Source organism: Anticarsia gemmatalis, chromosome 24 (assembly GCF_050436995.1).
Source record: "Anticarsia gemmatalis isolate Benzon Research Colony breed Stoneville strain chromosome 24, ilAntGemm2 primary, whole genome shotgun sequence".
Taxonomy (NCBI): Eukaryota; Metazoa; Arthropoda; class Insecta; order Lepidoptera; family Erebidae; genus Anticarsia; species Anticarsia gemmatalis.
The window spans coordinates 5,421,392-5,565,570 of NC_134768.1; the positions used below are offsets into that span (position 1 = coordinate 5,421,392).

The window sequence follows — 144,179 nt, forward strand, 5'->3', positions numbered from 1 at the left end:
TTCACTGTAACTCGATTACATTATTCTAGCGTGTTTTCGTGTGCCTACAGGTATCTAGTTACAGAAAGTTATAAGGTATCGCCTTTCTACGCGTGTTTCAGATAAATAAATAAGAGTGGACATGTTGTAGGATAGCTACTAGAAAATATCTAGTTATGAAGCACCAGTATAGTCCCTTGGCGTAATAATATAAATAATTTAGTATTTTTCCTAAATGTTTTTAGTGGGACATAACAATAATATTTATTGATTACCGAGGTCATCCAGTTTATAAACAAAATATTCCTGACTCTTAAAAGAGTACGTGTATTTATATATATTTATATGTCAAAAAAGCAAAAGGATACCTTTATAAAACACAATAAAATAAAATATCAGTCAATTGAAATTGAATAAAGGTTTCATACATAGCAACGTTGAAATACATCCACTAAAATTTCCAAAGTGGGTCTCAAACATGTACTTAGGTATCACTTTAACTTTATATCAACAGCAAACATAATTTGAAACTCATATTCAGCATCAAAATGTTCTCAAAAAAGTTTTCTCAAAATTCTATACTCGTAAACGCCTACATACGTTTTGTAATCAAATAAAAACACGTTCGGCGATGATACTTCTATGTACAAAATGTTGGGAGCTTTTAACAAACATACCGTGTTACCAAGTGACAAATAACTACAATCTACTCGGCTGTCGTACACTAGATCATTTTCTACGTGTGTTATTACATTTTTGTTTGTTTTTTTAAGAAGAATCATTGACACCAATTCTTGAAATAACTTTGAAGGTTACTCAGATATGCAAGCAATTGTTGTTAGAAAGTGTGGCAAGTGGAGTCAAAATGAGAATTAATGTGCAAAAACTTAAAAATTATAGCCGCAAGAAAAAAATCAATGAAATTTCTAGTCTGGCCAAAAATGGACCAAATATTTGTAGAACAGTGATACACGTGGCACCGTGGAACGATTGTATGTACCGCAAACGCCGATAAATCTTTGTCATAGCACTAGCTTCTCCTCATGACGTCGTTAAAAAGTTTCATGTGTTAATTCGGATTATAAACTATCAAATTTCAACAAAATCCGTTTGATAGTTTTGGCGAATTGTATAAAAAACATCTGTATAAATATCCAAAATTTAGCATTTATGATATAAATGTTTACATAGTAATTAATATACATTTTAGTTCCTTAAAATCAAAACCTTAAATTTCAATACAAGCACTACCGTTGCACCGATATCCTTGGTTCGTATGCATCGCTCGAATTCGCTTAAATAGCACTTCGCTAGTACGATGCCGCAACTGAAACCTTCCTTTGTGAATCAGAGATGCTCGCTATTAGATAAAGGATAGCAGAGTTACAGGTGAATACACTGGCCCGTAGGAACATCGGTTATGAATGGTAAATTATTTTATAGCCTTATAGTTTAAGATTTAAAATTGAATCTAGTTTTTTTGCTACAAGTGTAATGAAAATTACGACTAAAATAATAAATGCTAGAATAACTACGTCCAACTATTATGCTTTATAAAACCAATTTAGATATTTTATGAGTACATTACAAATAATATCACGGCAAGGATGTTTACTATATTCAGTTAAAAAACGCGAGTGAATTGCCCGGTAAACCTCATTAAATTCTCTTGACATTTTTTAAGCATAAGACCACATCATTCAAATAATATAAATATTAATTTCATTCCTTCTAACATCAAACTGAAAATCGTCCTTATATTACAATAAGCTAAGTAATTCTCAAAACATATCAATTAAATGTTTGAATAATCTACAGTACTGACCGTAGAAAATCGCGCTTCTATATATATTGTATAACCTATGAATAAAAATAATAAAACGTCAGCGCATCGCACATTTATCGTTGAAATTGGAGCAAAGGCGTCAGATGTGTCAAACCATCACAACGTTACTTTTTGCAGACGCTCGGCCCGACCTGCATAATATTAAAATTGTAACACATACGAGAAAAAAACTTACTATCATATCCAATAATAGTTTTGTGAGCAAGTTAAATTATGTTGATCGGTATTAATAATATGTACTAATAGATAATTGATAGTTTGACATTTAAAAATTGGTACCTACTGCACCCACTAGGAGCGCTGATTAGGTTTTATACAAAGTCGGCAACCAGTTGACAATCGATATTGATAGAAAATTGGGCTACTCATATTTTGAAGGCAGTATAATATATTGTTGTAGTGTTTTTAATGAAGAATATGGTATTTTATGATAATGTAAATAAGGCGAAATTAGTTATAAAGTACTTGAAATAAAAGTGTTCATTTAATTGGGAGAAGTAACCTTAAATTCAAGGCGACAAATACAAACAATATTAAAACAGTATACTTACCCAAAACAAACACATACTTTAATCTTAAAATTATAATCAATTTCATTAATGAACCGTCACCAAAACAGCTCCATTACGGTCCTTAACCACGCAATAATAGTTAACCCGTAAATGCAATGGGAAAACTAACCTTACAGTGCATTAAAGTTTGCCGATTGGCGAGCGCCGACGTTCGCCCAAGTCTCCGTCAGTAGACAGAAGGGCGCCGAACTGAGCGCCCACCGGTTGAGCCGCGGTCTAAGTTCAAGTTCGAATAAACATTTAATCAAATCAACGGCTAAATAAAGATTTAATCAATTTATTCATCAAATAAATTATTCGTTATATAAATTTCTCGTTATTTTTTTGTGTGAGTGAACTTGTGTGCGGAACAATCGTGTGGAGCAAACTTTGTTAGAGTTAGCGAAGTTTCGAAAGCTCGGAACGAATTTGGCAACTCGCAGGTAAATCTAATTTGTTAGTAAATTGAATAAATTATAAGTATTTTTGTTCGAGTGTGCTATTGTTTGGTATGAGTTTTTAATGATGTTATTATTGAAGCGTGAGTATATAATTAAGGTACTATTTACGTCAGATTTTTCCTCGTTTCAAATTTGTTCTTGGACTTTATTTATTTATAACATACTAAACTTACCGCAAATAATAATAAAAATATAATCGAATGTCCTTATATTCATAGGTTTACCTGGCCTACATACATTATAATACCAAAATTAACTCGAAAAAACTGTGTATAGTTTTAAGACTAAAAAGCCTTAATTCTACTTTTAGCCTGTCGTATTATAATATAAATTATTCATTCTAATCACTTGTGTAATGAATTAATCATTTATAATAACTTAAGTTCGTAGCGGTCGTAGCGCTCGTAGCACGCTACGTTCCGTAGCTTGGTCTACGCAAAAAATGTAGAACGATGATCGTAGCTCAAAATACGAAATAATCAGTTTAAGTTGCGGTACATTATAATGCGTATTAACTCAATTATCACATACATTTTAATTATCATACATTTATTCCGACCGCGTTTTCATTCAACATGATTTCGGCGTAAAAGTGAATGCAATTTATTACTTGCTAAAGTAGTTGACTACTGCGATTCTGGGAATTATATCCGACAGTATTGTACCTCTTTAAACAAAATGCACATTGATTTCATAAATTCCCGCAAAAATGGATAATATTGCTCAAGCATAAAGTTGCGGTTTAAATAAAAATTTTATGTATTTTGAGCTCGTTTTTATATTTACTGGGGATTTTCTTAAATTGTTTAGTTTTTTTTATGTTCGCTCTGACGAATACGGACGTTCGCTCCAATAAGATCATTTTTCGCATCTGCATCATCCAAAATTAAGGCTCTATACAAAAAAGCATCAACCTACTTTAACTGAAAGCAAGATATAAAAATATAAATTATTTTGGTGAAAACCAATAAGTGTCGTCACATAAAATTTCGCCATTAACATATTCCCTCGTCAATATTCATTTACGTACCGCTTCAAGTAATTTCGTTTGCTCTCAACGCGAGCTTAAAGAAAGCCTATAGAATAATAAAAATACACATTTTATGTATTAATCATTTTTTCATTACGAGCAAGATAATTCACTAAATTTTATTTACATAGTAAGCCATCAAACATTACACTACATAATTATATTGCGATACAAAAGCTATCTCAGAATCTTTTCATTGTGGATCTTCCAGTCACAATAGTATTCTGAAAGTAGGTTAAAGGTATAGTCTAATCCATAATAAGTCGAAGAGGCACTTGATACTCTACCTAAGGACAATTTGTTTGTGTGGATATCGAGATAATTTGAGTACATGAGAGAGATTGAGATTAGGAGGTATCGCATATTGAGAGATATTATATCTTTTTCTGTCGATTTATGCAAACGTAATCGTACGTATCATGGTATCAATAATGTGTCCGCTACGAAAATAAGACTTCTACAGTGCAAAAACATTGGCTTAAACACAGTCGGGCCTATTAAAGACATACGTCGGGATCCTCTTTCCAATTTCCGAGCAATTTTCTTTGATGAACATAACTACTGGGATTCAGTTACGAATTCCATACTTCTCTTACATAAATACGTAATCAGTTTAAATATTCAAATTAACAAACCGAGTACAAGATATATAAAATTAGCGAAATATCAAAAATAAGAAAACTTTCCATGAGAAGGTTTCTTAACGAATTTTTTATATAACAAAACCATGTTTAACTTATTTGTCGAACGATATCTACAGTTTTATGATATTTATTTATAACATCACGGTTGGTTTACGCAGAGGTAAATAGAGGTAAAGCAGAAGTGTCAGATACACAACCTCGTTTCGCAATTCACAAAGCCCAACCCCAAATGCATGGGACTACCCAGATATTTGGGGGTGGACCTATGAGCATATATCAATTATCAAACTCGAGAATTATATATTATGTGATATTCATTGAATTGACAAATAAAACCATTTACTTTCCATATGATAGGGGGTTGCCTATCGCTAATACAGGTACGTTGTCAAACAATTTACATTGAGTGATACTCATCGAATTGTAAAACCAATGATATTAAATATTTTATAATAAAATTCTCTTTTGTCCAAGCTCGTGTAAAATACGGATTATTTGATATTGTGTCGAAATGTAGCCGTAATCGCTTGTACAGTATTTATTATTTGTGTTCACCGCAAATGGTCGCTTCATTTACAAAATGTTAATGATCTGATCCACGTATTTAATTAGCGTTCACACGGGAGCCACTCGTAAACTTGTTCAGTCAACTGGCAAATTAATTACTAACTGATTTAAAACTTGATTTTGTCCAATGTTTAATGAAACTAACAAATTTTGGTTTAATTTAACAGAGTTTCAATGCATGACGTAATCTAGGGCAGATTTTTGATCAAATAATCGGTATTTAAGAATGATAACACAGTTAAAGCACCTACTCCACACCTTGTATTCTTACTTATAAATATAACCAGAAACCTTAAATGCAATACAAAACTTTTCCATTTTTATGACAATTGTGTACTAACAAAATTCTAATTGTTCCTCTTGTATTGACTGCTATACTAAAAATTACAAATTCTTCCACTAATACAAAACATACTCGTTTGTAAGCAGAAACGTCAAGACTCATAAGTTTAAAACTTGATATTGAATTAATATTGCATAAAAATTAGCGCGATCATACATTCTAGAGTAAGGCGCCTAAACCAAAGCAACCTGATCCGTAACAGAAAAAGATATAGACGAAAATATGTATAATCCTACATATATTATGTATACAAAACAGCCAATTAATTTATTTGCTCGTCGAACTTAATACAGCAATATAACTAATAGGTTATTAACACACGGACGGTGGGTGTCACACTAACCTATTTCCTTTCATACAGCTCGCGAGTTGCGTTGTGATAACACCTAATTCATTCAACTGCTTTCAATGATTAATAAGTTTGTTTATTCAACGTTTTTATGTATCTACTAGCTGACCCGGCAAACGTTGTTTTGCCATAAAAATTAAATAAAAAAACATTGTCCAGCGGACAAAATTGTGAATCTAAACCATTCTCAGATCCCCTTGAACACACACAAAAAATTTCATCAAAATCGGTCCAGTCGTTTAAGAGAAGTTCAGTGACATACACACTTACAGAAGAATTATATATATAAAGATAGGAATTGATCTGCCAATTCATTTTTCCACATAAAGTATCGCATGTGGTCTTTGGAGAGTATGAGGCTTGAAATCCCACTATTTTACTTGTCATATTTTGCACAAATCTCTGAGTCAATACATGAGTACTACTTTTATATACTCAAGAGTTATTGCATCCGACAGGATTCTCATAAGAAACAATATGAGTCACAAATGACTTAGCGGTCATATTAAAAATCTGAATAATAAAGATACTAAAAATATCAGTCAAAAATACTTTACTAAAACCACTACTTAATAAATTAGAGGTAATCCCCTCGGTGCAAAATTTGTGGCGTAGTGACCACCTTAGCTATTTCGAATCCCACAGAGACTAATCCTTTAAATCACAGACAGACCATACCGTCTTGGCGACCTATAATTAAAGTATCTAGTATGTATTGGCCTACTTGTGCCCAAAATATTGTGTTAAATTCAGTTCAATGTTTACGAAAAAGCCTTAGCCAGGATACCATTTCAAAACTTCACTGATATAAGCAATTTCTCAAATTACCGTAATTGATAATATTTCTTATTCTTTTAATCATCGAAAGTAAATAATTTATGAGTAATGCATAAATTAAATTAGTCTATAAATATTCTCAAGCATTTTTAAATATCTTTTCTGGATATTCCAGGAAATCTTTAAATGTAAGTTGCAGGAAAAAGATAGGAAAAATAAATTGAAACTCCTTAAAAGATTAGGAGTGCGGTTGGCCTTTTCGTACATTTTGAGGTACTTGGGCTAATACGGTCAAGTATCTTAAATGGGTCAATTATACTAAGTTGATCATTCTCGGGGTGTAAATAAAATTACCGCTAAGATTTTATTATTATATTATAATCCTAATTTTGAAATGTTGATGAGAAATTATTAAAGTAAGGTAAAAGGGCAGTAAGCAGATGTTTGATGACATTTTTTTCATCTTAGCCATTTTATCTATACTAATATAATAAAGCTGAAGAGTTTGTTTGTTTGTTTGTTTGTTTGTTTGTTTGAACGCGCTAATCTCAGGAACTACTGGTCCGATTTAAAAAAATATTTCAGTGTTAGATAGCCCATTTATCGAGGAAGGCTATAGGCTATATAACATCACGCTACGGTCATAAGGAGCGGAGTAGCAACGAAAAATGTTACAAAAACGGGGAAAATTTTGACCCATTCTCTTAGGTGACGCAAGCGAAGTTGCGCGGGTCAGCTAGTTAAGAATATTATGGGAAGTCGAGATCTTGAGGTAACATAGGCAGTCAAGTCAGTGTATGTATGTACATAATAATATGGGTGCATTTATTATTTTCGGCTGTAGCTTAATTTTATAGAATTTCGAGTAAACACCTCGACAATTTGTAATGACTTTTTTGTATTTATCTCATTCGCTAAAAGGCTATAAATGAACTTAGTAATGTTTTTTTTTTTAAATAAAAAACAATTTCTTTTTAGAATCGCGTATTAAAAATGTTATAATTATAATTGATAAAATGTTACTTCCTTGATACCTTCTACTATTATTTATTTTGTGGTGATTCTACGAATAGTTTAGTGACACCTTTGATTTCTGTTTCTAGGAAAATAAACTCGATTGATAGAACAGTTCAGTTTCTGTTTGTAGTACCCAAAATAGAGGTGTGAATCGTGAAATGTGGCGTAGGATGTAAATATACACTAGTCTCTATTAACACAAACGATAGATGATCTATTACATTACTAATATAGCATTTTGGTTTAATTTGGTTGAAATATTATTCATTTTGATAACTTTTATAGAATAACTTAACAGAGAGCTAGGTTTGTGTATAACAAATCTAAAATAAGTTAATTGATAAATTATTGTATTGTTTCCAAAAGATTTTTGTTTTCAATATTACGAATTGTGTTAAGATAGATTGGTCATGAATTAAAAGAGAATAAGTAAGTGTAGTTTGGCAAAATTTATATTTTTATTTGCTGAATAAACTGCACTGTCGAGAAAAGTACCTATTTTAGCGGTGGTGACTATCAAACAGGTGCGTAGTCCCGGTAATACACATAACCGGTGATAATGAAGAGGTATAACAAGAAAAAGAAATATGAATAAAATAATAAAAGCTTGTAGGGAGGGAATAGCATTCTTTGGTCTTTATCTATTATTACAAGAACAAAGCCTCATTATTAATTTTCTTAACTATATTTTCGTAATTGAGATTTTTTATAGAGAAAACATACATATTCATATTTGAATTTCAGAAACTAGGCTAATTAGTTCACATTCTACATTATTCCTCTGTCTACGTTATAATAAGATTTTTAATATTTTTGATTTTAACATAATATTATTCTAACATTTAAGAAATTAACTTTTGTTTTCATTCAATTTTGAACTTGTATTAAAATTCAATTGAATTTCGGATAGATTTAATTTGAACAGGCGATTATTACATTCTCTGGTGTGATATTTCAATATGGTTGGAGATAAATGAGACACATTCAGCGTTCAACTATTATCATGTTCAAATACTAGGCATTATTGAAATAATATGTCAGAGATTTGAATGTACAGTGAACGTCATAAGTATATTATGTTTATAGTGTCATATTTTCAAAAGCAATACTTTTAACGAAATTTGAGAAATGACTGGTATATATTAACTTAAATAATTTTATACGTATTTCGTGTTATTTGTTGACTAATAAGAATAACTACACTGATGATTTCGTAGAAGAAAACTTCGATCGAAAATGTATTCTTCTCGCTGTTGGCAAAAAATTCTATAGACAAATTATTATTATTCGGAATGACGTCATTTCAATTTTTGTAGTCTGTGAAACATTTTTGCTTGGTAATTGACATTGGTTAAGATTCGCAAGTTCAATCTGGAAACTATTTTCGTTGTTGTATAACTATTTTCCTCCCACGCAGATTTAGGGTTCAAAACACACGCCTCTCACTTTCGTAAGTTGACTTTCAGCAATAATTATCTATTATTATAATAAGGATGGAAAACAACACGAGAAAAATATTTTAGGGTTTTTAGTTATCCACTGTAATTAGTTATCAATCTTTGGTAGAGACGGTCCATATATTGGTGAGCTATAAACAATTGTTACTACTATATTAGTCCATTGTAAACAATCGTTACTTAGTTATTGGGTATTAGTTGAATAAAATTAACACGATAAGAGTGTTAGAAAAATCTATCTTTCTTCGAAAGTTTCAATAAATATTACACACATGCTTATCTAAACGCTTTTTCTTTCTCTCGTTGGTTTGAAACTCTAATTAAATACATAGTATATGTAAGAGTAAATTGTTTTAATTAGTACACAAAATAGAACAATAAAGTAATTTAAATTTAACATAATTAACATTTTGAACCAACATTGTAAGACGTTGACATTTCACGTTACATTAACCAAAACGTTCTAAATTCTAGACATTCGTACGCAAAATCATTATCTCAACCAATTATTTAGAGACTTGACAAAACAAATGAAACAAAGCCTAAATGTTCACGTTCAGTTAATACGGGCGAAATGATAAACCTTATTGAAACCATTCCTCTTTAATATCGAGTCTTTGAGCATTTTAATTAACTCGGAGTTCAACGGAGATATAAATTAATTCTAAGGATTGCCTTGTACTGGCCCCTAATCAGAGCTGAGGTCTTAATACTGTTACTATGATAGTCTTGTAGCGGTTTTATTTTGTGTTTAGTTGGTTAAATGAGGATAAAAAAAGCTAAGAAAAATAAAATTTGGGATTCAGGAATTGGATTAGAGAGAAACTTGTTATCAGGTAATTAGAGAAATGTGAAATAACATTACATTAGAAATCAAGGCATTTAATACATTCATACATATGGATATTGATTGTTAATTTTGGTTTGCCACTTTATTTTAATTGCTTGAAACGCTTGGTACGGCACTCTACCTAAGTGACATTAGGGTTTTCAATTTATTAATATCTGCTATTTTGTCAAACAAAACCGAAAATCATTTAGAAAAAACTAAAGTAATTTAAGGTCAGAAAAATCTTTTAAAATAATAATGTTACGTCCCCTCAAGCCAGAGGCTAGCATTTATTTCTATTTACCGATATATTTCCAAATCCTAGGCAGCCTTCGATAATTTCCTGACAGACAAACTCAATAATACTTTGTCTATTCCGGATACCGAACGCCGGAACCTCAAGTTTATTGGATTCTTCAAACTGACAACATGGAAACATTTTTGTTACTAACGATTGTAGCTCGTAAAGATAATTTATGTATAACTAGACAATCTAGACATTGGATATAATTCTGGTTATGTAGAAATATATTTTGTGGTGTTTTTTAATACAGCGACGAAATTTGTTCAGGAAAAAACAAACAATTACACACTTACATTGTCATGAAGTAAAAATAAGTACCTCCTATACGTGAGACCCACAACGTTTTCGAAATTAGTAGCCTATGAGTTTTTCTTTAGTATCTAACTGCTGTGCTTTATATTTTTCAGTAGTAGTTAGGATTGTAATACTGTAGATCTATATGTAGACCTTTTTTATAGTTCAGTGCCTGTAATAAACGTTTAACGAGCTCTCCGCAGCATGGAGACACTCAGTACAAATAGCAAGTGTAAGAAAATATTTACGAAATAGCATGTTTAAAACTTGCCATCATAATAAATGTCAAATTAAATAAAAACATAGAATTGAGTCAGTAGCTTTAAAGATTACTCTTTCCAAATAACGTTGACATTTTATACATTGTTATTATGAATAGAATAAACCACAATTGTACCCTTTTCATACATCTCAAAATAGACTCTAATTCATCGACAAACCAAAACTCGTAACAAGTTTAGTATTCCAAGCCGAAAGGATTAGAATTGTCTGTCCCTTTCTATTGCCCTATGAAAAAAAGGGCCGCAGACACTTTTTAATCAAAGTTATTTATGTCCAGCTTTTCTTTTTTTACCATTCCATTTCCGCGGATAAAGGCACAGTGGTTGCTTTGGATTCCAATGTGAGAGCAATGTAGATTAATATTGAAATACCTTTCTTTTTCATTCCACAACATTGAGGAATTATTTCATTACTTCTGATTTGTGAAGATATTAAAAATAATTGAAGTTCGATGGATTGTTGTAAAGTAATTTCGGCTGAATTAATATCAGGCTCTTTTTGAGTTGGTGTGTATTATATTTTTATAACTAAAAGTTTTATAGGTTCTCAAATACACGCATTTGTTTAACTTTTGTATTCGTAAAAATTGCTGGGTATGTAATTGATAACAAAAATCACAAGCAAAGGAACTGCCTTATAGCTAAAAAGGATGACGAAACCATGACCAATTAAAATTGAATAAAAACGAAGTTAAATTTAAGTAATATACTTTGAAGAATGGTCGTCTCCGTGCTATGCTAGTACGATACAAGTCATTCCCCGATGTTGCCAATTAAGACAACAGTTGCTAAGCCAAGTCTAACATCTCCGGGCGAAGACTTTGACACTAGATTGACCTCTACAAAAGAAAAAAAATATTACAACAACCTCCTATTAAGATACAAATCAATATCCTTATCCAAACCTAATATTATCGTTCCGCAAATTCCGCCAGTCATACATTTTAACCGAACAACGCATTACCAAACCTTTTTAGTTGGATTTCCTTGTAATATAGATCTATTGTTAGTTTCACAATGAAATGACCGTGAACCTCGGTTCTCAGTTGAATGCTAATGACATAGCTTAAAAGGTTATTGGTAAGGTTTTTTATAGGGGTTATTGTGGCTTAATTTGGTATGAATTGATACTTTGAAGTTGATATTTTTATTATTGTGTTTGTGTTTTTATTGGATTAAATTGTTTTGCTTATCTAGTAAATTGAGTTGATTTTAAATGCAGTTTATTTTCAGGATCAATTTTCATAAAAGATCTAAAGTAGTTATATCAGGCCTTTATTGGTTTCTATCGCATAGTTATTAAATGACTGCATTTACTTTGATTTGCCGCTTAGTAGGAAAAAACATTTGGTTAGTATTCTGTATATCATAATTATGTATGTATAAGGATGAATGGCAATGAACTTCGTCAGATATTATAATAAGTGTTCAATGATACTCAGACATAAAAAATGGGTAGTTTAAATATAATATTCGTAGTTTTTATTATCAAAATAGTACCTAAAGTCATCATCTTCCGTAAACAACAAACAGAACTTATCCTGGAACTTAGTTTAATCTTAAGTCATCTCTAAGCCGTCCTAAGCCGCTTCTATAATCTTCATAGAATATTCCCAGAGTGCCCTTAGAACATTCTGTAATATTTAGACTTTAACATTATATTCAAGTTTAATCAGCACTGGTGCGAATTGATTTTCACATACACAATGTAACTAGTTTCTGTCCGTGACTTCATTCGCGTGAAAAGATTTCCCGAAGTATAGCTTTCTTATAAGTTATTCCAGGAAATAAACAATCCGTCTACAACATTTTATCAAAAACTTTCCATAATTTTGGCATGATTGAGATCCATTTAAATATTGTAACTTTCGCATATATAATTTATTTGGTTTTTCTTTCATGTTATCTAGGCGAATAGTTCTATGGTATGCGATCTTTACAATCAGGCACTAACGTGTATCGAAAATTTGGCATTTAAAACGTTCTGTACAATTAGTTTCTATGGCACGTGCTAGGGTGGTGATCAGGTTTTCATACAAAATTTAGCGAAAACTATTGCCGATAGTTGATAGGAGTAGGGAACCGCCACACTGACTGCTAGGAGAAAATGTCTATTAAGGACTTAAATAGTTAAGTCTTTTCGTAAAATACCTTTATCTTTTTATATGCTTTAGATCAAAGATAACTACCTAGACATCGCGGTCTTTTAGAATTACGACCCGCATCGCGTAAACAATGAATTAAGCTTTATCTTGAATACTATATACCTAAGTGCTTATCAACAATAACTTATTGCCTACAAGCCTTAAACAAAATATTGCTTATCAACAATACCTTAATATTTACGAGCCTAAAACAATAGACTTGATATCTAATTATATAGTACCTGAATATTGCAACTTTTAAACCGGTGTTAATTTATATGATAAAGGAAAACCAATGCGTGTTTTTAATTACGTATATTTTTAGCATTACGCCTAATATACCCAAAGGTGTAGGCTGTAGCTAGCATGCACATAAAATACACCCACGTTTCGTCATTAACTTTTACTTTACACTAATGTAACGGGCACATTATCAAACTCTGGGCTACTATTGAGAAGTATCCTAATACAGATTTTTTGATAAACAATAATAATTTGCTCTTTCCGAGAACCGAACCCAAGATCTGCGTGGCCGTTGCATATACTACCGACCGCGCCACTGACACAGTCCACTTGCATTTACAATGACATGTTTTCTAACTATACAAAATATACGTCTAAGTTGTTCCTTTTTCAAGAAGTCACTCGCTATACACAATTGTATACCAGTTCTTGAACTAACAACATGCTTTCATCGTTATCTCAAATAGGAAGCATTATTATATTATTCTACTACAATTCCGTATTTCTAGGAATTGTATTACTAGGGAAATGTGTATCGGAGGGACTTTGATTGATGCAATTCTCGAAATCAGAATATACGCAAGGCTTCGTGTTGACTTTGCTTTGAATACAACTATAGATGCATGGGGCGCGGTTTTGAACAATAAACTGATCTAACTATAGGAGCTAGCTGGTAACAAGCCGCTTTCTGTATCATATAGTTATGATTACAGTCGGTTTGTATAGCTTATATTTTTTATTCTATCGTTAATTATTTATCAAACTATTGCCTAAGTTGTTCAAGCTATGACTTAAAGCCCGTTATCCTAATTGACAACAACCAAAACCGACTTTGTACGTGTCTTCCGAAACGCGGAGACGTTGACTACAAATACCACTAAGCGACTACCCATCTATGGAATGACCAAGCTAGAGGTTGCTTAGCCTTGCCACAAGACGTTTATCGACAAGTGAGTTATACGCGGGCTAAGCGCTTTAAACGGACCGAAATAAGCAAAGTATTTTCAACAATTATGTTTCCGTAGACGAAGACGTGGTATGAAATTAGTACTCAATAAAACGAGAGATTATTTGTTCAACTAAAAACGTAGCAAAGATTTTTTAATCAACTTCGATTGTAACGTAATTAAAAAGTAATCCACTTTTCTGTTATAATTGGCGCTGGATATTCCAAGTTATTATACTTGAAGAAAATCGTCGATAATTTTATTAAAGTTATTATAAAAGAGGAAAGTGGAAGAGAATAGTAGAAGCCACTTTTCGCATAGAGTTCTTCTACGAGTTTTCAGTACTTTACTACAGTCGGATACAGATCATTGAAAAGTAATTATAGAGTCACTTGAAAGTAACACGTTTAGCAAACTTAGCACAGGAATTTCAAAAGAATAGCATATATCCCGACAAAAACGTCTTCGTGGCGCAGTGGTTAAGGTCACCATGCCGCTACCATTGCGTACGTATATTGTGGGTACAATAAACGGAACAATTATTTGTCCAATCCATAAATAATTGTAAAGGGTCTGGTTGTGCTTTCTGTCCGTTGTTAGTATGTTTGTAAAATACCTCGAGAGACAAGAGCAAATCTTAGTGCAAGAGTAGTCTTTAAAAAAAAGCCATTTATTATTTTATAAAAAAAAAACGCGTTGTAAATAGTACCTAGTTCCGTAAACTTCCAAGCCAAAATAATAACTTTTATTTATACGAAATGTAATAACAGAGAAGTTCTTTCTAATATTTTTACATCCCCAGTTTTATGCCAACAAACTCAACAATGTATGAACACGTGTAACCTGTAACTTAATGGCAGGTAAAAAAGTACTCATATTTACCTTTTCCTACTTTTCATCGTCCTATATCGCCAAAAACAAAGGCTCTTTCGTAACAATAAGAAAAAATATGTAGCAGAGTTTATGAAGACATCGTTTGGGCGAACATTGATTTTTAATTTAGTACCGTGTACCCGTTTCTACAATTTCTGGATACGGAGAAATGTGTGACGTATTGTTTCGCATCGAACGAAGACAATGTTTCGGGGCTTTTATCATTATAATATGACACATTATGGTGTCATATATCACATGATGTATTAGAAAAACTCTTTTTGGTAGAAATAACATAGTATAAATTAACAAAAATATGCTGAAGAAGTGCAAGTACGCAAGCGTGATTCTTTTCTTGGTTTTTAATTTGAGGCAAATTTATACTACGGAGTCTACTCAGAAGATAATCTTTTCGTTGCTCATAGATTTTGACTATAATAAAAATATTTAACATGAGTATAGTTATGTAGATATACATAATATATAATGAATTATAACCAAAACACGACATTGTAAAGGCCATTATTCTAACATGTATTTTTATGTTTATTATATTTATCAATCTTTACGATAAACAGATTGATAAAATAGCTATCCTATATATTTTTCAGGCCAATGAAAAAAACTAAGTTTGATAATAATCTTAATAAATCTCCTATTTTCATTTACTTATTTGTCTCTCGTTAGTAAAGCTAGGCTTTAACTTAAGAATTAGTAAGCCGACTTAAAGTTTTATTTGATTGGAGGCTTTAGGATCTTTAATTTGAATTTTATTTTAACAAATTGACTGGTTTTGTAGTTTTTTTGTTGATAATACATTCAGATACAGATAATTTCGAAACGTCTTTAAATATAGAATTAGTACCATTTTATTTGACTACTACTACTATTTTTTTGAGTAGATTTACTGATTTCTGGTTAATAACAGAGTCAAACCATTTTTGAGGTTTGATAAAGTTTAGTACAATGGTTGATTAAAGCAATTTAAACTTTGTTGCGTTGTGAAGTCGATGGAAAAGAGTCAATTACTAATCAAATAATATTTTTCATTTGTTGAGTCAATACAATAATTAGTTCTAACTTAAAAAATGCTATAATACGGTCCAAAACCACAAACAAATTCAAAAAAATACAACCTTTTCATACCTACATTAGGTATGAAAAGGTTGTACATTTAATTTTATTGTCTTTGTTTATATTATAAGCAGAGATTTACACACAAACAGGTGTTCAACATAATACACTATACAAGTACAAGAAAATAAAATTGTAAACATACCGCTTGGAATTTCCCCAAGGAAAACCCAAAGGGTTAAAGTACATTCACTCGCATTTGCATTCTAATTAAGCGTAGTTCCTCAAGTGAAATAGATTAAAAATGCTAACCCTCCAGTTACAGTACTTTTTGTACGTCCACTTGAGAGTGCTGTTAAATATTTTAAAGCTAGAGTAAGTGTAGAAGCCGTGTACTAGAATACATTTTGTTAGTTTTATTTTTTTAATGTAGGTCTTTCTTTCATTATGTTCGGTGGTTAACTTTGTGTCACTATTATTATTATTTGACTACTATTACTATTATCACTATTTGAACCACTTGAAGGCCTTTGGCGTGCCTTGGTGGCAGTGATCTTGAATAAAAACTACCGGAATCATCTTTTAACTCTGACTAGATCTTGATCTGAGGGGCAATTTCCTACTTCTAACGACTATGGTCAAATGTTTTATGAAAACTTGATCAGCGCCCCTAATGGGTGTCGTAGGAATTAATTTTTAAGTAAATTTAACATTTCAAACTCCCGATAGTCGATAGCATCAACTGTAGAAAATTGCGCTGATTTATTGGTAAAAAGCTGCTACCTACATTTCCATCCCCGTAATTGCTTTTAATTAGAATTATTATTATTCTTATTCCCTCATTATCTAGGCTAACCACCAAAAAGGTAATCTTGAGGTGTTACTCTGTGTTTAGTAAACCTAATACAAATAAGATATTCGTCTTTAATTAGGTATCATAATTACCGAACTACCCACGATTCTCTTTGACACTCAGGAACCTATTAACTTGGTATATTTATTTATTAGACGATATAATTACTTTCCTTTGACATATAAAACTGTAGTAACAACTACGTTAACTGTGTCTGTATCAACAAGACCTACTTATAAACTTTATTTATATCGGCTAAAATGGTTTATACAGTATTTTTATGTTCTTTTTCCTTGCAAAGCAACGTTGAAAAAGTGGTCTATGCGTACTCAACTACTCCCGCATCTTATAAATATCATCTCATCGCTAAAATCCATTAAACTCAGTTCCACAGTTTTACCGTAATATCTAAACAAACATACAACAACTATAAAGTAGTGATTTAATTTTGGATATCGTACCTAATTGCTTTAACTCATTGGAGTTTTTTTACTAACCTATATATAGTTGACCCTACATCCTATATAAAAACATGGAAATAATGAAATAATTACTTTTTTCACACATCACACGTACATATATGACGCAAGTACGAAGTAATGCTAAGCAGTGATAATTAGTATTAATGGAAGAAGACTTATTAGATGAAGAAAAGCTGGGGATCATAATGATTGCCCGTTCATTTTCCCTTAAGAATCATGATTTTGAATCCTCTAGCCAGAAACAAAGAATATTATTGTTAGTCCATGAATGGGTTGCGTGCAAGTTTTAATTTTCAAGTTAGATCAGTAATCAAGATATTGCGTGCGGTCATTATTTAACTGAGACGTTAACTTAATGCACAAACTGTTACTGCGATTCTTAACTGGAAATTAATTTTAGAATGTAGCATTAATTACGGAATTTATTACATTATGGACTAGTTTAACAGCTGAGAAATAAGTGCTTATCCTCTCAAGCGCCCGGCCACCGTGTCACGGTTGAATGTTCTACCCCCGTCAAGCGCCCCGCCACCGTGGTACGGCAAAACGATCTTACATTTAAAAAACGTAAAAACGAAATGCTAAACCTATGTTTATCCGTTTCAAACATATTTGACATTAAAGCTGATAAAATGAGACGACGATCTAATGCACACACTTGAATAAGTGGTTGATATAGGCCAGAGAGCACCTTAAACAACATCTGACCCAACGACATGTTCCTTTATGACCAATATTGTAAATCCTTTTTTTAACTAATTTTAAAGATTTGAGTATATTTTACAGTTGGATTTTAATGTCATTATTCATTAACTACACGATAAGACCTTTCGTCATATTATTTTTTTTGCCTAAAAATATTTATTAGACTTTCTTCAAACACATGGCTAAAGCACACAATATTCAGATTAAACCGACTATTGTACTACCACTATCAAATATTATTTGTGGTTTATTTTTTTAATCTATAGCAAATTTTATGTAGATTTCAAATATATAAGGTATGACTAGGGTGTTAGTATTAAAATATGACGGAATCGGCGCTTAAACGCCAACCGCCAATTCAATTTCGCGCGCCATTTTAGGCCTGGACGCTTAACGGTATATTTGAATTTTGACGTTGGGGCGCTCGAGAGGTTATTAAAATGACAGCAAATGTATTAAAACCACTGTCAAAATTTCGTCTCATAAGCTGTCTTATAGCAACAACTAATTGTGGATCATGAAATAATTATTTCCGTTGGAAAATCATAAACCCACGACCATAGCAGTCCTAAGAACCATATAAATTGACAATATAATAATATATATAAGTATAGAAGTATACCTAAAATCACGCTTTTCCCCTATAATGGTATGCAGAGACCAAAGAACGCCACCTACTACGATCCCTACAAACTATCACCACTATCGTACTGCTTTAAATCATTTGACAGTATATTTTTGTTCCACCATCACTCCGAAGTACCAGAGTTTTCATTGTCAGCAAACAATTAGTCCACTACCTCAATTCCAACAAAAAGGGTAAAAACAAAGGAAACAGAAGCCCAACATTCCGTTACAATATTAATCATAAGTGCTAGTACATTTGTTTGGTTGTAAGATTAATTTGCGCGAAATGATACGGCGTGACCCGGTCACCTTGTTTGTACAGTCATTAGGTAGTTATAACCCGTGGCAGAATAAAACAACGTACTTACTTTGTAGGAATAACTCGGTATTGTGAGGAATTGAATAGGTATTCACTAATCTAGTAGCGCGATTCTCTACTACTATCGGCTGTCGACAACCTATAGATAAATTTTGTATATAAATGTGATTAGCGCCTGTAGCGGGAGTGATAGAATCTATTTTTGTAGTATCTATATGTTAAAATGTAAAACTCTCGATATCCGATAGTACCGATTGTGGAGAATCGCACCACCAGTCACCTAGTTTATACAGCCATTAGGTAATTCTAACCCATAGCAAAATAAAACAAGTATTTACTTTGTAGAATTATGTAGTATTGTGAGAAATTGAGTAAATGTTTCGTTATAAGTTCAAAACTTTCGCGTAGCATGTTTATTAAACAAATAGTGTACGGGAATTTAAGTAAGCAAGCATTTATTTTCATAGCATAGTGCAAGAGGCATTCAAAATGTCACATTACTGGAACGAAGGTGACATTATAGCTTCAGCTGTGCGATATACACTAGTTTAAGCTTCTATTGTAATAAATAAACAAAATACATCCAAACAAAAGAAACAGAATCCCAAAATTAATATTATTCAGGCAACAGGTGTTATTTGTACTGAAAGGACTTGTCATAAGCCGTCTGGCCTTTACGTCTCGCCGATTCAAATTGGAAACCTCAGATATTTGCTATTATTACGAATATTCAACTAAAATACAATATTGGGGATAAATTCTAACATTGTTCAACAAAATGTAAATTGTAATTTTGATAAATAAACTTGCTGTCGGTGACACCGAAGTTTTGAATTGTTATTTCATTCACTCAGTTTCGTCTATTATAAACTTAAAATTATTACGGCCCGATCCAACTTTGTCTGTTTTAAGCATTTATTGTTTTGATAATCTCAAAAATGTCACATTCTCTTTTATAAGCTGACAATAAAAAGATGTAATAATTTATGTACATGACGAAGAAGTTAACTTATATTCTTATTAATATGTTAATTTCAAAAATATTTAATTTATCCAGTCCATAATTCGAAATTACATGACAAACGATAGTAAAGAACCAATTCACTTACCTATAATGATGGGAAAGTTTCCCCTTATTTGAAATACAAAATGTTAGAACATAAGCTACTTTCATAATCATTACTAAAAGGCAACGCAAAACCTAACTGCGTACGAAATACTCCCCGAAACCAGCCTTTTAGCTTATTGATAGATTATAAGCCCACAGGGAACATACACATGTATAGACAAACGGTATCATAAGCCCCTTGCGTTGTCCAGTTAAGCTCCATTGGGAAAGTTTTCCGTGCAACATTTGGTATACTATAGAGCAGTGGTTCCCAACCAGTGGTCCGCGGACTACCAGTGGTCCATGGAAGTCAAAATATGGTCCGAGAACGATATTAAAATTTTAAATTTTCAGGATTATTATTACACTTTATTTTTAAAATACTTACATAGTGGTCTCTGCTTAAAAGAAAAATATAAAAGTGGTCCCGAACTAAGAGAAGTTTGGGAACCCCTGCTATAGAGCTAGGTATAGTGTTATGGGAGACAAATGTCTGCGGTCCAGCTGCGGTAACACATGCTGCCGACAGCGGTTTTAGGGGTGTACGAGTTTAAAATATTATATTATTAGTATTTTCGGGCGGTAGAACAATTTAGGTAATCTCAAAAATAATTCTTTAGATTTCTGGAAGCACTGTTTTGCAGAGATGTTTTTACTAGTTTTTATATATTGTGTTATTTTAAGGTCTTAATTTAGTAGGAGGTTTATAAAAAAAATGTAATAATATTTTGCCTGACACAGTTAAATTTCATTGTTATAGGACTGCTTTGTAAATTAACTAAACTATGAGTACCGAACGAAGGACGTTCGGAAGGAGACCCTTGCCAATCAGGGAGACTGTAACGTGTCAAAAAAAATACTACTTTATTTCTGCAGCTTCATCATTGTTTTTGGTTCTTACAACGAATACCAAACAAAACACTTAAGTTTTATTTAAAAAGAAGCAAGAACATGAAGCTATTTTAAATAGACAAAGTTCTTTTGTAATCCGAGTCATTGACCTCCAATATCCAGCCTGCTTTTGTTGATCATACCAGTTATTGTAAACATTTTGCAAAATCATGATAAATAACAATGCCTTTATTAAAAAGGTACGTGTCTCATATTACAGGGGTGAACTTTCTGAACCCACTGATGGTTCCCTAACCGGCGAGCTCAATAATACTTTGGCCAACCCGGAAATTAAAATTGGCCATCAAATTGCGTTTGCGACCCCTGGGCTCACTACATTTGATTTAAAAATGAAAACAAATGAATACGTTGGTACGATGGTGCTAATTACAGCTGCGTTTGATGGTGATGTTCTGAAAACGTTAGTAGCCTATTTGTTAAGGTGGTAACCAGGGTGCTATCAATTTGAGGGGAATTGTGTATTCAATTACCATAGCTCCTAAAATAGATGTTTCGAGCTTTGTGATACTTTGGGACCATTGTCTGTTTGTTTTTAAAAGTGTCCGTGACAAGACCTTAAGTGTCCTGAGTGTTGTCCCATTTTTTTTAGATTTATAGTTGTTAATCAAATTGAACATACTTTGCGACTGTTAGCTATACTAAATAGGTTAAAAGTTCTTCTCCATAAAATATGTAATAAGTGTTTTTATTTATTTGTTATACATGTAGATATATTATGTTGTTAGTATAAAACTGGAAAACAAGAAAATAAAAGTAATGTTATCAATTCATGTAGTCTTTGAATCAATATATGATTTACTGTTGCCAAGAGTAACTGTACCAAAATGGGTGACCTAATTTGATGGTAATTTATTTTCTCAAAATAAAATGTGTTGCCTTCTTGAATAGTCAGTCACCTTTTACGACACCCACGGGAAAAAGCGAGCCTGTTCTATTCACGGATTCAAAGTTTTAATTAACTAATTATAATTACTAAAGTGAAAATTAAAGATTAATAACTTTATTTTCAGTGGTAGTTGTAAAATTTTGGCTGTAACGGATTTATTTTCTTGCTTTACTAGGGTTTGGCAAGTTTATGCAATTTTAAAACAAACGGATTATCATTTTAAGAAACGGAAGATAATGGTGCTATCTCATGAAATGCCTTATGAGTGTATCGGCCCGTATTGATAGTACGTAAAATATTAAACAATGAAGCTCCTTTACAGATATTGTTATGTTAGTGACTATGTCTTATATTTCTTCTAAAACCTAGAAGTTGAACCCACGTTCCTCGCACACTCATGCAGCGTCGTGGCGTAAAAATTGAAGGTTTTTCAAACCCATGACTGTCCCACGGCTAGACAAGAGTCTCTTCCCAACCAAGGGAGTAGGATTAGGAGCTCATCACTCTGGCCAAATGCTGATTTGGGACTTTGCATATCCTCAAGCAAAGCAAAATTGGTTTTGATTTTAAACTTCTTCATAAAGATTTTTACCGTAATAATATCAACAATCTTATGTTAAAATTCACATGTATATCTTCATCTTATAAACCACACGTTTTAACAGAATACCTAAATAATCCTCCCCTATATTTATCTAGATTGTAGAACATTTTAATATGAACATGTCTGAGCTTTGTCTATATTAGTTTTGAAGGCTTAAAAGCCTTGAACGTGCTTTAATACCCGACATCTCGTATTAGCAGACTTTAGTGCTACTCCGTGTGTTATGTATGTATTAACATTATTTTCAATATTTTGAACGTAATATTTTGAGGAGGAAATTTTATACGTAGATGCAGGTTTATTTTTTATTGTATGGATTGTAATTGAAAAATCTATTTACCCTATATGAATACTGCGTGATTTTAGGAAAAAAAACTAAGCATCATTTTTCTTAAATTTTGGAACGGTTTCTAGACTACAAACCAATTTGTATGGTCAAATAGTGTACAGCTATGCGTTCGTTTGTTTTCCGAGAATTACTTACCTATATTTAAAGATTTTGTCATAGCTGAATATATTATTATTGACAAGCTAGACAAAACAATTTACACTTATATTAAAACTGGATCGTTCCTTATTTATTTTTAAAGCCTTTTGATTATGTGATGACCTATGACAGTCAGTTTTTCATTGAAACGGTAAATATCTATAATATTATAGAAACTCAGTTAGGACTGCCAACGCTTGCTTAGAGCAATATTCTATGGTCGTGATGTAAAAGGAAACATTTCAATATATTTAATTTCAATAAACATTTCATTTTCATTCAACACTAATAGATTAAATCTATTGAACTCAACTCCATATTAACGCTTCTGTTTCAATACTGAATTGTTACGTAAATTCCAGTTTATATGCGAAATCGCTTTGAATTATATAATACTATTTGCAAAACAATTCCGTCTTTCATTTAGTAATATAAACTATTGAGTGGTACTACAATATCGCTCCTTGTTTCATGAAGTGAGACTGAGTTTGTGCGTCATGTAGGCTGTACCGACAAATTTTCTTCTATGCTATAATATTATAAATGCTAGCTAAATATCGGGTAATAAAGAGGAAGAAATGTCGTATCATACATTCACTACAGCAAAAACGACACGATCCAATCGAACGGGGCTGCGGTAAAGTTTGCCTTAAAGTTCATAACACTAGCACCATTAACACAGACAGAATGTATATTATGTGTGGCTACAGAGTGGTACTTGAATGGAGTCTTCATTTACAAAACAATATTCGTAAGGTAGCCGATACTGAAAAAAAAGATTATGTTCGGTAAAACTTGGAATTTTAAGATTTCAGAGCAACAACAACATATTCATGTTTGATGATTGCTGTTAAAAAGTTTGAACAAATCTCACATTGAGTCAGCTACCAATATCAATTGAAACATTTGACAATCAACAATAATACAACGATAAAAATGCCCCATATCAATAGTATAAGTACATACGCGTATAATCCACAGAATTTGTTTCAATACCTTACATAGAGATGAATGAGGGTCATTCGTTCAGTCCCGGCCACTATTAATACAATACTCGTTGATATAGTTCATTGTAACTGTATCCTTTTGTTTGGCTCATATCGGTTTGGGTCCAAAGAATAAGTTACTAAAGTGTTTTCTTTTGGATAATATCGTAAGAAATGAATACAAATGGTATAAATGCGATATGTGTATTGATTTGTTATTATTTGTCGTCAAAACTTTAGATAAAATTTTGTAAGCTATTTACTACTAGACACAAAAAAAGACCAACAGTATGGTGGTTTTGGTGATTGCTACGCTTATAGTACTCCGCGGGAAAGAAAAAGATTTGATTCCCACGCGGTACATCCACCAGAACATTGGCTGTTTTGTCGTAGGGACATTTACAACCATACAAGCAACAGACACGAAGACCCTGTTTTGACTCACTGGATAAAAACATACTCACAAAATCGAGTTATAAATTAATTGATTATTCGGTGTTAAACTACCACTTCATTTTTTTTTCACTACTATGGATTTGATAAACCTTACTAATCGATTGTTCAACGCGGTCACTGTTCGTTCAAGAGCCTCTCATAGTACTCGTATCAGAGGTCAATCCCTTTTCAGAGATTAATGGGTGTCATTCCTTTTGTTATAGAGTCTATTAATACAGTTCCCGCTGATGTAGTTCCTTTCAACTTTTGTCCCTTTGTTTTCTGTGATACTTACTTGAAGGAGTTTTGTGTTCATCGATTTTGGTACGAATAACAATACTATTGGTAACTCAATTAACAAGTGCGTAAAGCCTTCAAAGCAATATTAATGAATTTGTTTGCTTTGCCATAGGCTACGGACAAGTCTTTAATTTTGAGAAGGAATCAATAAATCTCTAGGTTTAGTTTCCGTATTTTTATAAGATTACTTACTTTATAAGATTACGATTAAAAATACAAGGAATGAACCTGGAAGCACGATATAAAAAAGGTTAGTCCGTGCTTCTAAGATAATACCAATCTATTGATATAGGCCTTGGATTTCCGTACAGTAGAATACTCCTAAACACTGTCTTAGAGTAATCCTGATAAGAATGTCATGTCATTACTGTGCGTGATATCTTTTCGTCTGCCGTCTCATTTAGCTATGGGATTGATGAAATAAAGTACATGATATAGGTATATATTAAGCACAAAACAGCTCAGGTTGATCTTATTGAATACGACATATAGCTATAATATTAATCTTAGCACCTACTTGCCTAACTTTATCAAACAATATAACACGAAACAACAAGTAAACCGAACATGAAACTTGAGACACACGAACCTCTTACTTACATGTCTATAAATTACACCAAACTTGCTTAGTTTCAGCTACTAATGAACCGAACGCATAGTCGAGATTTTGTTAAATCTTAGATAACAAACGCTATTAAGACCGAATTTTCGGTTCATTAGAATAAATGATTAAAAATATGTGTAGGTATTGAATATAGGAAATGTTCTTAGATAATAATTTATTTTAATAAAGTGGGCTAACCAATTCTGGGAGCGGTTAGAAAATGACTTATGATAGCGGTAACAGATATAAAAAAAATCAGAGTATTCGAATGCATAGAATTTATCGAAACTTTAAAAACCGTGTTTGTTGGAACAAAGTGTGCTGGGTTTTGGTTAATTTGGTTAAGTAATTTATGTCTTAGTCTAAATTCAATAAATTGCATTTCAAAATCATTGAGCTATAATTGGTCTATAGAACAAAACTTACTTTTATTTAGTAAGTGATCAAAGTATACCAGAATATACAATTATTTCGAATTCGGTCCTTATAAGACAATCTACTTTAAAATCTATTAGAAACTATTCCACAGTATATCGTATCGTATCGTCTAAGTTAAGATAAGCCTTAGTATTGAATACAGTTCGATACTAACACATTACAAGCTTAGTATTTGATTTAGTACAACTATGTCTGTGAACTTGTATGAACTTATGACATTGTAACTGTTTGTGTTACGATGTTTTTAATTAGCTTGTAGACTTTTACTTAAGTTACAATAATTAAAACAATAACCTGAAAAACTAAACTTTTTACCATAATCTTGCTTAATTAGTTAATAAGTACATAAAGTTATGAATTAATAAACTGGCTTCTATGGCCTCACGACCTCTGCTTTTGCCTTCGGGCATAACAAGCGTCATGTTATTAGAAAATAACTTTTTAATTTAGATTTTCTCAATTTGTTACAATTTTTTAAGCTATTTTAACCTAGTGCAACCTTCTATGGTTTAATTCCTGATTATATTTTGAGCATACATCATTATTATTAAGTACCTCTACATTATACATTGATCATATTACTAACTATGAAAACTTTCTTTTATGTCACCACAAATATGGACTTCTTGCAGCAATACGTACGATAGTTATGGATAGGTTTAATAGTCGGCTCATATCTCTAAGGCATCGTAAACCATTCTCGAACTGACCGACGATCTATGAGCTATGCGGTTGATATCACTCACCTGAGTTTGTACTAAAATATTGATATAGTAACGTGAATAGCATTGTTTGTCAAAATATGATGTCATCGGATTAGTTTATTGAAAATAATTATTAAATTTGATCAGATATTTACTACACTGATTGATCCCATAAAATCCATTTCTTTATGTTTCTTATGTATAGGTGCCGCCAAACAACTTGAACAATTTATTTCGCTACATCTTAGTGAACGATTTTTAGTAGTAATACTTACAGCAAATTATGTTCAAGTTGTTTGGCGCCATCTATAAATGTAAAAGTGTTTTATTGCAAAACTACAAAAGTTAAAAAAGACGGGCTTTAAGAAAAAATAAGTTAATGTAATGAGTAAGATACATGAATCTTTAAAACACTTTAACCAGAAAGTAATCCCAGAAAATTATTTTAATGAGAATAAATGTAATAGAGCCTAAGTTCATCTAAATTAACTGCGCTCAAATCAAAGATCGCTCTCAAATAAGAACTAAGTTTCAATGCTAAAGTTTTACTCAAGTTTTTAAGATATGAAACTTTGAACAATCCAGACACACATCAAAGTAAAAGTTAATTTTAGTCTTCAGTTAACATTACACATACTGAACATTTATTAAGAAACTACATAAATTAGAATAAATATTTGATTAGACTTAGACTAAAAGTGAAACGACACACCTGTCGAATCGATGTCGCCAAATGTTCAGCGACGGAAAGTCCGGCGCTATGCTGAACGCCACGCAATTTTGGTCTGATGTGCCATTGGTGGCTGAAACAACTGCGGATCGGTCGGTTCGGCTCGTCGTCGAACGTTGCGCAAGTGTGTCGTTAGACTTAGTTCTACATGAGTATTTTGAAGGATTCTCGAAGTCGAGACGGGAATATTGAAATTCGATTAAACTAAGGCTCTAACGTAAAGGATTAAACGCCTGGAGGTGTTTATATCGATAATAATAACCAACTATCGGAGGAGATTATAATTACAAGCGAGTATGTGTATGTAATACCCAAGGACGATGTTATATCGAAGATTACATGTAAAATATAGAATATAACATTGTACCAAGCTAATTCTTGAAATTATTTTGGCATGATTTTGCAGTCTAGCAGTTAGATAATGGTGGCTTAGTTTAGAATATATTTTTTTGTTGTTGATACAATAATATAAACTGTAGCTTATCTTGTTGTAGATCCGTAAAACACAATGAAATCAACGAATTGAATATGTCGAAGTTATGGTCATATTCAAAAATATTTATCCATTCAGTTCTTCAAAAGTTACGCGCGTACATAGATTTCGGTGAAACTTTTTTTTATAGATTTTTTAAAAGCCCCAGCTATGTATTTTACGTTATTCATGTCAAAGAAAATACATAGAGTTACATATATATGTCATACAATACATTAAACATACACGAGCATTCGTAATTTCCACCTACAATACAGTGACGTCACATACTCATTTCATTGGTCACCTCCATCACTAATTTGAAACCACAGTGACTTTGTAACCAGTTTCAGTGCACCATTTACAGCCGGCTGTGATTATTACGTTTGTTACACGAGGTACGCTTTGTCATGTAAACGACGGGACGGTGAATGGCTTGTGGCGGTTTTATACTGCGTGTAGTGTGTATGTAATGACCTAAAACAGAATGCAAAAGGACTTTGGGAGATTAAGATATGTACATATCTAACATATCTATCTAGATTTCGATGATTAATTTTTATATAAAGAATTTTTAAAAGCTTAGCCCCAACTATATTATTATTTTACGGGATTAATGTCATAGAAAACACATCCTAGTATCACACAGTACATGAAACACACACGTGCACTCGTAACTTCCACCTACAATACGATGACGTCACATACTCATTTCATTGGTCACCTCCATCACTAATGTGAAACCACAGTGACTTTGTAACCAGTTTCAGTGCACCATTTACAGCCGGCTGTGATTATTACGTTTGTTACACGAGGTACGCTTTGTCATGTAAACGACGGGACGGTGAATGGCTTGTGGCGGTTTTATACTGCGTGTAGTGTGTATGTAATGACCTAAAACAGAATGCAAAAGGACTTTGGGAGATTAAGATATGTACATATCTAACATATCTATCTAGATTTCGATGATTAATTTTTATATAAAGAATTTTTAAAAGCTTAGCCCCAACTATATTATTATTTTACGGGATTAATGTCATAGAAAACACATCCTAGTATCACACAGTACATGAAACACACACGTGCACTCGTAACTTCCACCTACAATACGATGACGTCACATACTCATTTCATTGGTCACCTCCATCACTAATGTGAAACCACAGTGACTTTGTAACCAGTTTCAGTGCACCATTTACAGCCGGCTGTGATTATTACGTTTGTTACACGAGGTACGCTTTGTCATGTAAACGACGGGACGGTGAATGGCTTGTGGCGGTTTTATACTGCGTGTAGTGTGTATGTAATGACCTAAAACAGAATGCAAAAGGACTTTGTGAGATTTTGTGTATAGTAAAAGAAGAAAGGAAAACTTCTTTAAGTTTATAATTATAGTTTGCATGTTATGTTTTAATCTAAAAGTGTTAATACCACCATTTTACTGAAACTCTATCTAGTCGTACTATTTTTTTGTCAAATATCTATTACATATTAATAAGCTTATTCATATAGCAATATATGTATATCATAAATTAACATCTATTTCCAATGGGTAGGCGGAGGCCAAAGAACGCCATTTGGTACGGTCCTCACAAACTTCCCTTGCATCATTCACATCTATATATCTTGTCATACAAGAATGCAGGTTACGAGTACTACTAGCTTATTCATATCTTTATTATTTTTTGTAATATATTATTAATTTTATAATGTAACACTAACAATTAGCATATAGCCCTTAAAATCTATACAATCATCTATAATATCCATATCACAATAATATAAAATTGAAAATGATCAAATCACATTACCAAAATGAATTTCATATTGCGTGAAGTGCCGAACAAACATCCGTGAACCAAAACACAGTAAAAAACAAACATTGCGTACATTATTATAATTAATAGCAAGAACCGAATGATATAACAACATAATGAGGTTACTTGAATGTAATTGAATACAAACAAGGATCATTTTCATTGTTGTGTGTGATTCTATGGTGAAAACATGATATGTTGTTGTTAAGATTTATCAAAACATTTCAGTTGAATTTAGGCTTTCTAATTGATTAACCGAAATCAGGCTGTTGTATTTGGACGGTAGATTTGAGAGAAGCTATGACTATATAAATTTTATCATTGAGCAAAGTTCGTTTATGGTAAATACTAGGTACTCTCTAAATAAGTTTAAAAAGCAAGTACTTGGTATGAATGGACTCAGTAGTATCTTATCTTATCTTAGGGGTGGGGGTGCCAGTAAATGCTTGGCTGACACTTCGACCATTCCTGATCCTTTGAGTCATCCCTTCCTTCGCTACTCTAGACGTTGGGGGGCAGAGCAAAGCTTAACGGCTTTGCTATGCACCTCATCGGTAGTAGCCTGTAGTCTTCAGGTTTAGATTAACCGCATCCTAGAAGATGATTTTTTTTTACTCAGGTACATAGCAAAATTCTAAATGAACGTAAACGGGCAAGAACAAAATGCGTTTATTTATTAAGGTTTATATAGTTAAATATCTTAACAAAAGCCATTGACAAATTAGGAGCTTTACTAACGTTCGTGCTAATATTAGGATCAGACACATAGGATTTTGTTCCCACTTTACCATATTTTGCTCGAGTTGTTAAGTAAAGGGTAACTAAATCCATCGCCGCTTGCCGTGTAGAGTTTCTAAACTCTAGTCTGTTACTAGGGATTATACTATCTAATACAAACTTCGTTTCTAACGTTAAATAATAATAAAATATTTCTCAAAAATATTGTGTAATTAATTTTATAAAATCTAGACCAGTGTGGCAGCACCATCAGTTCTGTGTATGAATTATTCCCCGTTTTTGTAACATTTTTTATTGCTTCTCTGCACCTATTAATCGTAGCGTGATGATATCCTATAGCCTTCCTCGATAAATGGACTATCTAACACTGAAAGAATTTTTCAAATCGGACCAGTAGTTCCTGAGATTAGCGCGTTCAAACAAACAAACAAACAATCAAACAAACAAACTCTTCAGCTTTATAATATTAGTATAGAAGTATAGATTAGTACAATGGCTTTTTTTAACGACAGAGCACCATAATTATAATTTGCATCTTACTGTAACTGTTGTACCATAAAGCTTAATTTCCCAAAATTTACGATTACAATTCGTTTTAATTTCTTCCTTTGACCAACAGAGCGAAAAAATACAAATAATCCGGATTTTAGTTTGTTTTAAATTGCAGTACGTGCTTTTACTGTTTCTAAGCGATATTGCCAAATGTTTGGCCGGTTCGTGTAATACGATTAGCACTGAACGCAAACCGAGTGCTGGGAAAAATGTGTTCAGAGCACAGTATTAATGGGCGAGGTTTAAAGACGTTATTTGCTGGTTTTCGGTCGTTATTTTATGAAATTGTGGCTTGAAATTGGTTTTAGTAGTTTATGTGTGGGACGTATGCTGTATGCTTATTTTAGAACGAAGTTATAGTAAAGATGAAGTCGGGATATAATTGAATCGAATGGATAGTGGTCAAACTACTGCCAAAGGCTTTCAAGCCGCTCAAAAGGCCTTTGACATGGCGTACCATTATCTTAGTGGACAACAAACGAGACCGAATCTTTACTTGCCTTTTGAAGCACGGAGTTGGGAATACTTCTTGAATACATTTGTTGAACAACTTGTGTGTGAAAACATGCTTAGTTACTCACTACGTTACGAGTTACGAGTTGTTGAAATAAAAACCATACAATTCATATTGAATTTTCCCACGGATATTGATTTAACTTTTTTCAATTTATTTACTACTCATGCTATATTTAATCACAAATACATAATAATATTCTACGAAAACATTTGTCTTACGGTTTGCAGCAATTAAATATAGTGCTCCTAGATTTCAGTGTCTCAAAAATGTTCTAACATCACGAAATGCACTTTAGTTCAGGTTTAAAACGGATCAGACTTATCTTTTAAAGAGCTGAGAGTGCTATAAAATGTTCGAGATCACGACGATTGAGTTTTATTATAGGCACAATATTATTTTAGGAGTTAAAAGGTTTTTAAAGATTTCGAAGACCTTTCGAACGGCTTAAAATATATTAAAACTGGCCGACCAATACGGCCAAGTTCGCTTACAAACTTTCCTCCTCCTTTTTAGTAAAAGATTATCTGTCAAAAACAAATAATCCATCAATTCAAAATTAGATCATCTTTCCAAAAAATCACCCTTAAGATTTGTTCTTCTTGAGTGTTTTTATGGAAATATGATCTGTATCTTTAACTACATATCTCCATGTAATACATCAAAATTCAACAGACATACACTTGTAGCGTAGCTATTTTGTTACTTACATTTTAAACTTATAACTAACTCAAATTATAACTTAAATTGTATTGCATTAAATTAAACTTATATCTAGACTATGTACAGAAACCTAAAACTAATATACACAACTATTGTATAATCTATATAAGTACAGCACATTTTAATCATAACACTAGAGTTGTCCGCACGGAACCTGAATTTCACGGAGGCCGAATTAGCGGCCGAAGCCGAATTCAGTTTCCCTGCACGGCACTAATATCCACAAAACATATTTCGCGCTAGTTTTACTTTTCATTAATATTCATAAAAATAATGTTTTACAAACACAATGACATCTTCATTTGTTTTGCATATGTTTAATGACATTGTTGTTTTGAACGAATGTCCACGCGCCGGCCGCCTGCCGACCCTCGTGACGTCACGCGGCTACCTGCGCGGGCGCCTTGCACCGAGATGTACCTCGGGGCGCGAGCCGCCGCTAGTCGACCGTTAACACCATTCGATGCGACACGCATGCCGAACGTTGCTCACCGGTCCACGCGCTAATACTTCGCGATCTTAATTATTGCTGATGAAATTTCTTCTCCTTAATCCATCGCTCATATTACTCCTCTCCTTCTGTGCTGTGCTTCTTGATATCTCGCGTGTGCTGTATGCTTTTTACTTAGAACTTAATTGAAGCTAAGTTACCAATAAACGATTGTTTATCAAAAGCGCAGTTTATTTAGTGTATGATTCGGAACAATTCCTCCAACACTACACACTAACGCATTTACAATGTTAACATGAATTTAATTTTGATCTTAACATAAAACGTGAAATGAAACAACTTGGGCATTTCTTGCAACTTAATAAGGAAAATATTTAATATAGTGTAACACTATTATGCACTGGTATTTGTGTTAAAATGTAATATTGCGGTTTCATGGGCGCTTGCATGAGCTTACTACCGGTTTTATAACATACTAAAGATATCAACGACTTTGTACCAACGTTTATTTGCTGACGTTGCACACATTGTAGAGTACTATGCGTTTTATACTGCATTTAATTTTATAAAAATATAATTTGGGTACTATACTATGAAATAAATATCAGTGGTATTTTTATTCCCTTAAAAAGAAGAAATGTATTATTTGTAAACAACCTGTATGTATCGGGCTGTCTAGAGGTGTAGTGAAATAATATGGAGTTTGTTTTATCCTAATATGACTATTTATTAGTTACTGTAAAAAACAAAAGTAAATGAAAATTCATAGAAAAACTAAATTGGTTTTCAGAATCTAACCATATTTATCATTTTGAAGATATTTGTCAAAATGTATAGGTATAATAAAATTATTGTTTTATATAACTTTAGGTAAAAGGAAATCGAATTGCGTAGAACGAAATTCATTTTCCAAGTTTAATCATACTTACCAATTTTAAGATATTTTTTATGTAAAAACTTGTCTAGCTTAACAATACTCCTTGTATTATAAACAGTAGTAACAGTCCATTTGTTAAAACAGTGTCATTTAAACACACAACTAACGACACATTTACTGAAAGCACAATATGAAGTCGCGAACTAACAACATCCATTTCAGGTGAAACAACTAAAACAAAGCATTTCCATTTTCAACTCTGCACCTTTATAACTAAGTCTAAATTAGTTTGATTGTGTCACAAAAGAAAAAAAACAATACGGGCAGAGTGACGAAAGTTTTTTAATCCCTTTGCTTTGTCGGATGACAATTACTAACGTCGGGAATATTCTTTGAAACAAACTTTATTATTATCAGAATCACTGATTAAGTACTGCTTTTTATTCCTTTTGTTAGTTTAATGACTGTATTTTTGTGAAGTTGATAGTAGTTTCGAACTAGTTTGACGTTTAGAGTGTTAATATATGGACTTACTTTTTGTGTTGAGGATAAAATAGTATTAAGCCCAGGCGGCTCTGAATGTTGAGTGACTTGTAATCTCGGATTTACTTCACGTATAACTAAAGTCATATTGGAAAGTAAATATTGCTACTATGTAAAACGTTATCTGGTTTAATAATATGTAAAACTTTAGCTTTTTTAGACCTTACCTAGAAACGTAAATTAAAATATTTGTAATGAGGACATGTTGTTTAGTCTTTGACGTCTTTTTTAATCACTAAAAACATAACGCTTGACCCAAAAGCGATACAACAAAATCTAAAGTTTTATAATAGCTTCAGGTCGCGGATTTCTCTTCACTGTTTCTCAAAAATGACAATAAGTTGCTCCTTATTCCATAAAATTTATCAAAGCCGTAGTACACAATGTAAGTCGAAGTTTTCCAGCCATAGTTGTCAAACTATGACGGTGTCTTCAAAATCTGTGGTAAAGCCATTCACCCTGCGTTTATATCTGCATAGTTGCCTTTACAAAGTTGTCCCTTTCATTAAACTTTCGATTAGCGGTCTGCGTCCTACTTCCTACGTCTAGGTTATAACTTAGCGCAGATATTTGTCAGAGCTTTGAACTTGAACAATGAAAGTATGGAACTGAAGTTTATGAAATATGGCATAGAATTAGATGAAATATGTTTAGTTCTAGGTCTTGAATTTAGGTACCTGTATTCTGTTATAACGGTGAGAATGTAGATGGGAACCATTTACCTCTCAATTCGAATTTCACCTGATAGAAATACTTAATATTAGTTACACTGACATACACTTATAATCATTATTTTCACATGACGTCACAACTTTTTATAGCTTTAATTTCAAACTTTAATGCGTTTAAAATAATTTATCTTATATTTGTTAGGTAAAGCAAAAAAAATGTATTTAATTATTTATTATTCTTCCTGTGACGAATTAATTAGAATTTCATTTTTATTCTTAATGAGGTAACAATGCCGTAAACACCTTTGGACCAGTCTCAACAATCTGATACAAACAGTAATTACTCACTCTCTATCTCTCCGCTCCCGGCAATGTGTTAGAACTTAGACCTAAGCTATTCATAACTCAACACTCGCGACACCCACTTGACTTTACTTCACAATTGTGAAGGGTTATTGTACAAATATTTGGACAAGTTATTTGTTCATTTCAGTACTTAATTTTCTTGACTCTCGGGTCTACTTTCTACGAGCTCTAGTCTTCTGCTTGCAACTGAGTCCGTCATACAGATTTCTCAGAACAAGAAATCACCCAGCAATTATTTTTAATAAGACATACATATCTACTGCAAAAAAAAAATATAATGATAGTAGAATCATGAATATTATGAATTGTATTCAGTTCACTCTTCAAAAGACTTCTTAAACGGTTCCATCGTAACAAAACCCATCATATAGTTTACAAGGAAATAAATCGTATACATAGTGTAACAAATAACAACATTGTTTTAAACAAATAATCAGAAAGTAGAATAGTTTTATCCATTCATTACATCACTGCGTTTATATCAATACGGAAATAAAAAAGCGGCAAACAATGGAATAAATATAGTATTAAAATATAAAATAAACTTTACTGGTTTTACCTTAATTTCACTGCTTAGATATTTCTTTTAACTCAACTCTTAATATCTTTTCAAACAGCAAATCATTAAAAACACTACCAACCCGTTTCAGTGCAACATGAAAGTGTTAATTTCTCTTTACCAGAGGGTTAAACCTACCAAACTTAGGTAACAGACTTCACACACGATCGAAAGTTATAAACTGTACCGTGAGTTTTCCTTACAATGTTTTCAACTGTAATTTAATTTAAGTGAAACTAAACCACGTAACTGCTAACTCGAATTGCATTCCCAACTTTTCATTAAAGTTCTTTCGAAGCGGTTTTTCTACGTATTCGCACCTTCGTGAGTAACATTTTGATTAGTTGAGTGTCAATATATACTTGCTAATCGGAGTTTTTTTGTTTACTCTAATTCATATATACATCGTATGGTTAGTGGTCAATCTATTGCAAAGTTGTTCAAGCCGCCCGACATGGCTTATCGACTATTATTCTTGAGACAGAGACGCCCCTTTCCAATACCACTATGCGGCCACCCATCTTTAGAATGACCGTGCCAAGGTTTGCTTAACCTGCAGATCGTTTACCGACCTGAGAACGCAACTGGCTATGGGTATCTAATTGTAAATACAAAAGATCTTCAAGTCACCTTCTAACAAATATGTTTTAAATTTAAATAGTCGCGCTAAGGCTGACGCTTGAATCCTAAACTTTTTTCGGTACTTCATGTTTAAATTTTTGAGTTGCCGTATATAGTATATTATTTGAATAAAATACACATTATTATTATCCTTAAAATGATAGAATATATACTAGAAACAGTTGAAAAACATCTACATAAGTTACATGTAACTCTTTTTTTAATAAGCATGACTCCCAAAGGCACATAACATCGATTAATCAAATTGGTAATCTGTGTAAAACGTCACATAATATTATTAAGTGTTAGAGCACTCTTGGGAGGTTTGCACTGTATTAAGGTTTTAGTTTTTTAGCTTAACCTCGTAATAAATAAGTTAACTTCATAATCGTACTTGTTACATTATGAACAGAATACACGCACCAAACCCAAATACGATTGTTAATTTATTATACGTTTTATTAGAAATTGTAAATTATTTATTTTCTAAATACACGATTTCTACCTTATCAGGTGCAATAGCGTACTTAATTAAATTCATGTAACATGTATTTTTCACCTTGAAACATACTACAAATATGAACGTCGCGTAAGTTCTGATTAATTATATATTTGAAACTGTATTTGAGTAAAAAAATACTGTATCAAAACTTACTAAGACATTAGATGGTACGTTGTATCTATACTAATATTATAAAGCTGAAGAATTGGTTTGTTTGTTTTTGGAACGCGCTAATCTCAGGAACTATTCCGATTTGAAAAATTATTTCAGTTTTAGATAGCACAATTATTGAGGAAGGCTATAGGCTATATATCATTACGCTACGACTAATAGAAACAGAGTACCAGTTAAAAATGTTACAAAAACGGGGGAAATTTTGACCCATTCTCTCTTATGTGACGCAAGCGAAGTTGCGCGGGTCAGCTAGTCCTAGATATAAGGGGAAGGCTACTTGACTTATTTAAGTTTACGCAAGCAGTTTCAGTAAAAGCTAAATAAAGAAAGCGCTGAAAGGCCAATACTAAAAAGTACTAGAAACATAGAATTTCTCCTACTTCTGCAAAAGTTTGCACTAAAATGCTGCTTTCAGAAATTGAAAGCTACATTTGCAGTTGAAAAGAGAAAATAAAACTTATTAATACGCTAATGGAAACCAACTCCAAAATATTTTTAATTAAAAATTATTTCATTAGTGGACCATACGTTAGTCTATTACTGAACGAGAAACCCCTAGAGGCCCATATTAACGAAATACGAATATTCAGTTGGATTTCGTGTGACTCTTTTTACATTCGTTCCAAAATATATTTTGCATCATGGTATGTTCATCCGATATAAAAATAAATTAGGTCAAATCTTAATTAACAGAATACATTCGAAAGTAAAAATAAAATCGATTAAGCTCATAAATAACAAAATCATTCTGACTATATGTTTGACAAAAATATTCAAGAACAGCTATTCGACCCCATCGTGGATAAGGCGTAACCTGCGTAACCGTTTAATTTACCATCTTGTGTCAAAAGGTAGCCAAACTATCAGAAATAATTTTCTTTCTTTTTTTTTAAAAGACAACTCCCGCACTAAGAATTACTCCTGTGTCGCGGGGACTTTTACAAACATACAAACAACGGACACAAAGCACAACCAGACCCGAAACAATTATTTGTGGATCGCACAAATAATTGTCCCGTGTGGGAATCAAACCCACGACCTCCCGACGCAATGGTTGCGGTGTGGTGACTTAAACCATTGCGCCACGGAGATACTATTAGATATTTCAATAAACAAAACCATTCAACACGTTTCAAACCAATATTCTCTACGATTCCCACAATCCTCACCTATACAATTGTTCTTAGATTTACTCCGACGTCATACATTTGCAGAGAGATTTACGTTACACGTTGACATGTCTCACAAAAGGGTCTATTCGTTAGGCCTTTGTAAGGCCGGTGACTAATTGATGCCGCCTTGTTGTGATACGTGATTCGAATAGAAATGTACTGTTTTTACGTCTGGACATGTCTTTAAATGAGCTGATATACGTTGAGCTACTTTGGGTTTTTGTACTGATTATTTAGAAAAAAGGAAGGATTTACAATGACAAGATTTTGTCATGATTATTTCTGATGTAATTTTAAATTATTGAAAGATTCTTATTGGACAAATGGAATAATGAATATAAAAATGAGGTTTTTTCCCAAATTTTTGTCCTGATCATTTTTGGTCCAATAAAAAAATATTTGGCGGATCACTTTTGGTCAGGTAGAAGAATAAACATAAAAATGTTTGACCTAATATTTTTTTGATTACAATATAAACTGATGAGGTCCGTGGCATTGTGTTTAATGTCTGATTCTCAATATCCAAGTTTTACAAAAGTTCATGTACTTTTCGGAAAGCCCAGAACATTAGAAATGTCAAAGATAAGATAACTTTTTATTGCCCAGTCTACATAGGACTGAATCTCGAAAATATTGCCTCTGCACATATTTAGTCACTTTATATATCCAATTCTTACAAACACTAATCCGTAAGCACTTATAAACTACGACATAAAAGCCCAACAAAAAATTATCTCGACATCACCTCACTAGGTCAAATAGAAAACATGAAAAATCTTTTAACGAACCGCAACAACACACTAACCAATGTTCTAAAACTAAGGGTGAAAGTACCTATTCTTTACCAGTCAATAAAGGGACCGCAAAAGCCTGGATACACGAGTACATTTTACTTCTAACCAGACAGGGAATTGACAGGCTCCCGAAAGATTGACATAGCTAAGACGTAGAATGTTAATTAATTTTGTATAGCGAATTTTCGTAAGCCTGATTTTTAAGATATTTTTTTTTTGGTATCGTAGATTTTAATAGTAACAATAAAACTAAATAATAGGTCAAATATCGGAATCAAATTACAAATGTTATTATAACATCTATTTGTGTGAAGGAATGAAGACCATAAAAAGTTGTCCTAAGGGATTTATTATTTGAATCTATAGATTCTAAACGACAACATTATTGCGTTAACAACTTCTTAACTTTCATCAAATAAACTAAGCTTAAAAAAATATGTTTCATTGTATATTTATCAATAAAGAAAGTAGAAAGTAATACTCCATAATAACTTCTTCGCACATTTTAATTGATATCTTCATACAAAATACTACGGTTGAAAATGAAACAGCATATCTGACACTGTACTTACTCGTTACCTCACAAAACAATGTTCTATATCACCCTAACTAGTTGGACGCAATTTGAAACGTGTACAATAGCTTTTATCCGCTGAAAGCTTCTACCAGTCGATAAAACACAATGGTCCACTATTTAGATGTCACATTGATATATTTGAAACGCTTGACTCCCATTTTTGTTCTTAAAAGTATATTGGGTGGATTTGCGATACTACTGACTTTTTTGGTCTGAATTTCATATAGCTTTTAGCCTATGATTTGAGTGGCAACTGACAGGTATAAAAATGTAGCACAATGTTAAGACTGTCTTTCTTATTATAAGTGCCGTGTAGGCTCTGATTAGTAGATCGATTCTCTACCACTATTGACTACCGACAACCGGCTAGCTATCGAAAAATGTTGTATCAAAATCTAGCCAGCGGCAGCGGCAGCGGGCTACTAACGGGCGTTGTAGGAACTTTTCTGGCAGTACATTTTAAATGTCAAACTTTCGATACTCGACAGTATTGACTGTAGAGAATCGCGCTTAAGATAAACAGTGTTTTGTCACTTAAACTCTGTTTATCTTAAGCTTTTCACTCAGTTTAAGTGTTTCGAAACAATAGTGTAGATTACTGGCTAATAATGAGTTTAATGTTAATGTTCTTTTTTTTGCGTTAGCTTGTAGGTGGAGCTGAGGTTTTATAATTTTTTGATAAAGCCGATTTTTCTCACACACATCTTCGTTTTCCACCTAAGGAATTTTGTAGACGAATCTAGACTGACAAAAACTATCTACAGAGAGTTAATACACAGTCAGAATTGTGTAGGTTAATGTTTCTAAAAATAATAGAAACGAATCACTTGATTTATCCGTGAACTGTCTAAAAGTCAAATCGATCAATTAAAACATTTCGTAGCAATAAATTCGTAGCACATTTCGTAGCCCGTAGCACAGCTTGTAGCGATTACAATAGATGACGTATAGCCGTAGTTCACGTAATGAGTAATTCTTTCAACAAATCATAACAGAATCGAAGGGACCTTCTAAAAACTATTTTGATTGTGGGACAAGGATAGCAATGCACTACTTGTATAGTGCTATCCTTCTCTAATTGTGCCACTTGAGTAGCTTGTGCATTGGAAGCAAATGGACCACCTCAAACAAACTAACTAACGATTCTCTTGTTCGTATACTTTTTCCTGTTTTCAGCACGCCAACACCATACTTATCCTTCCCACGATCTATTCTACTTTAGTAGAGGTCCAAATATATAGAGAACGTGTTAGAATAATCACAATAATAAATTAAAATTGTATGGTATAATAATAGGCTTTAACTAATCCTTAACACTACCAAAAACGTACTTGCCAGTACCTCGATTCTCTACCACTATCGACTACCGACAACCGGCTAGCTATCGAAATTTGACATTTAGAATGTACTGCCAAAATGTTTCCTACGACACCCGTCAGAGGCGCTGATCAGATTTTCATACAAAATTTCTCGATGATAGTTCGGTTGTCGGTAGTCGATAGGAGTAGAGAATTGAGCTACAGGACGGGAACTTCGAAAAGAATGAGAAGGTGAAATGAAGACTCCTAATAGTTTTCTTTTCCTTTTTTCAAACACGCGAACACCACACTCACTTTTCCCACGAAGCCTCTCCGTTTACCTCACTCGAGGTTCAAATAGTGGCACAAATGTATGTACGGAACACAAACAAGAGGGTTATAGACACGTAACAGAGCCGCCAGATGCGCCCGACCTTTAACATTATTAACTAATAAACCTTTCCGGAATTAATAATCATAATATTAATAGTAAATCTTGTATTGTATTAGAAAAAATTCTCCAACTGCGCTTTGACAACCATGAAGACGTACTGGCCAGGACTCGAACTCATGACAAATTTACAAACAAAATGAGAAGACGACCATAATATCTAATACTGGTAACCATAATTTCACTTCTTACAACCTTTCTACAAAATGTCGATTTCTAATAGATTTCCTTTCCTGTTTTCAACACAAAAACACCATGTTTCGTTTTCCCACGAAACCTCTCACTCATTTATCTGGGGTTCCAGAGGTATATCCTCAAATTTACCTCACAACAGGTTAAAATAGTGGCCAAATAGCGCAGTATTAAGTACGGAACACAAACAAGAGGGTTATAGACACGTAACTGAGCCGCCAGATGCGCCCGACCTTTAACATTATTAACTAATGAAGACAAGCCTTCCCGGAATTTGAGAACTTGGCACATTTAACAGGTTCCTGTTTGAAAATTTAAGTTTTTTGGTATTGATTGTTGTGATATTGTAGTGAGTAGTTAAAGTAGGTAATTGTTTCGTTTAATAGTAAATTCATTTATATCTTTACAATTGACTTAAATTTTCTTTTACATGTCTATACTTTCTGATTGTTCGGCAAATGGCACTGCTATTCTTTTACTTTCAGCCCATTTTTTTTTCGAAAATATTTTTATAAAAATTAATTTGCGACGAACCTCAGAAGAAAGAAGACAACTTAAAGTCTCATGTCGAGTTCCTGCCTATGTTTACGCAGACAGCTTTTTGACTTGATCGAGTCGATAATTACTAGTAAACATCAGTTGTTTTTACAATTTACGCAGATATATTTTCACGAATAACTTAGTAAGCTGGAGTAAATAAACAAAATTGTACCTAAGCCTCATAATACTAGTAGAGAAACCAAAAAGTAATACAGATAAGTACAAGCTTTACTTATTACAGCTACAGATGATTGACCAACAGCCTAATCTTATTAGTCTATAATCTCTTCGATAATTCACACAAAGCTTTATTCCACAGAGTAATGACTGACGGACATAATTCAATAATACAGACTAGAAATAGAAAGAAATATACTCAACTTTTAGCCATGTGTTAGACGACTTTCGTTTTTCTTTTTCTATTAATAAAACGCTTTTAGTGAGCTTAAGTATTTTTATATGTGATTTCTTGTACAGTAAGTAATGTTAAGTGAATTTTAACTAGATTACATTGATTTGCTATTCAATGTAGTAATTAACAGAATAATTTATTACGCACGATATATTTTTTGGGAATGAGAATATTCAGTATAAAACATTTATTGAAAAACACGTGCTTATTTATTATAAGTAGCTCAGTTTAATATTAGGTGTTAATATACAACGATCTTGGATATAAACTACATAAAAACAATCACTCTACAACTACGGCTAGTTAGACATTACAAAGACAAAAAATTTGGTGTTCTTATTTCCCGTATACTATAATGATAACGTAATAATATTATATGACAACTTACATACGGTCATTTGATTCCAAACTAAGCAGAGCCTGTACTATAATAACCAAGCAAATGATAAACATATTTATATGGATAAAATAACAACTACCAAATACACAGAAAACCTTTTATTGCTACTTAGTGAAGTTATTTTATTCCAACTCAAAATACTAATTAGTATAACCAAATAAAACCAAAACAATAGATCAAATTTCAATGAAAAATAATAAACTGATACAGCATTCAATCAACGTAACAATGACTCTAATTAATGCGAATTAATATTATTATAGTTGCGGAACCCGACCGTTGGCAATTTAATAAAGGGAATTATTATTCATAGAATAATTCGTTCGGAATCGATCGGGTGTTGTCGGCTACTTTCGGCTACGTAAATAGACGGACGATGGACCCTAACGCCTTGTTGTGGTATTTTTAGCTGACCGGCGAAGAGCGTATTATTATGCAGGGATTGGTCGAGCAGTTCAAAATAAATAATAGGTATTCAGTCTTGATGTGGATTGTTTGTAGGCATATATAGATAAGTAAGACTGCTGTAGGTGTCATGAGATGAATTTACATAGATTTTTTTAGAGCTCTATAATTTAAATTGTATATTTCATTCTGATATTTCCGTTGAAATATGTGTAACGTGTGTTCGACGATCTAAATAATGAAAAATATACAGCTAACATTAGTTTCCTTGATCTTATTTTATTTAACGTTTGATTACTTTTGTATAACATATAAATGACTTTTATATGATTTAGTATCGATATTAACTGATCTATAAATTGTTTTCATAAGCAGAAGGCCTCCTTAAATCTACATTTTCTCAAAGCAACGAAAATTGTTCACGCCAACTAGGTTGCACAAGTCGTATTGAAACCTACTAAAATCATAGCTTCCAAATATTAAACGTAAACTTAAAATCTGGATACTTGAACCAAAGGATCAAGTCGAAATGTTGTTGCGAAGTCAATTCAAGACGAAGACGCTCAAGTGAATGTCGCCTCCATCAACTTTGAGGGACTTAAAGTTTAATACGGGAACTGAAGTTCAGGTATTACTGTACATTTTGGTATTATGTGCCGATAAAACTTAAGCGTGGGTGAAAGGTTGCTTAAGCAATGCTTGTTTTACGTATGGTTTTGAGGTTAAGTTAAACCTGTTGTTTTTAGTTGGATTAATTTATTTTGGCCACAAGTTCGAATTATTTATTACTGATTGAAAATGCATTTTATTAAATAAAATCATATATAAACGGCTAACTATTTGGAGTTGCCTTTTCAATTATATTGTTTTTTATTTCATTGTTTTTTGTGATTTTGGATTATGGTTATTTTTGCAATCAGTAATTTAAATAAACCAAGTTCACCCGATAGTTAAACAAAATAGTTAAACAGCTTTTGAAGTAAAATATAAATTCAATACATTTCTTCCATACTTCTGCACAACAACATATTCCTTTGTTTTCCTGTCATACAAAGACCATATTTCAACAATACCTTTAAAAATAAAACAGACAATATTACATACCCGACATACGGCACTTTATTACAATGATAACGTGAAAGCGAACTTGTGCCAGTCGCGAGTGCGGTGTAAAACATTTCAAATTTTTACGTGTTACGCTAGTAGTAGGTTTATGTGCCTTTTGAGGATAGTATAAGTTTGATGTGTATGTATGTTTTGATGTGTATGTAGGATATTATGCTTCTTGGTAGTGCCTTTAAAAACTACTTTGTTTTGATGGTGGAGTTTTGTCCATTTTTTTCTTCTAAGAGCGTACTTAATTTTGGTAGTAAATATGAAAAATTAAGTCTGTATAACGACTTTATTCAATTTTTCTCTGTAGTTTGAACATAGATACAGACTATATTGTAAGAATATCTTCTAATTATTAAGAGTTTTGTGTATTCCCCTACGTATGGATAATTTACGTTGTCTTAAGTCTAAGGCTTATATAAATGAAGAACTTTACGTTCGTTTATTATAATTGTATTTATTGTTGATTCGAGCATCCTTGTTATACATAGTATCAACTTCATTAAAACGCAAAGCATAATGATTTCAATTCAGAGCACAATCATTTAATGATTAAACCAAAATTTCTAAAACATACAGTTCAATGAACAGCAATGACAAACCAGATGCAAATATTTATCAACAAGTACATTAAATCACTATTCATTAATATAAACTGTACAATTTTGATACCAAAATATATTCTAAATTGAATGCAGTATTACACCTGTCAATTAGAGCATAATTAAAGTGGTTTACAGCCACGTAATGAACGTAAACTAACAATAACGTCAACAGCAGTATCGGATCTGCATAGAACTTGATTGGCATTTGGATCGAAACTGCGCAGTTGGTCTATAAATGAAACGACGTAAGAGCAGTTGATTGCTTTTGCCAAAAGACTTATACCGACAAACTAGCTATCTTTAAACTATGGTCCTTGGAAAAACGGAGAGATATCCTTGACCTAAGATTTATTTTCAAATTACTCAGAAATAAAATTGACTGCCCCAACCTATTAAGTAAAATCTCCTTTCGAGTTCCTCGTAGCACACCAAGAAAACCCATCACACCTCTAATGCCACCCTTCCGCCGAACCAAATTTGGTTCTTCTTCCCCTCTTCCACGGTTATCTAAGTTAGTTAACGAATATAGCGACCTCAATGATATTCACTCGGACACATTGGCAACATTTACACGCTGTTTAAATAAAATTAAATAGTTACTACGTAAAAATTAGTTCATACAAACAAATGTAATCAATTAACTTTAAGTCTCATTTCCCAATATGTAACGTAGCTTTGTTATAAAAATGCATGCTGTGTTTACCTGTAATTAGATATACAGTAGGCTAATTTAAGGATAAATTATATTATGTGCTCCTTTTTATGTATAACTGTTATATCTGTTGGTGAACCGAAAATAAATAAATAAATAAATAAATAAAAAAGACGGTTGACGTTTACAACGATGAAATGGGTTTCAGTTTCAGTAGCGCGATACTCTGCAGTCTATCGAGTATCCAGAGTTTGAAATTTAAAATGTACTTACTGCAAAAATAGTTCTCAGGGCGCCCGCTAGAGAGACTGATCAGATTTCCATATAAAATTTCTCGAGAGCTAACCGGTTGGTAGTAGCTGATAGTAGTAGAAAATCGCGGTACAGTGGCACTATTTTCTACGCTTCAATATATATACTAGCAATTTTTGACATTTGAATACTTGCAAAGTCCTCTAGCCACGCAGATCAAGTTTTCATGCGCCGACAGCAAGCAAGTCGATTGTCGATGGTCGTTAGTGGTAAAGAATCGCGATTCTTTTCCGTGTGTGGTAGGATCGAAAATGACGTTTCGATCGAATTACATCGATCGATTCGACCATGGACCATTTTCGATCGCGTACATAAAACCCTTTGCATTATAATATTATGCGGTAGTTGAGAAAATTTGATACTAATTTTAAAACTGCTTCATATCTTCTCCTTAACATAACAAAGTAATTTTCAATGTCAAATTCTAATCTAAGCTTTTTTGCAAAATTGCTGCAAAATGACGAGAAAAGATATCATATTTGAAAATCAGGCCACGAGAAATAAAAACATTATTCTCCTACCTTAACCACACAGGAAACATGACACTATAAGTTTTTCATTTGTCTAAAAGCACTATATTTATTCATAAACGTGTTCGCCATACTTTATTTATCACAGTAGTACGTCATCAAACGAACACTGAACTACAAACCTAGTTTTATGACTATATAAAAATTCTAGCGCGAAATCTCTACGTGATTCTTTTGTGTATGATAGTAGGAAGTTTATGAGATATTTGATGGTGTATATACATTAGGTAATTTGCAGTAGTATATATCGTACACTTACTCCACAATTATTTAAAGTTTATAGCCTGCATTAAGTATGTTTAAATGTTCGCGTTAGGCTATTCTTTACGAAACATTACAACTCACTATTCCATATATATTTACCTACTTCGATTTTGACTTTGATGTATTTTTTAGTTTCCCATAATCGCCTTGATTTCCTTATTTTAGAACTAGTTCTAAAATAATGTATCTAGTTTTGCTGAGGACTTAACACTATTAAACTAAATCACAAAATAATAATAGCGGTCAGGTTATCACACACCCGGTGGAATAGTACACATCATTACTCTTAATTTTTTATTATAATAAAATACATCGTAATTAAATAGAATTCTCAATGTAAGGCTTTCTTCTAATTTAAAACGAGCTATATTTGATTAAAATCGATTAGACAAATTCGGCGGTATCAGCCTTGACATTTAACTCTCCCGGGCTAATACGCCTATTATACCACATGAATTTCAGAAGATATCTGTTCTATATGGACCGTAATATTTTTAATGTAAGTACATATTAAGTATAGCTTAAGCTCATATTAGGGTTTTTACTCGTTAACATGTTGCTTTATACTTATTGCAATTGATATGACGCCATATGCCTAAATCTGCGCAGCCATTGTAGTCTAAAATTCGAAAACGCATTACAAACATTATCACTTACACACAGGTACACAGTAGGTTGCAAAAATCTAATAAATTAGATATAATAAAATGTTTGAAATAATTATCACATACTCCAACGGTGAAGGAAAACATCGTGAGGAAACCTTGCATGCCTAAAAATTTGTTTAAAACATTTATTGAGGGCATGCAAAGTCCCCAACCCGCACTTGGCCAGCGTGGTGGACTCAAGGCCTAACCCCTCCCTCATTACGGGAGGAGACCCGGCAGTGGGACATTAATGGGTTAAATTTATTTATATAATAAAATGTTTAAAAATTTGCATTTAGTAAGGTGTCGTAACGCTTAAAAGATTATGTAGGTTCATAGTATCATAAAACCGGGAATGTCCATATAACTAAGCTTGCCATTATGAAGAATAATTAATTAGCGAGATTTTATGAGCAACGTAAGACCTGCCGGAAACTCTGTTACGTAATTTAACACTGAGGACATAGTAAAAAATATATTGAGATAAAAGTGTTTTAGTTTTCTAGCTTATACTAGCTGACCCGCGCAACTTCGCTTGCGTCGCATAAGAGACCATGGGTCATTATTTTCCCCGTTTTTGTAACATTTTTTATTCGTACTCTGCTCCTATTGGTCGTAGCGTGATGATATATAGCCTATAACCTTCCTTGATAAATGGGCTATCTAACACTGAAAGAATTTTCAAATCGGTCCAGTAGTTCCTGAGATTAGTGCGTTCAAACTAACAAACTAACTAACAAACAAACAAACAAACAAACAATCAAACAAACAAACTCTTCAGCTTTATAATATTATATAATATACGAATAGATATACGTCTTGCCTACTAAGTTGACGTAAATAACCCTGCCAATTTTATCTTTAATGTTTTTAGTATTTGTTTAAGAAAAACTTTGATAATCTCTAGATGCAGGATACTATACTCATTTTATTTTAATTGCGTATTTGTACTCAAAGTATTTCTAAAAATTAATAAAGTACTAAATCAAATACACTGTAACTGAGCTGTAAATTGTTTATTTACTCAAATCGTTGCGACGTTAACAGTTCATTCATTTCAAAATGACCAACAGTTTACCTCGTACCGGTTTCCAGGCAGCAGTTTTAGTCGATTTATATTCACCGGCATTTTCTTGACGTTTTATACGGCACTTCGCTATAAAAAAGAGCGAAATTGCTTGGCTACCTCACAGCAATTTGGGCTTTGATCTACTGCCCCATGTCGCTCACGAGATTGACAGTTGGAGAATTGAAAACGGATACAGGCATATTTTTTACATTCTCTTCGAATTTGCTCACTATAGACGAATTGCCTTCAGCTCCCAGCGGTGTAAGTTAATTACTAGTTTTTGAGGAAACCAGGGTTTATTATCAACTCAAAACTTTAGAAGTTATGATAGTTAGAGTTTGTTTTGCAAACACTTGATTTGGTAAATATCACTTTAAATAAGTTCACTTGTTGTTATAGCATTAAACGAGTAAATATGTGTAACAAATTGAAATTTCTATTTTAATTTTGATGAATCTTTATACACAGACAGTTTATAACTTAACATATAAAATACCTACTTTTACTCTGAGAAATCATTTTTATGCGTGCGATGTTACGGTCAGAAAGGAGAATGGGCACTTCTGGGCGGTCGGCGGCCATTAATGAAAGTAGTGTCAAATTAAAGTAATGATAACTAGGAACAAGTTTTACTAAGAACGTTTCGCTGCAATCCTTTTAGGTAACAATATATTTACATGTAAACATAATAGAATTTCATAGAACATAATAACGATTATTTCGTGTCTGTAATGCACTTAACGTTGTGTAATAACGTTACATCTTCTTATAACGATTGCAATGCCATTAACATAAACAACAACCGTAACAATATGAATAGACAAAGAGCAGCATTCCAACGTATCACCGGCGATCAGCCTTTTTTCGACGATTTTCCTAATCTGTCAGAAGATGATGATGATGTATGAAGTGAAGTAAGCTCGTAGTTAGTTTGCTATCTATCTATCTATTATATGGTTAACCTAGTGTCAAAGTTGTTCAAGCCACCCGAAAGGCCTTTGACATGACTTAACGACTGTTATCTTAGTTGACAACAACCGGGACCGACATTTTACGTGCCCTCCGAAGCACAGTGACGCTCAGTTCAAATACCACTATGCGGGCACCCATCTATAGAATGACCGCGCCAACGGCTGCTTAACCCACAGATCGTATACCGACCATTGAGCGCAACTGGCTATGAACGCCTCGTTATTGAGCTGAGCATTCAAGACAGGCTTCTTCTAATAAGAAGAAGATCATAAACAACAGATAAGTCGTCTCAGTGAATATGTGATAGAAGAGCAAGATGTTTACTTGTTACGATATTTATATATTTACTTGTTATGATTGTTCGAATATTAATAATGTCTATATTTGTATGCAATATAAGAAATAGTACTTTTTATTTAATCTCCGAATATAAGCCAAAATATGTTTTTGTACTATTTAAAGTGCTCAAAAACAAAAATGTATTTTATTCGTCATATAAGTGTGTCGCGGCAATTAAACTTCTACAGAGTAATTATAGGACCAAACTACAATAAAAAATACCAAAATCAAGTATGGCCGCGGGTCGCCCAGGCTCCATACTATTTTGCCCATTCTCCTTTGTATTTAATAAATTTAGAAAAATCTTTTTAATGACCACTACCTCTGACAGCTTAAAAGAGTACATAATTGTCGTTCAATGACCAACAAAGTGATATTAATTCCTCTCACATCCAGTTTCAGCTTCACATTTATAAATCAAATTGCAACACCAATATTTATCTTCAGCGCTACAAATAAAAAGTCAGAAGCCGCAACTCAAAACATTTTTAGCGGTTTCCATTTCAATATTTCGAATAAAAGTCTCTTTCAATCAAACAACTTTTTATTCGGCAGTAAATCGAAAAGCAAATATGTTTATACATACGGTATATTCGAAGTTGGATCAAATAACGTGAGAGTCAATATTATACCACAAAGTAACGTTATTTACATAAGTTGAATTTAAAATATCGTGTAGTAGACGTGAGCGTCGTTTCAAATGCTCGTTTTGAAGTTTAAAGGTGCCCGTATGCTGGTTTCTATTAAAGCTAAAGGACTTTGTAATATTTTGTATGGGTTTCGTTTTGTGAGACAAATTATATTGTAAAATTCTAAGAAAATCGTGGAACCGTACCGTCTGGTTGCCTTTTAGGAATGTCAAATATCTTTGTTTATGAGTATTTTAGTATTTTATCATGACTACTGTATCTTTTATGAATATTATAAGTCTCTAACTTCTTTCCGTGCTAGTGGGAGATTCAGTAATTAGAAAGACGTCTCATTTTCAAAAGACTCGAGTCGGCTCGAGACTTTGAGTGGATCCATATCAATATTTGAGTGGATCCATATCAATATTAGGACATAGTTTAACTTGAACAACCTGGCATTGTTTTGCGAAGACTCATAAAACATCCTCACTCAAAACATTTTTACAAAATATATGGGTATGTAAATAGTATCTATTCTACGTCGACCTTAACTAAATATAGGCTGCGCCTTGCACAAGGTTCCACGTTATTGTTGCTGCAAAAATGAGTGACGCCCGAACTTTATACAAACGTATCTTTATGAAAGCTTGTCAGGTGAATACAACTCTTATATGAATAGATTCTATACTGTAGTAAATATAATTTACATTTTTTTTCTCAGTAATGGTAGGAGTTATTATTTATTCTTATTTTAGAAGAAATTAACACTTGTTATTTACGCAATACAATATTTCATAAAATTTTAAGCAGCGGTTCCAAACTAATTACAGATATGGTAAGTTTTGGTCGTAGTTTAAGCCTAAAATATACTTGATTTTTCATCAAATTATTATTTGCAACAACTTTCGCCATCATACATCTGAGAGAATATGAAATCTTCAGATCTGTACTTAATTCACACTGTTCAGTCACATCAAGCTGCAAGTAAGAGAGATTGAACAACAAGTTCTTATACAGCTATTATAACTAAACACTCACAGAAAGCTCGCTTAAATAAAACACAGTAAAAAGTTAGTTACCATTTTGATTGCCTAAAATATTTGCAATAACTCGATAGTTTAGCTATTTCATATTGTAATTTATGCAACACAGAGCCTCGAGCACTCAGTTGTTGAAACAAAACAAATCAGTTCGGAAAACAATTTTATGAATATAGTGTACCGTGATTTGTGATAAAATTGGATTTTTGTTTGTACTTGTTGAACTTTGTTAAATTAAAACGAATATGTTTTTCGGAAACATTCCTCTAATTGGTTTGATTCTATTTGTTTAACTAAAAGTGTTTGATGGATATAAAATTGCAGTTCGTGGAAGCAATAAAACTAAATAATATTTTTAGTGACATTCATCATTATCGCCGTACAAAAGCCCGCTTTAAGTAAAATCGTAAATTATGTTCTCTAGTCTCGGAAAATAGACAATCCAGTTACTGTGAACCTACTTATCCTTACTTCTTATATATAAAAGTACACAAGTCTCTTCTGTTATATGCATGCGGTCCGCTTTCTATACAGCAACATGAGAGAAGAAGAGAGTGAGTTAAAAATCTATCTCTAAGTAGATGAATTAGGTAATTAAACTTTGTTAGTCACCGACGTCGTATTTTTTATAAATTAAAGTGTCATGTCGCAAAATAATAACCCTAGTGCACTAATAAACAATGTTACTAAAAGTCAAAATGTTGGCAAAGACCACCTCATAGTGCATAAGTTCTAATGACACGAATTTTCCAGTTAAAATGTACTGTAAACACATAACATAAGCAATAAACATACCTGTGGTAGTATTCCACAGAAATGTAAGCGTCAAGGACTTTATTGTACCAGACATGCAGAATACTAGGTTTTTCATGTGACTTCGACTGCGCAGAATTTATTCCTATTAGAAGAAATAATATCATTTTTTTTTGTAAAGGAACAAGGTGATTGGGATATGGAGATCATAGGTTCGATTCCTGAGTAAGACCAAATTTGCATTTTTAATGTGTGTTATTTTTGTCAGAACTTATCTCTAAAACTAAACGTAATATTATAAAAAAAAACTAACTATAACAACTTTACCTTTATGCCGTTATAATTTACGTAAATTAGGCTATTTTTTTTCAAAATCGGTTCAGCAGTTTCTAACACTTGCTCGCACAAACAAACAAACAATATTCCAGTGTACAACTAACATCGGTTGACCGCAACGGTGCATAATTAATTACATGTCTGTTGCGTACCACAATGTATGTGGACTAACAATAAATACAGCGGTAATGGTGACGTGTCACCAACCATCCTTTGTATGGCTCATTCATCTTTGTTTTTATTGTAGATACCTTTGTATTAACAGTATTGTTAGGTACGTTGTAGAACTGGTACAATAATATATTTGAGTAAGTAAGTATGTATGTCTGTCTGTTGAGTCTACGTTAGGTGAGCCGAGCACGAGCGGAGCACAAGACGAGCTAAAATTTCTTCTAAAATCACGCTCGTACGAGGCTCTTAAGTCAGTCCACACTACACAAATTTGTGCTCGGCTCATGCTCAGCTCTTCTAGTGTAAACGCAGCTTTAGGGTTTCACGACAAAAGCGCAGACCCAAATTCGATAAAATTCAGAAAGGCGTTAGTTAAAAAACCAAATAATTAATAGGATACCTTTTTCTTTAAGAAATAGCGTTTAATTATTTTAAAATTAGCATTTATTTATATGTATGAACAGCGAAAAGGGCCACTATATGTCAATGTTCCATTGATCCTGCACGTGTCTCGTTTATCCTCGTTTTTATGGTACCAATGCGCAATGTTGCAAATGTAATGTGTTGTGGAAAACTTGTATGATTGTGGGGTAAAAGGTTTCCTAATAACAGTTTCCTTTTAATCTAATCAGAGAAGCAATTTCCTGACACTATCGACTAACAGAACTAACATACATTTGCTAGTTAATATTTTGATAGCTCAAGTTGCCAGTATTACGTTGATAGGTACAACGTAACAACAACTGTATATTGAGGAAACAGAATACAGCCATTCATGTAGGTACTGGCCAGGTTTTAAGATACTAGAATCTCAGAAATACATACCATATTAAAGAACTTAAAGAACTTGTCTGCCCCAAATAATAAAGATAATGTAATATCAATATTATTATGGTGCGATATATAGAATCCGATATCACTATCAAGGAAACACAACATCTCTTCCCCTAATAGCTGCCATGACTTGACGTAATTACATCAAATTAACGCATCTAATTTGTGGTTTATCACATTAGCACATCAATATCTGTTCAGTATTTACAATAATCAGACTAATATTATAAATGTTGTTTGTGAGAATTTGCGTATGTTCCAATTACTTTTTTACTCAAAATGTATTGAATATATTTCGTTGAAGCATTGAGACCTACATATTATTTTAGCAGTCGACATAAGCAACTATTGACGTTAAAATTAACGTCAATAGTTACGTAACGTCAATTAATTAACGTTTCTTGTAGGGAATAATAGTTCTTCGCAACTACACTGGGGGGCGATCAGATTTTCATACAAATTCACTTAGGAAATTGCACAACCAGATTAACACAGAAAAACCTTTCCACGTGGACGATATCGCGAGAATAAGTTAGCAATATTCTAAAATAACACAGTACATGTTATATCGAACACAAACAATATAATTTGATAAGTCGTCGCTCTCGTTAGAGAGTCAGAATATTAAATATTTGAACTGAGTCTGTGGAACGGCACTTTTAATCTAATAACCGTTGTAGTGATTTACTTTTACTTTGAATTATTGGGCACTGGGATTGAGAATTTTGTACCTAGAATTTTGGACAATCAGGGTAATAAATGTATTTATTTAAATAGGACATATTGCCATGATTAAACATGTGCAAATAAAAGTATGTAGACGTTATAGGAAGTTCATATTTAGGTTTGGTTACACCCCATTGAAGAAATTGTTTGGGTGCATAGTCATTTATCATTACATTTCATATATCATTCTCCTCTAAACTCTGGAAAACATATTACTATAATTTTAAGTCTTTGAGGCGCTTGTGGCTTAGTTAACATCAGCCGCACGGATCGATCTCTGAGGTTAAGCTACGCTTGCCGAGATTGTTCTGTGGATAGGTAACCATCTTATACATATCGAGTTCCTCTGTTTTTCGGAAGGCATGTTAAATTGTGGGGCCCGGCTGTCATTGTCAAAGATCTATGACGGTCGTTAACAGTGGTCAGAAGCTTGAATGTCTGACCATCAGTCTTACCGAAGGGTATCGTGTTATAACCCAGGTAAATGGGTTGTGGAAGTCATGTAAAATAATGATATTCAGCTGCATCCGTCGAGACTGGAAGCCGACTCCAAGATAGTTTGGAAGAAAAAGCTAGGCTGATATATTTCGTCTTTAAAAACCGAGAGCTATAATATTAACAGCATACAAAATTATTCTATAAATAAAGTTATACTTAATAATAACTGTCAGCGACATCATATTACATGTCAAAATTAAGTTACTGTTTCTAAAATAAATCATTAATTTCATAACATTTCTATTTCAGATGATCGGCTGTCACTAGCAAGCTGAGACCACTAGGTAATTAACTCAATAACACGAACATACATAAGTATTAAGTACATATAAAGTGTATATATATATATGAAGTGTATTTAGAAATACGAGGTACGTTTACCAGTTATCTGGTTATCATATAACAAGCCCATCAGAGGGGCTATCACGTATCTCAGTTGTCAACAATTTGAAAGACACTATGCTCTACATTGTTTTCTTCCGAGATTATAGTGAGTAACATGTTACGTCAAAGCAGCAATGTGTTGCATAGTGACTTTGAATGTGACGTATACTAGTTGTCAACTGAGATACGTGATAGCTGGGCTGATTAGTTTGGAATTGGATGACCGTGCATTAGTTGTCCAAATATTTATTTACTCGTTTTTTAGTACTTTTGAAGGTACCAAGTTCTGATTACGGTTAGATAATATAGTTGTTGAAATTTAATTATTTGCCCTGTAAAGAGATGTTGCATATAATATTCGTACTTTTAGTTTTATAGTACTACTTTTATGGGGCACATAAACAAACGTCAGTGGTGCAATACCCTGAAGTAAATCCCATAGCGGTAGCAAAAACATGGCAATTATTCAACATATGCGATGTTCCAGTTCTCTATAAACAGCAGTTACTGTTGTACCTTCTAGAGTTAGTGCAGTGTGAAAAATGATTGTGAAGTACGTTTAAATATACCTTAACGGAAAAAATATACGAGAATAGAATAAAATGCTTCTGTATATTCAGTGATATTATTTCCACAAACGACATAAGTAACATTACATTAAAAGTTTATATCATTTTTTAATAAATATACTATCCCACTGTGTTACTAGCGGCCAACGACGCTCAATTTTAATTGGAGAATAACAAGTTATATCTATTACGACAATACACGTCAAATTGATAGTGGGAGGAAGAGACTTAAGTGTTATATAAAAACGAATGTCGCTTTATTATTCAACCAATAGTCGGGTTAAAATAGGCACATCTTTATTACCAAGACCTATATGAACAAAAAAAGCATTATCGTAGCCTTTATAACACCAATAACATTACCTAAAGTGCTATTTCCCTCACGAGATTATCTTAAAATTAAAACCATTTTCTCAGCAACATTTAACCGACACCGCAGAATAAAATAGCTATAATAAAATTGGCGCTCATAGCCACTTATGCTCACCGGTCGGTAAAAAATCTGTGGGTAAAGCAAACTGTACATAGATGGGTGACCATAGTTGTATTTAAATTCTTCGGCTGTCTCCGTGCTTCGGAGGCGACGTAATAGTCGGTCCCGGTTTTTATAAATTAAGATAAAATAAACAGTTGTTAAGCCACTTAAGTTTTTTTTGGGCGGATTAAACAACTTTTACTCTGAGCCGAGAGACCACTAACAATATGATAAAATTAGACGTACCGCCTTTTTACCAAATGAGTAGGCAGAGACCAAGGAACGGCACTCGGTACGATCCCTACATACTTCTCTTGCCTTATTCACATCCATACATCTTGTCATACAGGACCACCGGTTACGAGTACTACCTGACCTTTTTGCAAGACATCAACAAAATAAAAGTAAATGAAATAATAAAATTCTATTCTAGCCTTTATCCTAAGCTCAATTTCCATGTGCCATAAGGTGCGACTCGTTTTCGTGGCTCGACTAACTACTAAAACCGTTTTCGTGACAACGGACTAAATTGAAAGCTTAAGGCTTTAGAGGTACGCCGCGTTAAATGCGAATATTATTTCAGACAATAACTGTTATCGTTGGTTATGTTATTATATTTGAAAGTGAACCGTTAATGTTATGATGCTAGTTGCTGTAACGCATTTTAAAACTAGAATGGTTATGGCTACATACTCGAGGAGCTGCTAACGTCTTGTTCAATCTATGCAGTTCAAATGGAAAAACTGTCTGAAAAGATTTGTATTGATTATAAAGGCTAACAGTTGGTTTTATTAACATACATATAGTCAGACAGAAGACAGGTCGTTTGTCATTAAAAAAATGACATAAAATTGAGGTAATTTCTTTTTTTTATTACTTACACTACTCAAAATATTATCAAAGAATAAAATGGAAAGTCAAAATTCCTTTTAATTTATTAACATTCGTGACTAGTATGTTGAAATTTAGTAACCGGCTGAAATATTTAAATAGTCACACATTTTTTTAACGATAGAACTATCATGTCCGCGCCTTGATACCCACCTAATATTTCCCTCCCTGCCAATAAATTTGAATTAAATAAATAAAATAGTATTTCCTTTTATCAGACTACTTCTTTACTTAAAATACTTTTAAACAACAATATTTATTATACAAAGGCTCTCAATTATATCATCAAACGCATGTTAAAACAACTACATCTAAACCGTACCTCTTTTTACATCAAGTATAACCATTTCATTAATTTCCCTTCTCTCAAATCTTCGCAATATTTCTTTGTATAGCTTAAGGCTAAGAAAAAATACTTCGTCATAATATATTCATACAAACAGGGCTGTTGCGAATCGTACTTCGCTTTAGGGGTTCCAAAATTATTAAATATTGATGAAATTTTAAAATGATATTGAGGATATGTCTGTACAGATTTATATTTAAGTTTTACACGTAGAAAGGTGTCAAATATTACATTATTTTTATAATTGGTTCTTTATGATCGAAATCTATATACACCGCCAATTTTCTACTAGCTATTTATATTGTTAATGATATCATAATTAAGTTTCTAGAATCATAATAATTTTCTTTACAATACAAATACTAAAGCTTAAATAAAGGAAAACGGTTTTAAACACGTTTACTCGTACATTAATATGGACACATACTCTTCTCGTCTAAACTTAAAATTCCACGCGAGCGGAGCTGCGGGCATAAGCTACTTTAAAATACATGAACATTACAACTAACACAAAATTAGGTTCACCACCCTTATTACGCACTAAACACAACCCTACGTGACTTGTAACCGCTCTCAACCGGCTAATTAAAACCGGATTTTACCGGATTACCACCGGTTACTATGGTAACACGGTAATAGATTTCCACTCCAAATCCACCTGGAATTTTCAGTGGCCCGCTTGTTATGTCACAATTGAATTTGTTAGTGGTTAATGTACGTAATACAGGTATTAAAATGTACTGACCTCGTTCGTCGAGGGAAAATGTTTTAGTAGACAGAAATTAGAGTGACATAACTTTCTGTATTTATAGTAAGGTATTCCAGCGAATAAACTTGTATATTGTAATTTTATTAATGCGCGATTCCCGATAGTCACTGAGTATCGAAAATTTGACGTTTAAAATGTATTGCAATAATACCTACAACAATTCTTAATAGCTAGACGGTTGTCAATAGTAGATAGTGGTAGAGAATCGCATAACTATACAACATCGATTAAAAACTTTTTATACTATGGCCTTTGTAACAAGAATCATCAAGAATAAATAAATCTCCACATGTTTATATCTTATCATCACAGTAATAGGCAGTTTTAAACCGCGACTGATAATCCAGACAAAACTTCAATTACATACAAACAATATAATACATTATACGTATTTACACTCATTCATAATACCTGCAATAAAATACGACGAATAAAAATCTGTATTTTAATCTATAGCATTTCATTCAGTCGTGGTATACAACTTCATATGAACTTATACGTATATTGTATGTATTTGTCAGTCGACTGACTCCACAATACGCCCGCATATGAAGAAACTGAACTATAATATGATACCTACATGTTTCAGAGGCACAATAGAGGCTTTTGTTTCAAGAAAATTGTTTGCAAACGACGTAGTATTAGAATACCAATTTACAAACGATTGTTATAACTTTTAACAATGTGGAGTATAAGATAAATCTAATACATTACTATAGTTTATGCTTTTAATCTAATTAAGTAATAACTAAACAAAAAAACGGTGGACCAAGTTTTAAACTGCCGTGATCGATTTTCGACAACGACCTCAACTATAATTGATGTATTGAAAATCTAATTAGCGCCCCTAGCGCATCACGAAAAAAACTAAATTTTATTTGTCAAATTATAACACAACAATTATATAACATTTGATGCTGCTATTACGACTTGGTCGCATATACAACGTGTCCCAAAACTCAACGTCAAAACGAAAACCTGAGCTAGGCCGAGTTGTGTTGGCTCTCAAAAAATATTTTTAAAAAATCTGTCTCATGTAGTTTCAAAATGACAACCATTTTTGTAAAATTGCCACCCTAGGTGAGCTTACGTCTACTGTGGCTACAAATGACTTATTTTCTAGTTATTTTTTTGTGTGGAGTATTCCTAAGTAACGCCACTGCAAACTTACATTCATTATTTGAACACAACTTTATTGGAATTTCTAAAAATATCCCTTTTATGGCAAACTATGCCTTGAAAATATTTCAATACTCAACTTTGGCAGTCTGTCCTGAAAAATAATTGTACTACGCTTTTTCGGCTTATCCTTAAAAGTTGGCGCATTTAATGGGCTTTCGACAATGGTATAACACTTACTAAACTATTTCATAGACGACGAGAAAAAATTAAAAATCCTAAGATAGTCGATATTTAACTTACTATTAGTTCGTCTTAAATTTTCTGAAAATTATTCTAATTTCATCTAAGCATTCTGTGATGATGTCGTCTTGGTCGATTTCGGATACGGCGGCCAGTTTTATTGAAACCAGCCAACTGTGCAGGATTTTGTTTATAGTGGCCAAGTGTGTGCATAACACTCTCATAGTCTGGTGGGACGACTAAACTGACACGACCAGAGAGAGCTCGGGCGCAAGACCGACGGCTACACGTACTCTCCGAGGCACGGAGGTCCATAACCTCAACTTCCTACCTCCGGGCAATCTCTGAGAATTTTTTTAACAGAAAATCTCTGAAATGCCTTTTTGACTCGACCCAGGATTCGATCTCGAGACCTCTTGTGCGGCAGTCGCATAAGGCGACGAAGAAATTAAGAGTGGGACGGATAGTGGCGCTACTGTCTTGGTGTCAGTGACTATTAATATTTTTGGGATTGTTTATGTAAATGAACCTTTTTCTTAATCATCAATTATAAAAACATTATTTCTCTTAATTACACCTTACAGAACACCTAGGTGACAGTAAAATAATTTTGAGAAAGTTTTATGACGAACTAATAATAAATTAAATATCGACTATCTTAAGATTTTTTTTTATTTTCTCGTCGTCTATGAAATAGTTTAGTAAGTGTTATACCATTGTCGAAAGCCCATTAAATGCGCCAACTTTTAAGGGTACATGCCGAAAAAGCGTAGTACAATTATTTTTCAGGACAGACTGCCAAAGTTGAGTATTGAAATATTTTCAAGGCATAGTTTGCCATAAAAGGGATATTTTTAGAAATTCCAATGAAGTTGTGTTCAAATAATGAATGTAAGTTTGCAGTGGCGTTACTTAGGAATACTCCACACAAAAAAATAACTAGAAAATAAGTCATTTGTAGCCACAGTAGACGTAAGCTCACCTAGGGTGGCAATTTTACAAAAATGGTTGTCATTTTGAAACTACATGAGATAGATTTTTTAAAAATATTTTTTGAGAGCCAACACAACTCGGCCTAGCTCAGGTTTTCGTTTTGACGTTGAGTTTTGGGACACGTTGTATAATTCAAAATAAAACAAATGTATACCCCATGCGTTTTCTTAAGTACTATTTAAAAATTTCTTATAGTTTTAAATTTCTTGATGAAACAACAAACTTCCAAAAGTCCGCTAATTAAAATTAATTCAATTCATGAAATCATTAGTTTCAAAAACTTTACTTCTTCATTCTTTATTGTAAGTCATAAACTCGCACTTGAATTATTCCTTTTTCTAAAGGAACGGACTTTTTTATCGCTCAGAAAAAAGTTTTGCAATTACGAAAACATATTTTAGATTTAATTCCGTTTCTTGAAAACAAAATGGAAGGGATTAGTTTACGCGATGAGTTTTGGTAAGTTCTTTGAGATTTTGAGGCAAAAATAGATATAATATATTACTACGATAATTCTGTATTCGTGTAGTGTACAATGTAACTTTGTATCTTTTATAAAGTTGGTACTATCCTACTATCATTTTAAAATTATCGTAAGAATATAGTTCTGGCGATAAAGTTTCTGGCTAAGGGCGCTGATAAGTTCTTCGTATAAACTTTGTCGATGGCTACTCCGCTAGTACGATAATTATCAATAGTGTTAAAATATCATTTCTGTGGCCTCTTTAATTCTTTAGTGACTTTTTACAGTTCAGATTACAACTTAGTTTTATATGTTGTGGTTAATCTTGAACTAAGGTTAAGGTTTGTTCAAAGTAAGCGAAACGTAACGGACTCCACGCTACTTAAACATAGTCATTACCTCAGTTACTCTAGAATTGCCGCCATCTTTTCATTATAATATGAATCTTATATTATTTTACTACTTCAGAGATCATTATTTTCTTACATCGAGTCATTTTCGTGTCCACAAACCGTTCTTTGTTTGATGTGAAGACATTACATTGTGAGCATTCATTCACTATATTATTGTCTCAAAACTTTAATTTTTGTTTTTTTTTACAAAACTTATTGCTTTACTCCAGAACATATTTTTATAACACATTACCAACTTAAAATCAACAGGTGGTTTTTCTGAGGTTAATTATAGCTCAAACGTCAGATTCGTAATCCGTACCCCGCGTTTTCAATTCCGCTTAAACCCTTACCCTCATTAGAGAAATATCCCATAAAACATGAAAATAAAATGAAAGAGCTCTATTATGCTAATACCCAGTATTTAGTCGAATAGTTCTATCAAAAATAAAGGCTGTACATTTAGTCCGGCTTTGTTCTGTGGAACAATAGAGAGAAATCCATTAAGTAAAGTGAGTACGTCGTTTGTGAAATTTAAAAAGGTTTCATATGACCAGTGTTATTAAATAAGTGACGGTCATGGGAAGGCTTTTCGGTTTTCGGAAGGCAAAACGTAATTTTATTCATTTTGTACTAAATGCGTTACACGTAAAATGGTTTTGGGTTTTATAAAAGCGTGTAGCGGTCAATGTTGTAATAATAATATTATTATGATTACGGTTGAGCAATACTAATGTATCTTTCTTTTGAGTTTGTAAAATAATCTATATTTAGTTTTGCTCTCAAAATAGATATTGAACTTTCATCCTTAACGTGACGTAAATATAAAGAAAGTACTAGTGGGCGACTTCGAATCCGAAATATGTCCTTATTCAAAACGATTTTTTTTTTATTCTTTATCAAAGAGCTTTTTAGAATGCATATTTAAAATAAGTAGATAAGTAGCTATGTTATATCACTAAAATTATTATTTCGGGTTTTGTTGTTTATTTTATGTACATAGTTGGTATGTTTGTAAAAGTCCCCATGACATAAACAACAATGACACTGGTGCTACAACAGACGAGAAAACATCCACCCAAACATACAAGCATTAAAGATTTAAATATAAACAGCCATTATCCTACCTTTGCTATCGTTTTAAAATATAGCCTTCCTTTAACAAAATACTTATATTATCATATTCTAAGCTCGAACCTCGTACAAAATGGCTGCGGTAATCTGAATGCTCATCGGGACATCACCTCTATGACACTGTCGTTTTCACAAGCACCGTATTTTGGGTTTGAAGAGGGTGTATGAATAAGCAGTTCGTGAGTCAAATATTATTGGGGTCAAATGCTTGATTTTTGTTAAGGTTTCGTGTATGAAATACTGGGTGGGTAATGTGGGTTGTTAATCGCTGTAAATTAGACTTTTTATTTTATAAATATTATGATTGTTAACATAAAGTTGGACGGCAAACCTATGCGTATTTAAATAATTTTCGTAAGTTTAAAGTCATGTGACTTAGTACTCCAACTTAAATATTGTACGCCTAATTTGCAAACGGAATCTAAGTATTACCTGTATAAATTTTAACTACGTTATGGTTCTGATTACGCTATAATAAATACTTTGTTTGTTGACAATTTACTGCTTATGGGATCCGCACCGTTTGCACTGTCAGTCTCTATTATATGTTTTAAAATAAGATAACCATTTTTTTAAAGGCATCTCCCGTGCTAAGATTGATTTCTCTTGTGTCACGGGGACTTATACGAAAAATGGATCAGAATCGAACCCACTACGGAACGGAGACAGTCATTGTGTCAGAGTTGGAAACAGAAAATATATCAAATCTAAAAATACTTTCTCTCAAACTCTCAATTGATTCACGAACTCATACGAACAAAATACAATGACTTGGTAACACGTTCATTAGAATTAATTGGTACCGTGTTACTTAGTAACACCTCGTGAGTAATTGTCACCAATTACTAACGAGATTGGTCGACAAACGTCTGTGTTTGCGGCAATTGTATATGGTATATTCCATTACCTGTAGTGGGTATTACACCAATGACTTTCCTTTAATTTAGTGCTCTAACAAGTAACTAAATTTACCTTAAGAATATGTAGTATATCTTCGATTTTTTCAAAACAAATATGTTCATAATTAAGTTACGGTTCAGTCTTTCTAAAAATTCGTGTCGTGAAATACGTGTTACAAACAAACAAACAGCCACAGTAGTACAACCAAAAGCATTTCATTTATTATTTTTCAATTATCAATTACTAGCTGACCCGCGCAACTTCGCTTGCGTCACATAAGAGAGAATGGGTCAGAATTTTCCACGATTTTGTAACACTTTTTACTGTTACTCTGCTCCTATTGGTCGTAGCGTGATGGTATAAAATATACTTTATTTTCACGAAAAATATTCTCAAAATTATTTATATCTCATAATATAACGAAGTCGCGCTAAGGCATATCCGCCATTAAAACAGTTGCCATGACAACGGACTTTGTTAATTCAATGTCATTAAAATATTGATTATTCGCGACTTCGATCGCCACCTGAATTTTCCCGGAAAATGACCCCGGGGTAAAAAGTAGCCTATGTCCTTTCTCGGGTATCAATATATCTCCATACCAAATTTCATGCAAATTGGTTCAGTAGTTTAGGCGTGATTGAGTAGCAGACAGACAGGCAGACAGACAGACAGAGTTACTTTCGCATTTATAATATTAGTATGGATTATCAGATCACACACATTTTCCGTAGGGGGATTGAAAACAAAATCTGAGAGAACAATAGTTTTTTGACCACTACAACGATTTCAAAATCCATTCTCTCCACGAGCTGACCTGAGCATAGCTTGAATTTTACATTATTCCAATGCACCAATGCACATCAATAAACAAGTAGCATGCAATATGAAATATTATCATCTTGCAATCAGAAAATGTAAGACAGTATATCATCCCAACTCACACATAAATAATGACAAATGCACACTACAGGCCGTAAACCTAAAGCAGTAGTAGCGAGTACTCTAAATATTCTGTCGATTTTACGAAACCTTTCCACCTGGTACACAAAAATACACCTCAACACTTACAAAACAGGGTCTATTTTCGTATGTTTTCTCCAAAATGTTCATTAAGTTCGAAGGCGTGGAGTTGAAATGCTTTGTGTAAATATTGCACAAACGTTTTCGTTAGTTTTTTTTCTTTTTTGGGCAACTTGGCCAATGCACTGCCTTTAGGCTGGAATATTGAGGAAAATAGTTTCAGTTACAAAAAGGTTGCGAAAATCTAATTAAAGCTTTTCTCGTTTTATTTTTAATACAGATCGTTTTTGTGAATAACTCATTTGTAATGTTGTCTAAATCGAAAACCGAACTTGTAAAATCAAAATCAAAATCAATGCGGTGTATATACAATTATATACAGAATCTTTGAGTAAATACATTTGATTGGCAAACCTTTTGCTAATTAGCAGTCACGTTACCAAACTCGAGGCTTTATAGAAAACATATCAATAGTATTTTTGATATCATAATAAATAGCACTTTGTGTGTCTTGGGACCCAAACGACGTTGTGGTCAAAATTCGAAGACATTATCGCCCGGTTCACAAAAGCAGTACTTATATTAGTTTTGTGAAACAAAGCAAAATAATTTGCATTCAGAACAAACAGTTACTGCCTATAAAATTATGCATTAAAGTCACTATAAAGTTTTTCTTGGCAAACTCTCGGTTCAAGATAGTGTTTTCACTTTGCATTATTTAGTAAATCTTCGTAGACGTGGGGTGGCGTAGACAGGTTACGAACGTCGTAGGCGGAGCTACGATCTGCTACGACGTAGAACTTGAATGTTAATCTTACAATTTCTTATGTGAAGCGACGATTTGTTTCGTGGTTCTTGTACACAACAAAAATATACAAAAAGATAGAATATATTAAGGCTTTGTTGCTCGGTTCTAAATCTATTACATGACTATTTGGAGTAGAGAATTAAACACACTAGGAAAGGTTTTTAATAAATACTTCCAACTGGATTAATTTAACACACGTACTGTATCTTAAAATTTAAATAAACTGAAAAATGCTCATATCGCAGCCAAAAAAGAGCTGATATTAGGTCATATAAAAATGCATAAATAACCTATAATAAATAAATAATAATATATAAATCATACAATTTCCCCTTGTTAGAAAACAAATTTAAAACCGTGACTTGCTTTAAATCGAGTGCTAAATCAAAATGCAACTGTAATTACTGATACTAAATTTTATTCTTCCTTTTAGCTGTTGAACTTTTCTAAAGCATTTTTATACCATACGATACCGACACGACTTTTTCAATGCACAAAATATCGAATCGTTGCCTTTGATTCAAGGGATGCCTAAAAATCTTTTAACGCTTTCTCAATAATAACAAGTGTAATTGTAGTTGGTTTCTTATTGTGTAGTTGATATTAGTAGTCATCCTTAACTCGAACTTATTCAATCTCCACAAACTTTGACTCACTCAACATGGGCTAATTTGATAACTACCGGGACCAATTCTTCACAAGGCCCATGAGACTCTAAGGGACATAAATCTCTGTGTACCACTAAACTAATGAACCGCTTAACCCAACGGGATAACCCAAAGTGGGGGTTCATTTAAATAGTAAATAATATATATTCTCAGCCAACAGTTTCTTTCAATTAATCCAGTTTACTGTATTTAAATGTTTGTGTATCCTATACTCTGGTATTCTCCCTATTTTTTCACTTTCAAAGGCAAATAGGACATCAACAGTCAGGACCGACGGCTAAAAGTGATCTTCTACGACCTTAACTTCCTTATTATGAGCAAACACAAAAAAAAACTAATTCTTTGTGTACGTAATCTTATTTACTACAAATAAAATAATAAAGGAAAAACACCCTGTATTTGCACACTACAAATTCGTAAACTACTAACTACACAGAATAAGTCAAAAATATAAATCTAGTGATATCGTATCGTGAGTACTAAAAAGACTGGCCCAGTATTACGATTTATGGTGCATTTATGGTAGTAGACTTCCCTTTAATGGCTGCTTTACGATGTACGTAAGTACACACTCGGTTCACGGGAAAAATAAATACTCTTATATCGGTCAGTTCTCTGCACTGTTTACTTGTTTCATGAAACATTTTATCGATGATTTATAGTGGGAGCTAATTGTAGATTAGTTTTTTATTTGTTTTATGAATTTCTTAACGCGTTTCTGCTAATAAGTCACCACGTCACTTACACCCACGCCTCTTATACCCGAAGAAACAGGCAGTGGTGTATCAAACTTTCGAGTAAAGTCAATTTGTAACGAGCACGTTACCAATCTTCTAGCTACTATTGAGAATTATACCAATATAAGTAAGTGACGACCACTTTACCTAAATCATGCCCGAGTTTATTAGTAGTTATATACAACGTCCAGATCACAGAATGAATCATATTATATTCATATTCTAAGCAAGAAATACTAACTATCACAACACAAAAATCTATATTCGTACATAGCAACGAAATCAATTCAGGTATAAAGGAAGTAAAGCTCCATTACTCCGTGTGTTGTTATGAATTGATTTTACGATTTTGTTTGTTTTGCCACGTTTATTGGTTTTGTTTATCACCGAACAAGGAACTTCGATACACTAAATTGAAGTTTTTATAGCCATTGTCCTAATATGTTAATGTTTGACTGCCTCCGTGTCACAGTAGAGCAGCAGGTAGGTAAGCTCACCACGCCGATTCAATTGCTTCGTCGCGGGTTCGATTTCCGCACGGTGCGATTATTTGTGCGATCCAGAAATATTATAGTTTAACTTTGTGTCATTGTATGTTTGTAAAAAAGTTCCAACGACACAAGAGCAATCCTTAGTGCGGGAGTTGTAAAACAAAAAAAAATGTATTTTGTAAACAAAATTAAGAGAGTGTTAATGGAAATGGTCACGCGATTCACCGGTAAAGATTAATTTTGACAGCGGGTTTGGCTTAAGTGGTCGCGTGAATCGTTGCTCTAGGAAATTATATGTTCGATTTTTACACGTAACGTGTGTTCCCAATATTTATGTTTTGGTTTGGTTTTACATAATGCAGGTTTTACATTTGTACAGTCTTAATTGCGACACAAAATTGACGTTTAGAGCGCGAAAATTATGTTTACAAATGTTTTTATGGTTAGTAGACTAAATTTTGAAGTTTTACTTAAACGTTGAATGGAAATGTGATTTTTTATTCTATAAATTCAAAGATTTTTTACAAATATTCTATCCGGAAATCAAACCCACTAAACTACTTTCTGCACCAATTTCCCGTACACTTTAATCAACCCAGTAGTAAATTTCCTCCAAATATTTTGAACGTTTTGGGCAAGTGATAGGTAATTCGTTACCGATTCAACCGAACAGCTTAGATCTCTCCCGGTCTGAACATTTACATCCCGTAGACCCTTATTTGTCAATCTCTCTTGATACATCGACTGTCTGCGGCTTACAACAGTTACAACTATATTCAGTATCTTTATTGGAGACTTATTCAAAATGCTGCTAAACATAATTTATTACGTCACATCATCATCGTTTAACCTTAGTACTGTAGTTAAAAAAAAGATATGTCTTAGTACAGTCAGCAATAAAGTACACCTGAAGCAAGCTATTAGTAATTGCAACGTAATTTTGTATGCATAAATAATGAGTAACATTGATTGAGATTACTTAAATTCAATATTCTTAACATCATTTAAGTTCAAGTTATTAAGGATCGTACCAAGTTGCGTTCCCTGATCTATGTGTACCCCTACCAAAAAATGCGTAATTTTAATGTTTACGTATGTAATTTTTAAAAACTTTAGTATAAAAATAGTTTTAAAAAGAAAGAAAACTTCCCTTTGCTTTAAAACAGATCAACTACTACTACAAAAAATGGGTAAGTACTCCAAATTCCAAAAATTTCAACTAGTTGTTTGTCTGCGCACCGAACAAGCCTCACTCCCTTTGTACGGAGGCCTCACCGCTAATATCTCTTGAGAATTCCATGCAATTCACCGCGCCGTGTCAACGTCATGCAACATTCAGAGCAATAACACTGACATGTGCGTTGTACAATGTTCATATGACAAGGGACGTGTTTATTTGAGAAAACATTCAAAACTTGATTTTGTCCTTGACTTTTGAAATTAGTTTGAAATTGAGTGGAATCGTGTGCCATGATACATGATGATACCAAACTGGTTATCCGAAAGATATTCATGTCATGAAACTGGAACTTACTTTTTATCTTTCTAATAATTTTGTTAGAATCAACACAAAGTTTTTAATACACAACAAGGATGGGGAGGAGACCCTTGCCCAGCAGTGGGACATTAATGGGTTAAATTTATTTATTATTTATTAAATATAAAATAGAACAGCAAAAAAAAACTAGCAAGTTTATAACAATTACGTAGCATACAACAGAATGTGTATATATTTTAAGTGGTTTTAGCTCAGAAAATCATCAATAAACCGGGAAACCTTCCTATGATGTCACAAAGTAAATATCCAAAGTATAAACATACATATTTTTCTAGAGGAACCCCAAGGCGTAAGAGCTAAGTTATCAATCAATCAGGTAGACTGACACGAAACGTATCAAGTTTTCACATAGCACCTGCTGCCGATAGGTACGCGAAGTAATGTCATTGATCTGCGAAGATGAATGTTATGTAGGTACGTATATTTTATTTAGCATTTTACTTTATGTTGCTAGGAAGTTACAATTGTGCTGGCTATATTTTGCTGCATTTGTTTGTTTTTATTGTGTAAAACGCAAACTTTTTGAGTCATTAAGGGTTTTTATTTTATAAAACTACTATTTTCTTCCAAAATGGAGATTACAAAAAATAATATTTTATATTTGCGTAAAACGTAGGTTGCTCTAATTATGAGCAAAGTTACATGCAGAGTTCATATAATCGTTAAAAATTAAACATATAGTAGACTATAGTGCGATTTTCTACTACTATCGACTATCGCAAACCGGCTAGCTATCCAGAAAGTTTATATGAAAATCTGATCTAAAATGTGCTATTTTAAATATCAATCTTTAGTACTGGTTGTAACGACTGTACATAATCGCGCTACTATTCTATAACAGTTAAGACACAATTAAGCACGTTAGTATAATTACCTCATAACATTCCCATCTACAGTGTTAATTATCAAAACTTTGATAAATTGCGTTCAAACAATGCAGACTTGAGACTAATCTTCGTTGCATTACATAGTCGACGACCACAGAGTAGCGAGAGAAACCGATGACACAGCAGAAAGTAATTTATTACACTGTGTTTGTATTGTACAGAACACAGAATTGTACTCGTATTTCTTGTTCAGAATCATATTTTATTTAAAACGATCGCTTGAACTGGATTGGCAACTTTTAATTATAGAGGCCATAGATTATTATTATTACTCATTTTTATATTGTATAAATGCATAACTTCGTTGGTAAGCTACCTAATTTTGTCAGTTTTATAAGTTCTCACAGATCGCATTAGATTCGGTTTATTGATAAAAAAAATACTTATCGTTATACATCCTAAAATAGCCTCCCTATGTGCGATTTCATTCAAATCCATCCAGTCGATAATTGTTTTTAAAGATATGTAATATTTGTCAATACTATGTACAATGCATAAAATATACATATATATATACATCAATATTCATAAAATGTACTTTTTGCAGTAAGTACCTAACTCTATGTATAAACGTAACTTTTAGACCCATTTAATCCAACCCTTCGCACATAACATAACATGCACTATGACGTCACTTTCTCCTATTATGTTCAAGTGAGTAAGTATGTATTATGAGACGTCAGTCATCATACTCATCGTGTACAATGCTTGTCACTCGATACTCGTGAATGAAAAAACGTCTGACGACTAAAAGTGACAAGACGTAATCTATCATGTATTTGAGTGCTTTTTATAATATACTAGCTTGTACTTGTGACTTCGAACGATATTAATTCCGTAATAAATTTAGTCCCTAAGATATTGAACATGTTTGTGATGATGTAATACTTTCTTACTTAGGTAAGAAAGTATACAAAGTTCAAATCTTGATTTCAAACTTCTAAAAATCAACTTCCTCGCTGACCACTAATCTTATGTCACAGGGACTGGAAGCAAAAAGGTGAGACAAGCCAACGCTTTATAGAGTTAAAATTGTTTTTGATAAAGTTATACTTACATTACTCTGACCAGACTAAACTGAGACCTGGCGTTTTATAACCTTGTCAAAATACACGCTATTTTTGATGGGAGGATCCACAAAGACATTATACAGTAACTAGTTTGCCAGAGAGCATAATTTTAATTTTATCACCACCACACCTTTAAAAATTCACCTTTAAAAATCCGAACATAATCACATAGTAATAAGCTTAGTACCACAGCTCAGTATCGCACCGGCTTGCATAAGAAACAGACACCATACGCCATTAGCACCGTGACGGCAGTAAAACTACGCGCAATAAAACTACTACCTCTCCTGTAATTACTTTACACCACTATATTTTATTACATAGCTTAGCAGAGACTTGCGTAGCGGAAAATATTATATGAATTTTCTCCGTGACCGATCTACTGAGCTAAAAATCTGTCTAATGCACTTCGCCTTATCTATACTAATATTATAAAGCTGAAGAGTTTGTTTGTTTGTTTGTTTGTTTGAACGCGCTAATCTCTGGAACTACTGGTCCGATTTGAAAAATTCTTTCAGTGTTAGATAGCCCATTTATCGAGGAAGGTTATAGGCTATATATCATCACGCTACGACCAAAAGGAGCAGAGTAGCAACGAAAAATGTAACAAAAACGGGGAATTTTTTTGACTCATTCTCTTAAGTGACGCAAGCGAAGTTGCGCGGGTCAGCTAGTTTATAATATTTTTGTTTATTTGTGATCTTAATGAAATATTCAGATTACAGCGGCTATGAGCCGTTCTCACACCTACAAACATTTTATTCAGGCCATACACTTACAAGCTAACGCACGTTACTTTGAGTACATCGTTTTTACGTCTCTATTGGACATAATCATTCCTAAATGACGGCGGCATTCTCAACGCTATTAAAGGAGCCTAAATTTATTTTAAGCTAACTACAGACAGACAACTGTCAGATAGGTTAAACTTACAGTTTTTATCACTTTACCAAGATCATGATAGCATTGAAATATGGTAGATCAATATACGGACATTGTTCTACCATATTTCATTGTACTTAATCTTAATCTTATACACACATTTTCACCTCTTCCAAAAAACATCAGCCTATATATTCATTCATTACCAATTCATGAACACATAAATGCGGTTTATAAAATTCTGAACAATAAGTCGTTCGCACAACGCGAACACGCGAGGCTGACTTAAGTAAGAATTGATTCAGCGTGAATGCAATGTATTTCGTACGTTCTTAAGTGCTTTGAATATACAACCATCGTACCCGGTCTCGCTTAATATTTTTTATTTTTTGTATTTTAGTTCATTTTACATTATTATCATTATTTTGGTCCGTATATAGCCGAAAGAGTACATTTCAATACAAGGTCTCTCATTTATTACGCATACATTTTCTTGTGACAAACATTTTTCAGAATTATTGTAAAATCATCCATTTAAAATGGCGCGCCGCACAGTACACTTACTAACCACAAAATAGTCAACCAAACTGTAAACCCTTGCACTCTTATGGGCCCTAAGTCCAAACTGATCTTATGTCGATTATCGGATGCACATCACCAAATATTATAAATTTTATGAAACCCGAAAAGTGAAGTACAAATATCTACAACACTATCTTTTAAGAAAGACAAACATGAAGTTCCAAAAGTTAGTTTACTTACAATTTATATTGCTCACAAGGTAGCTAAATCATTATCTCAGACACATTTATCAGAGGAAAGAAATACGGCCTCTAGCCACGAACATCGTTTATACTACTAATTAGATCATCATAGCTAAAGCATCCGGGACTTTTGATACACAATAATTATGGACTATCTCGGTAGTAATTGCAACTGATACGATCTTAGAATCAAAAACTCTAACCCTGTTATTCATAAAAATAATAATAATGTCCTCCTAGCCGATATTCGGCTACGGCGGTCAGTTTCATTGAAACTGGCCATCTGTGCAGGACTTTGTTTATAGTGTCCAAGCGTGTGCACAATACACAGGTACACTCTGTATTCCATCACCCTCATAGTCTGGTGGGACGGATAACCGACACGACCAGTGAGAGGTCAGGCGCAGGACCGACGGCTTTACGTGCTCTCCGAGGCACGGAGGTCTTCGACCTCAACTTCCCAACTCCGAGCAATCTCTAAGAAATTCTTAACAGAAAATCTCAGAGAAAACTTTTTGGCCCGACCCAGGATTCGACCCCGAGACCTCTCGCACGGCAGCCGCATATACTACCGACCGCGCCACAGGGGCATGAAATGAAGTTATGAAAGGCTTTAGGTGTTTTGTTTCTTTCACTCCTTAGCAAAATGAAAAAGAGAAAATATATTATAGTAGCTTTTAACTAATAGGTTTATAGTGTGTTTATGAATAAGAGGGTTAGTCTAGTCACAAAAATGTTTTGAAAATAATTCATTAGAGTTGTAGCTCTATTCTCTACTACTATCGGCTACGAAATTTTACTCAAAAATCACTTTAGCGCCTCTATCGGGCTCAGTTAGAACTATTTTAGCAGTACTTTTTACGAATTATTAAATTTAATATTAAACAATATATTTGCAATATTATAATTCAAAAATGCTCAAGAAAATATAACCTAGATGTTAACTAACCATGTCATTAGGAAGTCTAATTAAAATTGTAATTAATACCATCCACGGCACCGGAAAATTAAAACGCTTAGCAAGAGAAAATCCTTCATGATGCTGAGAATATCCTCTTTACTTGCTTATTATACATACTGTATAAGAGTAATGTGACCGTAATGATATACGGTAAAGATAATTTGCTGAACAGCATATTTTATAAAGGTAACTTTGAAACGTGTGTTTCGGTATTAGAAAAGGTAAAAAATTACATCCGATTTTAGGAAGTTTAAATAATGATTTGTAGATTTTTGTCTTCTATACTAATATTATAAAGCTGAAGAGTTTGTTTGTTTGTTTGAACGCGCTAATCTAAGGAACTACTGGTGCGAATTGAAAAATTATGTTACTGTTGGATAGCCTATTTATTGAGGAAGACTATAAGCTATAAAACATCACGCTACGACCAGCAGGAACAGGGTACCAGTAGAAAACGTTACAAGAACGCGGAAAAATATGACCCATTCTCTCGTATGTGACGCAAGCGAAGTTGCGCTGGTCAGCTAGTAATGTATAAAGAGATAGGGAAATTAACACGCACACGCCTTTACCTTGAAACGTAAAATGCCTGATCCCGTCTGCGACCACGACGAGTGCAACCTGCGCCGAAACTAGGCATTCGTGTTATAATTCGATGTGTTACTTTAAAATTAATTTTGAATTTGATGGATTTAATTCAAAGGCTCTTCTAACACATGATACATCGCATCTATAAGAACAGGATTATTTTAAAATATTGATTTATCCTGATAATGCTACGGTAGTCTTTCAATAAATCATTACGTAGGCTCTAAAGTTATAATTTAATTTGAGCCATATTTTAGTTTAAAAGCCAGTTATTCTGTCTGTTACACCTACAATTACTTTAATCCTCTTTCTAATTATAGACTTGAAATAAATTAAAAAACATGTTAAATTACAATATGTATAAAAAATATTTATTGATTGAATCGATTTAAAACTATGTACATTACAAATATATTTATTTACAGTCATTATTTTAACGTAAAAGTTGACAATTTACCACAACCTTAATTTACCATAAACAGTGATTCAGATCAAGATTTACTCTGTCCAGGCAAAGAAGAAAACAAATCAAATCATAAACATGATAATAATATTTGTTGAAAAGATGCAGGTTATATAATTCACAACTTGTAGCGCGATTCTCTTCCACTATCGCCTGTCATCAACCGGCTATCAATAAATTGTATATGAAAATGGAATCAGCGCCTCTAGTGGTCGGCACGTTAACTAGTTTTGCGATTAATTTAAAATGTCAAATTCTGGATACTCGTTGTCAATTCTTTACAGTCAGTACTGTCGACTACCAAGAGTTTGACACTTAAAATGTAGTGCAAAAATGGACCTTACGAATCCCGCTCGACGCTAGACTAGTGTAACATTCGTTGTGTTGTATTCGTCGAGAATGTGTATTAGAAATAATTATCACTTGTTCAAACAGTAAAGAAAAACATCGTGATGCAACCCTTGAATACCCGAGAGTTCTTTAAAACAGTACTTGAAGGTACACGAATGACCAACCCGCACTTGGCCAGCGTGGTGGACTCGAGGCCTAATCCCCTCCTTGCCCAACAGTGGGACACTAATGGACTAATGGACCTAAATTTATTTTTATTAAAATGTTAAAACTAGTAACAGGTACAAAACTATTAGATTAAGCAACGACGGCCTTTTCATGATGCTTCTATTAAATGGTTGCGTTCTTCTCCGCTTCAAAGCTAGTGGCAGATTGTATATCGTATTTTCTGGTAGTTCACTGAAAAATGCTCTTCTAGCTAAATATTCCTTTTTCGGGTTTACTAATATTAGTCCAGTTTTATCTGCAATGGGCTTAGCAGCCCTACCGCGACCAAACCTACGTGGACCGGGCCCAAACCTGTCTTCATCCTCATCCGGTGGTCCATTCCCCTCATCGTCCGGATCGTAATCATAGCTTGGAGGTGAAGGTGAAGGTGATGATGATGATGATGGTGTAGAAGTAGCTGCAGATGCAGGCCTGCCCCATGAATCAGTTGGCATAGTAGTAGTTTCAATGACTTCAGTTGTAGTTCTAGGACGTCTTTTGGTTGTAGGCCAAAGTAACAGTGGCGGGTGTAAAGTAGTATGAAATATGTTTTCATCTTGTTGCAAGTATTTTGCCGACCAGCCAATACCGAATATAAGTCCGATACCGACGAGTAAACTGTAAAAAAGTAAGGTTTTATTAGAATTTATGTTATTTTTAACGCTTCCGTGTTGTAGTGGTTAAGGTGGTCACCACGCCACTACCAGTGCATCGAGAGGTCGTGGGTTCAATTCCCACACGGAGCAATTATTTGTGCGATCCACAAATAAAGTTGTTTCGGGTCAGGTTGTACTATGTGTCCCTGGTTTGTATGTACATTTAAAATGTCAAATTCTCGAACCGACTGTAGAGAATCGCGCTATAATTTAACTATTAAGTATGAACAAAAGGAACTACTTTAAAAAATAAGAATAGATACTTACAATCCATAGGCCATTTTCTTACAATAATTTTCTAACTTAATTTGAGATCGCGTTCCCTGTCTTTGACAGTTACTGGTTGAATGTAGAGGTAAAAAGCTGAATGTGGGATCTCAATGGATCACATAAGCTATTACAATACACTTTGTTTATGCAAGATTATGTTACGATTTATAGTTTCGTGGCAAAGGCGTTTTCACATGGAGTAAATATAACTGAAGAACAAATACACCGATTGTCAATAGACTGCTGATTGCGAGGTTACATGTTTGATTCTCGAGTGGGCAAGTTCATTTTTGAAATGCTTATTAGAATATTTCTCAATTGATGCCTGGAGTTTGACTGCCTCTGTTGCGCAGATGGTAGTGTATGTGACTGCCGTGCAAGTGGTTTCGGGTTCGAATCCCAAGTCGGGCCAAAAAGTATTTTCTGAGTTTTCCGTTTAAATGTCATGTCATTGTGAAAATGCCCTTACCTTCAACATAACAATGAATCGTAAGGCACGAGTTGTATTTCATACAGTTTTACGAAGTAGCTTGTAGTTTTGTAGCAAGGCGTACTCACATTTAGTCAATACAACATTAGTTTGTTCATTGAATCTCTCGCCGTAAGTAAAGTTTTGAACGTTTGTGTCTCGAAACTTGTGATAAGAAACATAACGTACCTTATTCTTTTCTTATTACTGTTTATGACTTCTAGAAAAAATGTTTGCTGTTCTGTTTTGGACTATTTCGTTAAGAATTCTAATAGGTGATTGCATAAAAACACGGGATTTATGAAGGATGTGTGATGAAAAACACTAATAAAGATTTGAAAAATATACTCGTCACGCTAGTATTAGGGCCTATCAAATATAACATGCAATCACGATACTTTTAGGTAACGTTTAAGTGTAAAGAAGCATTTTCTGCGTTAAGTACATTCGCGGCGACTCGATACTCATACTCATAGGTTTTAAAGAATAATAATTTTGTGTGTGGTCACTCATGTTACTTGTGCAGAAATAACTTAACCACCTAGGCAGATAGTTTTCAAAGCAAAATTAGTATTTGAGGAAGCTCAATCCAGTATGAACAGACACGCAATGGTTAACGCAATTTTCAAAAACTAACCACCCATATACATTTGAATGTGGATGAAAAACCGTGACAGAGAAAGAAAACAAACGCTTAAAGTGGAAAATAAGTTCAAAGCGAGGCTCGTGTGCTTGGGCGAGAAAATCCAGTGGAATGGAAAGAGTTTCCACAAGAGTGGATGTAGGGAGCTCTGAAAGATACCAGGGGTTCTCATTCATAATTGCCCGAGATTATCTTTGAGGAATATTTTATTTTTGTACACGTTCACGTGACGTAGCTGTGAGTTTTGAGTGAGTATCCTTAGTAGGGGTATTTTGTAAAGATAACTGTGGAGTAGTTCGGAATGCGATCACAATATTCATTGATCTAACGCAATTTCACCACATCTGTGTAGTTCAATATGCGAACATTGACATTTGGAATGTGTATACCTTCCATAACTGAACTAGAAACACTCGTGGTTCACTACCAGAAATTCTGAGAAACTATGTATAACAGGGAAATTTTAATAATTTCGGCACAAAATGGTTACAATTTTCATTGTTTTTCCCTCTTACTCTCATTTAATGAATGATTTTAAATAGTGCAGTATATGAATAAATTTTTCAACAAAATCAACCATAACCTTCATACAAATGAACCAATTGAACCCATTTCCAATACAATGTGGACGGCGTCAAAGAAACTTGGCTCACATTAGTTAGAAAACTTATTTAGTAGTGTAATGATTACCTCATAATTTGTATTCATAACTACTTTTCAAAAGCAGAAATTATCTTTTCCCATTTTTTTATGCAAATTGCTGTTAAATTAGTCTTAATACAAAACGAATATTACATGTAAAATAATATTTTATCTGAATATAAATAATATTTCTTCTTCTTTTGTGTCAGTAAACACGACCTACACATTCGGGTACAAAAGTAAAAAATAAAATAATATATTTTCTTAAAATCGATTCGAGTTTCCGTAGTAGTTTTATGACATAAGTAACCCAAAAGCCTAGAGATTGTGTTTGCCAAACGGACTAGTATCAGATATCGGTATCTTGCGGTCGGCTTTAACCGAGGTCATAGGTGAGACTTATGTAAAGGTCACTTCTCTGGACAATACGTTTTCTGTTGCACTTTTTTGGACTTTTGTTCTGTTACACTTTTAGACTAGTATCAATTTGGTAGTACGGTTTTAAAACCTATTCTAGTATGTCAAACAGGTTTTTGACACCGTGCTTTCAAGTTATACTATCTTTTATATATAACTAGCTGACCCGGCAAACGTTGTTTTGTCATAAAAATTAAATAAAAAACTTTGTCCAGCGGACAAAATTGTGAATCTAAACCATTCTCAGATCCCCTTGAACACACACAAAAAAATTCATCAAAATCGGTCCAGTCGTTTAACAGAAGTTCAGTGACATACACACTTACAGAAGAATTATATATATAAAGATTCTTCTGTAAGTGTGTATGTCACTGAACTTCTCTTAAACAACTGGACCGATTTTGATGAAATTTTTGTGGGTGTTAAAGGGGATCTGAGAATGGTTTAGATTCACAAAAAAAAAGAAAAAAAAAATTCTCGCGTCAGAGTTTTCGTTACCATACTACTCCGAAACGGCTTGACCGATTCTCATGAAATTTTGTGAGTATATTGAGTAGGTCTGAGAATCAGCCAACATCTATTTTTAATACCCCTAAGTGACAATCTACAGGGCAAAACAACGTTTACCGGGTCAGCTAGTACTATATATGTATAATGCAGTACTTTACTCTCTAGAAATATTGTACTCTTAGGAAATGACTTAAAACAAGATAAATTAGAGCTTAAAGAATTTTATAGACTTTAAATTTGTAAGCTAATGTGCTAGCAGTTGCTGGGCAGAGAATTTCCTTTTGGAATTGAGTAAGGGCTGGGCCTTAAGTCCATCACGCTGGCTAAAAGCGGGTTATTCCTAACTCACACTTAGCTAGGCCATAGGATATTTTTATAGATAATAAAATTATTATCATTGTTTTATGGGTACGGATATAATCAACACAAAATTTACTCTAACAGCTACTACTAAACTATCACTTTCACTCTACAACATCAAAAGCCTTCACAGGTAAGTACACAGAAGGGACTCGTTACCCAATAGCAACACAAATTACCTAAGGAACATTCCACAGCGGAGCACGGGAATCAGTCAAGCGACTATTAACACCTTTGAAATAACGCTTCAACATCTAGACCCAGTCACCCGCTATAATGTTCACTCAAATAATATTCTATTTCGTGTCTAAAAATATTTGGGAATTGGGAATGCTTGATGTCGGTTACCTTTTGTTTTTTTGGTAATATTTTAATGTTGTGTAGGTTTATATTTACTGACTCATCTGGAAGGTTTGGTACTGAACGTAGAAATTAAAATGGTACCCATTAATTACTACTACACTAAAAACTTCCTATTCTATGGACTGTCTGGTTGTCTACTAGAAGTTACATACTCGTGTATGGTACAGCAAAAGAAGCAATTCTCAAAATATTGATTGACGGCACCGCGGCGCAGTAGTGTTAAGTGCACACGGAACAATTATTTGTGCGTACCACAAACAGATGTTTTGGGTCTTGTTGTACATTGTGTCCGTTGAGACAAGAGCAGTGATTGGTGCGGGAGTTGTCTTTAAAAAAGAGAAAAAGGACTATACACCAAATCTTGCAGAACAACTCAGAAATTAAAACCAAATCTTGTATCTAACAACTCTAAAACAATTGCATCAAATTGAGCAATCACACACATTCTCTACCTCACAGACTCCCGAAACAATATCATATTTCTCTATTATCGACTGTGACATACAAGTGTTTTCCTTAACTACGTATTATATCGATGACACTATCCATATCACAATCCAACGCGTCGAACACAGCGTTAACTTGCGCACGAATACTCCGGATATTTTCAGATACACTCGTAGTATCCGAAAAATCGGTATTGTTGAGTATGACTGTGTCTGAGCAGTTCCGTACGGATTTACAAAGTTCAGTAGCTATTGACTTTAATAATTTACGAAAGTAACTGCAAAGATAAGTATGTATTAAGTTTATCATATGAGTGTCTATAAGTGATGCTCGAAAGTATTTGCGTTGTGACGGAAATTGATAAAGACAGTATGACAATGAAAGGTGACTTAAAATTGAGCTATACGTCTCTGCGTTCGGTTGTTTTTCCCATATAATTATAAACATATATTTTAGTCAATGGCAGGCTAATCTCATTTATAGAAACGTTTTTTTTTACCTCCAAGCAAAAACTAATTATGTACTTTACTAATTAGAGACCTAACATGGACCAAAAACAAACCAACCAGATAACCTTGAAAATTGAGATGAAGGAATCTAAGAATTTAGCCTTTTCGTGCAGACTTAAGGGACCCTAAAGATATATTTTCCCAATACTGCAGAAATTCTTTAGTATCCACACGAAAGCATTCCAACCGAATTCGCATCGGAAAGAATGCGGGCCGCTCTGAAAGCAATTGTGATCGTGGACGTTCGGCTATCTCCGGAAACGTTCGTGCTTTTACCGAATTTATTTCAGCGCTTGCATTCCGATGCCAAATAAAATATGGATGAGTTTCATAAGCTCCAAGGCTTATATTAAGATAACGAGAATGAATAAAAATGTTTAATGGAATTGGAAATGTGTGTCAGGAATGATACACATAGTTCTGCTAGTATGTCGTCATATGGCTTAACGTCGATTTCTTTAAATCCAATAACCTCGATAATTTATGTGGGACTTTTTATGGAGCTATAAACTTTTTCTTTTTTATTTTCTAACAACTTTTTGTTTTAAGAATAGACGGTAACAGTCAATCTGAAAAACAAACATTACTGAAGTGAGAACTCTATTCTTTTGTCGGTGTCTATAAAAGGTACTACTTCACAAAAAAAAATGTTATTTCGCATGGGAACTGAACCCACCTTCTCCTCTACAATAACAGTGATAACACTACCTAATTTTCCACTTATTCCCGTTAATTTGATCCAACATTATCAACATAATCCACACAAACATATTATCGTCCATAAATAAAGTACACGTGTTGATAACTAGGGTAATAAATAAAAGGTGAATATGGCATAAATATAGATAGCTTGAGTCCACGAGCGCTAACTCTGGGTAAATAATGGCTTGGAAGTCCTGACACCCAATATACTAGACAGGATTTAATACCTAAGTGTGGGCCGGAATAAATCTACGTTAGGTAGCTCGGTGGTTAAGAACTTGTGGTTTATAAATTGCTTTATTAGCTTGTTTCAAACGTGCATTTTGTATTATGTAGCTACTAGCTAAGATACTTTAGGTAGTTTTAATATGGACTAGACAATATAATTGCTTGCATTTTTTATTCGGGTGTGCTAGATGAGGCGTATTTTTACCCACTTATACGATTTCCCGCTTTAAAATTTACAATCCAATCCAATCCAAGTTTGAAACTAGTCCTAAACAATCTGTTCAATTCTTTTGGCGTGATTGAGGAACAAACATCCATCCCAACTTTTGAACTAAGGTATAATATTAGTACCGAACATATCACTACACTTTGGGCTACCATTAAGAATGTTCTAAAACAAATCACCATTTGATTGCATGTCCATCAAAACTTTCTGCGAATAAGCATCAATAAACAACAACATCAAATCGAAATAGAAACGCTTAACTGAATCATTCAGTTAAATAGACCATATAATCGCTAACGAGCGGTTAACAGTGTCATTAACTTTTCTTTAAAATATAGGTAAGGCTTAATCCCTTCTTACATAATATATGCGAGCGTAACACAAACAGCATGTCTGTAAATCTCTGGTTCATGTCTAAAAATTGGATTTGGATAAAATTTTGTACAAAGATAGTAAGAAATCTCAAAAAACACTCATACATAATAGATTAAATCCCAGGATCGCGTGGGAAATACGCTGGTAATAAGCCATATGACTAAACAATAAGCCATATGACTAAAATCCTCAGACAGAGTCGCGGGCAACAGCTAGGCATCGATAAACAACAACATCAAAATAAAATCAAATCGTTTAACAAAAACATTCAGTTAAATGGATCATATAATCGCTAACGAGCGGTTAACAGCAACAATTAACCTTTCTTTAAGATATAAGGTTAAATACAATATACATTTGGCGGCCATTTTGTTTAATTACCAACATTAACACGAGTAATCGTTGGTTTTAAGAGATTTAAATCTAAGATTTACATGCACAATTTGAGGTATCTTGATTGAGATGTTGCTAATGAATGGATTTAATCACCCTCTTCGGGGAATTATGGATCAAAATTATATCAAAACCTATATTATTTATTTTTATTTACTATTTTAAAAGGAATATGAAATACACTTGCTTTAAACAGTTTACAATGTTAGTCCTATGAAAAAAGGAACGAATATTATTTGCCATAATACCGGGCACATTACGAAACTACAAATGTAGTAAGGAAAGATACAACTTAAATTCACCACACACTTTAACTCTTTCACCACTATTTTTTTGGCAAACACTAGTCTCTCTTAAAAATTATTCACCTATAAAAACGAAGAATATATTTTTCTAAAATACCAAGATATATATTTTCCCTTCTCCATATTATTTTATAAAACATTCAATACAGAATTGAACCAAAAAGTTTTATAGAAGGAAAAATAAACTATTACGTTATTATTTCTCTGTATTTTTGTATTATAACCTGATTTGAATATTTGAATAATTTAGGGCACATGTTCCAGTTATACGTAATATGAATAAAAGTTTATATTTACTTACATAACGTAGGTACTTTTATAAAGGTATCCAATAAAAAATGTATGAAAGGACTGATAGAGATACTTTTGTTGAAAAGGGTACTACTCGTTCTAGATTATGACATTCATATACATCGAGTAAATGACTTTTTGTAGTCTCCTTTGACCTATTTTGAAGTAAAGTCTAGCATAATAATATGAACCAATACAAATATTAGGTATAAGTTTATTTATTTTTTTGTCGAAGTCTATAGCTATACATTATTTCTTTGAATTAAGATTCATCTTTATGGCCCAGGTTTCTTCTACAAAGTGTAAATTTATAGAAATCGTAGTCAAAAGTATGTAAGAGAGTTTAAAACCTAACGAGGGGTAACAATTGTTCTCAATACTGCTTCACCCTAGAATTTTCTTCTATAAAATATGCACTTTTTTGAGACTACTTTCACTTACTGGTATTTGTTATGCACTAAGACACATAATATATAATATATCCTCTGGCTTACCATATGCTAGGAGCTAATTCATGCCAATATTTCAACGGCGGTCGATCATAAATACCTTAATTTTGACTAACATTTTCTCAGAAATTAATATTCAGTGCCACTATACAGTAAGTCAACAACACTGACACTATGTGTAGTTACACTATCATCGTGTAATCTTGTTACCCTATCATTTACCGCAGCTATTGTGTAACGTAATTAACGGGTATAGTCATGCGGACGGGAAATGGAGCGTTCACCCTACATGGATGTCATTGTTATTTGATAATACTGTTGCAATAGGTTGTATGACACAATTATATCATTACTATAACTATATATTCTTGAAGATACTCAAAGATATCATATCGCATCTTCAGAGGAAGAATGACTTAACATTGAATCTAAATCACGTTCCTGGCGCCTTTATTTCACTAAAGGTACGATATTAATTTTTACTATCTATGTGGGATGAATGGTAGAAAAATATGTTTGGAAACATATACTTATAGCTTGTGGAACCACCTTCATTAAACTCACCGGTTTCTTAGCGTCTACTCACCCTATGTGTAAAATTCAAAGCTCAGTGATTCTAGTCGTATATCTATACTAAACAGTCCGCTTTACTTTCTTGGTTTACATTTATTGCTTTGCTCAATATAATTCTATAATAATTACATAAAATCTACTTATTATAATTACATAGCAATCTATTCTCCTGAACAACAATTAAAAACCCACTACAACAACTTTACCCTCTCATTAATTATTCTAAATAATCATTGTAAAACATATAAAATAATTGACATTTTGATCTATTTGAAGGTTAGAAAACCGCAATGTGATGTATAGCTGATGTCCATTACAAACACCTGATGCGAATTTGTAGTAAACCGCTAATCAATTTAGTACTTTAGTTCGTTTGATGAAGGTGAACTTTGCGATAAAGCAAATTAAGTGGATTGGTTACTGTTTAAATTGTTATTTGACATTGATACGAAAAGGATACACTAGTAATAGTAAGTTCAAGATAGAAGTAATAGCAGGTATTAATTTATTATCGTCGCTAAAATATTAAGAGTATTTTAGCGACGATTAAAAGAGAAGGTTTGTTAATTTATTTGTGTTTATTACAACATATTTTTTTTGCAACAACATTAGTTGCACGACAACAAGTCTTTATATCAACATTGTTTAATTCAACGTAAGTAAATGCATATTGAAGAAACAATTTAGTCCAATGTTGGATGAAATAATATACGCAATAATGATTATTTATGGTAAAGCTCGGAATAAACAGTCTTCCGCATTTTCATCTATTTTTATTGCAAATTTCGACATTACTTTCAACACCAAACCTTTACTTCGTCTTATGAGCTGTTTGAGAAATCTTGATTTTGCTTTAAATACAGAATCTTTGCTGATAAAACAGCTTATTTCCCTTTAAAATATACAATTTACACACAAAAGAACTCAATAAAAACACACACAGGTATATTATACGCGAGGAAATCCTTAAAATTGCTCGTCACTTCCCATTTTAACGTGATAAGAGTACTTCTTCCTTCACAAAGCTGTAATTGCATTCCCCTGAGGTTCCTCCGAGATTATATAGGTATTCACTTGTATTTTACGACCGTTTTATCGCTAAAAAGACTTAAGAGCCGTGTTGTTCGAAAGCTTTAATTACATTTTAAGTGTAAGCAATTAGGATTGATAAGTTAAGTGAATTGGTATCTGTGTGAGGTAAAAGTTGTCTCATGTTTTGGGTTAGTTGTCCAAAAAATGTGCCCGAGTGAAGTGTGTTGTGTATTGTGCTTGTGAGTTTTTATCCTTATTAACATTATAAACGCGAAAGTTTATGTGCCTTTTTTAAATATAAACCACTAACCGCTTTCGATAAGATTTAACATCGTTGTCCGGGATCAAATGTAGGCTACTTACTTTTTTCAACATTTGAGTTCTAAGCGTTTAAATAAGGGATACAAATTTGTATATGTACGGCGCCGTAAAGATCAGCTGAAATTTTGATAATGCACACGTACTTGCACCGTGTGATAAATTTTCTCCGACAATGATATAATATAGTGCATGACCCAGTCAAGCGGCGATAATAGAGTTCATCTACCTTCCAAAGTGATATGCATAAGAGGAAAAATATTTCCAGTAATTGAATCTACCTGTACTAAATCAAAGATCAAAAGCTGGAATGACAAAAATGAGAATTTTAGTTTAAAAAATCATACTTATGCCAACAAAAGACTCTTCCCTTCTCTTTTTATATGTATTTATTTTTATATCATACTAGCTGACCCGCGCAACTTCGCTTGCGTCACATAAGAGAGAATGGGTCAGAATTTTCTGTTACTCTACTCCTATTGGTCGTAGCGTGATGATATAAAATGTGCTTTTTTTTCACGAAAAATATCCTCAAAATTATTTATATCTCTTAATATAACGAAGTCGAGCTAAGGCATATCCGCCATTAAAACAGTTGCCATGACAACGGAATTTTGTTAATTTAATGTCATTATAATATTGATTGTTCGCGACTTCGTTCGCCACCTGATTTTTCCCGGGAAATGCGTCATTTTCCCGGGGTAAAAAGTAGCCTATGTCCTTTCTCGGGTATCAAAATATCTCCATACCAAATTTCATGCAAATTTGTTCAGTAGTTTAGGCGTGATTGAGTAGCAGACAGACAGACAGACAGACAGACAGAGTTACTTTCGCATTTATAATATTAGTATGGATAGCCTTCCTCGATAAATGGGCTATGTAACACTGAAAGAATTTTTCAAATCGGACCAGTAGATTCTGAGATTAGCGCATTCAAACAAACAATCATGTCGTGCTGAAAAGCACGTTTTATTTTTCTCAAAGAGCTGCGATAAATAAACGCGTCCGATCGCTTCCAATTTCAAAGTGCTAATGAGGAGCCGCTGCCGCCGACGCGCTATTTATAGGGACGCTGCCCCCGCCGCCGCGGCCGGCCCGTACCGTGCCGCAATACTAATATCGTGATATCTCCTAAACTATATGTCTAAATAACACACTGTAAACTGCAAAAATAATCTAAATTAAATGCTCGTGATGATGAACTTACTTATTTTGATAAGGATATATGTATTATTGGTTATATCACCAGTTAAACATCACCCAACGAATTAAATGTTTTTTTAATACAGAAAAGTAGTTTTTGTGACTTAAATAAAAAAGCTGGATATATGTCATCGCGGACTTTTTTGTAGAACTAATAAAGACCAATGTTTTTGCTATACATTGTTCTTACTTGTATCCAACGGTATAAGCGGCGCACGCACAAATGCAATCTTCAATTAGATTTTTTTTCTGACTTCTTGGACATAAATCGCTATAACTCAGCTAATATAGTTTCAATGTATTTCAATTATATATAAAAACCTGTCGGAGAAAATACTCTTTCTATTAGTGTAAACCGCATCAAAATCCGTTGCGTAGTTTTAAAGTTTTATGCATACGAAGGGACTACAGACAAAATGGGCGACTTTGTTTTATACTATATATATATAGTGGAGGAGGAAGTATATACTACACAAAACCTTTACACGTATTTTGGTATCTTTCTATCAAAATATCGAAGGGTTTATTACACGAACACGTCACGATAACCTTTTCAAAGATTTTGTGATCAATTTTATGTATCAACGATATTTATATAAATGCAAAATGTAATCGGTGGAAAATCGGTATTTCCGGAGTTTGATTTCGTGTAGGTTGTTGAGTGAAAAAGTGTCCTTGGGAACAAAATTAAATGGGAGTCATGGGGGTGTGATGTATCGGAATTGAGTGAACAAAATTGCTTCTGTTGTATCAAGTTAAATATGTTTTACGGCTCAAAATGTACCGTGAGTATAGTTTTACGTTTGAGTGGAGATTCGTTTCAAATTTGATTCAGTAAAAGTCGTATACTATTATTATGTGTATCAATGATTTACAGATTTTTTGACTCGTGCGTGAATCAAAATCAAAAAGCAAAATCTTATTAATCCATCCAGTCTTAGCTCAACTTACGTATTTTTGGTTTGGTAGACTAATATAATTATAAAGAATCTGACAAAATATTTCAGGATATAAAAATCAATCCTATGGCATGAGCAATTTATTTTAAAATGTATATTTTATTCATCTTTCAAAACACCAATGCAGATTTGCAAAAGTCGAACTCCACATCGTAAATCATGGTAATACTTCAAAGAAAATTCACAGTCTGGAGCCGTGTGATATGGGACTTAGTGCAATAAAAGATTGAAAAGCTTTTATGTGAAGGTACACAACGGTTATAAAAGCAATTTTAAATTACTTTATTATATCCCATTCTTTGCGAACACTTCGCACGATCTCGTTCGTCGCCCGCATGGATCTCGCTTTACCTCGACGTTATCCGTAAACGTTGGATGTTCCATCAATCTAAAAGGAAATGTAAAACATTTTAATGGTGTTTTGATTTATCGTGAAATGGGAATGTAATGTTATTTTTTTTTTGTGAATTCTCTCAACACGAGGAATATAACACATTGTTGTATGCGCTTTAATTTTAGTACCTTAAATTCTGGTGGTGGATATGAATCAGACATTATTTATCAGATGCAGAAATCAGAAATCAATAACCTTATTACATTAATGATTACATAAAACTCTCAGGTACACCTAATCACGCTTTTAAGTAGAAAATAAGACATTGCGAGTCTTTATTCACATAATAATAAAGAATCTCTACAATATTTCAAAAACTAATTTACAAAAACTATAAAAAGTCGCAAACTCTATTCACCCAAGCTTACGTTATAAACCCTCACGGTGCAACCGCTAAAAATAGTAGTCTAGACAACTTATCTACTTAATAAACTTTATAAAGTGCACAAAGGTGGTTATTTTTAGAAATTGCAGTTCAATTTTCAACGTAAATAATGGATGGAATTAAGTTACAGTGACATGAGCTCGACGCTACGTGTAATCTTATTATCGGGATTCATAAAGGTCCGGGGCAAAATGTAGAAGATTTAGCGAAAAATGAGGGGTGACAGGAGCCCGGGATCACGTTAGATGTTCCAGAGGAAATAAGAAAGGCAAACATGGTCGTAATCAGAAAATAAGGTACAGTGAATGTTTGGAATCTAAAATGATTAGAGACTTGTGTGTGGGAAGAACGCGTTTATCGAAATAGGCAAGCTGCTGGTTGGTTACTTGGATAGGAACTTTAACTTTGATAATATAGTATAGTATATATAGTACGGTAGCCACGGTAGGTAAGTATATAGTATAGGTATTTGATGTAAATTAACAACTTGTTATACTTATACTTTCTACTGTTGACGCTGTGATTGTAAGGTATGTCCTAATTTAATATTTGACGAGCTGCTCTAGTGGTTGATATATCGCTCATTTGGAGCGACAGTGACGTATCTGCAAAAAAATGCAAAACTGACCTAAGTATACCAAAATGATCCCCATAGTTAAAGACAGACTATGGGGATCATTTTGGTATACTCAGGTCAGTTTTGCATTTTTTTGCAGATACGTCACTGTCGCTCCAAATGAGCGATATGATAAAACTATTTTAGTAGTACAATTCTTTCACCGCACAGATTCTAATTTGTATTTCCATCTGTATATTTAGTTTGTAGGATAGTCAGCCTTATACATATATCTCGGAGGTGTTGAGCAAGACAAAATAAAATTACTGTCAAAACATGACTGTTAAATTATTATTTCCAAAACTGAAATATAATTAAAACAAACTACCACTACTCATTTATTTCTGTTTCATAAACGACTACACTCAGGTTTCATGCTTAGTCTAATTTAATACGACTTTATCTCATTTCAAGAGAAAGTTATTCTTCTTTAGTCACAAAAGTCCTTGAAAGTACGAAATCCCTGCGGTCATTTTAGTCTTTCTATTAACCTATTGCGTAGTTACCTAGAAATTCTTACTAAACTTTGAGGAATAAAGCCTAATTTGAGATTTTTGTAGTCCTTTGTGAGGCCATCGGTAGGAATTACTAGCGTTTTAGCAAAGTATTTTCACAAATAGTTTTCGAACATAATTCTAGCCGGCAGTTTCGTTTGTGTTCAAAAATTTCCGAATATTGTTCCTATAAGAAACATTTTAGATACCTTATTGATTTAAACCGAATTGAATATTCTGGTATTACAGGTAAAATAATTTAAAATTGAACGTAATCACTAATAATACCGTTATTAAGAAATCAGCATTAACGGACAAGTAGACGAAGTCGCGGTTGACAACTAGTATCTTTTGACTTATGCATATTACATTTACAGTGACATGGAAAATATGAATATCATACCACGTATTGTCTTTAGATCTTGTAACTACGACATTATTGACTTACAAGGTATTAGGTACTAAACCTCTTACAAAGCATTAATTGGGGCTACCTGCGTGAGACCAATATGCCGTAATGGATCCGATACTCTAATCCTATAATTGATCTTTGTATTGACAAAACAGGTGGTTAAATACGATGTAATATTGTAAGTAAACACAGAATAATTAGGAAATTAATTATGTACACTACGGGTTCAGAATTGGCTGAAGCAGGAAGGAGAATAATTGAGAAAATTATATAAACTTGCGAGGGTCTTATAATCATGAAAATAATATGGTCCAATAATTAATAGAGAGCCTTGTATCTCTCCTCTCCTGACGTATTTCAGAATTGCCATTCGGTTTTTCATTTAATGTCCGTATTTCACTTTTCTCATGAAGAACAAGCGGAACCATGCCAAAGGCGAATAAACCGGAGAACACATAACCACTGAACTGACTACCTCAATTTTTTAAATACTGCTTCTAAACTATCTTGTTTACTTCAAACGTAGTGTCAATTTTAGGTTAATTTAGATGAGTCTAACCCGCGAGTCGCGATACTATAAACTATAGCAAATATCTACCAGACAAAGGTTTACTATCGAACTCTTTAGTGAAACACTAGAAAATATAAACAGATTATTTGAAGCTGTTCAACAAGCTTACGGTTTCGTAAGCCGTTCTTGTTTGCCAACAGAATTATGAAAACAAAAATATTTAAGTACGTTTCATAACAAACTTCAGAGTGGCAATTAAAGAGAAAAACCTAAAAGAGTTTAATTTAAAAAGGACACATAACAAACAAACAAACAAACGAACAAACTTTTCGTATTAGGCTGAGTTGTATTTTTTTCTTTACTTTTAATGACGTCTAGGTTTATTTAGAAGTCGCCTGTTCTTTATTTTAATAAACAAACAGCATTTTGATGGAGTTTTACTGCCTATAAAAATAGTGTTTATTGTCATAATTTGTGATGAATTTGAAATAATATGGCAACACTGTAAAATTCTAAGTTTTATATTTTTTTATTACTTTGATTATATTTTTTTGGCTTTTTATCTTAAGCTTGTTCATTTTTATTATGTATATTGTCTAGTAACTTTAAAACGTTCTAAAGTTAACTTGCAACACCAAAAAAAAATTCAATAAAGGATTATTATTACTAGTTCTTTTGTTGCTACATCCTTGCCTGTTATTTTCATCTTAAAATGTTCAAAACATGTCAATAAACAGATCACATCGGCGATATCTTGAAAAACGTCAGGTGCGTAGTACTCGTAACCGGCAGTCCTGTATGGATGAGAATGAGGCCAGGGAAGTTTGTAAAGATCGTACCCAGGGACGTTAGTTGGTCTCTACCTACTTCTATGGGAAAAAGTCGAGATATAATAATTCTAAAAATCTCAAATTGCTTATTACTATACTTATAACAATAACTTTAGCTTTAAGCCTTCTCAATTCAAGGCCAAACTAAACTTTACCCCTCACTCATTTTCATAGCAATCTAAAAATCTTATCTCTCCAGCAATTACGAACTCTATTATCTCCATTACAGTAATATTAAAACGTTGAACTTTACAGTCTATAAACGTGGCCTACGACGTTTAGGGATGCAAGCGATACCATCGATGCTTCAGAAACAAAAACAAATGTTTTAATAGTAAAAAATGGACTTTTACTGTATTTTTTGCTATTATAAACCACCCAACTACCTATAGTATTATAAGTAATGTTCAACAATCAAAGAGATATGTTCAACAATCATAATCTGTTTAAAAAAAACTCATATAATTTAGTCAACAAAGGTATTTTTATGTTAGTAGTAACTATTGACTATTGGGACCGTATCTTGACATGCTAAAGAGATAGAACTTCCACTGTTAAAAGGAAACATTGTTATATTATACATGGCGCAATAATAAAGCGTTGTCACTTTCTTAAAGCAATTTGGATTGCCTTTGTATCAATATATATATACAAAATATCGATATTTCTATACGCAATTGTTTTTATATATCGATACTAGCTGACCCGCGCAACTTCGTTTGCGTGTATCCCGCTACTTCGACAAATACAGTCAACGCACCAACTCATATTGGATACTAATTTTCAATTCACAATAACTTCTCTTTCCCTTAACCGCGTTTAAAATATTAAAATGTTTTTTGGTTTCTGTGACTCTTCTTTGATCGCCCCCCCTATCAGTTTTTGGAAAAAATATTTAAGTAATGTACAGATTTTTTTTTGTACAATATGTATAGATCAAAGTCGTAGTACCTACTTTTTAATATTATTTATTTTTTATGTACCGTTTTTTTTATATTTTTTGTTTTTTTTTTTATGTACTTACCTACTTTTGTTATATACATCTAACTATTATTTTCTTGTTTACTTTTTAAATTATTTACATTCTACATTTTATTACTTTTACTTATTTTTTTATTTACATTTATTTTTAGAAGATTAACTTTGTCTACATTTTTTGAAATATAATATAAGGTATACATACATTTTCATTTTAACGATGAGAAAGGTTTCCCATATATTTAAAATTAAAGACTATCTACAATTAAAAACTACCTGTAGGTAGATATACATGTTATTTTTTTTTATTTTCCTTTTATTTTATTTTTTTTTTCTTTACCTTTTTTATGTATTAGATTGTACTTTATTTATGTAGGTACACTATCTATTTTAATTTTTGATTTAGTACTTTTTGTATCTTTTATATTCCTTATGGACTTTTTTTTACTTTTTATTTACTTAAAACAATTAATTTTTAGAAGATTAACGTTGTGTACCTACATTTTAAACTTATTTACTTTTTACATTTTTATTTTATCTTTACAACAATTATTATATTACAGAATGTCTTTATATACAACGTTCACAGCTTTTTTGTCATTAGACAATACAAACAAAGTCGCCTACAAACAAAGTAGCTGCCGCCGACGCGCTATTTATAGGGACGCTGCCCCCGCCGCCGCGGCCGGCCCGTACCGTGCCGCAATACTAATATCGTGATATCTCCTAAACTATATGTCTAAATAACACACTGTAAACTGCAAAAATAATCTAAATTAAATGCTCGTGATGATGAACTTACTTATTTTGATAAGGATATATGTATTATTGGTTATATCACCAGTTAAACATCACCCAACGAATTAAATGTTTTTTTAATACAGAAAAGTAGTTTTTGTGACTGAAATAAAAAAGCTGGATATATGTCATCGCGGACTTTTTTGTAGAACTAATAAAGACCAATGTTTTTGCTATACATTGTTCTTACTTGTATCCAACGGTATAAGCGGCGCACGCACAAATGCAATCTTCAATTAAGTTTTTTTTCTGACTTCTTGGACATAAATCGCTATAACTCAGCTAATATAGTTTCAATGTATTTCAATTATATATAAAAACCTGTCGGAGAAAATACTCTTTCTATTAGTGAAAACCGCATCAAAATCCGTTGCGTAGTTTTAAAGTTTTATGCATACGAAGGGACTACAGACAAAATGGGCGACTTTGTTTTATACTATGTAGTGATGATTTGTCATTATCACGCTACATCCCTTACGGCGATAGAAGACTACTTCACAAGCGTTTCAATTAAACCCGGTCTAAAATACCTCGACATAAAACATAATGTATTGTTTCATTCAAGGGTTGAATAAAGATAAGCGGTTTTATATTCTGGTTTAGTAGTTGCTCTGATTGCTGGCGAAATTTGGGGTGTTATGGTACAATAGAAAGTTAGGGGTTAATGGCCTTTATTAGCTGTACTAAGCTACGTTTTAAATAAATTTGTAATTTGCTTGATTATGTCCAATACAAAAGAAATGTAGGCCCTCAGTAGTCTAGGTAGTAAGTTAAGAATAATGTAAGTCAACCCTTTCGTGCTTTGTCATTCGCATTTCATTTGAACGAGTTATTTTTAATGAACAATATTGAATAATATATTATTTTTAACCTGGACAACGTACATTGCTGCGATATACAAATGTATTAAATACTTTTGAATTGGCCTAGTTTATTATCTATCTATAGAAATAATGATGAATACAGTACAAGTGAGAGTCAATAATAATATTCATTAATAAAGTAGTGCATCACAATATCATTGCGTTTAAATTATAAAATAGTAAAAAAAGCCTAGTTTTAATTGTGTCTGATCAAGGTTGAACCTGTATAAACAAAAAGATTTAAAAGTTTATTCATATTAATCTCAAAGTACATACTAAAAAACTTTAAACATACATAGCTTTTCCTTCATCTCAAATGATTTTTGTATCACTACTAACCTCGGACGTAAACATTCTTAGCATCCCCATACATAAGCGCAACCTCGTGTATGTTATGTATGTAAATATCTCTTCAGAGAAGGTCCCTAATTTCAGGGCCAACCTTAGGGAAATACATATTTGAATATGGCAGGTACGACACTTTAACACGCATAATTTAGGAAATAACTTGGTAAAAATAAACCTCTTGATATTCAGATTAGGGGTATAAAAATGCGGAAATCTTGGAGCAGCTATGTATAGGTATTTTGACTAGTTATTGCGTATGAAAACGTCTTTTTTTAACCCATTACTTTCCCACTGATGGCCAAGGGTCTCCTTCCTAACTTTGCTAACTAACTACTTTAACTGCTTTTACCTAATAACACATTTTTATAGGCTGCATTAAAGACAAGACGTAAAAGTACATGATTGATAAATATCTATTTATCTTATAATATAAATTGTTCAATATTGTTTTTCTACCTTAATATTCGACTTGTTTGTATGACTAAGAACTTAAAAGTGCGTAAAGTGTTGCTAAAAAGCAATTTAAGCACCTAACTTTGCTATACAAAATACCAGTTTCAAAATTATATCTAAACAACTCAAGAAAAAATTGCGCTTTTAACCCAAAACAAAAAGCCGGCCTTAAAAAAATCCTAAGGATTTCTGAAATATTTAACTACCTCTCAAAGCACGATGCAAATCATGATCGCTGTAATACCGAAGGGATTATATCTGGTACTTGAAGTAAATTGCTTCGACACTTGAGTTCGTAAGGAATCTCTTCCCAAAAATCTGGCCGTGATGCAGAACGATTTCTGATTTGATTTCGATGCTCTTTACATTTTGTCGTTTGGGTATCTTCGGGAATCTTCGGGTCCGGTCGTGTTTTGAAAAGTAGGACAAGTGCTTGATAGATTAGGAATTTGAAGCCAAGGTTTGTTATGGAATGGTGGAAGTTGTTGTACAAGAATGACATTGACTACGAAAATTAATGCCTTGTCTCTTTACCTTGTCCGTTATTTGGTAGGAAACTTTTTAAACATGAATTTAACTTACAAAAGTCTTAGTTTCTACATCCGAAACAATTGAATTTCGGTTCTAAGAACTGCTTTAAAAAATAACCAGTAAATGGCTGAAAGAGAAGTTGAAACTTGTAGCTTGACAATTTAATTGAGTGCCTTGCAATGCACGATTTATTAAAGTATATTCAAGATTTATTTGTATGCCTTAAAAACACTACCTTCACAACCAGGCATGTTGTATTAAGTCCCCAAGTGACTGGTTGCCTAATTCTTAATTTTGTAGGTCTCCGCCTTCAGCGTATCTTTCTTCGAAGGCTCTATACTAAATTGCTGGACTATATTAGAGTAAACCTAATAATATTATTGCTCATTTCAGCATTACCGTTAAATTGTTATTAGCTTTGTTGCTTAAACGCCAATCAGCGTATAATGGCTACAAATTAACTAACCAAATTAATTATGATTAAGGAAGTTTGTCTGAGCGTGTGTACTAATAAACATACAATTAGGAATATTGGCGAAACCACCGAACCATCTTGTTAGTGGTCATGATATAATATTGCTTGATTACAAAACATCTGACTATTAATAAATGTAAATAAATGTAACCCATTAATGTCCCACTGCTGGGCAAGGGTCTCCTCCCGTAATGAGGGAGGGGTTAGGCTTTGAGTCCATTGCCTGACTATTAAGCCATATTATATTTACAGCATTGGTAGTTACGACTAAGACCGGAAGTTTTCGGTTCGATTTCCAGACGAACAATGTGTGTTTAACTGAAAACTTTAATTGGTTTATTATTAAGTTCAACGTTCGACTGAGAATTTTCGTAACACATAGCTAATTCTTAGTGCTTGAGAAAGAGAGCTCTAGACAAAGATAAGTTATTCATATGATATTTAGGGCAATAAACTCGCCCCCTATTATATCCTAATAACATTGTTAACGGCAAAACGTGGTTATATTTCATACACCTCTGTCTACACCTACGGTTATAACAGGCATGATATTATGACTGTATGTATGTATTTAGACAAGTGTGCGACAGATTTAGCAAATCCAAGTTTTTTTTATTTGCGACCAAATCCACGGACGGTCAAACGAAAAAATTAAATCACATTATTTTCGACAAAACATATTCCAAATCGAGTGTTTAACGAGAAATTACTATAAAACCATTACAGCTATTGGACATTATTTTAAAGCTAAAATGTTCATCGTTAACAATCTAAACAAAGCGTTTATATCTAAAACAATTCGTCTTGTTCGCAAGAAATTAACGTAATTTCGTGACGAAGCCAAATGGACGGTAATTAGGAAACAATTAACAAAAAATTGTGTTAAATTCGTTAATTATTCATTAATAACTTTAAGAGAATAAATTAATGTTAACGTCTGAAGATTCTTGTTAGTGCTTGGAAAATAAATCATTAGGAGTAAAAATATACATTTCGGTTGATTTCTTATTATTTTCGCTCATTAGTAAGAATTTGTATTAAGTATTCAGTTTCAATTTCTATCAGTGACTATAACAAACAGATATTTTACAAGCTGCCCGACCAAACTCATTCGAACCTGATTTTTAAAACGTGGAAACAGTAGCTCGATTCTACAACTATCAACTACCGACAATCGGCTATCGAGGATCGAGAGTTTGACTTTAAAAATGTACTGCCAAAATAGGTTTTACGACGCCCGCAAGAGGCGCTGAACTGATTGACATACAACATTTTTCGACGTCTACGCCGCTGTCGTTAGTCGATAGTAATAGAGAATCGGGCGATAGATAGCACATTAAGATTGGACTCTTTTGCTCGAGCCATTTTGGAATTTTGCAACGCTTATTAAATACTTTTGTAATATATCATGATTGGATAGATACACACGATGTTTTTAGCTTTGATTTCCACTAATCTTTAAAGGATTCATTAAACTTATATCACTAATCAACGTCTGCTCATCAATCTATAACAAGTGATAACTCTTTAATTGGCACGTGCCTGATAAAGAAAGTACACGAGTACTGCTATTTTCTTAATGACATTGTTAATCGTGTTATACTTTCATAATTTGCATTATGCAATATCGTTTTTAGACTCGCAAACAAATCTATACTAATATTATAATTGCGATAGTCTCTTGCACTTTTATGGCTTAATTATTCAACCGAATTTGATAAAATTTTGCACAAAGATAGTCACCTCTTATTAAAAATAAGTAATTTTATTTTTCAAAAATTAAACCCATAGTCATGTAATTAACAGTGAATAAAAAAAATACATATAGACTCGCAACTAATACATAGTTATTCTTATATTCCAACTTCAATCCGTTAGTAGTGCTCTTGTACGTACTAACAATTACGTTTAAGACTAACCGTGATTAAGTTTTGAATTGCTTTTCTTTTCGTATGAAAGACTTCGCCGTGTTGGTAGAATATGTTTCGGTAGCTGTGCCTACATACATAATTTATTTCGGCTATTTCAATCTTCATATAGGTAACCGATAATAGCAACCTAAATCTGTTTGTTCAAAACGTATTTCCAATCAAATATCCGATAAGGTAAAAAAGGACTCTCAAAAAACTTTTTTAATGACGTACAAATCAATTTTCGGAGAAATTTAGTGAAAATTTGGCGTACTTCCAAGTACGCAAGTTGAAGGAATTAATAAAGTTGGAAAAATTGTACGTGACCCTTGAGTTATTTCCGATGTATTGAATTGAAAAAATACTCTACAATTTATAAAGAATCCAATGTCGCATTCGAAAAGGTGTATTTTTCTTAGTGTCTGTAGTGCACTTACGACTTTATGGTTCCATGTACTATAATACTTCTTGCCTTCAATTGTATGTTGTTCAAAGAATAGTTACAAAGATTTTTCTTTTCATTTACTCAAAAGACGTCGGTTTTCAGTAAATAAATTCTCGGCCACGACTTGATAATAGTCGCAAATGGTTCTTAATGGTCGTTAAGATGAAATATTGTTTTTTAATAACATTTTACCGCTTTTCTAGGTAGAAATACGTATTTATAGGGTAGCTAAGATCGTCGTTACACCGCTACCATAGCGCGTGATTGTCGTGGGCTCGTTTCCTACACAGAGTAAGCAAGCAGAAATATTTATTAAATCTTCAATTGTTTTTTCCTGGTTTAGCTGCATATTTCGTTATTTGTTATAGTTCGAAACTCTCAGTCAGCCTGCGACCACAGCGAGTGCAACCTGCTCCGAAACGTTAGGCATTTGAAGGTTAATTGCGTGTTCGCGTTAATTCTCGTATTCTGTTATACATTAAGTTCGAAACTCGTCTTTATATAAGGTACAATAAAGAGATGAGAAATAAAAACAGACATAAACACGCCAGTCAGTAACTTATTTTTGTAAAGTACAGTTAATTTCGACATAGAACTGTAGCTCGATTCTCTACTACTATCGACTGCCGACAACCGACCTATCATCGACAAATTTTGTATGAAAATCTGATCAGCGCCTCTGACGGGTGTCGTAAGAAACATTTTGGCTGTACATTCTAAATGTCAAATGTCGATAGCTAGCCGGTTGTTGGTAGTCCATAGTGGTAGAGAATCGAGGTACTGGCCAGTGTAAATAGCGTACAGTGTGATGTTTTTCTTTCATAACAAGACAACACTCCACCCTAATAAGTATAAGTACATAGAAGATAAGTCTAAATAATCCCACATTGCGGTCAAAGAAACAATTTGTGTAGTAGTTTTACCGACCTTCATAAAAACTTCGTGATATCAATTCTGGTGTTATTTTTCAATCATATTTAGTAGATTGGAACAGTGCCTAATAGATGGTAAAACTTTCGCCTCGTTAACCGCAAAAGCCTTCGTAACTAGCACTTTTTATGACAAGGTTACTGAAGATCTTAAAAATAATAATAGAATAATTCTTACTCATAGTTTGAAAGGCAAGCATCAACTATTACTAATATTTTTTTCTAGATTATTATTTTATTTGGCTTGCTTTATGACTGGACTATAATACTAAATTGCCATAGATTTTATTTTCATAAAAGTAAATATTGGTGCAAGAGTGGAATCAGGGGCCCTCTTTCATTACGAAAGGAGGTTAGCTTAGCAGTGCCCCTGGTTAAATAAAATGAAGGAATTAGGAATTATTAACAAAATTGAATAGAAGTAATTAATGTTTTTATATATGTGTTTAAAAAAATTCAAACGCTCATTATGAAGCCTACTTTTGATGTATTATAATTATACAAATTTCTAATCTCTCCAGCTCAGTAAACGAAAACAAATCACCCAAATTACCTCACAGGAGGAAAACACATGTCGCGTTCAGCGTTCGTGTAATAATCTGTAATTTCAATCAAAGGAGTTTCCGATCCAATAGGGATACAGCTTTGACGCACCTGCCGAATACGGGTTATTGATGTTCGAACAAACTTTGTGGAGTATTCATTCATAATACGCCGTCCATGAGTTTGGATATCAATAGGAAATTGAGGTGAAAATAGCTTGTGAGGAAAGTTGTAATAGAATTATATTTACTAAATGTATTTATTTGTCGATTATGATAGTCAAACCTACTAATTAGTGCTCAAATATTGTCAAATAACTAAATACTGATACAAAAATTCTGACTTACTATTTAATAATTGTTTTTAATAAAGTACATATTTGAAGTTGTTTGAAATTACTAGAACTACTACGGTGGAAAACGAAGGTACACGTAAAACAAAAGCTTGGCAACTAACTACATTTTTATAGGTTCCTCTTTTTCCGACATTAATCTTAGCAAGAGTCGGCTCAAATTCCAGCCAAAATTTAAAACTTTGTAATTGAAGCAAATTACATTATCATTTCGTTAAACATTTCTACGACTTTCTATGCACTGTAAACGCGACAATTCAAAAAATTATGTAGCATTTTTCAAACAATTTCTAGGAGTGTTTGTGTCAGAACGCCAAGCATTCAAAGTTCCAGTGAACTGGCAACAATTATAGTTAGTCGACGAATTCACGGAATGCAACGTTGCATACCTCGCTTTAATATAAATAGTATAGAAGGCATTGTTGTATTGCAACGAACCACTTTTAATTATTAGTTTTGAAAGTTTGTTTAGGTAGGATAAATTGTATTGGTTTTTTCAGTTCCGTGGGGGGAAAATTGTATTTAGCAATGAATGTAAATTCTCATTTAATTTTGTACAGTGCCAGGGTTTGTCGTTAAAGGCAAATCTTTATTACATTTAAAAACTGCATCTGCTATGCTTATTTTTATATTTCATTTAGGTATGTATTTACTACAACGTTAAATACAAGTACGAAATGAGAAAATTTAATTAAAAAATGGTGTTTGCTTATCACTTGCCGTAAGTTAAACCTTTTAAGTACTAGGCTACTACAATTTAAATAGAACTGGCCCTATATCTCATAGCATCTATACTTTGTAAGTTATAACACCTAATGGTTCTATTTTTGTATTGCTATTTATTACCGGTTATCCCTTAAGTATTAAAAATTCAACACACGGAAGCTTCAATCTCAGGAAGGTCATCTAAAAAATGCAAAAATTCTCCATAAATATAACCTCTTCTAAATTGGATGATTTCTTACGGGACAGACCTTTCACCCGGACATTATTTAAATATTCATTACTCGTTCAACACTTTTGCAACGGAGTAAGTTGTAAATTAGTGATGCTGGTTACCTATCCCATGCTTGCAGAAGTTGTAAATGTGATTTTTATACAAAACAGATGCAATATCTTTTTAATCCTTAGTCACGTCATTGCTTGGGCAAAGGTCTCCTCCCAAACAAGGGAGGAGTGAGGCCTCTATTGTTCAATTATATGTATAACTAAAAACTTAAATGACATATTAGGTTGTGAATAAAGTATTCTCTATGGCCTCTGCCTACCCGTTCAATAAGACAAAGGCGTGATTTTAGATTTTATTATTTTTATTTTGTATCTGGTCTTCTTTTTATAAATACATCTAACTTCTTAAACACATATTTTAATATATTCTAAGTAAGTTGTCTCTTAAAGTTCGTAATGAAGTTTGTTCAAATGTTAAATAGTGTAGGCCACTTTGTCAAAAGTAGACCGCACGTACTTCAAAACTTCGTAAAGCCTGTTATAATTAGTTCGTAAAACGCAGTGAGAATTCAAAAGTTGAGATTGCATGAAGACTTTTAATAAACACGGCGACGAGTGCGAGCATGACTCGCTCTTTTAACATTCATTATTTTAGTAACTGGGTAAAGTAAACACTGAAATACCATGCCGTTCCATGCGGCCACCCATCTTTCAAACATCCGCGCCAAAAGTCGCTTACCGCAGAAGGTGTTCAATTGCAACTTATAGTTATTTTTTAAACGAGTTCCCATTTTCTTTGTTTCAGATATGTGAGCACACACCATGGCACCTTCACACGTGGCTCGGGAACACAGCCAGCTCGACAGCTTCCTTATGAAGGTCGACACCAAGACCTGAGGATGCTCCACCTTCGCGCCACTAAACATTTATAAGATGGAGTTCGCCTCTGTTTTACCTACCAATGTGAGTACCTCCGAATGTTTAGTATTATGCAGAAAGTAATGGCAACATATTATGTACATTTTACATTCAATTCTAGGATTACTTAAAGTTTCCTCGCAGATTACCTTGTAGTAATGTTCGTTAGCAGTGGTCGTAGCGACAATTTACGGTGCCCGTACATTTTCGCGTTTTAAAGTTCCCAGTAACGAAATACTTTTGTCGTCATTCAATATTTTAACAGCACTTTACTAAGTATATAAATACCTACCAGTACTTTAGATACTTTACATATACCATTTATCAGCACTTTTCTTGTTCTAGAATCGACTTTAAAGTGCTATACCGGCGCGAATACAGCCTTTGATTTCAGAAGCATCCTTCATATTACTCTGAAAGAGATTTTTTGCACTAAACATGGAAGTTCAGATAATTATTCAATTCATGTTTTCAATTAACCAAAACATAATAATATTATATACTATTTAGCTTTGCTCCAACAATATTGAAATCACAATTCTCAATCCATTTATGTGACCATTCAATCCAGGATTTACCTTGTACAGCTTTAGGCGTTTCGATATTTGCAGTAAAGCCACACATTTAACGATTGTACAGTTGGCTGGCTACAATAAATATGAATGGATTGGATTGCACCACACGCTCTAAAAGCCTTTTAAAGGTTCTATCATGGGCAGTTTTAGACAACTATTTTGTGGAAGCGAAAATTTCAGTGTTAGTTTTGAGGTCTTGTTAAAATACACAAATGAAATTGATAGATTATTTAAATACAATTTTAGGGACTCTACATGGAGCTTGAATCTACAAATTCAATATGATAATGAAGTAACAACTGTATTATTATCGATAAATATCTCTGTCTTTGTGTCTGATTGTTATGAAACTTAGTATGGAAGTAGTTGAAGCATAGAATAAAAACATAAAATATGTAAATTACCAAAAACCGAACCAGCATGTTGGTTTGGTGTATATTACGGTATATAATTATATCCCTAGGGATATAACTATGTTACGGCTTTATCTATCTTACTGCGACATATACACAAATTACACACGATGACATGGTTGATGCCACGCGAGTCGTTTAGTTCCTTTTTTAAATTCATTACCGTCCTACTGCAGGGCAAGAATCTCCTCCCAAAAGAGGGACGAGTTAGGCCTCGAATCCACCATGCTGGCCAAGAACGTGTTGGGAACGTTGCATTCCCTCAATAAATTAGTTAGTTCCTTACAAATCATAAAATCTATGTTTAATAAAAACAACTCTCCTTCACTATCAAAATAATAGTACGCATAATATCACCCAATTTCCTGTAAACAAACTGATATTGTTTGAAACTTATTAACACATCATGACGTGCACAAGTTAGATGAAATTTCACCGTCGCGTCGGCGGCATATTAGTATCGTTTCCCCACCGTATCGAAGTTTCTACTTAAATCAAGTTTAACTTATTTAAGTTTCATAACTGATACAGGTAATTATTCTGAATAGTTTAGTGAACACGCGGTTAACTTTTTGATCTTGCGGAGATGAGTTTGTTATTATTAAAGGTGTAGAACTGAACAATTATAATTTTGCGCCAATAGAACCCTATACATTTACATGGCCGCCTTTTAGATGAATATGGTTTAGATTCGATTTCGATTCGAGCCATTGCGATCTTTAAATATCTATAAGTATATTTTAACAGTAGCCCGGAGTTCGGTGACATGACCAATAAACTGCAACTCCGAGTTTATTGACGTTCTTCTTACGTGTGAAACAGCTTAGGACCGTCAACTTTAAGTTTTACTTAACATCGTTATAAAAATTATTTCTAATAATAATAAATAAATAATAAATTTAACCCATTATTGTCCCACTGCTGGGCAAGGGTCTCCTCCCGTAATGAGGGATTTTTTTTTAAATATTTAATATTTTTTATTTATTTCTAATACACACAACAATTTTTAATTGTATTTAATAGTCTCAAACAGAGTACAAAGTAAACGCACTATTACTTTACTACATCCAAACAAAAACTATTTACGATTCGCTCCACGCAGCACCGTGTATTAAATCATTCCACTATTAATAATTCATGTGTCCGCCAGGTGGCGCTGTACAACGACACGACCGTGGAGTATGAAGATGGAGACGACCCGGATGCCGTCACGTTGCTCTCTATACTACTTGTTGGTGAGTGTATGCCTTCGGGCGGCTTGATCAACTTTGACACTAGGTTGACAACTAACCATACGATAAGAAGAAGAAAAGAAGGTGAATGGTTTTCATTCATTCATCGTATTGTTATTGGTCATCATTGTTCAAGGCGTTAGCGCCGGTAGCGTGATTCTCTACTGTCAGATCTATCGAGTAACGAAATTTTGACATTTTAAATGTGCTACAAAAACAGCTCCTACGGCGCTTGGTAGAGGAGCTCATATAATTTCTACATAATTTTCAACAGCTAGCCGGTTGTAGATAGGCAATAGTAGTAGTGGAGAATCGCGCAAGGCCTTTGAAATGCTTTAACACCTATGATTTGAAGGTGACGGCAATTGGGACCGCCGTCTTAAATTAAAGCATGGAGAAGCTGACTCAACAAACAATATACATCCACCCATCTATAAAATATCCGTGTTAAGGTCGCTTATCCCACTAATCGTTTACCGCCCGGTGAGCGCAACTAACTATGACCGCCTAGTTTATGATGATGGACGGTAGATATGAAGATTGGACTTTATTAGGTACTGTGCATTAGAGTAGGATGGTTCATTGAACATGACGTCTAATAGTTTGGCATCTCCGTACTCATGTAACTAAGGATATTCAAAACTGAATTGTGACATTGTTTTTCACGTCTAATAACTAGGAATACTGTACAAAATAAATATTTAATTATACAACACATCCTAAAATAAACCTTATATACCAACAAAAGTTTCAATCTAATCCAAGCCAAGCAACAGGTCGAACAAAATACTTCTTCCGAGTTCAAGACCAAGGAAATTACATAACATACACACCGATATCGCTTGAGTGGCAAATATTTCCAGTCTATTTCGCCTCACTCGGTGCTAAGCGGTCCAATTTCCTGCCACTAACTGACTGTCACAGGTATTTTGCTATCGTGTATCTAGCATCTATGAAAAGTGGGTGTAATATGCTTTGATTGATGTTTTAGTTCACGTTTTTGTACAGGAAATAACGCTTTCAGTTTAGAGAGTAGGGAAATAGATTGGAAAATAGATATTTTTTGATAGGTTAGATAAAAATGATTGGGTGTGAAAACTGTTTTGGCGAGGGATGGAATCGGAACCATCGATCTATGAAAAACTATTTCCCCAAAAAATAGGCAAGATTTTTTGAGCAGTACTCTGCTATAATACTAACAAAATACTTTATTAGTTTAAAAATATTCAGTTAGTAATATAACTCGTGTTACTTACTCGCCTACTAAAATTACTTACCACCAAGTAGATCGTTTAGTTGCTTCGTATTACTATGCCTACACAATAAGAAAAAAAAAATAGCTAGACTTATCAAATCAAACAAATCAATTTCTCTCCCAGGTATATTCCTCTCACTGCTCATCTTCCTGAGCGTGGCGGGGAACATCCTAGTCTGCATCGCGATATACACGGACCGGGGTCTGCGACGCATCGGCAATCTGTTCCTAGCATCGCTGGCTATCGCTGACATGCTAGTCGCACTGGCTGTCATGACATTTGCTGGAGTCAATGACCTACTTGGGTATGTAAAACTATGCTTATGAGTTCTTTAGTTGGATTGCAGTTGGTCACACAGACTGACTTAGAGAGTCGCCAGGGAATGCAGTCTGCAACCCGTTTCGAACCTTATCCCTCAATGCAAGATTTTAGATTTATATTGTATTATGTAACGTGATTTTAATAAGACTTGGCGTATAGATATAGAATAAACATTGTGTATGCTTATAAAATAATAGTAGGGTAAGGATGCCTATTATGAGATAGGCGCCAAATATGAGATAGCTAGGTATTGGCCAAACTATGCATGTCAGCCATTTCGCGCTAGTGTCACGTGAATCAACATAGCAACAATACTAAACGTCTGCTAGGTCGCGCCAGCCACCGGCGATCTAAGGACCTGTGCGTGCAGGTTAATACATTGTTGTAAAACCAAATATTTTTCGTCACATGTTTACAGTTATGTCGGTTATGTCACCACTTTATTATTACCTTAAAAGCTTGAAAAAAATATTTAATTTATAACTAATATAATCAAGTTTAAGATGTGAATGCAGTTTTATTGTGTTTTCACAGTGAAACAAAAACAAGGGATTCATTTCGTTAAACTGTTGTTTTTCCTAATATGAGGTATGCTGGGGTTCCTAAAATGGGATACACAAAAATAACTATTTTTATGTGTTGTACTGAGATTAATATTGTTAGGCATAAACCGTAATAGCTAGAAAGCAGAAATTTTCACAAATTATGTATTTCCGTTGCTGCTATAACAACAAATACAAAAAATTTAAAAAGTGAAATATTAAGGGGTCCCCATACAATAAACGTGATTTTTTCGTTTGTTTTGCTCTATATTAATTCTCTATTATATGTAGATGATGGTACGGAATACGGTCCGACTCGCACTTGGCCGGTATTTCTAATGTTTGTTTACTTCTAAAATTTTAAAGACCTTAATATTGGATACTATCTTATATTAAGAACCCCTCATATCTCATAATAGGAGACCCTTTGCCGTGGACTTCTTTTCTGTCATTTTTCACTTTTGACAACCCAGCCAGAAAAATATTTTATTTAGCACTAAATAGCTACTACACATTTAAAGTACATTAAATTTCCTATCTAAAACGATATCTTTGGAAGCTTCAAATGAAACAGTTTTATTTTTATAAACAAAAATAAAAATGGTATCTCATAATAGGCATCCTTACCCTAATATGTAAGGATTTTGTACTAAAGTAAATCTATATTTTCAAAATAATCAATACAGGTATAGGTCCAGAAGCTAATGCCCTCTAGAATAAATAAATATCTAGAGGCAAAATTATCCTGCACAAAGTAATTTCTCCCTTTTTAATCTAAACCCTTTAGCTGTTAAATGAATAGTGACTAAAATTGTAAACAAGCTTTAATTACAACCGTAAGACCTTTTCATCTTACCAGAAAGTAGTTTCTAGGAACTACAAGATGAATTTTCTTAGAATTCGATAGGAATTTAATTCATTCGATATACTACCGACAGTACCAAAGAGGTGGTCAATGTTAGTAATATATAAACTTACATACTTAGAGTCAGACTATAAAGCCATACCCATAGGGGTAGGCAGAGACCAAAGAACGTCACTTGGTACGATCCTTACGAAATTCCCTTACCTGACTCACATCGACGCCTCGATGCCTCACTCAGACCGCCAGTAGACCGCCGGTTACGAGAGAAGGAAAAATCAAAGAAATATCTTCTAAATAATATTATTTTTCATCAGGTACTGGGTGTTTGGAGAACAGTTCTGCGACACATGGGTAGCGTGTGACGTCATGTGCTCCACCGCGTCTATACTCAATCTGTGCGCCATATCGCTCGACAGATACATACATATTAAGGATCCTTTGAGGTAAGCAGATTATCTTACATACATGATCTATTTATGTAACTAATATCTCATGTTTCTAAAGTACGACAACTTAGTATTAAGTATTGGAATGATTGATTGATCTTAAGTATAATTGAAATCAGGAAACTATCCGCAGCATAAGTCTGCGAGCGAATGACGTTCAAAATTCTGAGTGTATGAACGCTTATCACTACGCGTTGTGCACTTTACCAAGTTGCATTCAAGACTCTCTTCCAAGTTGTCAGACTATAGTAATGATTAAGACTTTTAATTGGATCTACGTGTTACGTTAATATACTGATAATTATTTAATGTTTGACTAACACTTATTTTTGGAGAAATGTTTGATATGATTTTCTAACGTTAAGACCAGAAAAAAAAATGAAACAGCAGCAAAAAAGCGGCTGCTTTTTAGATTAAATTGATTCGTTCACGAATTCATTCGTTTATGTCATTCTTTTATTTCTTGACCTTTCAACAAAGTTATTTCCTTCCATAAATATTAATTTCACAAAAACACATCCCGCCTTTATTACCAAAAATTAGCCATACACCCATAAACTAATGAATTTATAACCTATAAAAGTATCACCGAAGCTGACCAAAGCTGTCCTAACGATCAGACACTAACCGAACCGTGGCCACATAACATTAGACAGTAAAAATTGATATAGCTAAGAGAATGGGCCAATAAATCGGTGGTAATAAACGATGCTCATATAATTTTATTTGCTCCACGCTAGGTCAAATCTCTGCGGATTTAATTCTTTCATATTTATTTCCGGACACGTTGTGACTGGCTATAAATGTGGTGATAATTTTTATTACTAGCGAAAATTGGAGCTTATGCAAGCTACTATATATTTATGAAACATACTTTTAAGCCAGAACCGTAAAAGATCAAAACTTGCAATGGTGCAATTTTCCATACAATAATCGAGGATATCTACTCGCTATTTTCAGTCACATAATCATAATGCTAAGAGCTATTCTTGCAAGAACAGTCTACTAAAAATATCCCTGCCATTAAATTCATTACAAATAAGACTTAACAGCTAATGAAGAGTTAAAACTCAAGTTATTATATTATATATTATTAAATGAGTAATTAAATTGTTAAGTTACTTCCTAAATGTCTATTATTTCACGCTAAACTAACCATATCAATTATCAACTTAAGTATTCTAGACCAGCCATCCAAAAGCAAGAATAACTGCTTATGAAAATAATCTAACATTTCCAGAATATAAGTAGAAACGTGTCGTACTGAAACAATATACTTTATTTGAACACTCAAGAGAGCTCGTGTTCAATAACTTCTTGAAACACAACGGAAATGTGACGTAGAACTTCTTTTGTCATGTATAAAGGGTGTAACAGAAAGACAGCGGGAACGAGTTGAGACGTTTTCAACGCGTGAGACGCGCGGTTTATTGCATAGAATACTGGCGCTTGTTACAAACAACGCTAGTTGCAGTGGCTAATGCCCGGTTTCTGAGTACATTTAGCGGTAGTTTATCTATTCAATAGCGTTTTTTTTTAAATAAATATCAAACGCTATTGAAGATAAATTATCGCTAAATGCACTCAGAAATCGGGGGTAATATGATTACCTTAATCGCGTGCTGTGGGCGCGTCGCTATGGTGGGTAACAGACGCGGCTTCCGAATCCGTTGTGCGTCTACGATCATCCGTACAACTATTTGAAATCATATAACCGTAGCTCGATTCTCTACTACTATCGACTACCGACAACCGACCTGTCACTGAGAAATTTTGTATGAAAATCTGATCAGCGCCTCTGACGGGTGCCGCAGGAAACATTTGGGAGTACATTCTAAATGACAAAATGTCGATAGCTAGCCGGTTGTCGGTAGTCGATAGTGGTAGAGAATCGAGGTACTGCTCCCGTCCCGCAACCGCACTGTGTGTGTGGTGCTTAATACATCAATGGGTTTCTCAATATTGCCATGTAATTTTGAATCTTATTTAGTTATACTAAAGTTAAAATATAAATGCAAATATTTGAGGTGTTAAATAATTTTCTTATTCCCGTACACAATTCCAATATTGTCTTAAGAATTAATGACATGTTTTTCCAAAGGCTTCGTCTCGCTTTTTTGTTTCCATATTTAGTACCTGTAATGTCGCTTAGTACGTAATTTTGTCTGCGAGATGTCTTACAAAGTCTTTTGAAGATATTGAAAAGCCTAATAAATAAAAATCTATTACATAAATTAACGTGCATAACTGGAGCCAAAGAACAACCTACAAAAACAAAACAAAAATGCCTTGCTCTGAAACCCTACACAAAAGTTTCTACCAGAAAAATGGGTCTATTTTCTGTAACCTTTAGAAAAGATAGGACTGGCTGCATACAGGTTTCTTTAACACAATGAATTTCTTCTACAAAATGCTGTAAATTTTTCTTTAATAAAAAGTAACGTCAACAGTTTCAACCAGATTTCTTGTCATTGACGTAGTTCAATAGAAATAATAAATTATAAAGGTTTTGGACAGGCTACGTCAACAAAATTTCAACCTTGTCCCAACCCGTCATGTTTCAAGGAAACTTAATCATAATTATCGACTTGTCAGAAATGCTATTTCTGAGCCTCTAAACGAAAATATTTTGACTAAAACCCGAAATAATTAATTCATGAAGGATACTGTAGGTTAGCTATTTTTAAAAGTAAAAATGCCTAGATTTTTACGGCGTGTTTATTAGGTCTAACATGTCAATGTCAATCAACTCATTTGAATAATCTCTGGTAGGTATTTTTTGTGAACTTAATTTTGGCTATGAAAAATAGTATTTTTCTTATTGTTGGTGAATAAAATTGTTTGGCGAATACAATTTTACGACACTCTATGTAGTAAGTAGTAGTACTATGTAGAATTTGAAATATTGAGTTACGATTTGCTTTATTGAACTAAAAGAGCACTACATGTTCAAGACTTTGAGAACGCATTTGGTGCTCAAAATAAGCGAATATATTTAAGCTAATAAAATCAACGCATTTTATTTATCATTTAGGCGAAAACGCAATCTTAGGTACTACTCGGTTACCTTTGTTATGTTCGCTTGGTAGGTCTCATTTAGAATAACATTTAAATAAATATAACAAAAATGTAAAGTCTCATTACCTAAACGGCACGGTATCTATCAAGCTTTTATTCAATTCGATTCCCACACGATGCAATTATTATTTGTGCGATGATAATTTTTGCGGGTCTAGTCGTGCTTTGTGTCCGTTGTTTGCATGTTTGTAAAAGTCCCCGCGACACAACAGCAATTCTTAATGCGAAAGTTGTTTTTTAAAGAAAAAATAAAATGTTTAACAAATATTAATCATTTTTTTTCAACAGGTATGGTCGCTGGGTGACTCGCCGCGTCGCAGTCATCACGATCGCAATGATCTGGCTCCTAGCTGGTCTAGTGAGCTTCCTACCCATCTCCTTAGGGCTCCACAGGCCGGATGAAGAGGCTCTTGCCACTCAGAAGCCGCCGCGGTACCCCACATGCGCCCTGGTCCTCACGCCGACGTATGCCGTCGTGTCTAGCTGTATATCGTTCATATTGCCGTGTATTGTGATGATCAGTATATACTGCAGGTGAGTGTTTTTCTCCTAAGAATATTATAATGCTGCTCCTAAGAATATTGTTATGTTTTATGTTTAGTACTATAGATGAGTGATCGTCTTAATGAGTTTTGGCTTGGTTAACATTTTGGCTGAGAGTGTACGGTCCTATAAAAATGTCCAGTTAAACTTATTTAAGTAAGAACTTTATAATTTCGTATTTATATAGTACCTACTCTAATTATAAACGGTAAACCGATTGAAAGTATAGTCCAAGGACTTAACAGACAAAGGTACATCACGTATTATGGACACAACTTATCGAAAACCCAAATGCCTTTTCGAAAGGTCAATGCTCCGGGAAACACTACTAGACAGTTTAACGATGTTACATTGCTGAGGTAACTAGTTTGTTGTTGACCTTTCCTTAATACCTAGTTAATACTAAAATCTGTGCTAAAATAACCATTAATACAATAAGGATACTTAGTATAATCTTCTTTCGCTAGAGTTTTATAGAGTCATCTACACTAATATTATAAAGCTGAAGAATCTGTTTGTTTGAACGCGCTAATCTCAGGAACTACTGGTCCGATTTGAAAAAATATTTCAGTGTTAGATAGCCTATTTATTGAGGAAGACTATATATTGTCACGCTATGACCAATAGGAGCAGAGTACCAGTAAAAAATGTTACAAAAACGGGCAAACATTTTACCCATTCTCTCTTCCATGTGACGTAAGCGAAGTTGCGCGGGTCAGCTAGTTTTCTATAAAATGAACAGAAGGCGACTATGCCCACGTAAATTCTGAGAATGAAGCTAAAATTATAATTAATTTAATCCAGGACACAGAACTAACAACAATATCAATTTAAGTCTTCATCGTTTCAATGCCTTTGCTTAATAAACACGACTTCATCTCCTTTTGTTCGGCTTCATAAAAGACAGGAAACGTCTCAAATATTTTGAATACAATTTGTTATGAAGACTAAAATTTCTTATAAATTAGAAATGTATTATTCTCAACTGACGATGCAATTTTAATTCGGGCACATTTTTATGTCTTTTTGATGTGAGATATGTCTTTTTGGAAGTAGCATATTCAGTGACACGTTATGTATCTCTTCAATATTAATAAATCACGGATAAAACCTAGTCCCACTAATTATAAATGAGACTTCGGATTTTTATTACTAATTCACGCAAAATCCACAGAACGGATTTTGATGTGTACACAGAAAGTTTATAACCTGGTTTAACTAGGTGTTAATCCATATACGTAAGGAAACATTTTAAACCCGGGAAACCTTTTCACGCGATCAAAATCGGGTACAGAAGCTAATTGAATATAAAAACGCTCTACTTCTTCTTTACATAATCATTGAACTATATTTCTAAACAAAATATTTATAAAACTACCACAAAAGCTGATACAGAAATTCTTCAAAGAAATAACAAGCCTAGTTATACATTTCGATGAACACTATTTTGAATTAAGGCTTTTGAAATTAAGGGCTCATCTATCAAATGAAACTTTATAGAAACAGCAGTCAAGCAGAACTGGTACAATAAGTTTTTTAACCTAATTGTTCAATGGTTTTCGTGAAAACATTTTCTAGTTGTTGTTTATTGATTAGTGAGTTTCAATACAGCACGGGAAAGTTTTAATGAGTTATAAGTTCTATGGAAATACAATCATGTATAACGAAGTACTGCTGCAGGTTGCTAGGATATTATTATTTTTTTGTTCCACGCTACGATATAATACACACATAATACGAAAAGGATAGACAGACGTATGCCAACTGTATACTTTTTGACATTATTCTATAGGATAGGGGGATATAAACATGGGACATTATAATTATATAACCCCAGATACTGTTTTGTAGAAAATAGAGTCACATTTTTCGACCCTGATATTAAACCAGCGTCGCCAACAATCTTAACTTGCATTTACTCACGTCACTGCGAAACTCTTAGTCCATTATTGTGTATTCATTTATTATAAAACAAAGAATTAATTATACATAATAGTATTAAAAATAATCTCCTACTTATTTGCAAGGTTCAGTGTATAGATATTAATTACATCGTGGATTACACAACTATTCCATGTTTCGGCTGAGCTTACATTCCGTTAGACGTCTTCGTACCTACGTTAGGCATTTGAATTTCAACATTAAATCTAAGTTTATGAAGCGCGTAAGACAGGGTTAAGACTTGTTTTGGAGGTTCGAGGCTAACAAAAACTTATTCTCTTTAGTTTTCTATAATTCTGTGAAATAATTACTTATTCAAATAAATTCTCGTAGAAATTCGTGGGTTAACCTCTGAAACGTGAGCTTTTATATGTTAGTCAGCGATCAGTATTTTTAAACAACATTTATTATATTAAATAATAGCTTATTTCATGGCCTTTGATAATATACACATATTTTATGTACCCTAACAAATTCACGTATCTAAATGTAACACAATTTAAATAAATACATTTTCTTTGGCACTCAATAAGCCTTTCAACTAGAGCTCAAAGGTACCACTTTATTTAAATAATAGACACTATACTTCAAAATACAATCCCTGTTCAAAAACGATGAACAATTCATCGCTCTATATGCAACGTTCAATGGATTTACAACGTTCAAATCACAACGCAATCTGTTCGGATTCGAAACAGATTTACACTTTTGTTTGCTGTTGCAACAACTTGTTAGATAAAATGTATTGTTATATTTCAGCTTTTCTTTACTTCTTTATATAGAAAATAGAGAGCCGGTTGCGCTATTTTCTACCACTATCTACAATCAGCTACCTGTTGGCTTTATCTAAAAACATGATTAGCAGCCTTTACGAGTACCGTAGAAACAATTTTCGCTCAAATTTTATTGCAATTTTCTAGCAGTCGGGTAGAATTTTTTTCTATTTTTTGTAATAAATATCTATGTACAAGTACTATTCGGCTTAAAAAAAAATTAAAGAACCGTTATGAAATAAAAAATATACATAATTTATTAGGTTACCATATTGGTATCTTAAATTTTATCGCAACATCATGTTTACACTGCATATATTTAGCCATCTTCCGATATATTTATCTGATTCCTTTTATCTTAAAAATGCACCTCATGATTTTGGTATGATTATCAAAATATGAGTGTACATTTCCAGATTCAAATACAATATTCAATATTCTTTATCCAAGATATTATGAAATTTAAATAAAAATTACACTGAGTACTTGACGAAAAAAACAATTTGTAATACATAAATTATTACATAAAACGTTCGAGGACAATTAATATCACTTTTATCTCAATAAATCCCACTTCTAAACAGTTCAATCAAAGAAATCCATCTTAGTCAATGTAGAATCCACAGACATAGTTTCCCAGTAACTAGGAGGATCTTCTTTTTCTTCTTCACAAATGGCCGACTCCCTTTCACCAACAAAGACTGGCACTTCAACCGACGCATTTAAATATGGAAGCGGCAATCTCAGTGTAATTCTCAACGTGTATTCCCTAGATACAACTTTTCGAAGCCTTACAGTATAAATATCGTTCGGTATTGATATAATGCTGTGCATATTTGTCACACTATTTTCCATCACTTTGGGAGTATTTGCTGTACTTTCTTCAACAGTTCTTTCAAATTTATCTGTCTCTAGATCGTCCTTTATTTTAACAACTTCCAATAATTCTGTCTTTATAGATAGTGTAACATCAGTATCGTTTATTACTAAAAAATCTACTCGGCTTTCTTTACCAGTGACAAGGTAACCTTTGTCCAGTCTTGCTTTAACATTTATGAAACTTTGTCGGTCAGAAAGAAGTTTGTTGAGCGTTTTATCTAAACCTACTGTCACTGGATCATCTGTTATCGATTCTGGAACTGCAGGCCGTATATGAATTTTTCGTCTATATCGCTTATTTATACTGAAAATTCCAAACTTTTTGAATTTGAGTTTTAGATGATGTTTTATATTACAATTCTCGGTTTTGTATGAAGGAGGTATACATTCTGGTAGGTATAGTTCAAATGGATGCTCATGAATGCCAGCACTTATTGTTTCTCCGCCTTTTTCTGTTTGAACTAGATAAATTTTACTAGTCGCTTTAGTTTTGGTGACATCTGTTTCTCCATCTGCTTTTTCTTCGTCTTCTGTGTGAAACCAAAGGTTATATCCAGGTCCTACGAGTGCAAGAGAGATGGATTTATAAGCGGTCTCTTTCTCAAGCTCGTACCTTACAGTTCCTTTTATTGTTGTTCCTGTGACGAAGTATCCGTTTTCGGGAGTATTTAACACTATTTTACACGACACTACCATTTCATTATTTACTTATTTCGAGATTTTAATACTTCTTAATTGTAATACACTTGATTTTGTATATTGATGCTTTTACACTTGATTTTAATATTTGTTTTTTTCACGTTTATTTCGTGTGTTGCAATGAATCATTGACACATGACTAACCTAAGCATTGTTTGAATAAACAGATTATTTTGACCGACTTATCTTATCACGAAATATGTTTTTTGCTCAAAGATTATCTTTATATAATAATAATATAATAATATCTACAATAGAAGAGCAGCTACGTTTCGTTGATAAGAAAATAGTGAACCATTGATTGTATCATCGTTTAATTTTAGTGAGTTAGCCCATCAGTACACAGTTCGTGGTAGTGCTGGACTTTAATAGAATTTTGCCAATCATGCTTTAGTTTCTTACTTAATGTTCGCTCATACACTTTCTTGAAAAAATAAAAGTAACAATATTAAAAAAGGTATTCATATGGGCTTACTTCTTCATTACAAAATTCATCATCTGTAAATCATATTATGACGCACTTAAAATAAACTTAGACTCCATATTTTACGTTTTCCAAATAAAAATTCATATTCAAAAGAAAAGTAATAGATATGTCAAACCGTAAGAAAATAAATGGTTTATTACATGGATCGTAAAATATTTATTTCATCTGTCTAAATTTGGAGCTCATACTTGGGTCATTGCTTCTCTTAATATTATATTCTCAAGATCTCTTAAGTGCAATACTATTGATAACTGGCTTGAAATTGGTTTCATAAAGGTCGGTAATACAAATTGCTCTTACATTTGAACTATATTTTTAAGTGACATCGAAAACGCGATAAAAAACATACTTAATTTTTTTCTTCAACTAAAAACTGCTCTCGTACCAATAATTTTAACAACCAATGTTCATAATTACCCAAATATTAGTAGAGTCTTTGACATGTACTAGCAGAAATAGTCATATTGTTACCTTATTTCACACAATTTTCAACTAGAAATAGTAGTTGTATTTCATCATATTATTATACCTGTGGTGTTATGTGTCTGCAAAGTACTGCTTGTATAGATCGTTTATACTTCAAATTATACCTTCTGCCAAAGATACAACTACAAAAACATGGACATATAAATGGGGTTATACTCTGTCATGGCCTTAAAAGCTTATGGCAGTTGCAGAGTAACTAGATCCATTTGGATTTTAGTGAGGTTCTGATATTACGGTCATCAATTGCACCTGCTCATCTAAAGACATTAATGTCATAATTTTGAATAGGTTCTATACTTCAACTGATCCATACTATGTTATGATATTGGTTTAGTGGCGTTGGTATATTAAAGTATATTCTAATATCCCACACATATAATAATATATTATAGACTTTTCAGGATTATTATACGCTGATTCTAAATTTTAGGCCCTTTTTAATATTTTTTCTAATAATCTTATTTATTGACTTAGTCGATACCTCTCTTCAATTTCAGAACTAGACTTACTAATGGGAACCAAAGTTTTTTGTACGATCACCCATCTAATTCTAGACCTTACTAACAATGCTTAACCTCAACCGAAACTAACATCCAAATTCTTCCACAGGCTATACTGCTACGCGCAGAAACACGTGAAATCCATCCGGGCAGTTACCCGGACAGTGCAAATGCCGGATAACCGGACCAAATCCGTCCGGACGCGCGTCCATACACACGTGCACTCGTCACCTTACCATGTGTCGGATCATAAGGCGGCGATCACAGTGGGCATTATAATGGGAGTGTTTCTTCTCTGCTGGGTGCCGTTCTTCTGTGTCAATATCGTCGCTGCGTTCTGTAAAACTTGTATACCGGGTAAGTAAAAAATATGGGTAAGGTTATTGTCCCTTTTATTAAGCTATCATTGTATTAATCCAAGATGTAGTGTTAATGTTTGTTTAGTATGAATAGCAAAGTGTAGTACGATTCTCTAACACTATAGACTAAAACAACTTGCTAGCTTTAAAGAAATGTTTTATGAAAATGTGAAGAGCGCCCCTAGCGAGCGCTGTAGAAACAATTTTTTTTTGCAATACATTTTAAATGTCAAACTCTCGATACTCGATATTACCGACTGTTGAGAATCGCACTAGTATCTTTAGGTCTCGCTAGATCTTTCTAGAAGGCAAAATGAAATCTAAAAAACGTTCGCTTATACGTGTTTATACTTTTCCATCAAAACATGTTTTGATCGACTAGCGGTTCCTTCAGTCTATTTTTTGAGCCGAAATAATTGTAAACAATAAAGGATAGCGAAGAAATTTCAATAAAAATCATTCACATTAATTTACAAACTTACTTTTAGCTTTGTTTTGAATCTAGCCAATATTAAATACTTAATTTGCTTTTCAACTTAAATTAAATATTTCACTTGTAAAAATATTTGCGTAGCCACAATGGGCGGTCGCATTTTTCTCTTGAATTGTTATGTTAATTCTTTGAGCCACGCTATTCTTGTTAAGACGGTAAGCCTGTTTGGCTTTTCATTAAAATCTAATTGAAATTGTCTGATGGACTTTTTGTTTGTTAAAAATTTACTTACATATTTAAGACGTATATTTTCCTGGAGGCAATGGCTAGTACCTCAAGAAAAACATTTGATTGAGATATTTTAATGAATTTAGAGCAGGTTCGAGAGATAACACACACACTATTAACACTATTGAAGTCTGGAATTGTACTGAAATAGTAGATACTATTAAAAAAAATGTTCTAAAACCACCTCATTAATACTATTATTTGATCTACTACTCTAAAATATACGCAATACTGCTTTTTCATTAACGTCTGAACGAAATGAAAATTAAAATCTCAAACATCAGCAATCAAAATAATTAAATTTCACAAAAAATAATTCTAATGAATCATATTTGTTAGGGCTTGTAATAATATTTAATTTTACGAGACTGACTATTTCTAATTCAAACTTTTGAATTCATAATTACTATTAACGAAATGACAAATTTAATTTCAGTTTAAATTTTAAAAATAATGTTTGATCTTCAGATGTGAACAAGTAAACGAATACCTTTTATTTCAATCTGAACATTTAATTTTAATATTTTTGAAACAATTTATAAAACGCACCATAATATTTTTGTGTTTAATTGTAAAAAGTCCCCAACTGCACTTGGTCAGCGTGGTGGACTTAATCAGGGCCTAACCTCTCCCTTATTACGGTCGGACACGTTTGCCTGCAGAGTGACATTAACAGGCTTATTAGTTAATTATTGTCATCCTTTGGTATGTTAATATTATAATTGTTAATTCTCTACAGGTTACTAATTAAACTGAATATTTCGATAAACACAAACAGTGTCCAATTATTTGCTAATTTTATTATTGTTTAACACAACACCAAATAAAATTATACATGTCAATAATATAATTTAACAAATCAACAAGCAGATTTGAAGTTTATTTAATAATGCAAATTACACGGTTCAATTCAATTCGCAACAAATAATTAAATTATTTCATCAAAAGTCGATACAAATATGCATCAGCGATTAGAAAATAAACTCCTATTAAAACTTTTTACGTCTGTCAAGTTTTTCAATAACATTTTTGGAATAAATAAAACGATACTTGAAGTTCGAAGGCGAACCTTGATATATTTTTCCATATATTTAAAATAAACAGTAACTTTTGATCAATAACACCGACCCAGGACGCAGCTGATTTTAATGTGCTTTTGATTCTCTAAGCACGAAGCACTAAAGAAAACTAACGCTTAGATAAGACTTGCAGCGACAATTAATGTTTTAAATCTGACTAAGATTGTGCTCTTCGGTACATAAGCTTTAATCCTAAACCAAATTGTCAATCAAAACATGAAAAGTAACACGTTATAATATATCATTTTTTTACAGATCTGGCATTTAAGATACTGACGTGGCTCGGGTACTCGAACTCAGCGTTCAACCCGATCATCTACTCGATATTCAACACAGAATTCCGTGAGGCGTTCAAGAAGATCCTGACCTCAAGGTACCCTCCTTGCTGTGGCTACCAAAGTGTGAGAGCTAATACTCCTACACGTAACGACAACTTCGTTACAGACTACGGGACTAAGACTCTTGTGGTTCGACGCAGCGGGTCTCTGGGCCTCTCGGGCGTTGACCCCACGCCAAGGTCCTCGGCCGAATCAGTGCGGCCCTTGCGAGAGTACCACATTTGACAAGAAGACGACAACAGCAACAACGGGCTGATTGACAAAAGCGACGTGGTTTGAACACCCGTTGATCGGTGTGGAATACAGTGGGTATAACCACAATGCATACAAAAGGCAGAAGTACATTTATGGGCGTGGCTAAATCGTTGCGGATTTGGTCAGTCACGCGTCAGAATTCACGGTGAACGGTCGCGTTTTGAATTGCGATCGTCCGTGAATTTAAAGTCCATTGTGTTATAGATTGAATCAACCGTCTTTTGTGTGAATTGTGATATTAAATTGTAAGACAGATACTAATATAATTAAGCCTAGTGATGGCTTTTAGCGCTTGAGCTTGACGCCAAGAAATTAGATCATTACGAGTTAAATATTATTGTAAACATTCCATATAATTAAATAAGTTCAAATGTTTCATATCATTGTATCATTAAAGTGTGTATTTAAGCAATAGAAAAATGTATATTAATGGAATTATAAAAGAAAGATATTCAGATTCCCTTAGGGAAACAAACAAAAAAAATCTATTAGATGAATGTTGAAAAAGAAGTTTCCGTGCTTTGTATTTTTCCCTAATTAAAACCATAATTACATCGCCTTGTCTGAATAATTACAACGTTTTCCTTGTTGTTTTCATAATAAGACGATTGTTTACAATAACCTTCCAACAGTAAAATAATTTAACCAAACATTTTTATACATATTTTTCAAATGAGTATAAAAATATTTTTTATACAAATTCCTGACTTACCTTCACACAAATCGTACAAGTTATTTAAAAATAATTTGATTTATTTGAAGAATTATTTTGGACGTCCATTATGGAAACCAGTTAAAATCAGTTGAATATTATTCACTTAAAATTCCTGTGATACTTCTGTAAATAATATTTAGTGTAAAATCGCCATGTAAATATTTTAGGAAAGTATAAAATACAAATATAATAAAAAATATTTGTTATATTATAAAAGTATCGTTAGGCACGAATCCAATTAAAATATCTGTACTTTATTTAGTTTTTACGGCATTTTATGAAAAAGACTAACCATATTTTTTTAGGCTCCTGTCTTTAAAGTTCTATGTTTGAGGAAAATATTATATTTGGTATAAAATCGTCCGCTTTTTTGCCCTAGTTGAATGCGATATCGGAAGATACAAAAGTATATATTTTATTTTCTGAGAAAACCTTACCTGTTGAATAAGAATAGTATATAAAATTATTAAAATATTCATTAATATTTTAATATTTAATTATTGTAGATTATACATAGCTACCTTACCAATACCTACACACTATCAAAATAAATAGACAATGACCTATATACCTTTATATACCACTTACCGTATCTATCGTACATCCATAGTCACTTCGCACTCTCATTGTAAATATAAGCACAGAAGTCCTAATTTTATCAACCATCAGAAATAACTCAGATCAAATGACTTTTACAAGACAAGGGCTCAGTTTCAATACCTACGTTTAAGTGTCAAATAGTTTAGTCTAAATTGCTAAATGGGTCTTAAACACGAGCCCATAGTATAATCGGGTTTCACAAAAAAGATCGTAATCTTAGAATTCTTATCACGTTGAAGACCCGTTTAGCAGTTTAGTATAAAGTGTCAGATAATCTATCCGGTAAATAGAATGACAAGTAATTTTTAACAACAACAGTTTTAACTCCACCTGATTAGCTTTTCTTTACCCTTAATGTCCCACTGCTGGACACGGGCCTCCTCTCAAACGAGGGAGGGGTTAGGCCTTAGTTCTTCTGATTTATCTAAGACTAGGCCGCCCGCGACTTCGTCCGCGTGGAAACCTTTCCCGTGTAAATCCCGATCCCTTGGCAACTCCGGGATAAAAAATAGCCTTTGTGTTATTCTGGGCCTTCAACTACCTACATACCAAATTTCATAGTAATCGGTTCAGAAGTATTTGCGTGAAAGAGTAACAAACATCCTTACATACATACTCACAAATTTTCGCATTTATAATATTAGTATGATTTATACAAAAGTGATGAACCTCCACAATTGAAGCATAAACCTTTCAAATGACAATCGATTTCTTAGCCTTTGATTTCTCAAAGACTTTTATAAACTTGAACTCTTAGATATTGCTTGAATCCCGGAAATTAATTTATCCTTACGTCAACGTTACCGCGTATGAGGTAGACGTATAAAATGGTTTAATATAAAGTGGAGTCACAAAGGCTTTGTTATTGATTTGAGATATGAGATTTTATCAAAAGATTTTTATTTGTATTGTGACAATTGACATTGTCACAATACAAAATATAAAATATACCTCTAAAACATACCTCTAAAACAAATAGACCGACTTGGCCATCGCATGATTTGATTATTAGTATGTATGTACTACACAGCACGACAAGAAGTTAATGCTCCTGAAATATTAATGGCGAATTTGTGTTTTCTTGCGATGACCAAGTCGATCTATTTGTTTTAAAGGTATATATTTTAAATTGGCATGATAATAACATACGTAATAACTTAAGATAGAAGGTCCTTTAAGTAGGGACTAAATAGATTAATCGACTTGGTATTACATAGATCTCACCACTTTTTACGGCGAGACTTGAGGTTTTTACAGAATGTTTTTGGTGGCATCTCACTTCTTTTTGTAGAGCGAACATAAGTCCAATTTGTATGGAAAGACGTTTTTTTTTCATAATTCAACATATTTATCTATGGGAATGTTGTTCAGTTTCATGGGCTAAACACCCTTACCCACCCTATACCCCCTCCCGTTATGCCTCATATAGTAGGTACCTATTTACACCTATTTATTTTATTTTCTACAGTAATAATAATTCATTAACTGCAAATGTAACCTTGTAATCTTATACATTCATATGGGATTACAAAGTTATTGTTGCAGTTGGTGTATTTAGAAAACTGGACCGAAATTAGAAAATATTTAATTTTTCCCATGATTAAGACACTAAACCCTATTTGTATTTTAAATTTTAAGCTTCTAAGTCTGCTAGAAGTACCTTAGACTTTTGATGATCGGTGAGTCAGTGAGTCAGTGAGTCAGTGAATCAGTGAGTGACAAAATTCAAAATTTTAACAAGTTGTCATTCTTAAACTACTGGTTCAAATTGGCTGAAATTTTAAATATACCGTGTTTATACAATGACTGATTAGTTGCTGAAAATCCAGGCTTCTTGTTTTATCTACAACGAAATTATAGGGGTGTCAAAAATAGCCCGAATTGCTTCGAGAAAAGGATGTTACGGCCGTGCCGCTTTTTTTTGCTCGACTTGCGGGGGCACTTCCGTGCCCCCAGATGTTATAAATTGTCACACTTAAAAAAATAATTATTAAGTTACAGTCAAACTTTGCCAAATAAAAAGCCGAATAATATTAAAACTGGATAAAATTCGATCTCACCATTTAAAAAATATACTCTCCAGTTAGTTTTATTACCATAACCTCTTAGGATTTTGTCATTTGATCCCACATGAGGATGAAAGTGGGACATCTTATTGTTATGCATTACTTTACCCATCGCGACTTAACTCTATATCGCATGGCTTTTTGGCTCTCAAAGAGAATAAGGTGGAAAAAATCTTCAAAGGATTGTTACAAAATATTTTTTCATTGCCGAAGAATATTAGAATTTGTAGCACGTCTTGGTTTTTAATGGATTGAAACGTTCAGACGAAACGTCGTTTAATTTTTTTATTGCGGTATGAAAAAATATGAGGTTTAAAAAATTGTTTTTTTTTATATAAAGTCAAAATAATTGTTTTGTTTGTGAGATAATACAATGCGTTTCTGAAGATGTGTGCAGTAGCATAAATATAAAAACTTGGAATTTCTTGAAAAAAAATATGAGTGTCTTTGACCACAGTCATTTTAGTCATCGTAAAGTAATATAATATATAAAATATAATATATCTGTATCCAAAAATGTACAACCAAAGCTCTCCCTCTTTCCCTTTCACTAAACAGTACTAAGGCACCGTGTATGCATATAATATACTATATAAATGGGGAAAAGCGCTAATGAACTTTATTAGTTAATAATTGTATAGTAATTACAATGGCAGTATTATCGTAGAACATATCACTTATTATTAATAGTGTAAATATGTTATCATAATAATTATTAGAAATAAATTTCATTAAAAACAGTTGTATTTAATACAATTCGATGTTGTACTACTGTAGTTTTCTACAATGTGACTTTTAGTAAATATTTTAGTAGAACGCAAAAATATATTTTAATATTATTTTGTGGCGTAATAATATTACTATTAATTTTAATTATTAATTACTACATGTCATAATTATTTTTGCGTTATATTAAAATTTATCATGCATTTATAATAATAAGAATGTATACTAATATTATAATTAGTTTTGCTGGTATCACAATGTGTATAGGATTTCATAGAGATATTAATTTTAGATAAATGTGAAAATAACGAAGTCTCAATGTAAACTGAATGAAATATTTGAAATAGTAATAGTACAGTCTCTTGTAATAGTCGCTTGTGTAATAATAATGTGTTTAATAATTCGTTAGTCGTAACTCTGCAATAATACTGAAAAGTAATGTATAATTTGATTCGTGTATATACATATTTAAATTATTGAGTGTTTTGATAGCACTATCATTTTCATAAAACAAAAACTATATTTAATTATTATTTGTACAAAAAAAAATATTTTTATTTGCAATAATTATTTTATTGCTCAAATTAATAAATATAGCAACAATATTGCATTATTATTTTAATAATAAGTTGAATTTTCTGCAATATAAGAGCTTAAAATCTATGTAAATTCAAATAGTTAATAGTTATTATAATAAGATGATAAGGTGTTAGTTCTCATCCATTACTGTATATAGTATTTTCTATGATCTTAATGTTTCAGGCGGCTTTGTTTGAGGCGCCCTAGAAGGGATAAAGCCAAAGCTGGTATTTGGTATAATAATTAAGAATTTCTAGTCAGAAAATAAATTATATTAAAAGCGTAATATTTGGTTTTATTACGAAGTAATCCCTTTTGTTTTGGTTTAAATCCTTTCAAATATAATTTGGAAGTTCATTGTTCACGACCCTGGTAATGAAAGATGTACTTTTGCAATATTCGATACGATAAAACATTAAACAATAATTAGCCTTATTTTCAGGCTGTAGCTGACTTATAATGGCAAAGTATTCTAGTACAGTAAAATTTGATAACAAATAACAAAGGTGAGAAAATTGTAATAATCCAAAATTAAACGTCGCCTCGTCTCATATATTAAAATAGCTTTACGATTCTCACTACGAGTTTTAAACGATAGCCTAGAAATTTCATTCAATAAACCTCACGACAAAGTAGATAACTCATAAACACGAAAATAGCTATTAGGTACATCTCTTCCATTTATAAATCAAACGATACTTTTAAAACACGTAAATTGACTTCGGAATATTTGTCCGGTATTTGATATATTAAAAACGTTCCGGCAAAAAAATCTAAAATTTGTCAATAAAATCCCAAGTCTTGAAACCAATAAAGCTGTCTCGGCATTCAATATCCTGTTTGTCAATGTTAAGCTTCATTATTGCCGAAGTATTTATATTTATTATTGGAAATTATCACTCGTCCGTAAAATATGAGACGATTTTGGCTTTCAAATTGTATTCGGAAGTTATAAAATGTTTAAAAGACGGCAGTATTTTTGTGGATAAAAAGAAACTACCATAAATATATTGCATCGCAATACACCTTAGAACTAAAAATATTTTATTATGCATGCCTGAGAATAGTTCTTGAAGGTCTGCAAAGTCCCCAACCCGCACTTGGTCAGCGTGGTGGACTCGAACCCCTCCCTCATTACGGGAGGAGACCCTTGCCCAGTAGTGGGACATTAAGGAGTTAAATTTATTAGTATAATATCAAATAACAACTATTGATAACTACATAATGATAGATATACTTATTTTGCCACCCTGTACTGAAATATGCGCATAGCTCGTGTGTTACATACAATTTTTTTTTTGAGTTTACAAGTATTTTTTTTTTTGAGTAATAAATCAACCTCAGTAAGTTGTCATGAAAATATAAAACATTTTCGTGGAACAAGATTTATTTTATCCCAAGTCCACTTACAACTAAATATCTGTTAAACAAAATTATTGATGAAACAGCCATTGAAAAGTCCATTTAAACATTAATCTTAAAATTACAAGAAGCTAAAAGCCTAAGTATTACTTACTTCATAACGTTTTAGATCTAACTTGAATTATTGCTCAACGATTTACTCTCTCATTTTGTAAATTTATTTCTCAAATATTTTGAATAATAAAATGTTTTACAATTGAATGAAACGACTCGAAGTTTACAATCTTAAAGAGTAATTTAAATATTTTTTCACTTAACGAAAATAATTTCAATTATTAAAACTGGAAAAGAGCCTTACTTTTTTCTCGATCGGGATAAATTTACGGGCGTGTAAAATATGGAAATGAAATCAATTTTAAACGTAATATATATTATTTTAACTTGAATTCGAAAAAGTACATAAATAAATATCATGTCAGTTTCAGTGCAAAACGAAATGTAATTTTAATTTATATGTATTTCGAGGTACAAATGAATGAACAAATATTTATTAAATAAAGTTTCAATGAGACACCGCAAATACTCAGCTTAGTCATAAATCCTTTGAGCTTAACAGTCTCAAATTAGTATTTACAAGTTTGTGAAACTCTAAAGCGTTTTTCTACAGCAAACAACCTTCCTAAGGAACTGTTTAAGCGACTTAATACAAAAAAGTAGGTAAATCATCCGAGCGGATTACGGTGACCGGGACGGCCTGATAAAATATTTAACTTGCCGTGTACTTTCTTGTCATTTGTTCCACTTAACGGAAAAATCAATAAGATTTTCCTTCAGAAGTTAAACTCCTTTTTTCCCCCAAAAAATGTGTCGGATTGAAAACAGTTCGGAGAACGGTTTACTTTGAAATATTTGATGCGCAGAAGTGTGATCGGTTCAAAGAAAATTCTCAAACGTTTGTAGACGAATGGTCGGTATTTAAAGCTTTGAGTGAAAGGTAAACGAGGTAACGTCGCGTCAATTTTTCAAACGTTACGTGTACTCATTACGAAATTCTTAGTACTATTTGTCACGATATTTTTATACGTAAATAGTACAGTGACAGCAGATTATTTATATTAATAGAATAGAATAAAATGAAATAGAAATAAAACTAATATGAGGAGGCTAACTAACCTTAAGGCCTTTTAATGCAGTTCACAAAGTTCGTTAAAAGCAAATTTCCCTTTCTTTAAATGATATCAGTAGGTTCATTTACGAACCAAATATCAACACGTGTCGAAAAGTACTTTTACCTTAAAGTTTTTTTTTATGTCTAATATTGAACACTAGATATTTAAAATAAGTAAAACTCGCAAAAAACTTGACGTAATACAAACAGTTCTATACAGATAAACAAATAAGTCACGACGGGTCTACGTCCGAACAACCTCGAACAAGGAATTTATCAAGTAAGCCTTAAAACTTGCTTTACTTTAAGGTGTTAGTGACACGCAAACAAAAGGTCAAAAGGAAACTAATATATTTCGTGGCTTATTGCTTAAATGTAGTTGTTTTAACAATTTGTTGAAATAGAAGAGTTAGTAAGAATGAATTTGTCGTAATTTATAAATTAAAAAAAGTTCAATGCATAATGGTCGTTCTACTGAATATTATTCTCCTTTTGGATTAAGAAAATTATATTTATTGAGTTATATGGTGAATCCACACACTAGCCAAATGCAATTTCGAGGTCATATCAAAGAATTTTATGCTTAGTTTTCTCTCGAGGTTAATTTTTACCGTTGAACGAGAGATAACCATTTTTGTGTGAATTAAACTTCGAAGAGCCTTTGATATGTTACCATAGTCTAAAATGCTCTCATCTACGCTGCGTGGAAAGCGAATGTTTAAGTTTGAGGCATTTAAATTTGAAGTTTGAAGTACTTCTTATGTATACTACTGCCTGATAAAAAAATAAAGAAGATAGCTTTTTTTCATAACTGTACTCTAGTTGTTCGTTAGATACACTTATCCCTAGAACCCTTTCCTACCTTCATACAAATTCATACATTTTTTCACAAATGTTTGCACGTGTTACACTTGACCTTTCAAGGCTATGAAACTAGACATCATCTCATTTATTATTTAAACTGAGATTTTACATAACATTACGTGTTTATTTTCCTTAAGGGGTTAACAGAAGTGTTACCTAGGTCGCGTGTTATTTTTATTCATGTTTAGTTTCTTAGCTAGCGTGTATATACCTAATTATATTCATTGTGATGACTTCCGTAAGGTATTGGTTAATGTGTAATAGGGGTGGTGGATTTAATTGCCAAACAAAATTTAGATTTTATAAGTATTGTCTTAATGTTATAGTATGTCTTAGATTTCTAAAAATCCATCTATGCCAGCTGTAAGCCATCAAAACAAGTAGTCGTTAAAGTATCAGAATAGAATTCTACTTGACAACAAAGTACCACAAGTTACCTACTATAGAAAAAACTATAAGTGACATTACGAAACTCAGAAATCAAACCTGTAACCTATCATAACTATATAATAAGTACAACATTAGCAATTTCCTAGACAACATTAATACAATTTACAATACGTAATTTCCACGAAAACCCTTTACAACGGGGTCAATTTGCCTGTCCTAACCACAAGTCGTTGATATTCCTCTCTTAACTGGAAGGACGTACGGAACCCTAATAATAGATATTGTTATTGAAGGAAATATTCAAGAAATACCGGTACAGGAATGTGATCACGACACGGTGGGAATATTGAGTAGTTGCGGTGGTTCGTATAATGGGAATGATGATAGAAGTGTTCAGGTGGTCTCCCGGCTTCAATGATTGTGTAAGGGTTAGTGAGTTTGATTCCCAAACAAAGGAGGTGCCGTAGGTGACATGTTCTCGGTGATGTTTTGTACACGTACAGACGTCTATATCTGCTATATCTGTTTATACGTGAATAATAAATATATTTCACAGCTAAATACTGTTGTATGAAGTGTCCGTTAATGCGTATAAAACGACTTATATGCAGTTAAGTTAGCAGTAGTGTAGTATTCGCTACTACTCTATTGATACCACCTCAAATACATTAAAGTTTTTGAACATTCATAAAATAAAAATCCGCGAAACTATGAGACACTTTGTTTCAATACTACAAAAAAAGTACCTATAAATAAACTTTTCCAAATAAGCAAAACTGGTATAATAATATTACTAAGGGAGACAAAACAACACTTACACCGTAAATTACACTAAATTTAAACAGTTATTTCTATAAACAAAAGTGTCAGCCAAAGGAAACGACATCTACTTAAAACCAAGACCTAAGAAGTAAGTCATACAGCTAAAATACTACATAGTAACAAATTTAACATAATAGAATAGTTTTTTATAGTGGCCTTTTGTCTGCTTTTACGTAAAAGCCGAAAATAATAGGTTCTACGCTTATATTTTGAACTAGGTCTTGTTCCCAACTAGTCCCGACATTTTACAAGGTAATGATAAAGGTTTTTTTTATTTCTATGCAGAGATTGTAAATGTTTTTCAGTGTAAATGTATTGGGCTTATCTTATGTCAATGGCGTATTGCTATAAGTGTGTAATTTTCGCTTTGGTGGCTTTAAACATTTTCATGATCAAGTTTTTCCAAACTGAAAAATATTTTATACCAGCAGATATGAATTGTTTTTCGTCTCGAATACGACCCTACATTTCTACCATGTAATTAATAAAATTCTACAATTTCCTACGCTTACCAGTGAAGAATTAAACTCTAAATCAGGTCAGCTTCTGGATCTGCATGTCTTGAACAGCTTTTCCTGGACATACAAACAAACGGACTGAAAACATTAGCTAAGTTTTGATAATAATAGATAAATAGTATACATATAAATATGATTATCTACGAACTCAAGAAATATCTTTTAAAATAACAGACAGACACTTAAATTTTATTTATACTTAAACAGTTTTTCTCCTCTTTGTGAGATCGTATTCAGTACATGACATTTTTGTAATAAAATATAATATTTTTGTATTTTCTTTCGTTCGTTTTTAGTGACTGTATTTTATATAAACAAAGGCTATTGAATTATTAATGTGATATTTTTCATTGACGATAAAAAAGAAATAGTAGAGATACGTTTTTAAGGTTTGTATTTTAAAGCGGCATCATTTTGCGATAACAAGGAGCTCAAAAACAAAATGACAGCAGGTGTGACTTTATGTTAGTACCGTTACAATGCTTATCTTCAGAAGATAACTGGTTAAGTCATAATAGGTTTTATTTTTAATTGAATTAAATACCCTCTAATTAAGTACTTGACAAAAATCGAGGCCTTTTTTTATGGCCTTACTTCGCGATCGACTATCCTTATCGCAAGTCTGAAGCCTGGGCCATAGTAGTCCTTAAATTCAATGCTTGATGCTAAGCTGTCAACATGATTTATCCAAAATAGTAGCATACTGGTGACACCTAATAATAATATTATAGACTACATATTTTCTTAATCCTAGAACCCACATTCACATCAATCGAAAACTCATAAACACTTTAAACTCATTTAAAAAGTAATACCAAGAAATAAACGTTATCGGAACGAGAATGAAATTCCCGCAACAACCCGTTTGGCCGGCATTCTTACGCGACCGAACATTAACCGAGAAATACTTCCGCATTCTTTTGCGTACAACGGGAAAACGTACCCTATTAAAGGCTTTACGATGAATTCAAATTTTCCATTTTATGCCGAGACTGGAGTTACTGAGATTTTCAAGATTGGCAAATAAACAATTTTTGATTGAGAGACGACAAAGAAAGGATAATGAAACGGGTGATATTGTATTATGAAATCTGACTCTATAGCATATTTTATCCATATATATGGCTAAGACTCCATTTCGTATTTTTTGCTAAAAAATACTAGCCTATGTTTGAATCTACTTTACAACTATGTCGCAACCAATTTTCATGAAAATCGGTTCAGTAGTCCGCCGTTAAAATGTTACATACGGACAGACAGACTTCTGAATTGTTAATGTTCGTCTTGCTTTTACTTAATTAGGCCAACGCTAGTCTGTTTTCTAGTTATTTTGAAAATATACTACAAAAGATGCTTAATTATGCTGTTAAAAATCAGTTAATAAATAATCAACAAGCTCTTAAGGAACACGGAAGCTCTGCTCGTTGCAAACTTTCTTCTATAATTCCATTCGTTATTCATCGGTTGTTTCGTGAAGCTTCATCAATACAGGAACCTTATAAGAAAGATCAGTTTGTTTACTTGCTTATAACCTGGTCGCACAAGATCGATAGATAGGAGATTGATTGATTAAGAGATCATAGGGAACGGTATTTGTCCAGTGGAATGACGCAGGCTTGCAGTTACAGTTTCTGATTGATAAACTGAAACCAGACCAATTTAAAAAATGATAGAAAATTACTTGGTTTTAGGACAATTTTCAATTAAGAGATTCTCTTTCTGAGATTCAAATATTGATTTGAATCTCATAATCCATTCGTAAACAGATAAATTAGTCTTAGAAAAGAGTGCATAAAAACGTTACCTTAAAATGTTGTTGACATCTGTTCTCCATCATAATTATAAAAAACCTACGTCTTTTTCATCTACCTTTCAAAGATGACCACAGTCTCAAGAGTTATTTTAAAAATATTCTAAAAGATCAGTTCCTTTTAACAACGGATAAGGAACGGGAAATTGGTCTGAACTCGAGATAATAGCCCCACGGAGAATTGTGAAGGAATAACTAGGAGATGCACTATTGACTCCTTGAATTGAATCTATTGAAATGGATAACCATTTTTAGTAGTATATTTGTTTTAAGATCTGAGTTGAATTGTAGTTTCGAAATGTTGGGGGTCCTAATAAGCATAATGGGTTTATGTTATTAATGTTAGGTAGATCCTTTTTTTAGTTTGTGTTGGTATGACTTGTGTGCTGACATTAATTGGTGTTTTGCCTAAATTAGAGAATAATAATCAGTAACATAGAGATCAGATAACTTTTGGGACTAGTTCAAAAAAATTGCGAGTATAAAATTTAATATGTTTCCATCGCCACACTGCTAATTCAAATTGTTTAATATACAAAAAATCATTGACTAAAATACATAAAAAACATTGCGACAGAGCACCTCCTCTTTGTTTTCCCTTTGACTAAAAACAAAATCAGTTACAATTCTATTCTTATTGAATCGTTCCTACTGCAACTCACACAATAAGCACAGTGGGCCTGACATCGATAGTCATAAACCTTAAATCCGCTCAAGTTTTACTCGTAGGGAGGGTTTTATAGCGTCATGTCGGACAAACTATTTCTGAGCACTCGTAACTCACGCCGCAAGTGTGAGTCAAGTTTGATGTTTGAATGTGCGTGAGTGTAATAGAATCTTGCATTTAATGCGAAAGTTTTGATGTCCGGATGTTTGTTACTCTTTCTCGTACAAACTGCTGAATGGATCTTGATAAAATTTGCGGAACAGATAGTGTAACTCGCAATAATATATAGGATACTTTTTATTCTGGGAATTTTTGCACACAGACGAAGTCGGGGATTGGTAGTATTATTTGTGTTTGTGTAAGTAGAATAACTATTTATAGTAACAACGATTTTTGGCAGCGACTTAGAAACATCTTTCGATTATGCGTGTCTGCATATTTTCGTTGTTTACTATCACTTACACGAAGTAGATAATTTACTTACATCATGTAAGAAGCACAACTAAATGTACGCTGCAATCTATAGGGGACAAGAGCAATGAGAGCATCGTTTCAGCTTAATTCAAACTACACTAACTTAAACAGCTTAGCGTCTTCCTCAAACACTACATTATGAACACCATGCAAAAATACTATTTATCCTACATACGACGATAAGAGATCAATCCGAGAAAACAAATTTAAAAGAAAGATTTTTTATAGAATAAACAATACTCGCAAAGAATTCTCGACGCATAAAGCAAAACTCTTATTATTTGTGCTACGGAAACATTAGATATGTATTATACGATACGCAGACAACGTGTGCGGTGTACGGTGCGATCTCATAAAGAATACAAGACATAAAACACGTGCGGTTATTGCGGATTTCTCTTTTAATATCGTTTCTTCTATAAAATAGTTTATTGGATTAATTTGATTTGTTTGCGTAGAATAGTGGAGCATGCTCTTCTTCTATATGTAATGGTTAAGTTGTGAAATACAGCCAAGATAAACACAACGCACCTGAACTATTTGAATGTCCAGGGGGGCTATAATGTATCTCAGTTGACATCTACTTAAAAGCCACTATGCTGTACATTGTTTTCTCTCTTAGAATAGAGAGATTGACACGTTACATCAAAGCAGCAATGTACTGAATAGTGACCATCAATTTGACGAACACTAGCTATCAACTGAGATACATGATAAGCCGGCAGGACGTCCCCTCCCGAAAAATACATTTTCGTCTGCACAATTAATATTATTTTAATCAACACTTCATTCATTCACTCTACATTACCGAACCCTCTAAACATCCCTTCCTCAATCGTTGTCACGACATTTAACTATTCCCTTACGTCAGTTACAGTCTAGTATTTAAATTAAAAGAGAAAAATACTTACTAATACTGATTATTTCTAACTGCGTAGTAAAAGTTCAAAGCTGACAAAGATTTGTAACAGCCGGCGCGCCTTTATGCTAATGAACTAGTAAACCTCAATTCTACAATTAGCCTACTTTCTTTGCCCTATGGACTTAATACTAATAAGCTGAAATGTTCAGTGAACTTAACATCTACTTACAAATTAACATTTACTATATTAGTAAATGGAAACGCTTGAAAGACATACACAGATCATATTATTATCTTCTTTGAATTATATATAACTTTTCATTCCTACTTTTAAAAGCAATTGTTGCCTATCCACTTTTAACATTAAAATAACCTGATTCATATTTTGTATAATTTCAACACTTTCTTAAGTCTTACTTTTTAATAAGTTAAGTAATTTACTTTAGTTTCCAAACAATTACTGCAGTTCTTTACATGTTATACCAAAACATATGGTCCTTTAAGCCCAAACAAACCCTAAAATGAAATCCCCTGGGACTAAAAAAGCCCCATATTATAAAAGTAACATCAACGTCCATGGGTACATGTCACATAAAACGGTAACAATACAACGTAACATTGTATAAACCCTTACATCCACGTGGATAAGTATTGTACGAAATTGCACGTCACGGCTTATGCTGTGTTCACACGACACGATTATGCGATGGAGAATTACTGAACCTGAAACGTAGCAGGGAAAAAGTTTTGTGATAAACTTTCGTGATGTTTTCAAATTTGCTTGGATAGACAAAATAAAAAATCTTAGATGACCGTGACGTAGATGCCCATAGCGTAGATGTGACAGGCGTAGATGTCCATAGAGTATTGTTAAATGGAGGTCGTGGGTTCGATCCCTACAATCATAAAATATTTGTGTAATTTATCTGTCCTTATTTGTCAAGTATTTTTTCTAAGATCCATAATTAATACTGGATTTACAAAGATTCTTTTTAATGTAACTCGCTGATGAACACCTTCTATATTATTTAAATATCGTCGATCAATTTTAAGTAACACATTCTGGGAAGTAAGAAAATACCCATACGGTTCAACACATCCCTTAAAGATACAAATTACAAACGTAAGGACCAGACTCAACCGTCTGTAGATAAAATATGTTTGTGTTCATGAAGGATTAAACGAAAAGCCCTCAATTAATAAAACTCATCGCATCCTATTTACAGTTTTTTATCAAGCAACCGCAGGTCTATAATCTCTTACAAAACAGTGATGAATCGTATAAAATGGTGTAGAAAAATAATTTTCCCTTCGAAGAATGCCGAGTTGATGGCACTTGAAATTGTATGAATGCTGACTGAAAGATAACTCGAGCCTTACATCTTATAGCGTTGTACGCGATTAAATGTACTGAATAATATTCTAGGGATCCTTTGGGATTTCCTAGTAGGAAAACTTCAAAGATTTTTTCATAAAAAATATCTAAATAGTCTCTTTTAATGCTCATTGTTTACAGTTACATTATGGTATAAAATCTCTCTAAAATGTTATCGCATTAGTGGAAGAAAAATCCTTACATCGCGCAATTTAAACTTAAGAAGAATTTAATACATCATGCGAAGAAAATCAAATTACTGACCGACCGATAGAAGAAACGTTTGTCATTGTAGCAAAGCATATAATCTTATTTATATATCTTCTGCTGTATTTTGTATTACGCACGAATATATTTCCGAGAAATAAACGCTAATCATACAAACTTTATAGTCTAAGTAAAAAAGATAACATAATAAGTACAAAAAATTGCATTTAAACACTCGAATATGCACACACCTTAACAAACACATGTCATACAAGAAACCACAATTTTATTTTACTCGTAAAACTGAGAATGCTGGTTCATTCAAGACATTCACTCGCGTACGGAGATGAATTTATACGAGCAACATTTATTAACCTTACGGTAAGGCTTTTACTAAAAGATGACGTCACTTTGTAATATTTGTATGAGAAATTGAGAGGTTTGCTTGTTATCGTCTTCTTGCTTTAAGAGGTTTGTACCCTTATTATGTATATATGATTAGAAAGTTCATGATCTTCACAGTGTTTTGTGTTACATGTTACTTACTCCTTATGATACGAGTAATACTAATATAGCAGTCGGATTGTTGTCAGCTTTATATTTGTATGAAACACCACATCTGAGTGATAAATGTGATATTTATTCCTCGTTGGAAATACGTACTAAATAGTAAATATTTTCGTATTTTTTTTGTAATATTTTGTTTTAATTGTAAAAATATGGTATTTGTGTGCGATGATTTAACCCGGTAAATATACATCCAGCATAGGCTTAAGCTTTTTTATTTAAAATAAATTGTTTTTGCGTTTAATTTTAGTAACACTCTTTAGTAAAAAAACAATCTTACGTCAACAAAAAACATCATTCATCAACATTTACTGCCATACAGTACTTTTTCCGTTTCAAAATTATGAAAAAACTGTTCCTTATAAAACAGAAAACCTGAAGCCCATTTAACCAATATTATCCCTAAAATGATTGAAAATCATCGCAATAATGAACATTACTCCTCAATTTCCTGAACATCTGGAGGCCGACAGTTAACGTCAAATAAAAATCCAATTTTGAAACTCCCTGAAGCTAGAAGCACACATATACACCACCGGGGAATCTATAAACGGTCTATTCTCTGCCACTATCGACTACTAAATATTTGAGTTTCCAATACATTTTAAATATGAAACTCTCGATACATAAGCTTTACAACATTATCGAAAGTAGGAATTTGTAGTACAACACAAAAGCAGTTACAGCTAGTAGACCATTGACCTCTAAAAATATGTACCTCTAGTTTAAACAGTAGCAGACGAATTAGTGGTATAATCGCTACGATCCCTACCCGCACACTGCGTTGCGAGAGCGAATGTTTCCTACAAAGAATATAATTTTTACGTCCGTTTAAAAGTTGATATGTGTGCTCCGAATCTAATTTTGTAATAGGGTAACATTAAAATATCTGTCATCGTTTTAGCTGTTTGCACTCGATCCGATTCCGAATACTTTTATAACCATTAACTCGTCAAATAGACTCGGGAAATTGTTTTTTCTTCTTTTGATAGACTGTTTTATGAATTGTAATATTTTGAATTATTATTTTAATTTTGCGATATTATTTTAGTTTTTGTTAAGTAATTTCACCTGTTACAGTCCTTGTATAGCATAGATTTTTACAAATATACAAGCATACCTGAATATTTTTCTGTGTGGAAAACAAGCCCACGACACCCGCACATCTATTTAGCAATATTGTATATGTATTTACAATATTTTTCTTCTTTTTGCTTACTAATGTTATTATATATGTTTTGATCAATTGGTTCTTAGGTTGTTGACGCTTTGAGTAAATCTCTCACAACTATTTCGGTCTCCGGTCTTAATACGTAACCAGTAGAATATGGGAATAATAGTCCTCTTTTGCAGGCTTTACAAAAATTTATTTTCTTCCTCGCTACAAGGAATTATTGCTACAGTGTACGTTATATGTAAGTACTTTCATAATACACGAAACATTTTAGCAACACGTTTTCATAATGTGTGAAATAAATGAACGTGAGTTAAACGTTATTGCGCGTAGAGGCTCTACGAGCGTAGCTACATCTACGCACCCTCTACGAGAGCTACGACGTTACAATTGTTATAAACACTCACATGTTGTTCTAAACTGATTTCGTATACCTACTTATTTTAAAAGAATTAATTTAACTCCCAAGACGAATACACGGACTAATATCATCTATACTAATATTATAAAGCTGAAGAGTTTGTTTGTTTGATTGTTTGTTTGTTTGTTTGTTTGAACGCGCTAATCTCAGAAAGTACTGGTCCGATTTGAAAAATTCTTTCAGTGTTAGATAGACCATTTATCGAGGAAGGCTTTAGGCTATATAACATCACGCTACGGACATTAGGAGCGGAGTAGCAACGAAAAATGTTACAAAAACGTGGAAAATTATGACCTATTCTCTCTTATGTGACGCAAGCGAAGTTGCGCGGGTCAGCTAGTCAAATATATGACGACTAGCTGACCCGCGCAACTTCGCTTGCGTCACATAAGAAAGAATGAAAAAAAAATTCCCCGTTTTTGTAACATTTTTCGTTGCTACTCCGCTCTTAATGACCGTAGCGTGATGTTATATAGCCTATAGCCTTCCTCGATAAATGGACTATCTAACACTGAAAGAATTTTTCAAATCGGACCAGTAGTTTCTGAGATTAGCGCGTTCAAACAAACAAACAAACAAACAAACAAACAAACAAACAAACTCTTCAGCTTTATAATATTAGTATAGATATGAGTTCGTAAAAATAATAATCGTCGGCGGTATCTATGTTGACACTATGGTACACCGTACAGCAAAATACTAAGTAGATAACTTTATATTTTGTTTTTCTAACTAATTTGTATTCCTATATTATTCCATTGTTTGACAAAGGTCTCCCCAAACTGACATTTAATGTCAATGATCAATACTTTATTTAAGTGTAATTTTATTGGAAGGCAACAATATTCATATTCGATATATAAGCGAAAGAAGTTCAAAACCGTTCTAATAAAAATTGATACACTCAGTAAACAAAGTGGTACATCAATCACCAGATCAGATCAGACATCGTGTTATCGCCGATCGCCCTTCACCTTAATAGTGTGGCCTGTCATCGTCACGTAATTGATTTCCATCAGCTAATAGAATGGGGTTTCTAACCCCAATAAAATTCCAACTCCAAAGGTTTTAGTACAGTTTTGTGAGTACTTTTTAAAATAGCCAGGAAAAGTAAAAACTCTAATCGGAATAAAACCTGGAAAGAATTGCGTAAATATTCTTTTATTCGTAAGCTTTGTTCGAACAGACATGTTTTTTAGTCGAAATTGCAAATTTTGTTATTTCTTTGACTAAATTTGTAATAAAACCATAAACAGACTACTTTGTGGTAGGTACTCAAAAGTCCAAATGATTACGATGAGCAGAAAAAATTGCTTCATAGTTCTAACAAATTTTAGAGGAAAAGAAATTAAAAAAACAACACGGTTGTAAAGGTACCGCTCTTTAGGGCAGATAGAAACAAAGAATATTTGCCTATATTATTAAATATGCAATACGTGAACCGTTTCACTAACAAAACATAATGTTACTAACAGTAGCTTATCGTACATGCGTAATATAGAAATTAACAATATCCAAGACTTCCACGTGTCTCAGTCCGCATAATATATTATGTTAAAACAATCCACATATTCCCATTCATATAATATGAAGTGAATTAATAATTAATTTCAGTGCTATCCATCATTAGAACGGAACGAAATATTTCGCCAGTAAATACGTTCGTAGACAGGTACAATAGAAAACGCCTCTGACGAACATACCATAGGGCTGTCAGGAAGTTGAACTTGCTTACTTATAAAGTACTAGCTTTTCCGCCACCTGAATTTTCCTTGGTAATGTGTCATTTTTCTGGGGTAAAAAGTAGCCTATGTCCTTTCTCGGATATCAAAATATCTTCATATCAAATTTCATGCAAATTAGTACAATAGTTTAAGCGTGATTGAGTAACAGACAGACAAACAGACAGACAGAGTTACTTTCACATTTATAATATTAGTATGGTTATCTGTATTCGATTGTTTGCAATATGATGAATACTTTTATGTCTTTTGTGCACAATAAGTATTTCTTATAATTTAGTAACTAGCTGATCAACGTGACTCCACTCGTCCATCTTGCCCGTATCTTAGTCTCTTACTACAGGTTTTGACAAAAAAAGTAGCTTATGTGTCAAGGATCATCTTGCTAAATTACATGAAAATAGTTTAAGTGGCTTAGCTACGAAAAAAATGATAGACAAGTAAACTTTTGCAATTATAATTTGAGTAATTCGTAATATTACTAATCGTTTTAGTAACCTTATACAAATTATAGTAAGGTTTCTTGCCGGGACATTTAAAAAAACGAATAATTTAAATGTTACCTATCAAATATAATAATGCTAGACAATTTTGGTAAATGGCACACTGACATTAATTTTAGTTTTATGGCTCTCTAACATCACAAAATAACATATTTCAAATGTTGGTTTAGTTTATCAATTTCACTTATGTTTTCAATTCGTTATTAGTTCGTTAGTATTATCAATTCGGCGAAAAGGTCCATTAATAATAATTCATTAAGGTTTTATGGACTAAAATACGGTTTTTGATATAATAGTTGTTTCATCTCGCTAGTTTTGTAAAAGGTAGTAGCCAATTAAAAGTTTTCAAATAGCTCTCCTATATTTAGTAGGTACATATACAGTTGTACTTGAGTTTTTTGTGAACAATGGATGCCTTGAAACTAATATAGTGAAGGTTTAAATTTTATAATTTGTTATATTTTTCTATAATTAATACTCCTTGTACCAAATTCACCGGGTCCTCCATTATCTAAAGATTTTAAAAAACTGCTATTTCACTCACTTTGTACAACTGGCAAGCACATAGGTACCTATTTGATTTGCTAGCGAAAACGGAAGAATTATATTTTTTCAATTTAAAAATACTATTTTTTGATGTTAGGTAGAATCTACAATTAACAAGTGCCTCATAATTTAAAACCTGTGACAAAATTTCCAAAAAAAATGTTTTTTTTCACTGCTTACAACTACCATTACAGGTGTCCCACCCAATGCGATTGTTACGCCATAGATACATAATTATTCATAATACTTAGTCTAGTTATATATGTTCAATAAGGGCTACAAAACTCCAACAACCCTACGTCTAACGAAAATTAACACCATTATAATGGGTAAGGGAACGAGCCGTACACATCCGAACTCTACAAACAGTGGGATCCTAATTTAAATTCATACACCCTGTATTGTCCTGGCTCCATAATTCCCCTGCCTAACAGATAATTTAATTTTCAACAGGTACATACTTTCGGGACACCGAGTTACGGAAATTAAGGAAGCTTATGCTTGACAAAATAATTTAATTTCACTTCGAAGAACTTCCAGAATTATTTGAGGTATTATTTGATTTGAACTCGCGCGAAACAAACGCTTGACTTTGAAAATAATAGAGTACAGTCGCCCACAGAAATGTACGCACCTGTTGTTTCCCGGCTTTCGTGAAAGTTGTGCTTTTTTAAAAGATATATCATGAACCCGCTATAGAAATATTATGTTTTACTCATAACGCGGCAGGGCGCCAGAAAAGAAATAATCCTATTGAAGTTGTACTTTGAACATTACAACACATCCCATCACACATTTTATGACTTTAACAAACTACGCAAACAAACATAATCAAAATATCGTGACATTGTAACTATTGACTTTACTAAAATAATTTAACATTCTAGGCAAAACCAAAACAATGCGTTGAGATAATTGTTATTACATTTTAATACTTCACGGGACACAAGATTCTTTTACAACGCGAGAATAAAGAAGTCGGTTACATTTTCACACACGAAATTAACTGCGTACCCATAAAAGGCTCAGTATAAAATATTCAAAAGGAACCATCACATCGTATAACAAACTTATCGACGTGCCGGCAATGGCACCCGTTCATCATAATCACATTTTGTGCCCCATCAAGTCGCGGAACGTCAAATCAATATTAATGAAACTCCGCTTATAATGCTTCAAAGATAAATAGGTTTTCGACGAAATGACTTTGCAGGTTAAGTACTCTAGGCCGCGTAGGTCCCTCTTTAGGGCTTCGCAGAAAAAGGTCTTAAATCCATAAATTTCACGGACTTGTAAAAGCATACATACCTATCGGTGTGTGATCAAAGGGTTTTAGCAACCTTTACTACAGTTAATCTTCAAATTGGTGGCCATATCTCTAAGCAAGGAACGTTATAAGTTAGTGCCATCAATTGATGTTAGTAGGTAAGTCACCTAAGTTTTGTCGAAGGAAACGATTTTAATTTCTATTATCGATACACATAGCTGGTTTTCTTTCTCCTTATTCTTATAAATGACACTCACATTCACCTTTTACCGAATAATGTGTCAAAACGACTTTTTGACACATTTTCTGCTCAACTTTTCACACAACTCGTTCATTTTTATTTACTTTTACCTTAAAAAAGGGCTTCAAACAATATTTAATTAGAAGGCTTACTGTTGTTAACGTGGAACATATTGTCACAACTTGTAGAACAACTCCGAAACTTCAGTTTTGTTCCGCGGGAGTTTCGGCAGGTGTTTATAGTACATGAGGCGAGTCAATATGTCGAAATTTTAAACAAATTGTTCGCACTTCGGGGATAGAGGTAAATGAGATCGTTGAGCGGAAGAAAGGCGTAAGTCATCGTTTGTTACTTTCGTCTAAAGACCTTTCTCTTTTAAAGGCGTTGCGTTTAAATTCTTAAATAAAATAAAGGTTTCTAACAGTAGCCGATTAACGGTTTTTGTTAATTACAACAACGTAAATTGACGTTTTTTATTTACTCAAATGTATTTAGAAAATAAAGACCACTTAATTTATTTAAAAGCTCTTTTTATAAAGGGTAATCAAATGCGACCATGTGATCATAAAACCAAATTGCACGAATCGACCCTGAAAAGTTTTAATCTAACTATTTTAATTACAATATAATCATTCGGGTCAAAAGATATGCAATAAAAAATACAGATACCGTTTTATCAGACAGCGAAATGAAAAGCAATATCTATTGGTCACCTGAGGCTAGGAAAAATTATAACATATTGCGATCAAAACTTTGTGTTTCGCAATTAGATACTTCTGTATTAATTCGTTTTTAATCATGTGATTGCCTTCAATAATAATATAACGGCGAAAGTGCGTCTGTCTGTTTATCAATCAGGATTTAAACACTGAATTAATTTCAAAGAAATTAAGCTTATAGATATTTGAAAAACTAAGATCATATATTATTATAAATAGTATGCCACATCACCTTTAAAACAAAAACATAAGTACGAGAGCGCTTATTTTCACTAGCAATACTAAAGCTCAAAATTATTTCTCAGTACAAAAGTCTTTATAGAAACAATATAATTTCTCAAAGTCACCAAGGTTTTCTATTTTAAGGCATAAAACTATTACTACCAAGAACTATTTTCCCGTATCGTATAAAGTTTGCACGGCCATATTTAATGACTAATGCCCCTCGATCAAGCGATATACATTGCTCAATTACTTCGTTTAACGAACCTGACGTTCTTGAAGCAATGTAATTAAGGCTCTATCAAAATAATTGGCGAGAGTGTAGTGTGAAGCGTTAATCAAAATTTTGAGCAATTTAATTATTTTTCTCTCTGCTTAGTGTAATACAAATTAACTTAGTTTAATATTTAAAAATAAGCAACTAGTAAAAAGAGATTTATCTGAGCATAAAAATGTTTTTTCTTTTAAATATTTCGTATAGTGTCAAAATATTTCGTACAGCATCCATAAAATAACAAAAAATCAATCAATAATTTACAGAATATCAAAACGGAAATCTCGTGACTATTCAAATAACCGGAATTCATACGCATGAATTCCCACAACAAAATGCCACTCAAACCTCTACAATTCCACGATGCATCAACGTTTTCATTTTCAGTGTAACCCTTTTCAATATGTGAACACACATACAAACATAGATATGAAACAATTACATAAGGGTTTGGCCGCAACATGTCGACGCGACGTCGCCTGTCATCGCCGACCACCAACCACAACGCGCGGGCAACAAATATTATTGTATTTTACACCGCAAAACGTGATTTGTATTCGATAAAATACGAAACAAACGTGGAATTTTAACTGGAACGCCAGCGGGGATTTTTGTTTTGTTTCCGAGAATATTTTGGATCAACAATATTTTTCTTCTCTTCGTATTTTTTACTTTTGCCTAATATTTCAGAAAGAGTCCCAGAAAACAAAATAACAACACTCTGACCACTGGAACTTACCAACATGGAACTTACTAACTTTTTAAGGAAACAAAAGCCTCTAAAATAAAATTTTGTACTTAAAAACTATTATAACATTGTCCAAACACACGCGTTAATAATCGCGTGCAAATGATCAAAACGCATTCATCAATACTCGGATTCGTCTTACAAATCATTCTACAAAAACAAACATCACAACAACAAACAAACTTATTCCGTCAAAGTATCAACAAGTAATCTTATCCCACCGTAACACGTCTGCAGTGAAAAATGTCTTAACTTCACACGAGATTAAACCGACCGCACGCTTAAAATAATCGCGTGCAATTTATCTAAACGTAACGCACGCATTCGTAAGCGCACGCGTTAATGATTTTTTCCGTCAATGTTGGCAGGTGATTTTTTCTGGGTTTATCGCCTTAAATACGCCTTACGTTTTAGAAAATTTAATAATACAATGTGTGATCAAATATAGAAAAATAGTACATTTTCATCATTTTAAAGGAACTAATATCTATCCTGTAAAATAATTTCATAATTGAAAAATGAAGTAACACCCTTTACCTTTTCCGAATTTAGTTGAAAACGTTTTTTGAACTTACTGAACCTCTATAAGCGAATGTTTATCGCCAGCATCCTGTAGCGGTTAGATGGTGGACATAATTAATTTTATACAAATAACCGTATTAATTATAATTAATTCTTTCTATAATATAATTTACCTACATAACACACACGTTACATCTATCAACAATCCGCAAGTTTTTCATTTTTAATAAAAAAATCGCGCCTTTTGCTTTCAACACCCATCATAATTATAGCCATTGAAACACATTTTTCTTACAATTTTCTTTTCGTATGAGACTAGGGGATACAGAGTAAATCCTCTAATATCCGCTGTGGTGCGGGATGCACTGAGCCTCGGATGAAAGAAGCCTTAAGACCGTTGTCTCCACATTTAATCATGTGCTTGAAAAGAACTCAACACATACTGTTGTCTGGAGTTAATGTTTGAAATATATTTTTATAATCTACTAGACAAATAATAAAATATATTCAATGTATATTTTCGGACCTCCTCTTTTTGCATTAAGATAAAATCTTGTACCTACGATAGTGGATGGTATCGTTCGAAAAGATTTTCTTTATTCCCAATAAAAAAAAAGATAGATACTATTTCATGCAACTAGTTCTAAATAAAAAAGTATTTTGTAACTATTTCAGTATAACAGTGGGATCTAGTAATTTATTATATAATAAATAAAATTTAAATTTAACCCATTTATATCCCACTGCTGGGCAAGGGTCTCCTCCCGTAATAAGGAAGGGGTTAGGCCTTGAGTCCACCACGCTGGCCAAGTGCGGGTTGGGGACTTTGCATGCCCTCAATAAATGTTTTTAAACAAATTTGTTTAGGCATGCAAGGTTTCCTCACGATGTTTTTCCTTCACCGTTGGAGCATGTGATAATTATTTCTAATACACACATAACTTCGAAAAGTCATTGGTGTTGTGCCTCGGGTTCGAACCTGTTATATACAAGCCTAAAAAATTATACCGATTTAAGTGTTAAAAAGTATTCCGTGGGTGTGAAAAACATATTTTTCTGTACATTTTAAAACGTTCTGGCGGGTGTCAGTCAAAACTGAACCGTTGTCAACAAAAATTCGATAAAACATT

The 144,179-nt window shown here is 33.0% G+C and overlaps 1 protein-coding gene across 1 annotated transcript; it reads left to right on the forward strand.

Annotated features, from left to right (window-relative positions):
- The first annotated feature begins 2,597 nt into the window (after nt 1-2,597).
- On the forward strand, nt 2,598-119,452 carry LOC142983544 (dopamine receptor 1-like). The gene is made up of 9 exons (XM_076130471.1): nt 2,598-2,819; nt 54,751-54,785; nt 100,998-101,155; nt 103,249-103,333; nt 104,710-104,890; nt 106,629-106,757; nt 110,127-110,372; nt 116,256-116,503; nt 118,561-119,452. The coding sequence occupies exons 3-9, from the start codon at nt 101,126-101,128 to the stop codon at nt 118,866-118,868; spliced, it is 1,227 nt and encodes a 408-aa protein (XP_075986586.1). The 5' UTR covers nt 2,598-2,819; nt 54,751-54,785; nt 100,998-101,125; the 3' UTR covers nt 118,869-119,452.
- The last annotated feature ends 24,727 nt before the right edge of the window (nt 119,453-144,179 follow it).

What these genes read in the sequence shown, in the direction of transcription:
- LOC142983544 (XM_076130471.1), top strand. Translation starts at nt 101,126, where the DNA reads ATGGAGTTCGCCTCTGTTTTACCTACCAAT. An exon ending in GCTCTCTATACTACTTGTTG is followed by an intron (nt 103,334 to 104,709) that starts GTGAGTGTATGC and finishes TTTCTCTCCCAG; the next exon opens with GTATATTCCTCTCACTGCTC. An exon ending in CTGTAAAACTTGTATACCGG is followed by an intron (nt 116,504 to 118,560) that starts GTAAGTAAAAAA and finishes ATTTTTTTACAG; the next exon opens with ATCTGGCATTTAAGATACTG.